Source organism: Penicillium soppii (genome assembly GCF_028829465.1).
Source record: "Penicillium soppii strain IBT 18220 chromosome Unknown utg000006l, whole genome shotgun sequence".
Classification (NCBI taxonomy): domain Eukaryota; kingdom Fungi; phylum Ascomycota; class Eurotiomycetes; order Eurotiales; family Aspergillaceae; genus Penicillium; species Penicillium soppii.
In genome coordinates, this window is record NW_026643236.1 from 1,518,946 (window position 1) to 1,654,750 (window position 135,805).

Consider the following 135,805-nt stretch of genomic DNA (forward strand, 5'->3'; position numbering starts at 1 on the left):
AGGCGTTTGATGAATAGTAATTTTTCTATAATTTACTAGCTTTTTACTAATATTCTCAAAGCTTTTCATATAAATCCTAGAGATTTTCGTAACTATCTTTGATAACTAGAGCATCGTGCTTAATAACGCTATTTAAGCGTACTTTATAATTAGAGCTATACCTTTTTTTAATATATCTATTTCTCATCAAATTAGGGTTTTTAGATTAGAGTATCTTAATAGACTTACTAACAAAAAGGCTCTTTTCAGTGTTTAATTTACTATCTTTTTAATGTAATCAACTTTAAAACTTTTAGATTTCTAATTATTCTTACTATCCTTTAATATTGATAAAGAGCTATATAATCCATAAATAGCCTTTATAAAATATTAATAAAAGTTATAGAACCTTAGAAATACCTCTAGATTATAGTATATAATAAGTTCTTCTTAACTCTAAATGACTTTTATTTTACTTTTATTTATTTTTATACTTTCTTTATTTATAATAAACCTGAGAACCTCTGACTCATTGCAATAGAATACATATTTAAATTATTTAATATAAAGCTTAGCTTTTCTAAGGTATTTAAATATAAAGTATAATATCTCTAAATAACTCTTTTAGCTAAGGATAAACACTAAAATATTATTTAGATATATTACATAAATAATAGCGTTTAGTCTATTAAGTGTATTATATATATGACTTTAGAAAATCACGAAGGTATTCCGTAATTTATTTAATTTATTTTTAATTAATTATACATTTAAAATAGCTATTATAGATTCTAAAGCCCATTTTTTATCCATAATTCTGTAACCCTTTAAATTCCTTACCAAACAGTAAATAGATAATGTTAAATAATATTTTAGTCCTTTCTTTAAGATTGATTCTATAATCTATTATTTGATTTTAAAGTAAAGTCCTTATTTTTTTTATATTCGAAAATATCCTAATAAGCCTTGTATTTAGGCAGAATATCATTTTCTAAGACTTCTAATTCTTTAATCTTATTAAGGAGCTATATATATTCTATTATTTAAGATTAGAGTATATATATAAGCCTTATCTTTTATCTTTTTAATAGATTCATAAAGATCTAGTAATCAAAATTTACTAGTTTAGTTCTAAGTTTTGTTCTAATATCTTGAGATAAAGAGTAATATTCAAGTTACCTAAGATAGTTCGGGAAAGAAGTATACGGCTTTCAATAAGATCTTGATTAGTCTTGATATAAGGGTTTTAAAGGATTTTATAATTCCTTAGGAATTAGTAACTATAAAAGGCACTTAGTAAGCTCTATAGGTCCGGGGGCGTTTTATTAGTACGCCTTTAAGAAATAAGCTCTTAAATAAAGCTTTAATTAGTTTGTACTAAGTAGTAAATATCTTATTCAATATATCTGTCTTTATAATGATTTCAAAATCTATATATATCTAATCATTATTATCATAGATCAGTGTATATAAAGCGCGTAATACTATTAATTAAGGTATAAAGAGTTAGAGCAACGGGATATTTACTTAGACCCCTTCTTCTTTCGTTATATCATTATTATTAGTAAATCTACTAATAATTATAGTTTCATTCATTGAATTAATAATATAGATTTTTTTGTCCTTTTTAAGGTAATCAATCATATGTATATTTTCAAAGATTCGAAACAAATAATATTAAAAATTTCCTTTCTATCTTTTTATGTTTTAGCTTTTCGAAGTTATCTTATACCCCTAGATAAAGTTATTAAGGGCCTATAGATCATCCTCATTAGTAACACTAAGTCCGAATCCTTTTTGTAAACAGAACTTCCCCGTTATATAGTCGGATCAGTTACCCCTCGTCCTATATAGTCTTGTCAAAACCAACTAGGTAAAGCCATACTAGGAAAAGGCTAAAGGTTAGCAAAAGTACTTAGCAGTTTCGTTGATCTATCTGTCTTCTATTATATGGTCTAAAAAGACCGTTATAATTAAATTCAAGAGGTAAGTAAATAGTGACTATTTTTACTTCAAAATATATTTGTTAGATGTTATTCAGCGCATAGGAAATACGAAGGATAGTTGATAGAACACAGTGTAGGAACAAAATATAAAGAAGATAAGAGACATTTTGAACTTTGTAAAAAAGAAGAATTTTAAGATTAATTTTCACTAATTCTAAAGATATTAAAAGTGATAACAAAATGATTCCTAACGGTATTTTACCTTTCTCTCACATGACAACAGATAAGAAGATTATAATGTTTTTTATTATTACACTCATAGAGTTTTAGGATAGTAATATAACTTTCTGTAGATGCAATGGAAAATCCACACGATAGTATATCTCGGATACCGGGTCAAGTGACCCCTTGGGTAGGACGTAACGTAATGGAAACTCTGGTATGACAACCGATCAGGTTGTCATAAGTGGTCTTTTTGGTTACTGTGCCATTAAGAGTATTCCTTATTTGGTAATTAAGTCTAGAGCCTTAGTTTCCCTTACAGTAGAGATTTTTTTAAGATAGCATTAAATCTTGTTATAATTTTTGAAATCCATTAGACAAATTGTAAATTATATTAATTAATATGAGCAGAGATTTACGTTTCGTTTATAATGCATATATTATCTTTGTTTTAAGGATAATCTAAGATTAATGAATTAACTTTTTGGTATATAACTGTCAGGACCCAAGTACTAAGCAGGTCTGACGATATATATCTCGCAGTCTCACATAGACTGCGAGATGGCCAGTTCGCAGGTGCGAACTGGACCCTGGGCTGAGACCCACAATGCGAGGGCTCATGACCTCACATGACCCCACATTTGTATATAAACAGTTCAGAGGCTGGAGTCTTGGACTCCAGCGATTAGTTCAGCATTGAACCTGTCTACTGCTTTCTCCATTCTATTGCCCGAATCCACCTAAGTCCCAAGACCCTCGTAACGGGGTCTTACAATAACACCTGCTATATTAAGTTATAATTTATAATGTTCTATTTTCAGGGGAATAGTATAGGGACACCCCTTACCCGCTTTGGTAATATTAACGCCTGATTTTGCATTGTTTGTTAAGCATTAATATATTCTGCTAGGTTTATTTTTGGAGGTTTGTGTCACGAAGAATTCAGGGTCAATGATCCGGAACCGCCTTTCGTAGTTCGTGTTTTACATTGTTTGATTGGATGCCTCAGGCATCACTACCTTAATTGTTCCAGCCGTGTTGTTTCTTTCTTCTTCTTTCTTCCTTTCTTTCCCCATGTTTAGTATTCTAGTTGAATGCACTCTTTTTCATCAAGACTTGGCTCGTAACAGTTTGAGTTCTAGTTTACATAGTCAAGAACACACCTTTCTAATCACAATTTCATGCTTGTTCCTGCAATAATAATGCCTTTCATTTATTTATACACGACTTTTATAACCCCCATTTCTTCATAAACCATCAGCACCCTCGAGCCCTTCGCCACTATTTCCACCATCACTATCTCCCTGTCCCCGGCCCGTCTACGTCTACGACCGCGAGCACGGCCTGCTCCCCAAGTACGATTGTCGGCTATGTGGACTCCGGCAATCTGACTAGTGGTGGTGGTGGTGGTGCATGCGGACTCGGCTCGGCACGCGCAGGCGAAGTAGGAGAGGGCTAGGTCTCCGGAATGATCTCTAGCTCGGCATCGGACTCGTGTCCGAGTCTATAAGGTATGTAAGGCCCAGGGAGGTCATAACAAGGTAAATCAGTAGAGAAAACTCGAAAGAACTGATGCAGAAAAGTGATAAAGAAAGGTAATGTTTATGCTCTTTAGGGGATTTTGAACATAGTGATTGAATTGGTTATCATTATTTTAAAATTCTAGAAGGGTGAAAATACCGTTAGGAATAAAACCATGACTTTTATATCACTACACAGAACTTTTCTTCTATGAAAAATTATTAATATCTCTCGTCTTGCAATATTTCATTCCTACACTATTTCTATTCATTTATTCTTCTTACTTCTTCCCTATTTCCTTATCCTCCGCATAACCCCTCATACTAGCAATATCTTTATATGGTATGAAATAACTACAACTACCCTGATAAGTATGTCTTATGTCCTGCTAGATAGAAATTGATATTGCAGTGATAATAGACTATAAATGCTGACCCATTGATTGTAAAATCTATATGGAAATGTTTTCAAATCGTTAATATACCTTATTCAAGCTGAATAAAATCATAGTCAAGCACAACAGAATTTGATATGTCCAAAATAGTCAATTCTTTTTCTAGCCTGACTACCGTAAATTGATACTTGGCTATAAGAAGTTCCCCTTTGTAAAACGTGTATCATAATCCGCAGCTTTCTTTACCATCTCCCGGCGCTGTGCACTAGAGATTTTGCCAGAAACAGCCATATCCTTCTCCCGGTCAAATGCCCGTGCACTAGGATCGTCATCTTCTTTTTGAGCCTGCTCAGAGCTTCCCAGTTTGACTGTCCTATTCTTTTCCTAGAAGAGAAATACAGGCTTAGAAAAAACAAAGACAGAACAATAGAAAACGCAAAACTTACATTGTATCGTCTAATCTGGTCTTCCTTTGACTTTGTATTGGATACCACCTCACCCCGAGCTTGATTCTTTGAGGCGCCGATGCCCATCACTGCATCCTGTAGGCGCCTCATTCGCTCTTCTGGGGTCTCAACCCAGGATGAGTCCATCTTCTTGGTTGCAGTCGCTGACTTTCCTGTATTGAACTTGCGACTCCGTAGTTGCGTGGGGTCGATCTTGGAAGCCCAGTCGGATTGGGTTGGAGGTTGTAACATCCATTGATCACGTTGGTTCTCCTTTTCCGCCGTTTCAGTCACACTAGGCCCTTCAATTACACCAGAAGCTTCGGCTTCAGGCCCATTAGAGCCCGACAAGAGATCGGAAGGAGGCAGACTTGGGCCGAAATCGTCATCGCTCTCGCTGCTATCTGTTGCGTCTGCTGTCGGAGCTGTAGGAGGGAGAGAAGGTCCAATCACCTTCCTTTGCTTCGGTGTTGAACTGGTATTTTGAGCTTCATCGTCAAACTTCCGCTTATCTTTGAATACCATTTTGAGGTGAGACAGGTGAGACAAGGGAAATGAGAAGAGAAATCCGATGGCTAGTGTGGATATTGTCGACATTTCCTTATCTTATCGCAGATTTCTATCGTGGGATGCGGGATGCGGTGTACCTAGGTATAAGTATGGTAATGTATTACAAGATTGATGTCATCCAAAGTTTTCAGGACCAATCGTATCATTGATTAATGTATTAAGACTCAGGTATAGGTACTACAGGTAATTTATAAAACAAATAAATACAGGTTGTCACATTCCCCCAACTGTCGTATGCCAAGCTCAACGCCTTTCCGACCAAAAACCCTCACCGGGTATACAGACTTGTAAGTACAACTCCTCTTGGACTGGGATGCTCTGAATGGTGAAATGAATTGGCTTCTGGATAGGTTTCACTCTTCTGTTCAGCACCGAGACCGCTCTTTCGACCCCGCATGATCCTCCTAAACAAAGCGATAAGACCAAGTGCATAATGCTTTTCTCCCAACCACGCTGATATCAAAGGAATGGTTAAGGGCTGTGCTGAGTTGTGAGTATAATGGGACACCACCCTCCAGAAGTTTGCTGGAAACCTGGGGTGGACACACCAGACGCAATAGAGGTCTGCAGATCTACCCACACTAGATCATCCCCAGATTTATCCACTCGCGAATCTCAATCCAGGCCCTCAAATGATACTGGATCTGCAAGTGAAGCACCACGGGAACCTCGAAAATTTCTGGTCCAACCAGTGGAAACCTCGTCGAGAAGCTCTAAGACACAAGCTCCACCCCCGGAGCAGATTGCCACAGTCAAGAGCAAGCTTTGAAGGATGAATATCGACCTATCAGAAGGTTTTTACCGCAACCAGTCGAAACGACCAAGACCAGCAATAGAAGGGCCTATTCTGCCTCCGAAGTCCAAGAGCAGAACTCCTCGTCTCATACCAAGACATCGCCGGCACCGAGACGATTCAAACCCGACCTCATAGAAACCGATACCCGCTCAGTTCGAAGAGGACAATTGATTCGACTTTCACAGCGGCACAATGCCGTGGGACATTCCGCCACTTTCACAGACATCAACAAAGGCACTAGTCACTGGCCGGACAACCATCCGTCATCTGAATCGAAATTCTCATATTCCAGTCTTCTGCGTCAACAACAGGCCCGCAGACACTCATTTCGAATCCCTGAACTCCCATCAATTCCCTCTAATAGCAGCGAAGAGTCGGATGACTCCAGATCGCACTCGGAATGCACTTCACTGCCTGGGTCGTCCGGGAAAGCAACTAAGTATGAAGACGATACCAAGCTACCCCTTGAAAGCTGCGACAAGGAGCTCTCAGAATATCTGCTCTCAATTGCTGCCCGGTCCGCGCAGATGCAGTTGAAAGATCAAACCTTGGCTGCTTTTCCTAATGAACAGGTGTATGAGCCTGTTGATCATTTTGGCATTGATTATGACCGAGATTCTGAAGAGGATGTATCCCCCTTGAAATATCATCATGTCAAGTCTCGACGACAATCTTCGGCAGATTTGTCCTGGGAGCTTGAATACATGCGTCATCACAAAGAGGAGGCTGAAATGAGACTCCGGGCCATGATCACTTCTGGACAACCAGGTTTGCCTCCAGAGCATAAGAAGAATGGCCGCAGCCCGCCGATGCTTGGAAACGACATTGTCATACCCCAAAGCCTGTCACCAGAAGGAACCATATGTGAACATTCTAACATGGATATCCTGTCTCATGGTGCGCAAGAGCTGTGCACCGGCTGTGACGGTCTGTGGTGCGCAGCTCCCTGTCATGATGGTTCAAAGGGCACTGGTTTGTGGATGGGTACTTGTTCCAAAGACGAGGATCGGCCGCGGCAGGTCCATGGCCTTTTCCCCGGTATCAAAACCCCTATGCCTCGCATTGATTCAATGGGTTCCAGCAAGGGACTTAGTCCGTCACCGTCACACACCCATTTGGATCGTCTTGCAGCGTCCCCGGGGAACAATGGCCTTCGAAAACCCACAAGCCCAATCCTCCAGAAGGTCATTGAGTCTGAGTTTCATGATGGGTTCGTGACACAGATCTACAATTACCTGTCATTGGGGTACCCGTGCATTGCGCAGTACTACGACCACGAGCTCAGTCGAATATCTGGCATCTCCGTTGAAGATCTTCGTCGTGATGATTTGAACACCGATGCCAAGGGCTACGTTGTTGCACCGGAAAATGATAAAATTGCCGATGCATGTGCTCGTTGGAAAGCCCTCCGCCTCTATATTCAGGAATGGGCTCGACAAGAGCCAGGTATGGCTGAAGATGAAACCAACCTTGACAGCTGGGGACTGCCAGAGCGTAAAGGCAGTTGGGGAATTTGAATTTCGACTGACCCTGTATCGTATTCTCGAATAGCGTGCATTCGTTTCTAGCTGATGATTAACATGACTTGTTGCATATTGAAATTTTTCTAATCGAGATTTGGCCTGGCATTTGTGACGTTCCCTTTGTTCAGAATGTGAGTATGACACATGAGCAGTGTGGCATTGGCTGGTAGATATACTGTTGCGATTCGATTGAGAATGGGTGTAATTCAAGTTATACCAAGTAGCATCAAAATCCTCTTTCTCAACCATTCATACATACTGGCTAGAATGTCTGGCGACATTCTTCAATACCCCTAGTAATGATACTTATTTCTACAGGTCCTTGCGGGGCTTTTTGAGGTTCTTTGGAGATTCTTCCTAATCTCCTTCCGAACGCGAATATACAGCAGCTAACTATACTGTACATTCGTTGCAGTGGAATAAATTTGATATAAGTTTGTTTCAGACCAGGAAATGTCAAGTCATGGAATCCGCAAAATAAAAAGAAAGAGAGAGAAACAACCGTGCTCAAACAGAAATGACCCAAGTTTGCATAGTTTATTGATGCATATTCCCTTTTCGAGCCCTCTCATGAACGATACCTGGAAAGATCTTCTGCTCTGGAAGACCGGCCGCTCCCCCAACACCGGTTCCAAGAGCATTGTTACTGGGAGATGAGAACTCACCCGCGGCGACACGAGGAGATCGAGCTAAAAGAGTCGACGGAGTCGACGGGGAAGTAGGAACTTGTGTCATACCCGCAATCTCACCGTGTGAGCCATCTGTAGGGAGCTCAGGTTTGGAATTAGGTGAGGAATGATCTAGCAACGAGATATTAAAAGTCAGTGCACTGCAAACAGCTAAATCAAGGTCTTGAAGCAAATTTACCGTTTGAAGGCACCTTGTCCCCGGGCTTGCCAAGCGTTTGGTTCGCAGGAACTGAAATTGGGCCTGAAGCCTTTTGCTCTTCGGAACCATTGCTTTCGGAATATTGCTCGATTCTGCGATGGTGATATGATTAGTGCCAGTTCTTGGGCTCATGAACCGGGAACTCTGCAGAATATCTACTCACAGGGACAATTCTCCAAGCAAAGTTTCATATCGGAAGGCCTCGCGGATATCTGGAACATTACTCTTTGCAACATTGTTGCCAGAGACACCTGGGAGGGAACAGTCCGAGCCGAGCCATCGAGCCTTCAAGGAGTGCTCGAATCCACTCTGATCGACGGAATGTTTGGCGAGTTCACACATGTCGACCGCGCTGAACTTGTAGATCTGGGCTGCGACGGAGTATTCTTCAATGAGAGGTTCTTTGGTGAAAGCGAACTGCAAAGGATCATCGGTGGACAAAGACACATTGAGTCCTCGCTTGAAGAAGCTAGCACACGGGTTCTTGTCATATGTCAGGAACAGTGCATTGTTACTGAGAGGTGACATGGCAATGCCTATCTGGTCCAGATAGTAAAGGTATTGCAAAAGAGGAACCTTGCGCAGCAGAATCCCGTGACTGATACTGTGGCAGCAGAGAAAACCAACAGCCAAATGGTCTGGGTCACCTGCCTCTCCGCAATGGGGTCGAAGAACAAACGTATTGAATCCTCGGCGTTTGCGCCAATTGTTGAGAGAAGCGATATTGGCAAACATGAAGTACAGCCAGTAAGTGTATGGCGGGTTCTGTTTAGTGCTCCATTCACGGGGGATAGGATACTTTCTGTACAGCCGGCGCTCGGGCTTGCTCTCGTCGTCCACACTGTCGAATCCGACCACACGCTGGAGGAATATGTGAAGTTTCGGGTGGCTGGAAGGATCCTTCGTCACCTCGAACAGTGGTTGGAAGACATTGGTAATGACTTGCTCGTAGTTCTCCATCATGCCGCTGGCCTTATACACATCGTAGAGACGAGGCACTTGAATGAGCCAACGAACGTTAGGCGAGAAGAGTTTGTTGTCAACCACCCAAGCTGCAAGCTTGTCCCATTCTTGCAGGGAACGACCGTAGATCGAGATGCGCCATTCTACCATCTGGTATTTGCTGGATTCCAAATCGGAAATCACCTCTTTGGTGATCTCTGCCAAGTAACGGCCCTTGATGTAATTGTCGGTTTTGAGAAAGATTTCACGCAATCGGGACTCTCCAACAGGGTTGTACTTCAGATTGAATTTGTCAAAACGATGGAATGAGTCCGTGTGTGCCTGCAAAATCTGTCAGAAAAAGCCACCTTTTTGATCCAGATGCCCCAGAAAGTGGCCGAAGAGGAAGGCCGAAGAGGCAGCCCGGTTCAAAGACCAAGAAGTCCATATGTTTGGTCTACAATTGAGAGGAACAAACAGGCCAGGGGTATGACAAGGCACTTACATGCATATCCAATGTATCGATACTCAGGTCATAAGCAGTCAGATTAATGCTTTCAAAGACCTCTCTCAAGGTCAGATGTTTTCCATCACGGAACAGGACAACCTCATCCGGTGACTTTCTCATCTTGCTCTTGATGAAACGCAGCAGATGTTTCTGATTCATGCAAGCAGAATGGTGAACGTGAGTATCCACTTTACGAACATTGTAGAAGTCTCTGTGAGGGACCTTCTTACTGTCCGCCATCTCCTGATATTCATTCAATAGGGTGTATAGTTGGAACTTGCCTTCCAAGTACGAAAGACGCTTGAACGCAAAACTTTTGGCAGGTCCATCTGTCGAAACATCCACAACGGCGTCCAAGTCCATATAGAAATCACGCAGAGAAGGGATCTGGACAATGGGTTTCTGCTCATCGGCGGTTGGGTCTGATTCAAAGACCTGGTAGACACTGTTGCCGTCCAGTCTATACGTCCAAGATGATTCTCCGGGGAGAGGCATCAATTCTTCCATATCGAAGTCCTCCCCGATATCTTGGCCCATCTTTCTCTTCTTCCCGTTGAGATCGGATGGACCGCCAGCATTTCCCGGCTGATATTCTTTGCCATCATCCCACGCTGGCTCTGGGGGAGGAGGGTAGATGTCCCAATCCGGTTGGTCCCTGGGATCATTCCCAGGTCGCTGCAATGACAATTCCATATACTGATTTCGGCGGTCAAGCAAATTTTTGATCTTGCGGTAGATGGCGCTCAACTCCGAAGTCACAGCAGCATTATTCGAAGTAAAGCCACTGGCGACCTGAGCCTGACCGATCCCCAGCCCGGTACTCTGTAGGCCCTCCGAAGCTGCCTGGTATGGACCCTGCCCATGGACCGCGCCCAAAAGTGCCGCCTGGTTCTGGGCAGAGCTGCTTGCCGCCTCTTGGTCTTCTTCAAGGTAGTGAGACGCGGGATCTTGCTCTTCAGACTGTAGGTGTAGCATCGCGGGATCAGACTCTGAGACCATGAATCCCTCGCCGGTGACCTGAGTTTGGGCATTCATCGGATCTGGGAGATCGAGGGCTTCTTCGGGTTGGGGATCGGAGCGGGCAGCTGCCACGGGACTCGAAGGCAAGGTATCGCTGTTTCGTGCAGCCAACTGATGATGCTGATAGAAAAGTCTCGCCTCGGCGTGACTCATGGATTTCTCATAGGCATAGTCATAGGTTGCGGTCTTCTGCTGTCGATCTCTAGGCAGGATATCCTCAGTAGGTTGGTCTAGGGCATTGGACTTTTCCAAGGATGGAGTATCGGCAGGGCTTTGAAAACCCGGGGAAGAAGTGGCTGAATCATTGACGAATGATGCGTTGGCATTCCGGCTGGAACTGAGATCGGGTTGAGGTCCCATGACTGGGTCTGTGAGAGAAAGAAGAAAAATGCAGGTATGAAGGAGACTATTGCATAACTTGGGTCGCACCGCCTAATTGTGATCCGTCTGAGAGATCGAGGTGGTCCAGTAAGACAATAGTGTTAGAGGAAAAGAAAAGAAAAGGGAATAGAAGAAAACAAAGCAAAATGTTAAAAATGTATATAAATATATAAATATATTATCTCGAGAAGAAAAAAAAAATCGAGTTCAAGTTCTCCCCACCCGCCGGTGAGAGAGGCTCTGAAGGAAAAGAGCCCAGAGAGAGTCCAGATCAATGAGTTGTTAGGAGAAAGGTACTTATCAAGTACTTACGATCTTGAAATTACATAGGTAACTATATGTACCTAGGTGTAGCTTCATTCTCTATACTTGAATTTATTATTATTATTTGAATAACATCAATTTAGAGTATGATATATCAATTTATTATACTGTCACTCTATAATCTATTGCCATTTCTAATTTAGTCAATTCTTCATTGAATTTCAGAAACTATTTCTATGATTTTTGGATTTGTTGAACTGTTAAGGAATTGAAACGATCTGAACTAGGACGATGTACCCCTGAAGTACCCCCGATTACTCCGTACACCTTATTAATTACTAGGCATCAACTTCAACTCTTTCTCTCTTCATCTTTAGACTTCACATCGTGTTCTCTTCATATTCTTCATATTCTTCCTTTTCTCACACATTTTTATATTCTCCATACTCTCTGTATTTCTCTCCTCAAACCCTCGAAACGTTCACCTATCGCTTCCGCCTTTCGGTCAGTCCACTTGTTTACATACCCCATTGCGGGCTACGTCAATCAATCATCCTTCTCCTATCTGTTAATTCACAACTTGTCGCACCACACGTCCACTTGGAAATTTACCTTTCCACGACTTATTACTGACAGCTCGTCCCATCATACACAGGTCATACTGTGAATTAGCAAAAAATCAAAAAAGCAAAAAGCAAAAACTACATCCTCCCACGTGGTCCCATCGAGCTTCCCTTTTCCTCCCCCCGCCTACCCGGAAGCCATGGCATCTCTCAACCTCTCGTCCAATGGCCCCTCGATATCAAAGAGTTACCAAACAGTGGTAAATGCACCTCCTCCATCGGCAAATGGAGGTTCCCCAACTGCTGGTCAATGGGCCGTCTTCTCAGTTTCTACCCCGCTTGTCAGCGCTTTCCAGCAGGATGCAGGCAAGGAGAGTATCCTCAAGGTCCAGACCTCTGGAGGTTAGTGAATGAAAGAATCCATCATTGAATCTAACTTTTGTTTAATAATTTATATTAGAGGGTGAATTGGCCGATCTCATCGAGGAATTCTCCGAAGGACGAGTGCAATTCGCCTATGTAAAGGTGACGGACCCCAACACCGGTCTCCCCAAGAACGTCCTCATTGGATGGTGTGGAGAAGGTGTGCCAGAACGAACAAAGGGTTATTTCACCAGCCACCTGGCTACCGTCGCCAAGTTCCTCCATGTGAGTTTCCCCTTTCGCAACGGGTGTGATGGCATGGACTAATCTGGGGTAAACAGGGATATCATGTGCAAATTACAGCCCGTGCAGACGGAGATTTGACACCCGAGGGAATTATCAAGCGAGTGGCAGATTCATCCGGTTCTAAGTATTCAGTAGGCGAGTCTTCTGCTCCGCCTCCTGCCCTTCGGCCTGCGGTGGCCAGCAAGCCTGCTTTCACACCCACTCGATCTGGAGGGATTGCACCCAACCCCGTTTCCCGCGTGCAGCCTACTTCAAGGGCCAATGTGGACGATGATGGATGGGGTGCTGATGCTCCTCCAGTTACTCGCACCCAACTGGAGAAGGTCCAGCCAGCTTACCAGCCCACCAGAGTGAACTTGCAAGAACTGAAGTCAAACCCTACAGCTACTCGTCAGTCCGCTGCTGCCTCCTCGAATGATGCTGGAGATGTGGTTCGGGGCGGATATCAGCCAGTGGGTAAAGTCGATATTGCCGCAATTCGAAGGCAAGCGGCCGAAGCTGGTAACCTGAAGGACGAGCGTCCAGCCACCGTCAAGGGCTCCTATGAACCGGTTGGAAAGGTTGATATTGGTGCTATTCGTGCAAGGGCACAGAAGCCCGAGGGTGCCAGCGGCAACGTTGCACCAAGCCCTGCTGTCAACGAGCCTGCCACAACGTTACCCGAACGACCTGTGCCATCTACTGCCTCGGGCCGCCTGACAGACCTGCCGAAACCCAAGATTGCCAACAAGTTTGGTGGCGGTCCCTCCTTCCCCGGAACAAAGCCGCCTCTCCCCGCTGGTCTGGACTCGAAGCCGACCGCAAGTGCGCAGATTGGTGCTGCTAGCCGAACTTTCGCCGACGAGGGTGGAAAGACTCCTGCTCAAATCTGGGCTGAGCGCAAAGCCAAAGAGCGCGGAGCGGCTCCAAGCTCTGGAGGTGCTGAGTCTGTCCCCGCCCCGATCCAAAACCAGCCTAGTGGAGGCGAATGGAAGAGCGGGTATGCTGGCAAGTCCTGGGCTACCGTTCAGACTGCCCGCGAAAAGTCGCATTTGCCCGAACAGGAGGTGGATGCCCGGGCTAATGACCAGCCTGAGGAGCAACCACAACCTCATGTGAGAGAAGTCCGTGATCAATTTGCCCAAGAAACCCCCGCGCCTCCAGCTCCTCCCATCCCTCAGGCCAGTCGCCCTGTTCCTGTGCCGGGGCTGCCCTCTGTCACCGAGCCCGAGCGCCCTCATGATGCTCAGCAGGTGCTTCCATCGCCTCCACCCCAGCCTCGCTCGCCATCACCTCCCAGCTCACCTGAGCGTGACAACTCGCCCATTCGAATTGCTATGCCGGTTGCCCAAAGTGCCCCCGATGCCACTGAGGTTGCTGATGCCCACGAGGAGCAGCACTCTCCGCCCCCTGCCATGCCTATCAGGAGTCTGCAGGAAATTGTTCCGGATGAGACACAATTGGAGGATGATTCTCATGACCTTGGCCGTGCTGCGGCTGAGGCTACCGTGCCTGAACCCGAGCAAACTCAGGGTGGACCACGGGCTCAGATCCAGTACGACTACGAGAAGGCCGAGGACAATGAGATCGAACTCCGTGAGGGCGAGTTTGTGACCGAGATCGAAATGGTGGATGAGGATTGGTGGGTGGGTGTTAACTCTCAGGGCGAGCGTGGTCTCTTCCCAGCCAACTATGTCGAAATTGTGGAAGATGAGGCTGCACACGCGCCAGCACCTGTTCATCAGCCTGAGAACATCCCTGCCCCCGCTCCTGCTGCTGTTCCTGCTGCTATTCCTCCTCCCCCCACGCCCGCCGCGGCCCCGACAGCTGCTCCGTCCAAGGGTCCTTCTGCCACAGCTTTATATGATTACGAGGCTGCTGAAGACAACGAGATCAGCTTCCCTGAAAATGCAAAGATCTCCAACGTGGTAAGTGGACTCCTCTCCAGTTGATTGTTCCCTCTCTCCTTTCCCCCAAAATATACACTGTGCTAACTATGTCAATTCTTTAGGAATTCCCCGATGATGATTGGTGGCTTGGTGAATACAATGGCGCACGAGGACTCTTCCCTGCCAACTATGTTCAACTGGATGAGTGATTGGATCATGATTTGACCTCAACCTTCGCAATGTTACCTTATTCTGTGTTTCTTTTCACTTTTCAAACTAGACTTGGTTGTGTATTCTGTGATTCACACCGGTATGAAAATGCCAAGTTCAATACAAATCCAAATTACGAAAGCATGAATCTTTGAGGCATTACAAACTGCGTTGTAATATATATATTGTTCACATATAGATGCCCACATATCATTTAACTAACTAATAACAAGTTGACGCTCCTAAGTGAAATCCCAAATCATCTACGTCAGAGCATTATGTCAGCATCACGTGTGCCGAAAAAGTGGCCATAAACAGAGTGTAGAAGCCGAAGGGCTTAGGCCTACCTGCACGCGACTTCATTTGCGCGTATTTCCCCTCGTTTCACGAATCCTTGTCCCTCGATTTACACAGGAACTTCGGTTCCCTCAAACACATCATGGCATCGTTGGGCGAGGATCTGCTCGTGACAGTGAACAAGCTCCAGGATTTGGTGTTTAATACCATTGGAAATGATTCTCTAGATCTGCCCCAAATTGTGAGTCTTACTAAACCTAGAGTTGCCGAAAAGTAAACTCACTTGATGTCCTGAACTAATCCCCTTCTCAGGTCGTTGTTGGTTCGCAATCATCCGGAAAGTCTTCGGTCCTAGAGAATATAGTTGGGAGGGACTTCCTTCCCAGAGGCAGCGGAATTGTCACTCGACGGCCGCTCATTCTTCAACTTATCAACGTTCCCAGTGAACGCGATGATAAACCCGAATCCGATGAGGTCCACATCCCCCACACGGCCGCCAGTGTTGCCGGTCAACACGAATGGGCCGAGTTTCACCACTTGCCAGGACGCAAGTTCGATGACTTTGCGCAAGTGAAGCAAGAGATCGAAGCGGAGACGGCAAGGATTGCGGGAAGTAACAAAGGAATCAACAGACAGCCCATCAACCTGAAGATCTTCTCGCCTCATGTGCTGAACCTGACGCTGGTGGATTTGCCCGGATTGACAAAGGTACCCATTGGCGACCAACCCTCCGATATCGAGAAACAAACGCGCACCCTGATTCTGGAATATATCGCCAAGCCGAACAGCATAATTCTTGCGGTCTCTCCAGCCAATGTCGATTTGGTCAACTCCGAGGCGCTGAAGCTCGCTCGCCAGGTGGATGCCATGGGCCGGAGGACAATTGGTGTCCTATCCAAGTTGGATCTCATGGATCATGGTACAAACGCCATGGACATCCTGTCCGGACGTGTGTATCCATTGAAGCTTGGTTTCATTGGTGTTGTCAATCGATCACAGCAGGATATCCAGTCTGGCAAGTCTCTCTCTGACGCCTTGCGGGCTGAATCGGAATTTTTCAGACATCACCCAGCTTATCGAAACATGGCGAACCGATGCGGAACGCATTTCTTGGCCAAGACATTGAACACAACACTTATGTCGCATATTCGAGACCGCCTGCCAGACATTAAGGCTCGATTGAATACTCTTATGGGTCAGACTCAACAGGAGCTGGCCAGCTATGGAAACAAGCAGTTTAGCGGCGAAGAGCACCGTGGATCATTGATTCTTCAACAGATGACCAGATTTGCTGCCTCATTCATCTCTTCTATCGACGGAACTTCATCGGAGATCTCTACTAAGGAGCTTTGCGGCGGAGCTCGGATTTACTACATTTTCAACTCTGTCTTTGGAAACTCCCTAGAGACCATCGACCCCACCCACAATCTGACCGTTTCCGACATCCGAACGGCCATCCGCAACTCGACAGGTCCTCGTCCCAGTCTGTTTGTCCCCGAATTAGCCTTTGATTTGCTGGTCAAGCCCCAGATCAAGCTCCTTGAATCGCCTAGTCAGCGATGCGTGGAACTGGTCTATGAAGAACTCATCAAGATCTGTCACACATGTGGCAACCAAGAACTCCTGCGATTCCCCCGTCTCCAAGGAAAGCTGATTGAGGTGGTATCCGACCTTCTTCGTGAGCGCCTCGGGCCTTGCTCCAGCTATGTGGAATCTTTGATCTCTATTCAAAGAGCCTATATCAACACCAACCACCCTAACTTCCTCGGTGCCGCCGCCGCCATGTCTTCCATCATCCAAAACAAGCAGGACGAAGAGAGGAAAGCTGTCCTGGCAGAGGAGAAGCGAAAGCGCGAGAAGCGCCGCCAAAAGGAACTGGGAGCTCCCAATGGCACAGGAGGTCCTGACGAGGAAGAAGAAAAAAGCCTTCCTCATCGAACGCAGTCCACTAAGGGCTCGCGGAGCTTGTCCCCTCACGTCGGTCGTGCGGGCGAGAATGGCATCGCTGCGACTCTGAATGGCGCTCACTCCAACCATGCCGGATTTGGCGTTGGTTCAAACACTGCTCGTGATTCCTTCCTTAACTACTTCTTCGGTAAGGAGGGCACACAAAACACAGCAATCCCATCAGCTGGCCTGGGCTCACACCGCTCGAACCCCTATCCTACCGAACCTAGTATCAGCCAGAGCATTCGGCGTGCCGAGGTTAGGTCTCCGGTTGTACCAGTCGAGGAATACACCGCACCCCCCGAGTTTGGTGGTGATTTATCTAACTTCGTAAGCTCTGCAAGACCGATCCATTTGTCCAAATTTCCGACTAACCTTTATAGCCCCATGAGAACACCGAGCCCGCACTCACCGATCGTGAATTGCTCGAATGCGAGCTCATTCAGCGCTTGATTTCATCATACTTTGCCATCGTCCGGGAGACAATTGCAGACCAAGTCCCGAAGGCAGTCATGCATCTTCTTGTCAACCACTGCAAGGATGTTGTGCAGAACAGACTCGTCAGTGAACTCTATAAAGAAGATCTTTTCAGCGAGCTTCTCTATGAAGATGATGGCATCAAGGCCGAGAGAGAGAAGTGCGAGAAGCTATTGGAGACATACAAAGAAGCTGCCAAGATTGTCGGGGAGGTGTTATAGATCAAGAGCTTATGTTTTGCTTTTTAGTCGAGCTGAATTACTGCGTCTGTCTCAATTATGTACAATTATCGTCTGCACATGATATCGATATGTCTTTTCCCAAGCAAAACTGAATTCGAAGATGTAACGATGGTAATGATGGTAGTCAATGATGGTTTTCAACAAATAATTCGCATATTGTATACCCGGAAATGGGATGCAAATGCCCCGATAATACCCCCGACATGCTAGTTTCTTTAAAAAAGAAAACCAACTGCCATCACTGTACTTTTCTTTTCGCTGCACTTCTCAAACGCGCACCTTCGAATCCATACAGTCCACCACCAACAAACACCAGGGCGGCACCAATCAATACACCCCCGGCCAAATGATTCCCAAACAGATAAATCGACAAGAGTAACGAGACCAGTTTGCGGACATTCAGCACAATAGTCACAGTCAGCGAACTGGATTTGGCAGATAAAAGATGCACCCCTCGAATACACAGGTACTGGGTCAAAGCATTCATCGCAAGATACGCGACTTGAACAGGAATCTGCGCCAGCAAGTCCGCAACAATACCATACTTGACCAATCCAAACACCTGCACGCCATCCTGTACCAAAGAAGGCGACGCCATAACAACCCGCCACTGCCTAGCCAACTGCCCCCAACTTGTAAAGAAAAGTGGTAAAGACAACGCATGGGAATAGAAAAGCGCCTCCTTCCAATGATCTCGTCCATACTTTGCGTACAGTCGATCAGCATATATTCCCTGGAAAGCAGAGAGGACCATGGCAAGTGCCAAAATGGTAAATCCCGTAACAGTCGTCATGATATCAGTATCCGTCTCTGCTTTCAGAGAACCCTTCGCCTGCGCATCGGCCATGGCCGCCGCTGCAACGCCAATTGTCAGCATTCCCACTGAGGCAATCTGGCCGGTGGAATAACGGCGGCCGTTGTAGATATAGCCGATTATCATTGAGGCTACTGGGCCGGCAGAGCGGAGGATGATATGCAGTGGGATTGAGATTCTATATGCAAAGGCCCAGTTGTTGAGGAGGTTAACTGTTAGGAAGTAGGCTGTGTAGATGATCCATGATTTAAGGGGGATGGCGCGGGGTTTGATGAAGAGGGCTTTGAGACCCGAGGAGGGAGATAGGAAGTGAGGGAGTGTGAAGAGGGCGCAGATGATGAATTGGGCGAATGTTATAAGGGGTCCTTTGTAGGTGTTAGTATAGATGTTGTTCTTGTTTTTATTGTGGAGGTGGTGGTTGCTTACCGGCTGTTGGTTGTTCTCTGTTGATTTGTTAGCAATTGCTGTAGAAGTTGAAATATTTGACTTACTTGATAATCGCTTCCAGTGCAAAGACCTAAATACACATTAGTCTCGTTCCAACGAAGCTTAAAATAACGCACATTGGCACAACAGCCTCCAAAGATTAAAGAAACCATCATGGCCATATTCGTCCAGCTGGGCACGACCGCATGGGCAGCGGCCGCAACCAGGCCCGGAGCATCCTTTTTCAATTGAGCATAGTCAACCTTGTCCCAGGAATGAGAAGAGACAAGGTCTGCAATTTTGTCCGTGTTCAGAGTTGAGACTCGTGATCGATTGATCGGGTATTCGTGTCCTCGTTTTGAGGCGTCATTGTCATTGAGCATTCTGTGACTGTTAGTGTATTCTTCTAGAAATTAGGCATTGATTTTAGCATACTTTCTATTCTTTTTCTAATGAATTGCAAATGCAACAGTGTGGGAATGGACAAGGACTTGAGAAGCTGAAGCTGAAGATAAGATAAATATCACGGGGTTCGGAAATAAGCCGGTGTTTAGCTACTACTTTCTATAGGTTCCATAGCTACACATGTAAGTATACACATATGAAAGAGTACAGTCTATTTGTTTAGAGATCTTCTTTTGATTATTTTACATCAATCCACAATATCATCATCACTGAGGATCAACTTCTCTTCTTCTCCATGAGATGAAATCACCCGTAGAGTTGACTCCGTATCCTCAATCTCATCATTGCGAATGCCATTTCCAACACTGGTGATCTTATTCAGTTGCCACCAATCTGGGTCTTGTCTTCGAATGACAGCCATATAGGGCAATTGATGAAGCAGCAGATCATGCCGAGGCATCATGGTGGTCACACTTTCACTTTGATTTTGAGCCGAATCAGATCTTCCAACTTGCAGACTCTTCCAGGAACTGACGCCTGTGAGTTCGGAAGTTTGAGACTGTTGCAATGGATTGAGAAGTCTATTGGACCATGAGTCCACCAATCCATCGATTTCTTCCGCCTCCCTCCATAGTCGTAGAGAAGTAGGATAGAACATCTTGTGGGCATCTCCAGCCCGCCGTCCACCGTTACCAACCTTCCTCCTGACCGGATATGGCAGCGCAAACAACAGTCCCCGCGCCGCAACCTGAAAACTCATTTCCTCCTGCCGGAGAACGTCAATACCGCTGCCGAAAGTGTTGATTCCCGTTCCTATCCCAGTGCGAGCACCTCCAGATTTCCGATCCGCACTGAGAATATCGCTATCAGAGAGCGCCTCGATGCAATCGCCAAAAGTATCGGTGAACTCATCGCCCTCGCAGGACGGGATATAATTCTCATGAAGGGCGCTGACAAAAGTCGAGATATCGGTTCCGGTCTCATCGACCAGCTCATTAACCATTACCTGTGAAGTTTTCGGTCGATGACAGTGGTGCAAGTAATCCGGTGGAGGTGGAAGAATGTCAAAACTATCATCGTCTATCAGACTTGGGTCCATGCGTTTGTTGTATAAGATTTTTCCAACAGCATGGAACATGCCCAGACTGGCTTCTCTCTGCGTGATCAACTTAAGAGACTCTTTTTCCATTGCCGTAAGCGCGAACTCGCCACGAGTCTTCTTCGAAACACTTCCTCCCCAATTCCCGTCATCATCACCTTTCAAACAAAGAAATTCGAGGGACGAAATGGCACTGCGGATATCTCCAATTTCAGAGATCCGATCAAGAACGCTGGGACCAGGGATCTGCATGCGTCTCGACTCCCTTGCCTCTTTATCCAAAATTGACCGCAGAGCCTTGTACATGAAAGTAGGCGCGATGGCATTGAAATCCAAGATTGTCGTCCCAGGATGGTTATATACCGTCGGTCCCAGTAAACGGTGCACAGTCAGGTTATCAGAAACCGACGACGCAGACCCCAGCAAAGTCTCCGAAACAATGATCACGACAGGCGGATGGCTCAATCCGCGCGCATGATCAGTTCTTGCACCGGCTAAGTATCGCTGGAGAGAAGTCTGGAAAGCCATGAGGGCAGTAGATCGGCCCAGGATGGAAGGAAACTCCTCGATGAGCAGGATACGCTTATCGTGTTGAAGATGGTCATCAAGATCCAGACCACCAAACTTGTCACCTCGGCCTAGAAAGTCCTCAAAGACAGCGCTCATGGACTGATAGCTGCTCGAGCCGAAATCCGACGCCGGTGGATTCTTCCATTCGATGATGTCGTAGCCTATTGATTCGGATAAAAGTGATATCGTCGTCGTTTTTCCGCTTCCTGCTGGTCCTCGGAGGGCAAGTAATCTCTGCAGAGTTTCAGTATGAGGATCATAACATACGAGCTGTAACTCACCTCCGAACGCCTCCCAGAAAAGGCATCTTCCAGCCAGGAGCGCACATCCGAGACTTTCTTCTTATGAACGGCCAATTCAGTTACTGATGCCGGTGCGTATCGCTGAGACCATGGTCTCTTATCTGCGATTTGCACGGACTGCTTAATATCCGTGATCGTGCTCGGTAGGAGAAACCGCTTCGTCTTCTTAGCCGGCGCCTTGAGCTTGGGTTTTGGTTTTGATTTTGAATTGAGGGGCAGTTTTGTGCATTGTGCACTCGAGGTGGCACGCTCATTTGCTAGGTGTTGTGTGAAGATCTCATCGTAGGAATCGTAGTCGTCTTCAATGTTGAGATCGACATCATCCGTTACTGGAGTCGGAGTTAATTTCTCGATCTTGGTCCATCGTTGGCTTTCTGTTGCGGGTTTAAAGAAGCTGTGTAGGGATTTTGATTTGTCTGGGGAGGACTTTGGCTTTTGCGGGGAGGCTGTTGGGAGTCGTTGTTTTGGTCGTGTGGAGAATGCGAAGGGGGAGGTTGGTTCTATTGCTTCTATTGGGGACGAGGAACTGTCGATGACTGTGGGCTTTGCTTTGCGCTTCGACTTGGGCTTTTCATCTTCTGATCTGCGTTGTCGTTTTGCGGGTCGATCCATTGTGAGTTGAAGGGAAGTCTGAGATATGAAGATCCGATAAGCTTATGACGCCAAGAATCTACATCTACTTCTATACTTGGGACCTGACAACTTCACTTCTACGGAGTACACAACTTAAGAACTTGGCATAGTTACATATATATTGTATAGCTATATGGTCATATTTTTGGACTTCTGTATTAATGAAAATTGACATTATGTTAATCGAATTCACAACGGGTATATTGACAGTGAGAAAAAAAAAGAAAGAAGGAAAGAAAACAAGTCTATGCACCCCCAAACACATCATAGTAATAATCTTCATCTAATCCCTCCCTTGCCGGAACCTGTGGTGCCTCGCCTGCAAAAGTAGCATCATCAAAGCGAACATTGAGCAGTCGAATCTTCAATCCATAGTTGCTAACCAACTCAATCAGTTTATTCGTCTCCGCCGTGATAGGCTGTTGGTTAAGTAGCATCAGTAGACCATCCAACCACTCGGACGCAATGCTGTGCGACGAGGGTCGCAGGGTAAGCAGGATCGCCTCTTTTTGGGTTGTCCTGCTGGCTGAACGGGCGTGACTGGCACCTTTTCCATGACTGCTGGGGGAGGGGGCGTAGCCATGGATGGTGATTTTGGTAGCGGGTTGACGAGATGTTTTGACTGTTGCAGAGGAGGAGTGGTCATTTGCCGAAACATTGGAGACAACAGAGGAGACGATGGAGAGGTCGACTGGGATTGTTAGTACTTGGCCAAGAGACACAGTATGAGAAACTCACTTTTCTCAGGGAGAGTATCCAACTCCGGCGGTCGGTCACCCATGAGATCGAACGATCCAAAGTGCAAATATCGTCGATTATGCGAAAGTTGAGCATATTGATAGGTTGCAGAGTTCGGGCCCTCGGATTTGTGATCCAGCGCAAACCAACAACCCTGGAGCAAAGATCGAATACGTTGCTCTTTCACAAACTGCAAAGCCTCATGATGCAGTTCCTCGCGCACTTGACGCAAATGCTGACCCCAAGCATCCTCATACGTAAGTTCCAGAAGTTCCATTTGTAACCCGCGCAATCGGTTATATTCGAAATCAGCCAGTTCCTCCTCGACATCCTGAACATCCTTTGTCCGATCCGCGCCGCCGACAACGGACTCAATGAGAATCCTCACAAGTTCAACCAACTTATCCAAATCCTCTGCTTCGGCAGCTGTAGCCTTCCACAGACGGAAGAAAGCCTGTAATCCGGCGACATGTAGGCGCGTCCAGTGTAACAGTAGCGGCTGGAACAGTTTATCGAAACCAGTGCGAGACTCGGAAATGAAAGCCTTCGTGTCGTCCATTTCAGACTTGTCAACCTCGAAATGCTCATAGAGAATAGATGTGACAGCCAAGGAAGCCCGCGCAATCGGACACCGCTGTCGCGCAGGCTTGGTAGAGTGTTCTAAGAGTAATTTCTGGAATTCATCTCCATGACTCCGGACATAATCCGCCAAATCCATGATACCAAGGAATCCAACCTCGTAGAATTCCCCAGCCGGACTCTCCGACTCAAACCCAAGCCGCCTCCACTTCTCGGGATGATGTCTTCTCGACCTTTTCTCATCGCCCTCCTCCTCACTCTTTTCAGGTTTACTAGCCAAATGAATGCCCTTTAGCGCACGTCGATGTTCGGGTTTTTCCTGATTGACAGGAATATCCCGCCACTTGCGCAGCAGGACTTTCGTCAAAGACTGGAATTCCATAAGCGGATGCGCAAGGTCTTGCAGAGCAGGATCCTGCATCAGCACATAAACCGCTCTGATAACGCCTAGATCCTGCAATTTCTGAATGAATTTCGGCCACTCGGCCTCGGAGTCGTGGGTGATGGAGTCGCGCATGAGTGAGTTGATTAATTGCAGCGCATTGGCGCACAGGGCATGATCGGCGGAGGAGAGTCTGCTCACTAGCATCTCGAGGAATTGAGGGTATATAGCGATAGCGGGTTTGAGGGCGCGGAACCCGGAGAGGTCTGGGGAGCGCGTGCTTGAGGGGTGGGAGACGATCGAGACTAGGATTGACATTGCTCCGCGGAGAATATTGACAAGAGGGTGAGTGACGATTAATTCGACAATCTAGATGTCTTGGGCTTAGCAATTTGGTCTTGTTTATGATTGTCCGCAAGGCGGATTGAACCACTCACCCGCTCAACCAGCTCTTGGTCCACACACTCCCACCCCTTGTCGACATCTAAGAGGCGCGAGAAGCTTGTCAGACTATATGCGAGAGTATTGCCACTTGCGTGGAGAGTCAGGTAGCGTAATCGCAGCAGACCTCCATCTGAGATGAACATGTCTGCGAAGGATGGATCGCCAATGTTAGATTGGAGCTTGAAAACAGCCATTTTGCGCACGGCATCTTCATCGCTTCCCAGGCGCTCAATGAGCTCGGGGACGTTGACTGTTTCCATTTTTCCCCTTGAGTAGAAACAGTTCATGCGGAGAAGAAGTTCGGGAGAAAGATCAGGGGCTGTGGGGCAGTTGGAATCCGAGGATCTTTAATTTATTACTACTACTCTATGTATGACTACGTAGTTACTAGTTACTAACTAGTAGTGAATTAGCTATTAGATAGTTATATAACTAGCTGACGATAACTAGTACCTATCTAAGTGCTGATTATATACTTGGTTGCTTGGTTATTTTCTCATATGTTATTGCTATTCAATGTTTATGCATTATTTCGTTACATGTTGGTTGTCCAGATTCTATACCAAACGCCAAGGGTTCATTATGTATGGCCATCAAGTCGTAAATGCGATCAGTTGATCACCGTCTCCATCCCACATTCCATATAACATGAGCAATGTCTCGCGCCGTGTTCACTGTATCAACAACCCGGTCCAAGATGGTACTGCTGGGAGATTCGCCCTCGTCTTCAGGCATGAACATTCCTGAGTCTGTCAATCGGAGCGGACGGTTAGAAGTTGGTTCTTCGAACCATGGACGGTCGCGATCAGGGTGATTCCCCGTGAAATCGAGGGTTGGGTCTTCATCGTCCAAAAGGAAGTTTGCGGAGGGTTCGGATCCGGGTCGAAGGGTCTCGACCGAGGGAGTAGGTGATAATGTAGCTGGGGAGGACCACCGATCCAGGATGCTTGGACGAGATTCGGGTGCATCGCCGCGGTATTTGAGGGTTGTTGACGGAAGGGGAGCGATGGTTTTCCCATCGCCACTGAAGCTGTTGCGGGGAGTGCTGCGTGCGCTCACTACACCTCTGTCTGTAATTTGTCGCATCATGACCACGCTGTTGTCGGAAGATGACTCGTCGAAGGTTGAGGGCCATTCATCCTCGTATACTTTGGCTTCCACTGCGATGCATTGCACGACTTCGTTATTGAAATGGATGTGACGACGCTCGCTAGGAGACGCCATTCCGGAGGACGAGGACGTGGTCAGTGTACCACCGAGCGAGTAGGTCGAGCTGCCAGTGCGGTGGTGCAAGTTATCCAGGTCTGTGTTGGATCTTGGGAAAGGGGGTCTAGTCCATCCATTCTCTGCTTCTTGGGCTTTAAGGATGGCTCCGGCGTGCTGAAGCAACGTATGTTGGGACAGGGATCGCTGTAGAATAGCCTCGGAAGCAGTCTTTTTCTTCAAGATTGGTTTCCTATCTAAATACGAGTTTGGGGTCTCCAGACGACTTGGAGGGGGCGAGGGAGAAGTTTGACGTTCCATGGAACTTTTCAATGGACCATAAAGCCAGGTGACATCGCAGTCCTTGAGCCTATTGAGAGTCAGCGATGATGACCAACAGACGGAAGGAAATTGACTTACCAATTCAGACTTTCCGGGGATATCGTCTTCAAGTTGTGCTTGGCCTTGGCCCATGTCCTCCACGAGGCATTCTCCAGTCGCACGCTATTACTGTAGTCGTTCCTCCGACTTGTCACATAGCGCCAGGAAGACCATATGTCCTCTTCTCTCCAGTCATGTGAGAGGTAGTCCACATGTCTGGAGGGTTCATCCTCCAGGGAGGTGTCATCCGCGGAGGGGGCCTGTAACGTCCAGGGATGAGATTCCGTAGACGCGTCACTCATCTCCTCGTCCTTGAGAGTATCGAAAGCAGGTAGGACCAATTCATCTTCTGACAGGTTGGTCAGGGGTGTGTAGAGAAGTTGATCGGACGTGAAGCTTGGGGAAGGGGGAGCGGAGGGCAACGTCGAGGAGGAGTCCCTCCGATAAGCATTTTGCATGGGAGATTTTTCCAGATGATGTTCCAAAAAGTATCGCTGAACAGTTGGACACTCCAATGTGAAGTTAGACATTTCTTTCTTTCTCTCTCCTCTCTTTTTCAATGATGTAAGAGGTCACGGGGATAAGTCAGAACCTTAGATCATATCTGGGGTAGTGCGTTTTTTTCCCTTCTTCTTTTTTGCTCTTCTTTTTCCCTTCGCTTTTTATATATATAAAAAAAGTAGAGGTTGAACGAGAGATTGACAAAGAATAATCAATATTTAAAAAAACAAAAGAACAATGATAGAAAAGGTAGGAATTTGGAGTAGACAAGTCGTACAAGGCCGTTCCCGGAAAGAGTTGGGGGAATAATAGGGAATAGCACGGAGTAGGTATAGAGGGAATAATAGAGGGAACGAAAAGGATCCAGGAATCAAAGAGAAAAAAAGAATAAGGAAAAAGCAAAGTGATGAGTTTAATTTCCAATGTGCTCTCTTCATATATACAATCAACTAGCAGAGAGTTTTGTTTTGTTGCCACCGACAGGGGTTCTTTACGAGTATATTATTTTATGCCAATAGCTAGCCATTGCTAGTGTCGACTAATCTACTGACAATATTGTATAATGAGATAATAATAATAATAGACAAAAGGCCAGACCTTGCGAAAATTTAGTGCAACCGTTTCTTCTCCACCGTATGCAAGTCCTTAGCGTACACAAATATAGTGGAGATATACAATATATATCAATTGTGTTCTACATATGTATATTATATATGGTTATCATGTATCCATTCGTTGTTATATCAACTATAATCTAATGATCTCGATCGATCGAATTTTTAACTTCCACTAAGACCACGGAATGGGATCGAATATATAACGAATAACGACATCTTATCAAGAATTTCAATATCTATCCTATTCTCGCCGTATCACGGATCGGCCTAGAGCCCAGCCCATTGCGCAGGGCCTGAGCACTTCACTCCACTTCTGCCATTTCTGTTACTTCTGTATGTACATTCTTAGTGCAATTTTAGTGTTTTATTTCTTTTTTCTCTTTTCTTTTTCTTTCTTCCCCTTCTTCTATTAGAATCTCGTCCAACGGGCATCTCGGCCCCGACTATATGTTTTTTTTTTCTAGAATGCTGTCATGAAACACATGCATTGCACAATTGGACTAGAGCTAAGCTACTAGTGACACACATATCCCAAGGACCCTGTTGGTTCATGTGGACCGTGCGAACCCGGAACTTAATAATAATGAAGCAAAATTGACTTAGTGGACCTGGGAAACTCAGTAAACGTAGCTTAGTAGACCACGATCGACAGGATCAATGGGAATGGAGTGGACAACAAATACTACTATAATATAACTAGCTACGATATACATATGTTATACTATGTATAACGGTACATGTTGATCCATAGTAGAATATAAATAAAAGAAAGGAAGAAACAAAAACTCTATGTAGGAACACGGACCTATAACGTATAATGACTTGATTTTACGAGATAGTGCAATGTTGATGTCAATGACTATCATTGGTCTACTTTCCATGACTCCCCTATCTCGTTCCAAAATCCCAAACAAATTTTCTAACGGTTGCGGAACATATGCAAAGATAGGGCCAAAACAAGTCGTACAGATGTCAATGCGTTGCATCTTGAGGGCAATCCTACGTGGATGGAATTTGCCGCTACTTGTCGATAAATCGAACCAGTGAAATTCCTTCGTCGCTGCATGTTACCGTGAAGTCATTCAGGCTCAGGCCCTTGAATTGAGAATTTGAAACTTTGCTCCCGTTCTCGCCTTGAGACTTTGACGCGCAGCTCCAATGCATACACCTCCCCACTAATGCCCCGGTCTCCCCACGGGCCTCCACGCCTGCCAAAGCCTCCACCGATCATTGGCTCCGATAGTAACTTTTCTGCATTGACATCCAACGCCAACTTCCAGCTTAACAGGGGCTCGCATTGTCTTGGTCCACAATGGCTGACTTCATTGTGGCTGACGTAGACTAATTTCGAACCCTGGAAACACTCCGTATATGAGAGAGAGAGAGAGAGAGAGAGAGAGAGAGAGAGAGAAAGAGAGGGTGTGTGTGTTGGATAAAGAATCCTGGATAACTCCTGCGAGTCATTCATGATCGTCGTTATCTCAATCTCACTAATCAATTAGCCCCCAACTATCAAGGTTCCCCTCATGTATTTCCCAGGGCCCCGGTCTCCAGAGCTGCAGTTAAACGGCTCATTAGAGGCGGGTCTTCCTGCATCGCCCCCGAATTTCCTAGTTTCCGGTTTTGATGGCCCATCGGCGCGTCAAAGATTAGCCATCTAAGATATGAGATGTCGTGCTAAAAAAAGTCCTTGCCACTAGATCGAGTACCCGGTCAAAAAAAAAAAGTGAAAAGAGAGAGAAAAATAAAAGAAAAAAAGAATTGGATTGAAGCTTGTTGCCATTGGATGTATAACGTGAACAAGGCACGAGCAATTGGGTATTATATATACATAACAACTTTGTATAGAAGAGAAAGTAGAGTACAGAGTATAAACCAGCCAGTTGACGGACTTCCCGGAATTTTTCCCACTCACGTGATATCCAAAAAAGGATTAGTCGGCAGAACTGCCCCTCCGCCCCGCGTGATTCTCTTGTAGCTGCAAAGGAGCCGAAGACGAAATATCCATTACCTTCAAAATGGCAGAGGTAGAAGAAATCCCTCAAGCGAGACACGTCGTTTATTGTGGAGGTGAGAATGACCCCCCCCCCCCCCCCCCCCCCCAAACTCTGAGATGTGGAAAAACAAAGGCTGACGGAATCGTTCCCGATAGTGTGCACATTACCCCCGGAGGTATGACCTTGCGAGCAAACCCCAGTCCCCAGCCCCCATTCCCTCACTGTTTCCCGGGTTCCGGATCTCCTCGCCAGGTCCAGCCCTTCCCCGCTTCCCCTTATCGCTTCGTTGGCATAGCTTTGGCCATAGGATTGCGCCTATGAAGCTTACACACTTGTCATGTATTCGAGTCTAGCTCTAATGCGGGGTTCTAGTACTGTGAATTCGGAGGCACGGCAAAGAAGTGCGAAGAATGGCTCAAGGATAACGAGTCTGATCTGTGGGATAAGCTGTACTCCGATGGTAAGCTATAGCCGACGGCAATTGATACTATTTACCTAATCATTGTTTGTCTAGATGCATTGAGCGCCAATCTATCCACACTCTCTGTTTCAGCACAAGAGCGCGCCGCGAAGGACGCCGCGAAGAAGGAAGCAAAGGCTGCTGCTAGCGAGGCTCGGGATAGTGAGCGCAAGGCGGCTTCCAAGGTCATTATCAAGCGAGTCGAGCGGAACAAGCGCAAGTATGTCACTGTTGTTATTGGACTGGAGGTCTTCGGCCTGGAAAACAAGAAAATTGCCAAGGATTTGGGTAAGAAGTTCGCTACTGGGTCCTCAGTGACGAGGTCCCCTGCTGGGATTGAGGAGATTACCGTCCAGGGAGATGTGAGCGATGATTTGAGCGATTGGCTGCTCGAGGTTCATGGATCAAAGATCCCAGAGGCTAATATTGAATTCGTGGAGGATAAGAAGAAGAAGAAGAGTGAGGCGCCTATCGTAGGAGCCCAGTAGGAGCCCAGTGACTCCAGACGCCAGGACTCCTAGACTTGCGGGGGGTATCATGACATAAATCAAAAATAAAATACACAGATATCTACCAGACTAAATGCTGGCAACACAAACACAAGCACAGGCAATCTCTAGCTCGGATCTGAAGGATCAAGGGTCTAGGCCAGGTCTGGAGCACAGAAATCACAATTCATCCAGTACGCGCAAAGGGTCATATCCAGAACCCGTGGAAGTCGGACCAGGACTAGCCTTCACCAAACTCTCACGACGATCCGCTAGACTGGACGGGAATGTCGGCCCTGCATCAGAACCTGATCTCACACCAGAATCCCAAGGTAGGACAGGGTCATGATTCATGAACGTTGTCAAACATTCCAGCGGGGGGCGGGGGAAGGCAGTCCGGTGCTCATTCCGGTTCTGCTTCTGGCTCTGAAAAACGAGAGCGAGCACAAGAACCACCACGGCGCCTAGCAGGATGCCCCATATGCGTAGTCGGCGCGTGGTCCGTATTTGCCACTCTGTTTCCCGCTGCTCCCAGCTATCAATCTCGTGTCGTACAGTCTCAAGACGCTTGCCTAATTCCTCCACGCGCTGTCGACCAGCTTTCATGCGTTGTTCGAGAGCATCGGCTTTTTCAATCTGAGGTGTGAAGCCTTGTAGATCGTTAATTTGTTTGCGGATATCTTGGTCCAGGCTTGCTGTTTCGCGTTCAAAATCGTTCAACAATGTTGAGGCTGAGTCGGAGAGTTCTTGAAAGGAGGAGATTGTTGAGTTTAGAGCTGTTATCTTCTCGAGGAGATTATAGTAGGTGTAATCGAGTCGACGCGTAACGTCTGTTGCTAAAGTTCCAATGGACGTCAATGCAGAGCGTAGATATCTACATTCAGTTAAAGTCATGCTCCCACATAGAAAGTGATAGTAGCAGGCAAGCAAGAACATACTCCTCACCAAGCTTCCTCCTCTTCTTAACCCTCTCCAAATCCTCCAACGACTGAATCTCCCTCCCGATCGGCCCTAACCTATCATTCTCAACCAGACTCCCCCTCCGACTCTCCGAATCAGACCCCCATCGTCCGTCCTCTCTCACCTTCAGCAACCCATCCTCTCGATCCTTTTCCTTCGACTCAGACCATGTAGGCAGTAGTCCACGCGCAGCCGACGTTGATTGGCTCGGCCGCGGGAACCGCAGCTCCCGCGACTTGCTGTATTTATGGCGGGAGCGAGTCCTGTCGTAGCTGGGTTGGTCTAGGGGTGCGGAGGGTCGGGTTGAGCGAGGAGAGATCTGGCGGTCTTCTGAGCGGCCGGAGTGAGATGGGCTTTGGCTTTGGGTGAGGGAGGAGATGTCGGAGTTAGATTGTCGGGTTGAAGATTTTGTTAGAGGGAATGTAGCGGATGATGATCTTGTTGGTGCGAGGGGTTTGTGGAGTTCCATGGCGAAGTAGGTTGTTGAGTGAAGCTTGAAAGCTCGGAACGGATAACGCCGAGGCAGTGAAGTCGGGCTCAACCCGACAGTGGCATTCCAATACAAAAACGTCCAGACGTTCTACATACGCTACCATGCTACACATGTACATTGTAATAACTCCTTGAGGAAATATGTATTATAGAAAAACAATTGTTCTCGCTACCTATGACCTAATCTCAGAAAACGCCAGTCCATGCCGAAGTCTCGACACGGTATTTTGGATACACAACAGTGATATATGAAGATTAAGAGTTGAGCAACTTGTTGCGCTTCTCTCTGCGCTTGAGGCGCTCGACTCTCTTGTGGTGCATCTTTTCGGCCATCTTCTCATAACGCAACTTCTCCTCCTTGGCTTCGCGACGGTCCTTGATCCGCTGGATACGGGCCTGTTGTCTCGGTCAGTGATGCCATCTTGAGGGGGTGTGTGCCGGGAGATAAGTTATGTGAGTGAAATTCCATATGGAGCCACCCAATATTGGGGGGGGGGGACCTGAAATTCAACAAGGGACCATAGATCGGGACAATAGGGACGGACATGGACCAGTGAGACAGTGAAGGGTAAAGGTAATGTAAAAAGAAAAAGATCGACATACCTGACGCTCAGCCTCGTGTTCTGCCTTCATCTCACGTTCGAGTTCCTTGACTGCGTCTTGGTGCTTGCGCAACTCTTGACGCTTAGCGTATGAAGTCAAACCCGCATTAGGACGAAAAGCTTTCTTGGTGCCATGCCAGTTTTTGCCTGAAAATCCGATCGGGTCAGCCGGAGAGATGAGGAATAGCAGAGAAGTGGAGACTGCTAGTTTTTTTTTTTTTTGTTTTGTCACTGACCATTTTTCCGTGAGCCGATGCTCGGTGCGGCGGTTACTGGTATCTCCGTTGTGGTGGACATGATTGGAGGGGACTTGGAGATATCAATTCCAAGTAGTTTGGTGGGAATGGTGGAAGTCAAGTCTTAAGAGAAGAGACAGAAGATGTCCGAGGCAAACGGGACCGAGTTTTCTCATTGATTATCTCGATCTGATAAAATGTCTTGGCGAGCGACTGCGGCGAAAAAAACAAAATGTGACTCGGACTTAATTTCCCCGACTCCACCTATTTTCCACTTTCACACCTTTGGATTCTCGTTCACTTTCTCTAACGGGTCTTTTATATTTTATTTTAGTGCTTCTGCAGCCTTGTTTGTCTACCTGTTGCTTTTCTCACCTCGCTTCTGCAAGTGGCTTGGCGACAGGTCCATACAAATCCCTCGTTACACCGCCCCTCCCCCCACTCTCTCTCTCTCTCACTCACATATATACTCTCGCATTTCCCTATCATGATCCCTCGATAACACTCTTTATTCCTGTTCCTTCTTTAACGATCTACTTGATGGCGACAGAGCATGCTATCATTAGCCAACCGATGGAGCTGCCATCGCTCCCGCCCAACCAGGGCCTGGAGGCCATGAAGGACATCATATTCGGTTCGGTAAGGGACCCTTGGCGTCTGCAAGTGGCTTAAACTGACAATCACTAGTCTGCTGGTATGGCAGGAAAACTGATCGAATACCCCTTCGACACCGTCAAGGTCCGACTCCAATCACAGCCCGCAAACCTCCCACTTCGATACAAAGGGCCTTTGGACTGTTTCCGCCAGTCCTTCCAAGCAGATGGTTTCCGTGGACTATACAGAGGGATCAGTGCGCCCATTACTGGTGCCGCCGTCGAAACCAGCTGCCTATTCTTCAGCTATCGCCTCATACAAGATGCCCTTCGCGCAAACGTTTACCCAGAAATGGAACACCTCCCATTCTACGCTCTGATTGCGAGCGGTGCCCTCTCAGGATCTGTGACATCACTAGCCCTCACCCCCATCGAATTAGTGAAATGCAAAATGCAAGTCCCCGCCGAGTCCGCCAGCCTCAAACCCGCTGGTCCAATGGCTATCGTCACAACCATTTTCCGCCAAGAGGGCCTAATAGGCTTCTGGCGCGGACAGATGGGAACCCTTATCCGCGAAACAGGCGGAAGTGCTGCCTGGTTCGGTGGCTACGAGGGCGTCTCTTCCCTCTTCCGAACCTACAACAAAAAGCACTCCCAACACCCCGACTCCCTTCCCGTCCACCAACAGATGATCGCAGGTGCAACGGCCGGAATCAGCTACAACTTCCTTTTCTACCCGGCCGACACGATCAAATCCCGCATGCAGACGGAAGATATCTCCCGTCTGCCTGTCAGCGCGCAGCGTCAGACTTTTTGGAGTGTTACCAAGGGTTTGTGGAGACAGCAGGGGCTAAAGGGCATGTACCGTGGGTGCGGGATCACCTGCGCTCGCTCAGCGCCTAGCTCTGCCTTCATTTTCTCTGTCTATGAAGGATTACGGTCATACTTCGGATGAACATAGACTGCACATATAGACTCTTGATGATTTCTTTTTTTTCTCCTTTGGTTTGCCTTGCGCTATACCCCAAATATATTACACTCTCCTCTTGGACTTCATACGAGGTTTTTGGTTCGCATACTATTGGTTCAAAAATACATCCCATTTAGAATTTTTGTTAACAATTCTTCAATATTTGTTTTTCTAGGTCTTTTTCGGGTCTTTCTTGATATTCTTTGGAGTCTCTTCCTAATTTTCTTCCAATCGCGAATGGATATCAACAAAAAAATATATGCCCTAAGATCGTCGCAGCCAAGTGCATTTAACAAAAGCTGTTTCCAGACTTTTAAGCAACATGTATCGATCATCCAACGGCAGATATGGACCTGATTCATGTCAGCTCACCAGAATTCGCATCACTCAACCAGCTGGACCACCTTTGGCTTTCTTCTTCCAGGGCTTCACATCTCAATTTATCTCGGGAAATGACAAGGCCACCGCAATATCCGTGTTCATTACTCGGGAACAGTGCTATTTGCTTTATCTCTTGTCTCCTGCTCCCCTTACTCCTCTTTGAAATCATTCATCAAACACTTCAATTCCTTCATCCATCCTGGCTGTCCGCTCATATTACAAAAGTCGACGTTCCCACCAAAGACACCCAAGCTTTTCAATCATCACATATGACTCTCTCGGGTCCCAATGTCGAAGAAGTTTATAAAGCATGTACTGTGACGCACAAAAGCGTATGCTGTAGGTTCCATACCCCATGTTATCAACAGTGCTTGGACATGAACATTTTCCAGTGAGCATATGTGAGCATATAGAAGACAATGATGCCGACTGACCAAATGTCAACGGTGGTGGTGCCATTGCGTTTGATCGTTCGAGCCATAATTTTTAGGTCTTTTCTGGAATGGAGAATGGAAAATGAAGAATGAACTTGAATTCCGGTGGTTGGTTGGTGATGTAACAATTATTTTATGACGTCCCTGGACCTCGGAGTGACCTCGGAGTTGAATCCATTCACTCAGCATCTCGATTGAATATGTCCGAGAATGTTGAACAAACTATACAGACCTCCGAGTTGAATAGGCGCAGCTGTATTCGTTGCAATCAAAGAAAAGTGCGATGTGACAGAAAATATCCCTGCAGCGCCTGTGCCAAGGCCGGAGAACAATGCAGTTATCCAGGACCAAAACGAGCCCGAAGAATCTTGGACAGGCTTCCAATCAGTGAGCTACTTGCTCGCTTGAATCACCGCGAAGAAGAAGTTGTGCAGCTTTGGTCAACCGGCGGCTCAGATCGCCATGAAGTCAACTCTATTGATCCTCCCGAGGAATTTAAACCAGCAAAAAAGACAGAACTGCTCATCTTTAAAGAAGGGAAGAGTCGATATGTTGGGGATGAAGCTTCCATAGCACTTGGAGAGCAGGTTTGTATATACAATCATATATAGTTGAAGTCAAAATTTCTAATCGCCATATAGATCTCCGAGCTTCGTGACATTCTCTAGAGCTCTTCAGACGAGGAAGATTGCTCTCTCGGTACAGATTATGGCTCTAGCATCTTATCTGATATTGGAATAGTTGGAAGTCCTGGCCATTCCTGGTCTCTTGATGCATTTCGTCTCCATTATTCACAACCAGCGAGGATTGAAGCTAAATGGGGGGTATACTTGGAGAATGTCGCACCCTTGATCGCCATTCTACACAGAGCTTCCGTGGCCCGGATCGTTCAGAGCGCCTGTGCAGGCGTCGAGTTGACACCTTCGGATGAGGTATTGCTGTTCTCTGTTCATTTTGCTGCGGTGGTCAGCATGAAGCCCCATGCCTGTCCTTCTATTCTGTGTATAGACCACGACGCGGCATTCTAAGACTGCAAGAGGGCAGTGAGTCACAGCCTTCGCAGGGCCAGATTTGTCAGATGTCAGCACATATCCACACTCCAGGCAGCCGTTTTATACTTGCTCTGTTGTCGCGTGAACGGTGATACACGCCTGGTGTGGGCCGAGTCAGCGATTGTAATAAGAGTGGCACAAGCCCAAGGTGTTCACTGCGATGGAAGCAATTTTGGATTGCCCCCATTTGAAACTGAAATACGACGTCGGCTGTGGTGGCATATCTGTATGCTGGACAAATTGTCTTCGAGAGATCAAGGCGTTGATACCCAGATTCGGCCTGAAATGTTCGATACTCAGTTCCCGACTAATGTGGACGGCCACGATGTTACATTACATATGACCCGGCATCCAGAACCGGAAGCAGGCTTCACAGATATCACCGCTTGCATCATGTCAGGCCACATCATGACCGAGATGCTCTGGCCGCGTGACATGGGCAAGTCCTCCGACGTATTTTTTCTTGAAAGAAACTCACATCACAAATTCAGGCAATTGTCTCAATGAACAATACTTGAAACATTTCAATTTAGATATCCCAATCCACTGGGTCTTTGAAACCATAATACGCCTTCAAATTTCCCAGGCATGGCTGGCAACCCATTTCAAATCCAAAGAAACGCTAGAAAACTTCCAACACAACCATCGAGTGTTTGAAATGGCAGTGCAAATCGTACAGTTTGCTTGCTTGCTACAAAACAACGAAGCAACGAATCAATGAAGCTGGCTTTGCAAAAGCTACAAGGAGTGACATATTGTTGCTTTCATACTTTCAGAATTTTGTATTCGTCTCCTTGGTCCCGAGACTGATCATGCGTGGAGTGTGGTGACCAAGATGTTCGCTCTGTGGCAGAGAAACCATCCACGCTCTGATAATTTGCTTGAAAAGCCGCTGGGTAAGTTGATGGAGCGGACAACTGCTTCGCGAGCTGCTAGGCAAGGAGGGCAAACAGTGTTCTTTGATGATGAGAACATGTCGGATTTACCTTCTTTGGAGGTTGATGACGGTACCGGATTTGGCATGAGCGAAGGACCGGAAATGTTTGCAGGTCTGGAATGGCTTTCTGGGTCTTTGTTCTAGATTTTTAAAATCCCGTCTAGAAAGTCTAGACTTGTCATATTTTGTAATTTATTCTAGGGCTTTATATACTTCTTTCGCGTTTCTCTTTGAATCATCAATATATAGCGGCTAACAATCCCATAATACCGTTTTCTTTGAAGATTTCCGATATACGCTGTTTCCAGACCTTTTTAAATACCACGTAGAGCCCGCTGTTGAATTGCTTCATTCTGCATGACAAGCTGCCGTTCTGTGTTCTTTGTGCTGACTGTGCATGTTTGCTACTGCATATGCACAAATGTGGGTATATCTATAAGTGCTTGCCCCCTAACTATAGATATATAGACGGTTTTCCACAATGATCATGATATTGAGCTTGATGGAGGACTCGAGAAAAAAAAGGACTCTTTCTGGTCTGTGAATTTGACACTCTGACTATCACTGATCTCCTTCATATTAGGCTTTTTTGGGGCTCAATATGAGCTGTTTGCACAACTTTAATACCTAATACACCACAGCTCTAATTGAGAGCAAATCGACCGCCAAAGATGACTAGCTTGGACGCCGGATGAAGCTCCCTTTTCACCAGACCCTCAGGTCATTCCAAGGATATACGCAGGATACTTTAAGCTACTGAGTAGTGATGGGGTTTAGTAGCACTTAAGGCTACTTGGTGATCGGCTTACTCGTAAGACATTTAGGATGCCTAGGTCATACGGTTAGTGCTCATATAGATAGTTGCTATTCTTTGCTCTATTTATAGCCGCTTTAGATAATAACTTAGTACATGATCTATCTCATGTAGCTATATATAAAGACCGTTTCCTAATATTGAAGTGATTCCTCTTTAACTTTGCATAATCTCAGCCGCCTATAATAGCTTTTCTACGCTCTCTCTTCTAAGCAACTTCTATACTCTTCTTTATTATCCATATACTAACTAGCTTCATCTCTTATGTGTTATCTCTTGCCTCGTCGTCGATTGAAGAAAAACTCTATTAAAAACGATAGACAGATATATACATATATACACACACAAAAACACACACATATATATATATAAGCTGGATTTGGTCTTCCAAACATGGTTTGACACCAAATATACTATAGGACCTTTATAGGCCAGTTTGAGAGGATATATACATACATATGCATACATGAGAAGTGTTGGGGGCTTAAAAATATACAAGCATATTGTTTTCCCCTTCTGTAGGCTAATTCTGATCATCGGAATATCTAGTGCCCGGGTGGTTTAGTGGTATAATTCTCGCTTAGGGTTCACCCAAGCATCACTGCGAGAGGTCCCCGGTTCAATCCCGGGCTCGGGCCCTACATTTTTTTTGCCCCTTGAAATTCCTCGTATAGAGAACCTAATAAATACTGACTGACTAGGCTTTTTTGATCCTGAATAATAATTTAAGCAGACTTTCAGCTAAAACTAAAAGAAAACGATAAATAGCTGTATTACTATCACCAGTGCGCACCATCAATGTGTGATAGCGCATTAGTGATGGTAAGACGGCTAGTATCTTATATTAGGGCTAAGTTTATATGGAACAGAACAGATTCCTGTCATATATGCTAACTATGGCTAACACTCATCAAGCGCCCGGGTGGTTTAGTGGTATAATTCTCGCTTAGGGTACACCCAAAGCATCACTGCGAGAGGTCCCCGGTTCAATTCCGGGCTCGGGCCAATTCTTTTTTTCTTTTGCTCTTTTTTTATACAACCCGAGGGAATCGTCTACAAGGACCCATTCAATCAAGTGAGGTAAAGTCAAGATTGATGGGGTCACACATGCTTGATTTTGACACCTTTGAAGGTTAAGCGGCTTAATACCGCTAATTTGATAATTTGCTACGTTTATTACGTCTGAAAGACGTGAGTCGAGCAATTCCCCTTGATCAGTGCGTACTATTTAATCTTGTTCGTAAATACATAGCCTTCTTATACATATAACGCATAAATTGCTTTACCCGCATAGGCCGTGTATGTAGTTAGTAGCAATCGTCGTTAGCATCGAGGTGGAGGCGGAAACCGAGGCTCAAAAGGCCGAGACTGTGATGAACTAACCTTTCATTTCTCTGTAAAAGAGCGGTAGATCATTTTAGCGCCAATCCTTTTCTTAAATCTAGTGTACGTGGATATTGATTTGATTAAATAGCTTGCGTGAACACTGTTGAACCCTTAATAGCCCGTAAAGCTACATTATATAGCGTTGTAACCAACCAGTTGAGTCTATGTCATGTATTATGTTGTAAGCTTATGTAGGTTTATGCATGTTGTTGACAATTTGATCATAGCACGGATAATCGAGGGCTGAAGGTGCGAGATATCGACGTGCATTCCTAGAGAACAACATCGCCGTAGCCTCCTACCAAGGCTGGATGCAGATCTTCTAGTGCCACCGGTAGTCTGAAATCCATATATTTGATGAAACTGTATCTAAATAGCGTTATATGACCTGAGCCAAACGTTAACTTCCTTATTTAGGCGCTTGAAATGCTCCTTACCAGCTTTGACCGCTGCAGTAGTCAGAACATCGGTGTCGTACGCTTCGCGATTGCCGAAGTTAGTGAGTGCATGTCTTGCTGAGCGGTTTTTTAGTCCCGAGGTCCCAATGCTAGTCTCGACCGAACTTACTATTCATTGAGGGCTAGTCCTCGCTTGTCAAGATCATCCAACAACACAAGTTGATAGTCAATGGTGCAGAGAAGATACTTTAGCTTCTTCTCACACCATCGGTAACCCGTGCGTCCTTATAGAGTCGGCATTGTCACTCCCTATAGTGAGTGAACAACGCGTCTGGGAGACTAGAAAATGCCGTGAAGGAAAAGTCAAAAACCGTAACTGTACATAAGAAAAAAAGGCGAAAAAGTGGTCGATGAATCCCGAATATCGAAACGAAGTAGGGATTTGGTATGCTTGAGGAAACATAGCTAGGACGTACGTCCAGAGTTGGACCCCTGATTTAAAACAGCCGTATCATATAGGTATCCGCTGTGCTCACAAAATTTACTTGCACGCCTTGGAGGACAGAGGATTGTTTCGTTGATGACGAAATGGGCGACATGGGCAAACTGCATCTCGAGATTGAGCCAGCTTCGACTGTTCGTTGCTACGTTCATTTGTATGCGGACAGTCAAACTTGGTTCCTAGGTCATAAATCCCCCTCGCATCTCGCTCGGAAACCGTGGAATTTCTCTGCCCGGAAAATATCTCAGATATTGAAGAGGCTGTGGTTGACAGTTGGTTCGAGAAACAGGGAGCCCGCTGTGAAACGATATGCGGCGAAGAACGAACATGGAACATTGAGGCAAGAATTTATTTTTTCTTTGTGTAGGTTAATTCTGAGCATCGGAATATCTAGTGCCCGGGTGGTTTAGTGGTATAATTCTCGCTTAGGGTTCACCCAAGCATCACTGCGAGAGGTCCCCGGTTCAATCCCGGGCTCGGGCCTACATTTTTTTTTCCCTTCTTGCTCTATGTAAATCATGATCATCCTGGAATCCAATACATATTAGGTGTGCAATACAACCAATCCAATCGTGCTAAGTATCAGAAGCCTATCTATCTATCAATAGCATGATCGGAATTTTCTTGTAAAATCAAAAGAGGTAATAGGTACTCCGTACGAAGGTACGAAAAACACCATACCTAAATGTAATAGAGCCTAGGATCGTAATCGAATAGCAGAAACGCAGAGATGAAACCACTGGGCTCTAGGCCAATCAATCGATCCTTAATTTCATCAACCGGACAAATTCACTTTCTCTGGGATTAATCGACGTGATCGCTGTGGCGGAGAGATGATTTGAGCCGTGGAGAATGGCTTTGGCGTAGTTGAAGCCATGAAAGGCTTTTTCTCAATCGGCATTGGCAGTGTATTTTGGCAGAGATTAATACGCTCACGACATGCCCTAGGATTATATTCTTATCTGCTCATCGTTTTGTATTCAGACGAAGTTCCGCTCCTCAGTAACGGTTCATCTTTCTTTTGAGCATCCATTCCTCCTCAAATTTTCAGCTCTTCATTCAATTTGTTGCCAGACGTATGCTTAGATCCGTTGACATGGGCTTGCACTACCTATAGTGCCAGTCATAAGGAGAGGACATTAGCCTTGCTTGCATAATATATAAGTCTTTGCCTAAGTGTCGGGTAGCTAGGCTTGGGATTCGAGGGAGCACTATTGGGCAAATGTTAGCTTGGTCAAAACTATGTAGTACCAGTCTCTTAGACAGACTCTATACGCATGTGTAAGAATGAGGTCTAAATATATTTTCTAATACTAAGTATACATCGAAATAGTAGAATCATTCAATGCTAGTCTCATCTTCTTACCTTTACTAGTGATGGTAAAAGATCCTAGGGTTATTGAGATAATTGGTGAGATATATTCGTAAATCACAGATATGTTACTATAAACTCAATTACGACAATGCTTTTGTTCAGAAGCCACAAATCTTACATTGTGTTCCTATTATAATCAACTTATGTCCCGATCTGCACGTCTGTTCTTGTCGCGCGAAGTAGTTCAGAACCTTGAACGCAAGATCTATCACGAACCGCTCTGTATAAGGAAGCATTGTTGTTGGTTTCAGATTCGGATTATCAATCATTAACGCAATATATAGGTAAGCTATTCACCTCTATCTACCTCATTCTCACTCTGTTCTCCACGCTTCTCTACCCTTCACCGAATACCAAGCTCCTAGCTACATACATGTCAATGCATAAGTAACCTTTTGATAATCTCCTTAGGCTTTTCACCTGCCGAGCTCTAAAATGGTTATCTCGACTCTCCGTACTCCTCTATACAGGCTTGACTGTATTTATCAATTATAACGTGTGAGGGATCATGCCGGCGTAAGGAAGTGGTCTACACAGCCGAATTATCATCTCTAACTTGGAATAGATAGGTCGCTTCAACAGATATATATACTTTTTAAAAAAAAGAAAGTACGTAAACAAAAAGTTAGGCCCGAGCCCGGAATTGAACCGGGGACCTCTCGCAGTGATGCTTTGGGTGTACCCTAAGCGAGAATTATACCACTAAACCACCCGGGCGCTTGATGTTTGAGCTCAGACTTTTGCTCATATGAAGTTAAAATGCTTTGTTTAACAAAAATAGCATAAATTATCTATTTTTTTAATAATTTAGGCTAAAGAAACCACTAGTTAACTATATTGACACCCCTGTCTGAGGATTTAGGATTCCAACCTGATTATGTCTGATCCCTTAAGCCTTTTATCACCGCTTGTGCTAAGTCTGGCCGCTTCCCTGACCGTTTTTTTGATCATCTCTATGCAAATGCACTACACCTAAGGGTACTTACTACCCCCTTTCACAATGTAAATGCTTGACAAAATCATGTACCTTCTTACATTACCTTTTTATGTAGAGTAAAGATAAAAGAACTGTTAAGACAATTCTGGTTTGCACTTTGAATTCTTACCTTTCTCCATCAATTTTTATCCTATCTCTTACGTGTTTTCCTCGCATTTTTAACACGATTCATCTCTTTGACATAGCCTCTCTAGGGCTTACCTACCTTATAGACTCAGAATCAGACTCTAATGCCCCCTAGAGATCATTGCGGAGATCTAGCCCTCCCCTGATTTGCCTACGCGCGCCGAGTGTAATGGTCTTGTGGACCTTACAGTAGAAGACAGATCATCAAGACTGCCAAGCACTCTTTCCAACCTTTGGCCTTTTCCTGAAATCGTTTTGCCTGGTTTATTTTAATTAGTATCTGCAGATCGGGGAGCCACTGATCCGATCATTTAGCGAGGAAGTTTCGTCTACGGAAAGGATTCGGACTTAATGTCACTAACGAAGACATGATCAGAATTGGTGTCACTAACAAAGATAATGAGCCCCTGATGGTTTCATTCAGGGGCATAAAAGGGAGCCCCTTTGTGGAAGACAATAATTAGTCTCTGTGCAAGAACACCACATTATTGATGCTCCTTAGTCTGTTCACTTCTTATCCACCGTCGTGTCATACCGGATCGACAGACTGATCACCCATGACCTGGTAATCTTCTTACACCCAGACCCAGTCCGACCCAAGCCCCAACCTAGACTAAATTGGGTCCGGATTAAATCCAGGTTTCACTCGGTCGTGCGGAGGTCTAGATAGAGATAACTTAGGTAAAGGGGGAGAGATTACTATAGATTAGGAGGCTACTAAGGAGTCAGATAATAACACCGCACTATATCTATTACCTATCATTGATACTATGAGTAAAGCACGCCCCTAAAGAGATTGTAAGTGGCGTAAGGATGAAGATCTATACGAATTCACTAGATAGTTTGATCATATAATTACACCACTTATCAACAGAACTTAATCCGGAATCATCTGATGCTACCTCTCACTGTAAGCTAGATACTTATTAATACAGGGCATGTCTACACAACTTATGCAACTCACGGCTGTATATACGTTTTCAATGCTTAAAGTCTTATGGGAGTCCCATCAAAGTCCTACGGGAGCGGACTGGAGTCCTATCTAGTCATATGGGAGTTGTCCCTTGGGACTAAATGATGGGAGTTGGTTAGGGTCTATTCAAACCTGCAAAAATGGGCATGACACAAATAATTGATGCCTGGTAATAGATGTTAGTGCCTGGAATATCGGGCAGGATAAGGCATAAGCAGGCAAGGGGGTGTCAGATTAGCCAAGGAGGGTATCAATATAAAAATCTTCTAATAAAATTGTTTCATTATACATGTGTTTATTATGGATACAAACAAAAAGAAAGCACAAAGAAAAAAAAGAAATACAGGCCCGAGCCCGGGATTGAACCGGGGACCTCTCGCAGTGATGCTTGGGTGAACCCTAAGCGAGAATTATACCACTAAACCACCCGGGCAACTGATGAATGCAGATCTCCATATTTGGTTATAAAAGGGAATCCTCTTCCATCCTACTTCTACAGGGTAAAAAGTGGACTGAGGCCAAACCACTTAAATAGCACCTCCAACGCTGCCAAACAAGACTCATGCCTTATGTGTGGGGCGTCTTCAAGGCTACCGTGTGCCGTGATATCCTTAGCTATGAAAGACAGTTGGACTCTGTGTTACGTGGCCCCGCCACTCGGTAGCTCAGAAATATATAATAACCTGACCCGAGATAAATATCAAACATTTCCAGTTGAAACATTTCACAGTTTGATATTATCTACAAGTGTTCTCACCCGAGAGCATCCAGGTCAATATTAGATATATGAAGGTCTCTACCAACTATGGTGCTACAAACGTCGTCTAAAGCCAGACACACTTTCCGCAAAAGTTTATTCGTTTTATAGATAACTCCAAATCGGATTATGGGAGCGGCAGGCCAAGCAAGAGACCAGACACTAGGATATTGTAGTACCTTTCGATACTCAGCTATTATGCAATCTCGAGCCGTGGCTCTAACTATCCTAGAGATGACGACGTGTCACGCTTTTCAATCACTCCCAAAAAGCAATTTGCTTGGACCTTCAGTACGAAATTATTTCTCCCTTGGCCTGGAAGAATCTAGAGACCCTGACATCTGTAGATGGCCCCAATTCCGTTACGAGCACGGAACAAAGACCTAGAAGTCCAATGTCAATTTTCAGCGCCCATTCATGCGACCCTCGGAGTTCCATGCCCATTTTCAAGACGCAATAAAGCATCTGAAGCTAAGCCAGTCCTTCTGTGGCAGGGGGCCTTAACACATTCAGCTTTCAACAACTACGAGCTATTGAACCATTCAAGGAAGAATAGAGCGCCAGTTAGCCTTCCCTGGATCCTACATAACGGGAACTTTGAAACACTGGTCGGCTTTGTACTAGAAGGCTTTTTGTTGATGCAGAATCAGAACACTCAAAAAATAAACAAAAAAACAAAACAAGATATCTATTCCGCGTCAATTGCAGAATAGTGGCTGGAATCTGACGAACTCTATAACCTGGGCTGCGAACACTATCCAGAGAGATTTGTCCAAGATGACGCAGTCCTTTCTTCCGACTCAGAAGAGTGAGACTGAGTCATTTATTCGATTCAATCGATCAATTCTCCGACATAGTGGATTACGTGTAATTCTTATGTGTGGACGCGCAGTGCCGGGTCTTGTTCTGCCCAAAGAGCGTGAAGAGACTCGCCTTAAGCTAGAAGCTGGTGAGTCTTCTATGTTTCTTGACATAGAGAACAATTCTATCAAAAGGCTCTTTACTCTGATACCACACCCAATTGATGAATTTCGACTCTAAGAATGGCGCAAAAGTCACAGAATATCCGAGGTGCTTCGTTTCACATCAGCTATCACCAGGACTACTAATATCCACCCCTACGCTGGTGATAACGGAAGTGTCCTGACAAAGGTTATCCGGGATTGCATGAATGAATGGAAAGGAATCCAGGAACCTTTGACGCTCAAAACTCTTCACCCAATGACTCGCCTATGGCTCACGCTCAGAGGATTTGCGACAGACGAATAAATTTCTTTTTTGTAAGAAAAGGAGGCAGGAGTCTTAGCATTGCAACCCTCGTCTTATTGCATGTTACCACACGTCATGTTCAAATCGGCCTCACGACGTCCTCTATGAGCTCATTCCGTAGATTTTTAGATTGATAGAGCGCAACTTGAAGTAGTTCATGATCTCTGCGACTAATTGGGGAAGAAGCTACCTGTTGATTCAGTAATGTTAGTGATAATATGATTCAGCATGTCAAATCCAGGGAAGAAAATTTGGAAGATGATTGGGGAGGCTGATATTATTTAAAGAGAAGACCTGGAAACCTCTCGGATCTGTGTTGACGATCAGGGAAAATCTAAACTTGCCATTGAGACCCCAGTCACTCCATGGTAGATTAAAAAAAACCTCGTGCTAGTGCTGCTAATTGAAGTTTAATTGATGGAGATAAAATCGAGAAGAACTCTTGAAAGGTCGCAAATATCTCGGTGCTCGGACAAGAAGGCATGAAATATTTGTTGTAACAATACATTCATGCACTGAGCTTTTTCTTCGTATTGAGGAGCCTCCAAAAGAAGTTACTGTCAAAGCCGAATAAAGCCGCCTCCCGGTCAGCGAAATCCACACGCTTGGGTGCAAGAAACGCTCGCGACGGATCCTGGGTCACGATTGGCATTTTGCCTCATGTACGCAAGGGACGCCGTAAAAATTTCATCCTATGTGACGTCGAATCTGACCACAAATCTCTATAAGGCCAATTCATTCGTTCACTGGATGGAGGGAGAGAGTGTCGTAGATTCTAGCATAAGTCCAAGACCGGTTAGTGTTGTGGGCTCATTGACCTAGACCCTTCCCCAGAGTATCTCACAATCCGGCTCTTTCTATACGGACGATCTACTTTGATCACTGCCGAAAGTTTCAAATCGGCAAAAAGGCGCAAAATAGACGCAGTATGAACATGAACCATGCTTTTAGGCAACCTGAGGGCGATACGGGCGGAGTGACACGACCCGTAATTTGGAAAGGGTTGTTGGCTCTAAGAACTGAGCATTTTGGGAGATGGGAGACCAACCTGGAAGAGAATTGGTTGAATTGGCTTTGATCACTGTGGTGATCTCGTACCGGTGGAATAGATACTGACAGGAATCGGGTATTTTGAGACAAGTCAGTTTAGTAGGATGGCAGATCTTCTCGACGAGTCATCGTATACTAGGAGCGTTCATAAAGCAGCATATCAGGAAGATACGTGAATAGAATTATACTAGGGATTTGAATAGCCGGGCTTTCTCGTGATATTAAGAAATCTTGAGAATCTACTTACGATGAGTTCAACAATATGAAGACAATGAATGTTTAATTGCGTACGGGAGAGAGAAGAAGGAGAGAGAAAGAGAATGGGAGAGAGCTATCTGTCTATCTACAATGCATGGAAGACTATGCCCAAATGAGCAATAGCACATGACTCCCCAGCAAGAGAGCAGCGAGTGGCGAGGAAATTTATAACAGGGTTGACAAGTTCTGGATTGTTTTGATCCTGTTTATGCTTGGGCATTGAAGCCAGCATTTTGGATCCTACTTTACCATACTTTGCGAGCTCGAAGGGCCGCATGAAAAGCCCGGCCAAATCCAAGAATACATATGGTCATATCGACTGTTTACGCTGTACGAGGAATAAGATGTGAGATAGAGGTACTTTCTTGGAGGATTGAGAATTATACACGAGAAGGCTGCGTAGATATCCCGTGATTGTAGTTAATAGCTTCAAAATCTATTAGAAATTCATCATTCATGGATCAGTTTCTCTAGATAACGCATTACTACCCATGGGTAAGATCTAGCCACGGATCCTAAAGATCACAGGTGGTATAATGAAGGGAAACACCACTAGAGGATGAAGCAAACTGCAGATGGGAAATTTAGCTGTTTTTCAACTCGACCAATTACAGGACACCTTGCACTATTTGCTATGACAATATGGGTTGATCTAAGATTAGGATCATATAGGCTAATACTGAAAACCGGAACATCTAGCGCCCGGGTGGTTTAGTGGTATAATTCTCGCTTAGGGTTCACCCAAGCATCACTGCGAGAGGTCCCCGGTTCAATCCCGGGCTCGGGCCTACAATTTTTTTGCACTTTTTTGCACCTATAGATAGGTTTCTGCCACAGTCCTGCACATGGAGAAAACTGTCAAATGATCAAAAATTTCCTGTTTTTTTGGCCACGAAAGAGATTACAAAGAAACAGAAGAAAAGAAAGATATGAAGAAATTCAAATATGGCAACATCCAGATACTATTCTTCCTGGAAGAGCCCACATGACAGGTTGTGTATGTAAATCAGATAAGGGTTGCGTATGGGTGGTAAAAGCAACGAAAGGTGGCTGCAGTAATTATGTAGATTCAAAAGGACCATTTAAGTGGAATTCCCCAATTTTTCTAGCTATGTCGGTCATTAGATGACTATGACAGCATACATATGCTGGGCGTATCACTGATATCTCCAGTATAGTATCGAGGGAAGTGATGTGAGATGCAAAAACAACAACACAGGGAGGAGATCCCCTTTACAGTTATCCGAGCTAATTAGCTCGTCTAGCTAATTATTTAATATGCAGGTAGATTTTAAATGGTAGACATTTTCGCTGTGCTCCTCTTGCCTGGCAAAGCCATCTTAGATCGAGTCAAGAATTCATGGGGCCAACGCCTGAACAGAAAGTGACTAAATGTTGCCACGAACGTTTTCTTCACCACGATTAATGATTCAAAAGACTCTCATTCATTTTGTGGAAATGCACTATATATGTGTCTGCTCTTCCTGAAACTTTGTTCTTGAATCCAAAATTACACAAATTCAAACATTCTTACAGGACTACATAATATGACAGAAGTGCTGGCATGGCCCCCTACGAACCAAGTGATCTAACTAGACATGTATAGAGTATTGAAAACCTTGTTCATCATGATTTTGGAAATCATTCAACCACCCTTGGCGGACATGGGACCGGTGCCAGAAAATCATCAATATATGCCCCTAAGCTACCCTGAACGGCACTAGCCAACCACCCATGGCTTAATAAAAGCGTTGTAAAGACACAATGGTTCTCCTAGAGTACGGAGAAGTTGATAAATTGGAATTTCATTGAAGTTATACAGCGGTAACTGATACTCTTGCATGCTCCACCTAAGTGCGGTTTTCCCTTGGGCATTTATGTTCTCTTGACTTTCAACCAAATCAGAATGAATTTCATCCGCAAAGAAAAGAAAATCCACTACTGATGGGATATTCCTGACTCCAATCGGGATTTCTTGAATTAGTAATTTTAATATCTAAATGGCAAAAGAAAATTCAAACATGCCATAGCCTACCTGCTCAAATCGTTGGGAATTTCCGCTTCTATGTTCCAAAGATTCAGCTCGATTGACTTAATTACAGTCATTACTCTTTGATTTTATCTAACTCCTGTCACTCAATGCTTGCTTAGGATTGGCCGCTTGTTTTGATGTGGATACCGAGATCCTTCCTGTGTTTCGATGGGTGTGAGCTTATCCAGTCTTCTCGCCTTCGTCTCTTGCATATGAAATCCTAGGCATGAAAATTCTAGATATTCCGGGTTGGTTGCAAAGCATAGCCATTTGGCCAAATTGAGTTTATCTTATATGGTTTCTCAGGCCTATGGAGAGACCATAGGATGATCTGGCTAGATCTAGAAATTGCAGTCACAGGCCCAAGTGCCACCTTCAATTGCCTGATACCAAAACCAACCTCGTCCACTATGTGTCCACTATGAAATACCAACTGTTGGAGGCATGAACAGTGGGTCCTGGGATTTCATTCCCCGCCGATATCCGAAGGTTAATCCTACCACAGGGAAAACGTACATAACCACTTTCAGCCACAACAATCTGTTGCTTTTACTCCGTACTATATACACAACCTTTCATTATATCCACCTAAATGACCGTTTTTAACGGCAGCATAACATCAAATCGTCTCAAACAGACTATCTTCCTTCAATTAATCTTCAAAAGTCTTTAATCCAGGATGGAATTTCTTCAAAGACGGAATATCAGCCTGGTACCCCTGGCCATGGAGCCACTTAAACATAACCCCAACTCCTTGACAGCAGCCATCATCATCCAAACAGGTAGCCTATAGGTCATGGGAACATCTTTCCCAGTCATTCTCTTGAACGTATCCACCATTTGATCAAAGGTCAATTCATCCCCAGCGAGTGAAAAGGCATGATTCTTTGACGCTTCGGGGTTCACGAAGGCAGCCGCAGCGAAAAATCCGATATCGCTTGTTGCAACAAGTTGAAGTGATTTACTCTTCAAGCTCGTTTCCCAGGCTGTGGTGAACACCTTACCGAAGTAGTCTGGTGTCAGGTTTTCAAAGAATGCCACTGGGCGCAATATCGTCCATTTCATATTCTTGCCAATCGCTCGTTCTTTGAGGTGAGCTTCAATGTCATGTTTGTAGATAAAATATGGCACTTGGGTCAGATTTTTATCTGAATCAGATCCGTGCCGGTTGACGGAGCTGTAGACAAAGATTTGACATTGTGTTTGATGGATTCATCTATCAGGGCGATTCCTTGGCGTCTTTCGGTGTCTTTTCTGGGATCCGCGGTCTGAGACGTTAGAGGTGTTGGTATTAGTGATATATATCCTACTTACCTGCACACTGAAGACACCTCATACTGGGGTTGAGGTTTGACGTTTGATGTTCTCGAAGATGGATGCTGGGTCGTCCAGATTTCCTTGTATCAGGGTGATATTTTCGGATTTCTGAGCGAGTCTCTTTGCAGAATCTGAATTGGCATCCCGCGTCAAGGCTAAAATCTTGAAGGGAACATTCTTTTCCAGGAGGTTCTTGATGACGCTGCCACCTTGTTTCCCGCTAGCTCCGGTGATTAGGACCGTAGTCATGATGAGAATAATGATCGGATGTAAAGATATCGAGATAAATATATGAAGCAATTAATAAATTCGATACGAGTTAAGAAGAAGAGACTACATAGCAGCATTTAAGCATAATGCAGGGTCTAAAAAGACTAAGAACTGAAGTTTGTCATCGGAGTGAATCTCAATCCCGAATTAGTTATCAATGGCGTCATACAACAGCAACGATGCTGATGCCGCGATGGACTTCTTTCTCCGCCGAACAAAGGAAATCTCTTACCGTCAGGTCCAAGCCTCGATCACTCAGTAAGTCTTCTTTATCCAAGTCACCCCTGAGAAGTGGTCCATTCAATCCCCCATTCAATTCCCACACCTTGTTATCTTTCTTAACAAAAGCAACAAAGTGGAACCCACATTCATCCTGTGGTAACGGTACAATTGAAGATCCCTCTGATGCAGCATCCATATGGGCCTCTTCTAAGAACTTCGAGTTGTACAAAAGTTCCGCCCTTTCTTTCGGGCCGAGTTGAACAGCCTGCTCGACTAGCTTCTTAAGCTCAGATCCTGCCGTGACATGATTCCCGTTGTCCAAGTTCACCACGACGTGTAGAAGTGCCATCAATCCGCATGCGTGTCCAATTGTCTGTCGCATCCAGATGACTGGCTTGTCGCCCGACTCTGTATACTCTGGTATGGTGGGTTCCACTTTCGAGCGGGTGGCTTTGTAGATCGGTTGATCGCAGAGGAGGATCAAAGCGTTGACTGGGCGTGGGATGAAAGATAACATCTCTGGTGTTATAGAGAGGACATCGTGAAACGTGAGATCTGTTACGCTGAGGTTCTTACATAGATGGGTATGGACCTCCGGGTTGTTTTCTGCAGTTATGAGCTTTGGATTTGTATTAAGATAGAGAACTGAATTTACCCAGTGGAATGAAGGTCTTCTTGCCGTTGATAATTTGGACGCCTTGAGACATTTGGAGTTTTGGAGTGAGGGGAAATAGCTGGGCTCACCCTCACCCCGGGGTCTCGTAAGAGGCTTAGTCATTGTCCAACTTAGCCCTGAAGGAGGCCAAAGAGCTCAAATGCAACGACAATCCAACGAGATTCGAATAATCAACACTTCTGCAAAGTCGGTATATTTCTCTAGTGGGCCAATCCCATGGGGCTGGAAAGCTTGGTCATCTCCCCTCTTCCCTCTATGGCCGTGAAGGCTACCTTGTGAGGTTGGCTTCGTAGGATTGTATTTCTTTGTCTTTTGACACCTCATATGAACCTTATCTTACTACATAATTTCCTGAGAGGCAATAACAACCAAGAGTCGAGAAGGATTGTCGAGGCTTGTTTTGAAAAACTCGCTCAATGGAGACACTAGCTCCCCTGGTCCTCATCCTGGAACCACAACTCGCTGGGAAAATTCGATTCATTCCATCAATAAATTACAGCAACTGGAAATCAAAACCCATATACGTCTACTTCAGATGTTCGATAAAACGAGAATGAAACTCCAACAGTGACTGATATCCAGATACCAAACTGTGGAATAGACTAATTGCATAGGTGCCAGACGCCAGATTTATTTAGAGCATACGCGAGGAACTCCACCCGGGCATTGGAGCCAAGTACTGATTCAATCACAAACAAAAGTAATTCTGTAATTTACATCGCATCAATTTCAGCCCTGCGGCCTACCCACTTCAGCCTTCTGAAACCAAATCAACGCAACTATGGCCCAGGCGATTTGTCTTCTGCTACTACGCCATCTCAGAAAATTACTACAACGGGCACCGAGGTGCCCGGATATCCTCTATCTTCGTAATCCTCTTCGTGTTATCCGCCTTCACTATCTTCCCTGTTCTGGCAAAGAAGATACCAACCTGAAAAATCCCAGAAAACATCTACCTGTTCGCCAGATACTTCGGCACAGGCGTCATCGTCGCAACGGTGTTCGTCCACCTCCTCGACCCAGCCTATAAACGCATCGGCCCGAAGAGCTGGGTGGGTGAATCTGGGTACTGGGGAGATTGCTCGTGGTGCGCGGCTACCGTCCTTGATTCTGTGGTCATCATCTTCCTACTAGATCTGGCGGCGGAGGTGTACGTAGAGCACAAATATGGTGCTCACCGCGATGAAGACGCCACAAATGTCTTGATCGAACACGATCATGTCCAGTCCGAAATCATCCCGACCGAGACAAAGGAAATCATTTGATCCGCAGAGCCTGTTAATGCCGAACGCTCCTTCCGTCAACAAACATCCACCTTCCTATTCCTCGAATTCGGCATCATCTTTCATTCAGTTATCATCGGCCTGAACCTTGGCATCACGGGCTCCGAGTTCGCAACTTTCTATCCAGTCCTGGTCTTCCATCAATCCTTCGAAGGATTGGGTATCGGCGCACTAATCTCCGCTATCCTATTCGGTAAACATACAAAGTTGCCGTGGATCTTGTGCGCGGCTTATGGGTTGACAACTCCGATTTCCATTGCGATTGGCTTTGCTGTGCGCACGACTTATACGCCAAGCTCAAAGATTTCGCTGATGATTTAGGGTGTCTTGAATGCTGTTTCAGCGGGTATATTGATTTATACTGCTCTTGTTGAGTTGTTGGCTAGGGAAATTTTGTTTGATCCATGTTGGACGGGGAGGAGGTCCGAGTTGCTTTTTATGGTTGGGTGTACTTTGCTGGGCGCGGGCGTTATGGCGCTTATTAGAAGCTTAGAACTTTGCGTGTATGTATGTATACAGATTTATTGTTGTGGGAACCCTTCTCTCTCTCAGATATATGTAAAAAGCCCGGAAAGTCGTATATTTCCAATAATGTTGTACAATCAGCCCACCTCCGATCTGCGGAGCTTCGGCCAGCTACACGAATATATAAAGAACAATCTATAACATAGGTATACTAAAAGTACTAGAGCTGCGTCCATGGATTAGTGAAGAGCCGAGATTGCCCAAAATGTTACGCTCATCCATTCTCATGAGAAGTTGTTGGGTGATAGGTTTGGGGGGAATATTCATGATGCTGTGAAGACTGAGGTGGATATATTGGGAGTTGATCTTCATTTGGGAGAGAGACCTACTATTCAGTGTATTATATATAATCCATAGATGTTTTTAGAAGATGGTTATACTCTAGGGCTAATACCTCAGTTCTGACGAATAGAGTCATAAAGCCAAATGTGCAAACATCTCATATAAGCTCGCATGGCTTAGTGGTAAAGCGCATCACTAGTAATGATGAGATCCTCGGTTCGACTCCGAGTGTGAGCATTTTTTCATATTTTTTTTTTCCAATCCATACCAAAGTCCCACTTAGGGCACCTTGGCAATGGCACTGACTGAAATCATAAGTGATACATACATACTAGTACATACATCGGTTATCGGGCACAAATTTACTAGAAATTTACTGGAAAAAAATTCCCATGTGTACATCTTGTACGGTGTTTCCGTTCGGTTTCTCCAGTTCAGTGCAGATTGGATAGCTTAAACAGTGCGTGTATGTATATATATATATATTCTACTACTCATGATGTTTGATATGCTCGATCTCGGTTCTCTTTTTCTATTAGGTCTTTTACATTTTCTTCTTCTACAATTGTACCATCTATTTGTGTTATGTTACTAGGCGATAGAACTCCTTTGATTTCAATAACTATTTTCTGGCGAAGATCCCTATAAATCAAATGTTGATTCCGTTGACAACCAATGCCATGGCCAATGGTCAAGATAAAAGAGTGTTCACCGTTAGCAGTCTCGTCAAGCGGGCCCCTCATATACCATTCAGGCTTTCATAGGTGCAGTCGTCTCAAAGTGTACTCGTGCATGACAGTGGTCGAGGCAAGGCCTAGCACGAACAAACTCGAGGTAAAAAGAGACACTGAAAAAGAAGTGTTAGTCAACTTTTTAGAGAAGAAAAAATCACTACATACCTTTACTCCTCATCGACATGGGCGTCGAGGGCAGCCATAGCATCAGCGAGAGCATCGGCAGAGCGCTGAACTTCTTCAGCGGCAGCGGCGGCACGCTTGACCTTGGCGCAACCCTGACCGGGGTGAGCACACCACTTGGGGATCTCAGCAGGGAAAGACTCAGCCATGGCTTCAGCGAGAGCCTCAGCGGAACGCTTGACCGTGTAGGAAGCATCGGCGGAGCGCTTCATCATGTAGCAGCCCTGACCGGGGTGAGCACACCACTTGGGAAGGGTGGTGTAGGCGGCCCGAACAGAGGCAGCGCCAAGAGCAGCAAGGACGATGGTGGTGAGCTTCATTTTGACTTGAGGAAGGTGAAAACCGAAATGGAAATCGTTGCAAGTTGGTCTGTAGAACGAAAGACAGAGACGATGAAAGCTCTATTGAGATGTCTGGAGGATCTACAATCATCGAGGTGAAAAACTTTAGAGTTTATATAGCCATGATGGCAACTGGTTCAATAACAAACTCTCAATTGATCAAAGAACGAGTTCATCGAAGTCCTCAACAGCCGGTCTAACACTCTGAATAAGACGTTGAATAGAGATTTGATCGAGTCCAGATCAGATCAAGGTATCGCTCTTCATTTCTTTATTGGACAAAATTAATCTCCCTCTTCCCCAGATTCAACAAGGAAAATCGGGCTTTGTGACTTGATGAAGATGTACCTAGTTGTGGTTTGACCGGAAGAAGGTATGAATAAGAAAAAAAGAAAGAGAAACGAAGAAGCCAAGAAAGTGAATAGGATTCGCAATGAATAAAGAGATCAATCAATAGTTCAAGAGTTCAACAGTTGGAGAGTTGAAAATAAAGAAGTCAAAAGTACTAAACGACATACATATGTAGCTGTTAACAATATTAGTTACACGATACTTAATGATGATGTACATCCAATTCCATACTTGGTTACATACAAATGGAAGTAGTTGAGATTGTCGGTTATCGCCGCCCGCAAAAAAGAAAAAACAGTAGTTTCCCCTCATCTCCCATTATTCTCTCCTGTTTTACTTCATCTACATACATACCACATACTACATATATACATATGTTTATGTGAACACGTTTCTACACATATTCCCCCAAGGTCCTCAATCATGTCAGTCACAGCCCAAGAACTGGAGACCCTCTCCATAAAAGCGATCGACGCCAAAGCAACTGCCTACTGTATGTCTGTCTTTCACCAATATCGAGCCTCAAGTCCCAATCCACTCTGAATTCTCAATTTGAATGAAAGAAAGAAAACTAATACAGAAAAAGGTCCATACTCTAAATTCCGGGTCGGGGCATGCATTCTCACCAAATCTGGCGAGTTCATCACTGGCGCTAACGTCGAAAACGCCTCTTATCCCGTTGGTACTTGTGCTGAGCGCGTTGCCTTCGGCACAGCTGTTGTATGTTTATTGTTTTATCAATTTCTCTATTTTTATTTCTTATGGTGGGATTTTAACCTCGTGCAGGTCGCTGGTCATAAAGAATTCAAGGCTCTTGCCGTCGCGACAGATATCAGTCCCCCTGCTTCACCTTGTGGAATGTGCAGACAGTTGTGAGTTTCACTTTCTCTCTTTTCTCTTTGGGCGATCGAGTACCAGAGTGTGAATCTAATTCTATTCAATATAGTATTCGAGAGTTTACCTCGTTGGACTTCCCGGTTTATATGTATGATGGTGAGGGAAAACATAAGGTTATGACTATGAATGAGGTGAGTTTCTTCTCTTATGAGTGTCGATATCTGCTAATGGATGGAATAGTTGCTTCCGGAATCTTTTGGTCCTGGTCAGCTTAAATAGATACAATCTATACATACCTATGTATGTAGGTATAGGTGTCATTGGTTATTGAAGATGAAACACAATGCCAATCCAGTATATTCCATTATAGAATAAACAAGCATCTAATAAACAGATCTACCGAAATCACGCTGATAATCACATCACACAATACATCCATGGATAGTATCCAATCCAACTTAAGCCTCCTCCTCATCATCGAAATCGTCAGTCCCAAGCAACTCATCCTCATCATCGACCACATGAGAATAATCACCGCGTCTTGCAGCAAACGATCCTCTGGTTGAATAAGGTCGCTGGCCTCTCTTGAACAATCCACCAAGACTCCTCAAAACACTACTCCCCAAAAGCGGTAACGACTGCCCAACAGCAACAACACCCGCAATAATAGCAACAGGAATGGCAAAGATGTCTCGTCCACCACTCGTTGAAACGCCCTCGCCCAGTCGGATCTGTCCGAATTTTCCGTCCCAGTGCGTGTACGCGTACCAGCCCACTGCGACTGCAACGAGGATCGGTATCACAATCGCGAAAAAGAGGCCAGCACCGCTGATGCCGTGCTTTTTGTTATATTCCTCTTCTTTGTTCGGGCACGGGTGCGACACGTCCTGGTCGAGGAGTAAGCCGCCTTCGCAGGTTGTTTGTGGGATTCTGCGGTAACCGGTTGGCTCCCAGTATTCAATTTTCTCCGGGTCAGCGGTGCATTGGGTTTGGTGGTTTGGCTTTGGGAGGCCCGGGACGAGACCGCAGCTTCCGTCGCTTTGGATTTCGTAGTTGTAGTCGCTGTTTGTACGTTAGTAGTTGGTTCTTTGGGGTTGGTGTAGGAGACTTACCATTCGAAATCGGCCCGTGTACACGTGCAGTTACGACCAATGTTGTGGATATGCGGCTCGCGCCAGGAATTCCAGCATTCGGCAGTGGGTTTCTTGCGATGGTATTGCTCGACGTGACCGAAGAGACAGTTCTCTTCTTGGAGTGGGTGTCTGGGTGTCCATTCGTAGTAATCGGTTTCATCGTCGTTGCAATCGCGACTCCAAATTCCGCTGAAATCCAATGGGATAGTAATACGCTTGCCACCGTCCATACCCCAGAGCAGGAAGCTCTTCGAGGTATCGGATGGCACGGTGGAGATGTCGTCGATAACGAGATCCTTCTCGGAAAATTGGAACTCATTCCAGGTTGCGCCCTCGTCGAGAGTGTAGTGCACGACCTTGGTGGCTTTACGGTCGGCGACGAGGACAATGACCGAACCTGCGGCACCGTATTCCCACATATACTGTCCTTTCTTGACCTGTGTCCAGGAGATGCCGCCATCCTTGGTGAGGAAGGTGTCTGCTTCGGCGGCGGGGCCAAGGTTGGATCCCACATTGCCGAGAGCGAGCATCAGGCCTATCGCTGAACCGGAATATAGTGTATCGCGGTAGTCGCGACGTTCGGTATAGCCGTGTAAATGAAGGGCGCATTTCTCGGTACCCTTGCCTTCTGTCACAGAGCAGTCGAATTTCTTGCCGTCCACGTCTTGGGCCGGAGGCGCGAGGAGCATCCATTGACCTCCATCGTTATGCGTGATCATGGTGCGTAGCTTCTTGCTTGTGCCCTTGGTTTGAACTTCGTTTGCGTTGGAAACGATGTTGGCGACGAGGACACCTTCCAGACCTTCCATTCTATCAAAGTCGGCATTGCCGCGGTCGTTAACGTTTACGGCTTCCAGGCTCTGCACAAAGTACGTGCCGTTGCTGTTAGACTTGACGAGTGACCCGAAGCTGCGTCCTTCTCCAATGTTGACCTCCACGAGGAGGAACAGTGCGTGCGGGGAACTCTGCAAAATAGTGTACGAGGGAACATTGATGTTAAATGGGAAGTGGGCATCCGCATACGTGCGCCCGTCGATACTGACACTGGCGTTCAGGTACTTCTTGTCTGAATCACCGTACCAAGCCACAACAATGAAGTCATTCTTCGTGCCGTAATGGGCGATGTTCTCGAAAGGAGTCTCCTTGGTAGAGAACTTATCATCACTGAATACCAGTTGCCGATCGTTCTTCTTTTCCTCACCCTTGTACTGCTCACAGATGACCAACTTCTCGCTGTTGTTGCGACCCTCGTGCGCAGCAAAAGTACAATCACCAACTCCAATAAGCATCGGGTCCCAGCTGGCACCTCGCTTGTCGGTGATAAACGCCTCCGACCGACAATTGTTGCCATCGCAATCTTTGTTACCAATCCAGATGAGTGAGTCTTGCAACTGCTCGTGGAAAGCAAGAGTCCGAATGTTCTCTTTATTCGGCAAACTGGGCGCAGTGAACTCGTGGAACGAATCTCCATGGTTGATGGTGTACCAAACTTTCTTGCTATCAGTCAGGAAGAAAGCACCATCGCTGAAATAAGGATGCTCAACCATCTCAACAATCTTATCCTTGACAGCAAGCTTCCAGTTGACACCATGGTCGCGCGAGATATATAGCTCCGCCTTGTCAGTGAGCATGAGGATTGTCTCATCGGTTCCAGTGTTGCTGGCCTGTCGCTCAAGGTAGAAGTAAACCGTTTTCTTGGCAGAGATGGTGTTCACTTTGCCAGCGCGAGGCTTGCCATCGCCAACAGGCAACGACCCAGTGGTGTTTGAGCACGAGCGCTCAATCTGTTTCTCAAGATCTTCGCCTCCATCGCGGATACATGCGTTGCCGGGTATCAATCTCCATCCAGATGGCCCCATGTATTTGTCGGTGGACTCTTTGCATTGGCCGGCCGGGGGAGTCAACGTAACGGCTGGAACACACTCCTTGCGGTCTTCGCTGCGAACGAAATTGTAGTCGCATTCAAAGTCCTCGGTAGAGCATTTGCAAGGCTTGAACTCGGGTGGGGCGATGGTAAATTCCTTCTTGATGAAACAGTCTGCGTTTGCCTTGCGACGATGGAAGTATTGCTTCTGACCCATCAGACAATCCGCCTCGCCCTTCTCGTCCAGCCGTGCAGTCCATTCTTCGAGATCGTTTGAACCACATTCGCGCTCATGCAATCCATCGAAATCAATGAATGACATGATGACTTTCTTATCTTCGCTGGAGATACCAACAAGCAGAAATTTGAGACTGGTAGAATCAGGCGTCGAGACCACGTAAAGTGGTCTAATCTTGTCCTTCAACTTGATTGTCTCCCATTCCTTGCCGTGATCAATGGAGAATTTGACTTCGTCTGTCTTGCTGCCATCAGCGACGGCCACAATTACACCGCCTTGGTCACCAAACTCGTACCGGTGCGGGCCCTTCAGTGCCTTACGCCAGGTGAGACCCGCGTTGTCAGAGACGTACAAGTCGCCGTCGGAGTATTCCTTCAAATGACCACCGATATTGCCAACACCCATGACCAGCCCCGGGGCAGGACTGGAGAACATCCGGTGATCAGGCATGGGCAGCTCACGTAGCGCGACATAGGTGGTCATCGAGTGGAGGTGCAGTTCATCTTTATCAGCCTTGAGAGATTGGAAGGTTCGCCCATCGTCAAAGCTGATACTACTAACAAGCTTCTTCTCCTTAGAGTCGGACTTCGCAGCCTCCTCCCAATTCTTAACCGTGTTGACAATGGTAATGCCCTGAATACCCGTGACTCTCTCAAAGTCAACCAGACCATTCAAATCCTGATTCGTGTGCTCAATATTCTGCGTGAAATAGGTGCCATTTGAATTGGAGGAGAAAAGCGTTCCCATCCGATTATCATGCATTGTCGTCTGAACGTCAATCTCAATACTGTAGTTCGTGCTTTCCAACAATGTATACGCGTCCTCCTCAATTCGATGTTTTCCGAATTCCGCTCGGTGCCACACAGTCGCATCGTCACTGATGTACAGCGCCTGTTCTTGAGTTCCGCGCGACTGGAGACGCGCAACGAGATACTTCGTCACAGACCGGATCTGAACGCTGATACCACTCAATGGTTTTCCGTGGTCGAGTTTCGCATCGACGCCATTCTTGTCTTCCTTGAAATAGTTGTCCGAGTATATCAACCGCTCGGTCAGGCTATGATCGAACGGTCCTTTCAATCCAGGGACAACGCACATGATCCGGTCCCCGACGGACTTGCGCAAGTCCAGATCCAGTCCAAACTGTGGACGACTAGCCGCCCACATACATTGGAGCGTCAGATCGCGCAGGGGCTCAACGTCCTGGAAATCATTGACGGTGTAGAACGCTCTCGGTGGACAAAAAGGCAGCGAGCAGTCGGCACCCATGAAGATGACCTTTTGCGGATCGAAGCCATTGAACTCGAGAACGGAAGAGCGCATCGAAGCGAAAGGCACGGTGTCGATCTGGAACGGTTTCCAGGATTTCGCCTGGTCAGTGGTAATCCAATGATTTCCATTCCTGCCAATGATATACGCGCGATCATTATCGAAAGGATGTCTCCAGATCAACAAGGCCGATCCTTCCATCGTCCCTTCTTTGCCCTTGATCACCTCCCATTTCTCGCCGCCGTCGTACGACACATGGGCGGTTAGGTCGATGCTGTCTCGGTAAAGGATTGTGTTTGTTCCGTGAAAGTAGAAGAGCTCTGTAGGCGGGACGTTAAGCTTATGGGTCACGACTTTCGGCTCGTTTCCTGCTGCTGCTGGTCCGGCCCAGAATAGCAGCAGGCTGATTGTGAGCAGCAGCCACCTTGGGATCATGACTGCTGCAGAGGCATCTGATGTTGGAGGTGTGGAGTGGGAGGGATGTCGCCAGTCGATGGGATGGAGTCGCTAGAACGGAGATGAAAGATACAATGTTGTAGTAATGAACGAAACTAACTTGATGATGACGGAGCTGCGTGGCCTCCCCAAAGCTGCTTGTCACGTGCATCTCTTATCAGGTATCATCCGAGTGAACCGTGGGTTATCGGCCTTGCGACCATGGATGAGATGCAGAGCTATCTACATACATTTACACATTTGGCATTAATGTACTTCATTTATTGATTTATGTATATACGAATAGATCCGAGAGAAAGAAGTATTCAAGTAATTGAGTCTTCGATCAAGCTGATATGTACAAAAGCTGCGAACTAGATACTAGTGGAAGTGGGAAAGTTTGAAACATCGCTCAAATGCAGGAAAATTCCTGAGACGCCAGAATGGTATATGGGAAACATCGCACAACGCGCGACCAAAAAAAAAGAGAGAAACCAAATATATAATAAGTGAATGTCAATTGGCCAATTAAGCCCGACGACGGATCCTGCGCCACATCTTCTTGACCATACCCTGCCCATCGGGGTCATCGTCCCAAATAGACTGAGTGCGATCGGGAGGAGGGAGCTCGGCCAATCGGAGCGGATCTTCTTTTTCTTTGGAAGACGTTGAAGAAGTAGGGGAGTCGTTACGCAGGTCCGGTCGGGTGAGTGTCATTTTAAGTGTCATTTCACGGTTCCCCGGGAGGCGCATTGGGACACACTTGCCTGGGAGCCAGGACTGGCGACGCTGAAGGAGAGAAGACTCGACAGAGAAACGGGGTGTGTCGCGGATCATTGGCGAAGGGGCTGGCTCATTCTTGACTGAGCCGCTGGGGCTGCCGACCATGGTTCCATCATCGTCTTCGAAGAATGTGCCGAAGTCCGAGTTGGAGTTCACCAGGGTTGGTTTGGGTGAGGTTGGTTCACGGACGTTGTTTTCTTTGTCGTCCTCTAGCGACGGAAATCCGAACTCGATTGCTTCATCAAATTTTTGTGGGGAGGCTAGGTACACCCGGAGTTTGAGGCGCGCATCTGGGTCTTGGTAGTATTGTGCCGATGGATCGATGCTGGAAGTGGAGGATTTAGGGCCGTGCTGGAACCGGCGGGATGGTGGGCGGGACTCGGGAGTGCTGTTGGAAATAGGACTGAGTGGTTGCGAGTGGCTGACAGGAGGAAGAGCACTAGTCGCATATGGGGTGATTGGTGCTAGTTGTTTGCGTTTGAGTTGTGTAGAAAATGATAAGGAGCGGCGGAAAGAGGGGCGGCGGGCTCTCTTTTCCTTGTAGCAGAGTCTGCTATATGAGCATGGTATTCATCTAGGGACAAATCAAGGTCGCCGTCCTCGTCAAGCCACCGGAAACTGTCGTAAAATGTTTGATCCATGTCTTGATCTTCGAGGTCTGATTCGGAGTCGGAATAGAAGGCTGTGGATTGCTGTGAGAATGGCACTGTCGTCTGGGAGGGAGTGGCAGTTGAAGGGCGAGACGAACGGCCACAATCTCGATGATAAGCTACGTCGGCAGCGTCGTAGATCAAACTCTCTCGGTAGGCTTTCTTCAAGCGAAGACGTTCTTCGGGAGAGAAAAGCTTTTGTTGGATCTTAGCCGGGAGGGAATGGAAGCATTGAGAGTCCGCCTGGGCGGCCAGGTAAGCCAATTGAAGAGAGCCGGGCTTGCGTAATTTTCTGGAAGGGGAGAGACGTTTCTCAAGCCCTCGCTTTCTGTTCAACGATGTGGACGAGCCGTTCCGTGAACCACGCGATTGATAGACAGGACGAGCGTTACGATAGACCCGACCATCCGTTTGATAGTTTGACGTGGAGACCGTAGGGGAACTGTGATCGCTCTGAGCTAGCCGAATGCGCAAACGCTCGACATTCGAGAAGAACTGGGAGGGTCAGCAATGGCCAGGATTCACTGTGGTGGAGCTGAGTTGGAGAATATGTGGGGTCGACAATATGGGAAACGCCAATAGTGACTGACAATGAGTGGCGCCAAGGATAATAGTGCGGGTGGTAGTGGCCTCCACCGACAGTTCAGGGGCAAATCCAGGCAAATCACCGAAGAGTAAGGGTTTTGGAAAGGAAAGGAGAGACAAAGAAAAGTGGAATTCGGATGATCCCCTATCTCCCTATTACCCTAGTGACGACGCTATTGCCAATGTCCGAGCGTGATAATAATGTGGGTGGAGAATGGAGGAAATGAAGATGAGATGAAAGGAAATGAGAAAGATAAATCCTTACCTTTCTTCGAACAGCTGGAGGAAGGGACTCGAAGTCTGGAGTTGTAGACATGTCTGAGTGAAGTAAGGCAGAGAGAGCCTTGGGATTTTTGCGCAATAGAAACAAAATAATAAGGTCGCAATATAGCAATGTAGCAATAGCGATGTAAGGACAATGTAGTTAGACAATGAATAATTTTAGATGAATAGGCAAATAGATGTCAAGTCAATGCATCAATTTAATCAAATTTCATATGAAGGATCTTAAGAAAGAAAGAACTTTCAAATATGCAGGTCAGACATATAGTTATATAGTTATATGTACTTTATGATTGACTTCTTATTCTTTGTGTCCCGATGTACCTAAGTCCACTTATGTATGTAGCTTGCCCTAAGTTCTGGGGCTCTTGTCACAAAAATCTATGGATAATGCTGTACATTAGCGCCACAAAGCACAGACTTGTGATGTGATTGATATTTCTATTTCAAGACCTGTCACTTTTATTTGACTTTGGTTTTTGATTTTATTCCATAAAAATCGATCTCTGTGATGTATCGCGAACACCTCGATCGCAACTACTGCGAACATGTTCGAGTATATACATGCATGATCTATTCAACTTCCGTTACATGTTTTGTTCGATTTTCTCTCCCACTTGAAATAGGAAATAGAAACCCAAAACAAAAGGAAAAGAACCAAGAAAAAGAGATCAGCCGAGTCTAGCCCGTACCCGCCTCCGCGTCTCGCTTTGACGTTGGGCACAGTAAGGGGATTTACCTCCAGCTCCACCCCTACTCGATCCGATCCCTACGACTGGTCACTTCTTACATCTACCCCTCGAACATCACAGCCTTGAAACTGGTTTTTCGGCCTGAAACACACAGCTTTAAGAGGGAACCTTGCAGCCGGAGAATTTGCAAAGAAACGGTCAAGTGGTTGACCTTTGTCTATTTCCCCTTTCTACCCTGTCTACCCTGTTTACCTGGGTAGTTACACCAAGGATGTTCTATATATGTTGTACCCCTGCGCTCAAAATTGGGAACTCACCATCGGATTGTGCAATCGTAATTAAACGTCGGTCGAAATAGAAATAGAAAATAGGAAATAGGAAATACGAGCGAGATCCATATCCCCGGTAACTCCCACAACGTATGCAAAACAAAAAATTAATAAAAAGTGATCTGTCAGCTGTATAGAAGGTGATGAGCAAACGGAACGGACAACACTACCGACCGTGTGTTCATCGATGATTTGGCGTTGAAGTCTCCACTTGAGTCAAACAAAGAACAACATTGTCGGGGATCGAAATATTCAGTCCATGATTTAGTCCATTTGGTTCTTTTTTTCCTTTTGCTACGCGGTTGGGTGGGGGCCGGAAGTCTCACCCAATTTGGTACAATCAAAATGGAATCCTAGTTACGTACGGAGTACGGAGTGGTTATCTGTGGGATTCCGTTTGCTACGTACATATATGTAAGTTTACTAATAATCTAGGAATCCATGACAATCTCGATCATCCTAGATATCTCATAATCTCACATCTAGGAATTATGCATTGTACCACTCCGTGGTCAAAGTCTAATAGCCATGGATGATCTATACCAAACTCAACCAGATTGAATTGATACGGGGACTGAGTTGACATTCCAATCCCGGAGATTATCATTCGGTACAATATTGTTTGTGCTCACGGGGGATTTGCTCCTGGATTGAATTTCCTCTTGCATATCTTCATGCAGGGAGTATGTCCTGGCATGACGTCGATTAATATGCCCAATTCACCAAATATATATGTTAACACATTACGATGAGCAACTACATGTCTTTCATTGATTGTATATTGCGCAGACTATTTTCCTTCAGCTTTGGACAAGAAATATTACCTTGTACTTTAGAAAAATACCGAAAAAGAAAAACAAGAAGAAAAAAGGAATTACTGGAATCATTACTAATTGTCAACGAGGTAGTCTGTTATCGACCAAGATCAAGACTGCTTAGTGTATGTAACTAGCCGACGATCTTATCCAATCGGTCAACGATGCCCTAAGAAACAAGCTCAAGCATAAAACTTGATACATCGAATGTTGTCAAGATGTAAATTCGACTTTCCTGTTGATACTTTGCTGCCTCAAAAATATATATTGGATAGTGCTTACTAAGTATATTCCATGCCTGCGGGCCCAGGTGGAGGTGTAGAACGGGAAGGACGTGCTACAATGATGATGAAATCTATTTTCACAAGCTAAGATATTAGTGAGAGGAAAAGTCTTGGACCATGTTCTTATCGCAGCATTAGTTGAAGCAAAGATAACCTCAATGCTCATTATAGGTAACTTTATTGAACAATCTACACTATGGTCTCATTTACTGGCATTAGCCTTTTCCATCGCTCAATGTAAACTGCCGATAGCCAGTTCTTAGCTCAGAAACTTTTCATCCGGCGAGAGATCATCAGTTTTCGTTATGGAGTACACTGTAAATAGTGATCTTTGATATATCGATGCCCTAGTCAAAGATCGTCGTTAGGAGACGGCCTAGCCCATATGTGTGGAGACAGCATGATCCGAAGTAAGAGCAACATATTTATTGGAGATTCCCTGTTGCCATCTATTCCTTACGGAGTTATTGGAACTGTTTCTCAGCTTACCTTTATAGGTAATCGAGTGGAATTCTTGGGTGTCTTCCCCTCTATACGATGTTACGATATCCATACCACCCGTAAGAATCACCCTTGCTGCTATCAGTGAGAGTATTATAAGGACTGAAATACCGCAGATAGGTTAGAAAAAGCTCAATGCTATGATGTAACAGCCGTCGGGAGGTTAGTTCGCCTCGCCTTTGAACTATGAAGCTAATGTTCTCAGTGGTTACCTCGCTCCCTTTATTGCTTTTTTAATTGGACATTGTTGGCGTCGGAAGATGCCGACGGGAGCAGTGAGGTCAGACTATCATTATATTCGCGCACCGATCGCATCGATCAGTAGTTGCAAAACTTCCATGTGCAATTGTCACACCAGAAGGCTAGCATTACTACGGAGTAACAAGGGCGTTTTATCTCAACCGATATAGCGAGAATATAACAATCATTACAGCCAGATATGCGGCAGCTCTACACTCCGCTGGGTTTTAGCAGATACACGTGGAAAGCGGCAATCCTTTCACAGCGCTACACAGTGGTCTTCTCCGCACTTTCTATCCTGGAGATAGTGGCACTCGCTGTGGGCCCTTCTGCGGTGCTCTAGGAACACCAAGTAGAGGTGTTCCTGGATGCACACGGTCTCAAAGATAAAGAAATGATAGTCGCGCTCGATGAAGCTAATGATACGATTTTGGGGGTTGAGTATAAGGAAGTTCTGACCTAGGTTAGCCTATAAGCAGCGTCCTAGAGGTTTGAAGCCGATGACCGCGTGTAACTAATGACTGCAAGCTGTTTGATCTGTAAGTTCATCAGAATCAGCTCGGGCATCTACAAGGCTAGCTGGGTTTTGATCGAGCAAGGCACCTTTTTCGCAAAGAGCACACACGACGGCCTAACATTACAAAAATAAGGTTGTTCTCTTCTGAAAAGTATATGTAGTGCTGATTCTCACTGCCAGCGATGGATTTGGTTAAGCGACTATCATGATGGCACAAAAGGTCGGTGCCGAGATACTCGTGACTATTGCATTGCTGGACGAGGGGACATTCATCCAGGAGAAATAAGGCGTCTTTGCTGACCACATAGTCCACTGTCACTATGACTCCCTCTTTGTGACCACATGTTAAACACACAGCAAAGGTGTGGAAGCTGTGCTCAATTCGTTAAAAGGATCATTACTCCGTGCAACATAAAGCTTCGTCGCTCCTTTTGGTCGTTTCATTGATATAGGTAAGCGGGACATTGACCAGACAGACACACTCTCTATCGTGCTGTCCGGAAATTGTCTCCATTCCACCACAGTTGACCTACTAACCATACACTTGGACCGCGACGGAACCAACTTTTCAATATGTTGCACAAAGTCGCGCGCATAGTGACTAAGTATCACACCAAAAATTTGACCAACTCTTTCTGACTCAATGAGCTATGCTGAAAAGTCATTCAGCATCATGCAAAGAGGGCGGGGGCATTTAAAAGATCGTATTAAACGACGCAGAGGACGACACTGCACTGTGGAGGCACGAGTTCTTCAACGCGCATACATCATTTATCGGTGCGCTTTCCCTAGGGTATTTATGTTTTTAGCTTATCAGTTGTATCTCCGTTAAAACTTCCCCTGTAATCCGATGCGACTTGCTTGATAGTAGGCGGATTGGGAGACATTGGTGTTTCTATTGCTCGACAGCTAGCCGCTAGCGGAGCTCGCCATCTTTCAACGTCTAAGGTTTTGTCCAAAAGCTTAGTTTCTGGCAAAGAAAATTTTGCTTGCTGGTCGTGCACATAGTAAACACAATATTGAACGCCATCACTTGATGCAGTGGTGAGAATGTTTGACTTACTGTCTGAGAAACTTGACCGCCGTCGCCATTCATGTTATATATGCTTCACCGTACGGGAGTGGAAGATCTTGAATATGACGAACTATAACTTTGAGAGGAGTATCCATATTGGCAAAAATGCAAACGGTATGGTCTCTTCCGAAACACGAGTAGCGCGTCTTTAAATTGATTGATGGGGTCACAGATCACATATGACAGAAAGTATAGATAGGCTTCAGTCATACAGAGAGTATATCCATCCCGTTTAGACAACCCGTCTTTCACATTGATGGTCGGTCGGAACGACTGAAGTCGTTCCTCATTCAAATCATAGCTCCGAGCTTGATGACAACAACCGCATGTCTTAGTACAGTGACCGTTCCCTTGACCCCGATAGGAGCTGCATGGTTGGGAACAACATCCACAGTCTCGACCATAGCAACCTCCCCTCTTCATATTGAGCAATCTCGCGTAGACGAATGTTGAGATTAAGGACGCGTTGTAATCATAGGGTAAGATCCGTATAATGTTTGCTCCACATGATGTTGTCCCCTCTTTGGCGAAGTGACTGCGCAGTTTGCCACAATTCATGGTCGAATTGAGGTGTTGCCAGAGCTTTGCCTTCAATTTCATTCTCGAGGGGAATAATACAAGCTTGGAGAAGCCCATAGATGAATATTGATACTCGGCCCAAGATTGATATTTTGACGAAGAGCGGCGAAGTCTGCCCCGGTGAATCATGTGCTAGAGATTAAGATAGTTGGCAGGGAGAATTTGATCCAGGCCTTGGGAAAATGGATCGCTCAGAGGTTGTATCATTATTCATCATCCATTTTCGTCTAACAAGACCCAAAGTCAAATTGTAGGCATTGGCATCTCACTAATCCCATGATCACAGAGAAGGTATCAACCTTCATATTACCACAAACTATGATAACAAGTAAGCTTTTTTGATAAGGCTATATATTCATCTCTGAAGTCTGTTTACATTGTAAATATACCTAGGCAATCTAATTGTTCTCATCTCACAACCTACTATTGTTGGAGAGAATAAAATTAATCTCGTCTTAGTAAGGGCTAAGATCAATTAATTGAGGCATTTTATCAGTAGAAATAGGGTTGACTTCTAACAATCGGAGATATAGAGATGTAATACAAGATATAAAAGAGGCGTTAAAAGAGATATAACTACCCACCTAGGTATGTAGGTAATTATTGAACATTAAATACTGAGAATAGGAATATTTACAATATATAGTAACTATAGAGCAATCTATGATAGCGCGTGTCCTATACAAAAATATTATCCCTACACTGCAATATGAATGACAAGGAGCAAGAAGATATGATCAGTTTTGTGTCCATTAAATCATGCGAAATATTCTCCCGAGCAACCTACTAATCGGAATAGATGAGCCGATGAAGTGGATCCATCGCGGGTCGAAGTTGATTTAAGTCCATTGACTCATCATTGCTCACATATAATCATTGAGTCGTGATTGGCCACTGCATGCCCCTCTCAAACCTACATATCTATAAAAGACACCATAACGCCGTGCAGTTAATGAATGAATATCAGCGACATGCTAGCGTTCAATAGAACTTCAATTAGCTCAAACTCAACCTCCAATTTAACAATGGACTATCTCCTCCCGTCAGGGATGCATGCCATTCCCTCCAACCTTCTTGATCTACGATCCGACACCGACATAGACTTCGACCTGCTACATCCTCATCCAGTCAATAACGTCAAAAACATATGGTTCTTTTGGCATTCCGGCTACGTCAATATGCACCCTTATACGCAACGCACAGTGCGCGCATGGCACCGCCGACTCGCAAAACAAGGGTGGACTGTACGAATCATAGACCGACAGCCAGGGTCAAAGAGCAATATCGCCGAGTTCTTGGATGTTACCGACCCATCAATTTTCCCACAGGCCTTCACTGATGAGACGATCACTGGCTCTTACGCGCTACAACATACTTCAGATCTTGTTCGCTGGCCGCTGCTCCTGCGATATGGAGGTGTTTATGCCGACGTGGGTATGATGCAAATTGGTGATCTAGATACGCTGTGGAACGAGACAATTGCAAACCCTGAATCTCCATACGAGGTTTTGTCTTATACGCCCGGTGGCCAAGATAATTACAGTCTATTGAATTATTTCCTCGCCGCATTGCCAAATAATGCTCTTTTCGCGCGTTGCCATCGTCTGCTTCTCGCTCTTTGGGGCGCAGATGGGGGCAAGACAAGCACCGATGGAATGCACGCTAGCCCACTGCTACAAGGCGTTCCTCTGATGGGCGGCGAATTTACAATCACTGAGGATGATGGGACATTTATCGGCCCCGCTGAGGTCAGCCGTCTTTTGACCGACTATATTATCCAAGGCCAGGTTGCTAGTGCAGTTATGGGACTGCTTGATCCGGAAGACAATTGGGATGGCCCCGCCTATTGCATGAAACACTTTTACGCGATCAATTTTATGGAAGGATCACAGCTTATTAATGAGTTGACTGCCTGGAACGGACAAAAGGCATTCGATTTGATGTCACTATCTATACCGAAAGACGGGGAACAAGAGTCTAGTCAACAAAAGATAGCTCGTGAAATTGTTGAGGCATGTCTTTCACGCAGTTTTGGTTTCAAGCTTGCTCACGGCCTCATTCTACGCGTGAACAAACTTACGCTTGGATCCTTGTGGCGAGATAACCCGGGATCCGACATTGTACCTGGCACATATGCGGCTTGGCTTCGACATGGGATTACCTACTGGAATCAAAATCATGTCCCTGGTCGAGTGGCACTCTCGTTGATCCCTCCTACAAAAGTTGGAAGATTATTATTGTAACTAAAATAGACATCTACCCAAAAAAGAGTCAATTTTTTTCTAATGTATACAAATGTCAATCAAAAGTACGACTTAAAAACAATGCCTAATTCTATCTATAAAGCATAGAGGATACCTTACATAATGTACCTCGCACTGATGGTTGAGTGGTACAATACCTCTCTTCCAAAGAGGTGGCCGGGGTTCGATTCCCCGTCAGTGCATTTTTTTGGTTTTGTTCTATCTACCCGTTTAACCTAAACCAAAAAGATAACTAGAGGCAAATTTTTAGACTTATTTTTAGACTTAAAAAACAATTGTACTTCAGGTAATCTATTAATTAGTTTCTTATTATAAATTTCCATAAAAAGAACTAAGTAACCATTATTCAATCTAGGGGAAACGAACAAAATATAATTAAATAGCGATCAAGACTTGAAGAAAAAAGAATGCACTGACGGGGAATCGAACCCCGGCCACCTCTTTGGAAGAGAGGTATTGTACCACTCAACCATCAGTGCGAGATACATTGAAAACGCAGGTCTTTTTAGTATATGAATTAATCATAATTTGTTGAATATCATATGTCTCAATCCCACTTCCCTTTACTTCTATAGAATCAGAGCTGAGGCAGATTTCACTCTGTCATCACCCAGAATTGATCGCCTGCCATTCTTGATTTTTGATCTACTCAAAGTATGCCACTCACCCGGACTCCAACTCCACCGCGTCCGAGTATACAACACTATTGGCGCAAGTCATGCTACTAACATCGGCTTATAGTGAGATTGCTTTTTTACAGTCGATATTCATAGCTCTGCGCATCAATTTGCTTCATTCTCTCCCAGGAGCTAACTTGCTCTGATACTCAAATCTAAAACGTGACAGAAAGACTTGAGTCTTTTTATGGACCTCCTCTGTTGACTTGATATCAAAAATACACTAATTGATCTTAAACCTCCATAGTCTCCTTGCCCAAGTAAACAGAAATATACAACTTCCTACTATGTGACCAAGAGCCAGCGGCAGTCCAAATTTAAGCCACGTGGAAGGCTGCAAGATTGTGGCCTTCGGCGCTACTATCATATCTCCCTGGCCACAGGTTGTAGACTCATTCCGCTTTAGCTTCCCCGCAAACGTCTCAATAGCATCTACCATAATTCTGACTGTCATTTCTGGTTGACTCAGAAAAGGACAATGGCTGGAGTGGAGCTCCCTATGCTCCACATTACCACCCATTGCCTTCGCCATGCCCACCTGTATGCGTTGTACCATCACCGGCAAACCCCGATCCTCGGTAGTGCCAATATACCAAACAGGCACATTTATCCAACCGGCGTATGTGTGTTCTCCTCCCTCAAACAATGCTTTGAGGCTCTGAGTTGTAAGTTGGGAAACCCAGAATTCTGCCTCATTTTCTGGCAAGTCGTGGTAGAAGAGCTCACGTGGAGGAGCAACAAGTTCGGCATATCCGGTCGCGTTATTGACCCGCCAGGAAGGAGGAGGATGACCGAAAAAAGGATCCATGAAGGAAAGCCCACTTAGGGTAAACCCAGAGGCTATAAGGATTAGGCCAATAACGTAGCCTGTAGCTGAGATTTGATTTTGGCTTTTGGTGAAACCTCGTTGCGTGAAACCCTTAATAGCACTATTGCCGACCATGCCCCCGTAGGAGTGTGCAATGACTACAACATTGCGTCCGTGGATGGTCTCGGCCGAAATAGCTTCGCGGGCAGCATCGAGATCATCTTTGAATGTTGCGGCTGGGTTTCCTGCCGTAGATGGCAAGGATATTGAGATGCATTTCAACTTATGCTGGCGTTGGAGGAGATTGGTGACCTCATTGTAGCATGTAGGTTTATGCCAGGAGCCAGGTATGAAGACTAGCGTAGGTGGGGCTGACATCTCAGAGTATAACTATGTGATATTCACAGAAATCGAATATGATGGTATATTTCTGTAAGATATATCCAGGGCTTGGATCGATGAGCATGAAGCCAAAAGGATAGGTGGATTTTGATGAAAGTTGGACAAATCATAGTTTGGGTGTATTTTTTGGTGTCTCTGCTGGTTTTATATGCTTTGATTATTTCTTCAGCATCAAGGGACCAATACTATAATTACTACGTATGCATTTCCCATTGGCCAATGCGGTTCTTGCCTGTCGGCTCCGTCGATCGTCGGATCCGATGCTAGCGGCTCCGTTGCGGGGCTCCCGCAAAGAAAACAAGATCTGGGAACCGGTTAGGGCTCGTTCTAGCTATGGAGTATCAACACTAGATTGGCGGAACCGATGGCAACATGCTATACAAATTGACAGCAACCCAGATGACCTTGGAAAATTATATATAATCTTTACAGTTTCTGGATTTCACGTCTCTAGACATACACAACTTCTTTTTTGAGCCAGCAGCGCGGAGTGATGCTCAATCTCTGGTCATTGTTGCTATTGTCTGACGCCCGAAAAGAATAACTCGATGCTCATCATGTTTTCCTCCCTTTTTCAGCTTGCTTTGCTTTTTTTCTTCTTTTCCTTCATGAAAATCATATGGACCGTCTATTTCCATCCACTTCGCAACCTCCCCGGTCCTAAATTGTGGATTGCATTTCCTATCAGTCGCTTTATCGCTCTTTCCCGTGGTCAATTAGAGACCAGAATGCGAGATTTACACGAAAAATACGGCGAAGTCGTTCGCTTTGGTCCAAATGAAGTCTCTTTCATCACTGCCCAGGCATGGAAGGACATATATGGTCATGGCCATCAGCAACTACCGAAGGTGCTGCATTCAACCAGTAACCCGTCTGACATTACTAGCGCCAACGACACAGATCATAGTCGCCTTCGCAGGTCCCTGGCACATGCCTTTTCTGCGAAGGGCCTACAATCTCAAGAACCTATAATCACCAAATATGTGGATCTCTTGATACAAAAGCTGAAAATCATTGCCGCTTCGTCCATTCCGGAAGCCGATATGGTAAAGTGGTACAACTTGACCACGTTTGACATACTTGGAGATCTTGCTTTCGGTGAGCCATTTGGAGGATTAGAATCTTCTGAATATCATTACTGGGTATCAACCATCTTTCAGGCGATTAGAGGCATGTCCCTTGTGCAATTCAAAGATGCCTATCCCCTTCCGTTTAGAATATTGTCCCTTTTCGTCGGTTCAAAGCGTCTGATGAGTGCACGGGAAAGACAAATCGAATTTAGCCGAGCCACTGTTCAGAAACGTCTCCAGCTTCAAGGTCACAGAGAATGCACAGATTTCATTGGTAGCATGTTGCGGCATCGCGGAGAATCAAGCAAAGAGGTTACCGAGGAGGAGTTAGAAGCGAACTCTAACGTCTTGGTTATTGCTGGCAGCGAGACGACAGCTACATTACTTTCTGGAATCACTTATTGGCTGCTGCGAACGCCGCACGCAATGGAAGAAATCACTCGAGAAACAAGATCTGCCATGAAAAGTGAGCATGATATCACCATATCAAGCACCGCAAATCTGCCATATATGCTCGCATGTCTCAAGGAGGCATTGCGAATGTATCCGCCAGCGCCCTCTGGACAACAGCGGATGACACTTGGGCCTAGGCCAACTCAAGTTTCGGGCTACCTCATGCCCCCACATGTAAGCAAGGAACTCGCAATGTTGTTCTTTTTCAACGCATAATGGCTGATGTTTAGTAGACCAAAGTCTCCGTTCATCAATATGCTGCATACCGCTCACCCTTGAACTTTTATGCCCCAGACCAGTTCATACCCGAGCGTTGGCTAGAGAAAGCCAGAGACAATCAATCCTCGCCTTTCTATAATGATAATCATGACGTCCTCCAACCATTCTCAATAGGGCCAAGGAACTGCATCGGGAGAGAACTAGCATATAGTGAGTTACGAGTGATTCTTGCACGCGTACTTTGGACTTTTGACTTAGAACTTCATGATAAGAGCGGGAAATGGGACCGACAGCGCTCTTACTTAATGTGGGAGAAGCCCCCGCTGATATGTAAGCTGAAAATGAGTGATAAAGCAATCTGGCAAAACACCTCATGAGAACTCGCTTGTTTTCGGCTAAGCAAAATCAATTCAGCTTGGATTAGTACCAGCTTTCTTGATACGATGAATGAAATCTTACTATCTGGTCAAATCTACTAACTTCGTAATTTTTAGATACACAATGAAAATATATGCTCCCAGGTAGCATTTACTCACGTTGGGAAAGCGTATGTATGAGGTGATAACCAACTAATAACTGAAAAACGAGACCATGCAGTTGAGGTATCCATTTACGAATCCTTGCTGCTTTATAGATATTCATCATAGTACTAGGATGTTGCTTAAGTGAACCGCTAATGCATATTCAATCAAGTAGGAAGATACGCAAAACTCCAGAATCTGAGTTTGCTAGTCAATCCGAGGTACTGGGGCACCTATTCATTAATCAACTATTAAAAAATACAAAACATACAACAGTGAGGATTCGCTGGTGGTCACCCACCCAACTACTAACTCACCGGCGTGTGGCTTAAACGCGGTCAGTAGTCCGGTGGGTGTCGCCCGGGTGAGAAATGGGTGAGCGCCGCTTTACGGTCGCGCGACCGGGGGTGACAAGGGTGAGTGCGCTATAGATAGGGTGAGAATCGGGGTGAGAATCACCCAAGTCGCGCGACCACTGCACTGCCCCCTCAGCTGAACAAGAACAGAATTTCATTGGATTACACCGCTCCCTCTGAAACGCTCGGCCGCTTGGCATATGCACGTATCCACAACTGGTAGCATCATACAACCAATTTCTTCAAGGTGTTTTCGAACTCACGGTCTGCCTCTGCCTCATGTTGTCGAAGGATTTGAGCTCTGATAGTATTCGTATCGTTGGGTTTGGGCCTAGCCGGTTCGCTGTATAGCGTCTCCCCAGCGACTATGGAAAGGACCTTTCAACAACGGTCGGCTCAGTCTCCACGGACATATACATCTATGCATCACTTCGATATTATGTTTCATACATTCGCTAGTTTGTGATATCTACTAGAACTTTAGGCCGACCGCATCATTCCTCACTTTTCGTTCTATGTCTTAATGAATGCGCAGCAGTGAACTATCTAGCTTCCTATAGGGTTTTATATGGTAGTATTCATTTTCTCTTCTTTAACCTCTTATCTGCTTACCGTTCGCTAAAACGATCATCAGAAAGCCTAATATAAGGCCGCATCAACATCGTATATTTGATAAGTACCTCTATACAATCCACCACATGATTTCGGTTACAACTTGGCAGAAATCGTTGGTCTTCTGGTTGACCATCAGCCGGCAATTTTATATACGCTCTAGGGGATCAGATGTTGATTCGGGATGGTTAACATACACACCCACCGACCGAACAGAGTTGACGGCATTGAATTGTAGGGATCCACCACACACCTGCGTAATGGTCAGCGTTCGGCCCTAGGTGAGATGGAGACTTCCCGTAGCTACAAGTATCCAATCAATCAGAATTTTGGAGATAGCGGTCTACAATTAGGGGAGTCGGGGGATAGGGAAACCACGAGTAAGTAGTTCGGCTTCTACAAGGTTTACACTCTTTCGCTCTTTCTCAGCGCCACTTTCGGGAACTAGTCTACTATGAGCTTAGCTCGTTATTCTCATATTTTACATATCGTCTATGACAGGACAATACCATAAACAACGTATAGAATCTGTTCTATAATTATCCTCCCTTCGAGAAATTTCGCTGCAAACAAGGCAAACCGTAGTAGACCTGTGCCTGGACAGTCTAGCAACCCGTCTTCGTCTTCCCTTCTCAAGATCCCTTTCTGATGGGTTTGGAAACTGACACAGCTCTTGATTATCAGAAAACGCCGATTGGTTTTCTTATCTAGAGAAAGAGCCGAGCACTTGTCTAAGACGATATTGTCCTTGCTTAGCGCAATCAATTAGCTGCATGCTCGTGCATAGGCTGGTAAGATCTGATATCGCTGTCCCTGCTAGAGCTCGGATAGTTGAACCGGAGTCACTCCCGTGGGGACTAGCTGGTCTGCTCGACGTCAAGCGCGATTATCACACTCCGACTCGTCCACATAAACAAGGTGATAGGAGCGAATTTGTAAAAGGTTGAAGAGATAGAAATCTCGCAGATCAGCATTGCATTTGTCTGATATCTGCCGAATCACTTTCTTTGACCATTCTGTTCTCGATTCCCACCCGACCGTCCTTGGTGAAACGGTAACATTGAAACTTGGGGATTCCAGATGTACCGTGTGGGTCCTGCAGATCATATCTCATTCGTCCTGTAATCTTTATGTATATCCCTGACAAGATGAACAGAAGTTCCTGTTTGTGGTTGTTTATTTTCTTTTGAAAAATCAAATAAGCAGCGATTTCATTGGCTGGCTGACTACTGTGCCAGAAACAACAACGAGAATTCTCGATTTCTCACTTATCCCAATTCTTTCCTAAAGAGGAAGCCAAGCGAGGCAAATATTCTAGCTTGAATACTGCAATGAGGGGGGCTGCATAGGGCCATCTAGATCGCTTTTATAGACTTGAATGTGAAAATTTGCTATAACTTGGTAAACCTTTCAATGGCATAAGAGCAATCAGAATTGGCTCAAGAATAAAATAGGTGAACATTGCCGGCTTCGTTATTCTGGGAGCAAAGCTTTTCTGATTTATGATTGGCTCGTGACCTGTGGCTTATGTGCGGTCAATAGTTCGGTGGATGACCCCCGGGTGAGTGCATGGTGAGAATCAGGGTGAGAAATCACTCAAGTCGCGCGACAGCCGCACTGACCCTGAAATGACGCTCCGCTGAACTCATACCCAATATTATTGGATTACAGCATTTTATTTAAAACAGCCCTGGAGGTCTCGGCTCGGTCTCTTGGTATCTGCACATAGCCCCTTATTTCTCCATCTCCCGCAAATCATATCTCGTATCTAGAATTCCTCCTGCTGATATGTATGCGGGGTGTGAAAAAGTATACCCCCCAATCATAAACAATTCTAAGATTGGGGTGGGAACGTCCTTTATGATGCCCGTGGGTTTGCCAAAAGATTAACAATAAGAGTAGCCTCAGTCTGCCTCAACATATCCTATATATCACGTTCACAGCTCGCTACTTGAATCAATTTGGCTATATTTTTTTTGCCCTCTCTGTACCCTTTTTCTATACACAAAAATAGATAACATCTTATACACCAATCAGATAACCATTAGCCCCACGATTTAGCAGGGATTGTTGCTCAGTCACATGAATGAGTTTCCTTTTATTGAGGAGTAGTTACCCTAGTTCGCCCCAATTTCCTCTTTGTTCCCTTTGCGCTAAATGCTTGAAAAACATCAAATATGGGTCTTGCCGAGAGTAAAGTTATACTTCAAAAGCTTTCGGATGCCTGGCAGGAAGCAGAAAGACAAGGATCCACTCACATAGATGAAGTCTTACAAGATTCCCACGTGAGTTGACTTATAGGTTGCTAAAACAAGGAGTTTGGCAATAGCTAAAGAATTCCTAGTTTATTCGATGTCTCGAGGCGTGCTGGACACAGCTTCCCGAAAATACTCAGCGGAGAATCACTGGAAAATCAAACAAGGCGCTTGAAACTTCCGCTCGAATTCCCGAAAATACTCAGCTGAGAATCAATGGAACATCAAACGTGGCGCTTGAAACTTCTCCTTGGATTCCCGAAAATACTCGACTGAGAATTGATGGAATATCAAACGGGGCGCTTGAAACTTCCTCAAAACCACGCCGGAAGAGAAAAACGATAATAAAACCCAAAATTGCACTCCCCGAGTCAATTGAAAACAACCTATCTTCCTGGGTCGTAAATCCCTTGGGGTTCTTTTGCGACGCCGATGATCACAACATAAAACCCAATATCTCATCGTTTTATCGGACTTTGCTTCACTTAGAGCAACGCAGGGACAATGACTTGATACGTTCCCGATTTCTGAAAGTCATTCTTCATAAGTTGAGACAAAGCCTGGGTATGCAACGACTTCATTCCCACAGCGTTGATACAATTGCCCAGATCATCTCCACGGCCGGCCTGGTCAAAGATTCACTAGAAGAGATCAAAACTCACATCAACAATTGGTTAAAAGAGGGTAAAAAAATAGACTCTCTATGTCAAGAGCTCCATCGAAACAGTGAGCTTGGACATCAGTATCTTTGCATGTTGTTTTACTTGCCTAATGATGTGACCAAGGAGTAGTAAGTCTGCAAATTCTATAACCTTACTCTATTCACTAACCATGTTACAGCCTTAGAGTTCTACATCAGGAAGGGCCGGAGAGAATGAAAGCCATCAAGGAACTCAAAGAACGTGGTATTTTAGAAGTAGGACATATGGAGACACTGGAACGCCTCGCCGATGCATTATATACCTACCTTTGGGGCTGCATCGGACCGCTTAGTGCTGAAAGCGACCACACTCCTGTACCCGCTACAAGTGAGTACTTTGTGTTAAGGGGTTTCAAAGAGGAGTGCTCACAGTTTTAGCTTAGACTTTGATGAAATTGGCTTTCAACTGCTTAGAAGCGAAGAAGCAACCACTCATGCTGCGAGAGTGCTTGAAAATGCCAGTGCGTCACCCATGGATCAATCAACGGAAAGTTTCATCCAACCCTCGACAGCGCAGTCTCAGGCATCAATAGACAATCTAACTACAACTACGACCTCCGAAACACAAAGAGCCTACGATTGTATGTCGTGTCCTGACGATTCAACAGCTTTCCTTCCCGTGCGAGATCCAGAACAGCCAAACTTCTACGACCATTCGTCATATTCATCTCATACGTATCCTGACGACTCAATGGCTTCCGTTCCCATGCGAGATTCTGAACAGCCAAACGTCTACGATCATTGGTTATATTCCTCTCATACGTATCCTGACGATTCAATGGCTTCCGTTCCCATGCGAGATTCTGAACAGCCAAACTTCTACGATCATTGGTTATATTCCTCTCATACGTATCCTGATGATTCAATGGCTTCCGTTCCCATGCGAGATTCTGAACAGCCAAACTTCTACGATCATTGGTTATATTCCTCTCATACGTATCCTGATGATTCAATGGCTTCCGTTCCCATGCGAGATTCCGAAGAGCAAAACTTCTACGATTATTCGTCATTTTCCTCTCATAGGTATCCCGAAGATTCAATGGCCTTCCTTCCCATGCGAGATTCCGAACAGCCAAACTTCTACGATCATTCGTCATATTCATCTCATAGGTCGTATCCTGAAGATTCAATGGCTTCACATTCCATGGAAAATTCCGAGTTGCAAGACGACACGCATCCCATGTCACAGCATAACACGAACTTGTTTGAAACTTCGTATCACGCCGCTGGAAGCAGTCATTATGATCCAGGGTCGGCTAGCGTAGGTTCTGGGTCCCCTCGGCGCTTTTTGGATTCGCAGGGACAGAATTTGCATGGTCATATACCGGTACAGGCTATCGGAAGTGCCTAAGAGTACAAATTGGACGGAGAGGGATCATAATATGTTGATATATACAATTCCTAAATTATTGGGGTGCAATGAATAAAACAGTTGAATCTAAGCTTAGAGTAGGTTGGTCAACGATAAGCGTGCAGAAACCTTCCCTCAAAGCCACACCGGGCGAGTCGTCTTCCAACGGCCGCGGCACGGGAGTGATGATTGCCTTTTCAGATAACGGCACGAGCCACATGCGCGAGAATTTGTTGATGAGCGGTCTCGACTGAAAAAAGTATGCCAGGCTCCATCCCCATTCCTAGAAAGAAATGAGTACATAGCGCTACAAACGGGTATATTTACGTACCTCTCCGAGATCCATCTGTTTTTTCAACTCAGACACTTTCCTATCGAGCAATATGCCGTCGTATACTTTGTTTCCATTCTTATCCTGCTCAAAGACCGTTGTTTCGTTATATTGTGAGTTTGATGGCTTAGGTGTAGCGTCGGTAATCATATGTTTTATCTGTTGACGCAGACTCTCGGCCGCGGGAGAGAGTTGGTGGTGGCTCATCGAGAGGAAAACAATCGCGCAACTTCGTTCCTTTATTCCATTAAGAGATGTCGACTTGTTTGGGGCGGCTACATACGTTTTCTGTTGATAAAAGATCAAGAATAGGAGGGGTTTAGGAGGGGCATTGTTAAGTTGGTGATTCAAGTTGGGTAGAAAGTCATGTGATCAACAGCCTTGGATTCTTCGAACCTCGCGGCCTTTTCTATCAGGCAGCAAGTTTGGCTGGAGTTTGATTGTTTTGTAGTAATGGGGAGATTGGTCATGTGACGCAGCTCTATATCTACTGCAACTTCCACGGTGCATTCCCAAACTTTCCTGATTTCATGGTATCGTCAAAATGCCATTTTACCTCTGGAACTGTTTCTCTGCTGTGCAGGCGTTCTGGAGATTCTTGATTGAAGGCGCGTTGTCTGTTATATTTCCGTCATTCATTAAATCCTATCCATCCAACCCTCAGAAATCGAATGATCTTGAGTCCAATATTACGGCCGGCGTCGCCTCCTCGAGAACATCGGACCATGTCACCTATACCATACGGCCACTATTTCAGTCTGATTTGAAAATACTGGGCATAGGAGCTTCCGGTCAAGTCTACGAGGTTGACGAGGAGATAGTCCTTAAGAGTTGTCGCATTTTCGAACAACCCGGGAGCGACGCCTCGGACAGCGACCGGTACCACTATGCCTCAGATACCATTTTTCACTCTAGCTTGTTGCAAGATGAGCGGTTTGTTTTACGACTACTTCAACAGTGGCCACATCCTCATATCATTGAAGCTATCGACACCGATCAAGCCGAGGGGATATTTCTCCGCAGATATCGGCCGTTGTCGGAGGGTGAGATACCCGCACAACCCACTCGAATTCGATGGTATCGCGATATCGTCGACGCTCTTTGCCACCTTCATAAGCTTGGAATAGCTCATGGAGATGTACGAATTGACAATGTACTCTTCGATAATCGAGGCTCTGCTGTTCTTTGTGATTTCAGTGCCGCTAGTCCCTTTGGTCAATCAAATCTAGTCATCTCGGATCTTCCACTTCCAGTCAATGGCCCTTCGCCAAATCTTTCGGAGGCAACTGATATGTTTGCAATGGGCTCGCTCCTTTTTCAAGTTGAGCATGGAATCAAACCTGAGCTTTCTGTTGACAGGAATGGTGTATTGATTTTGCCTAACATACAGACCAGTCATCAAGGCATTGATGCGATTATTCGAAACGCTTGGCTTGGACAATATAGCAGCACCTCGGAGATGCTAGAGAACCTTCGTGCACTTGACTCTCAGATTGGCCAAACTGTTCATGATACCGAAATACACTCAGAGCCAATTGCTTCACTGAGAGAGCGGATCAGAGCTTGGAGAAAAAGACGGGAGAACAATATTGGTAAGAATCGCCCATTATATGATGCATATCTCTGGTTTTTTATAACTAACATGATCTATAGGCTGTGTACTTGATGGTATACTCTCAGGAGATCAGTTGCAAGTATTAGCAGATTGCTATGGCTTGGATAAAGATGCCGAATTACGATTCACTAGCTATGATGTACCTATGCATGGAAACTAATCGTAGGTTTGCTCTCGGCACAGGGAATTTTAGAATAATATCTACAATACTTTTTGAACTCATAGTGAACTAGGTAGTTGAAAGGTTTCATGAGTGCTTAACTTCCCTTCGTGTCTATCTTCTCCTACCTTCACAACACCGATTAGATTCAAGACATCGGACGCAGAGAAAAGACCTATAAATACTGGTTTTTTTGGCCACTAGATTATTATGAAAAGCAGCGAGGTATAAGGACTGTATTTTGCACAGAGCTATGTAAAGACAGGAGTTCGGGCAATTTCTGGGCAATTCGTGTACAATGGAAAATCCATTGAAAAGATCATGGCAAAGAGGCCCTGGGGTCGGCAGTGCAACAGTACGATCTCGACTAATTGAAAACTGATATTATCAGTATGATGTCGAAAGCAGAATCCAAATGGCGGTTAACAGAGAAACTTCTACTAAGCAGGGAGTAGTTTCTCGAAGACTATTCAATTCAGCAATGAAGTTCACAGCATAGGCGTGTAGACGCTTACGGCTATAGGCCTAGTGGCCATTGGAAGCTCCTCGGCACCTGGAGCATTTGTCTCGACGGTTATGGGAGCTGCCCATGTGCACCTCAGGCCATGGCTGCGGGTGATTCTCAGAACAGGGATGCGGTTCTCTTCTTGTCTCGCTATCTCCGCAAGCGAAGACGGTTGTTGTAACCCACATTTGACACATGATGGCAACTGAGTTGGAAGTCAGCAATAGTCTGGCAATATACTGAGAAATGATACCAACGATTTGATGAAAAGCTTGGTGAGATAATATCATCGTAGACACACGGGGAATGGCTCCATTTTATCTTCAGAAACCACCTCTTCTATTTTGTGCTACATTGATCGGGCCACCGATAGTTCAGCGGCTAAACCTCGACCAGGCCACAGGACTAGGACAACGCACTATAGAGTTCTTTGGTAAATGTGGGGTCATTCAGGTGGAGCTGTACCTAGTCCGTTTTGGGTTCCAACGTTTGGGACCAAACGTTGGAACCCAAAACGGACTAGTCTTTCGAGATGTGGCGTTTTTAGGCCTCAGTCATTTCTGCTTTATTTATCAATTGGATTTCGGGAACTAGTGGATGCATTAAAATGCCAGACTTCCTACATCCCAAAACAATACTTTTTATCATACCATGTCCTTCTTTATCATCGTGCATTCCAATTTTGAGAGCGCTTATGAGATAAATCTAAGGTCTAGCGCGATATCAAAAGTCTCGCCACCATTCCAGCAACTTGCAAACCGATGCGAAGAGAAATTACACGCGCTAAGCAAGATCCAATCAAGCCAGATTCTACGAAATGACGAGTCATTGAAAGTCAGGATTACGAGAAAGATAGCAGTTCACATGACATTTCAACACGGCTAGCCTCAGTAAGGGGATGATGGGATGAAATGCACTCGTTTTTGTCCATTCGCATTTAGATTTTTGCGCTCAATTTTGTAATAATCTGCATAATTTAAATGGCTATTCTGCTATAACAGGTATTCCAGAGCCCCAGGCCACCAGTTCGGGCTCTTATATGAAGAGACCACCCCTTTAAGTTCCTTCAGATTCTTTCAGATACAGCGACAATGGGCGGCTTCAGCGTTCCAACAGTTCGTTATATCTTTTCAAATTTCATGTCCCTTCTTCTGCCAGACACATCCCGTGATACAGTTTTATTCGGAGGTCCAGGTTCCAGACAAAATTCTACGATCGAACCTACGAGAACAGACATGCCCATCACATCAAGAGAATTGTCTACCTTTTCTTCCTCTAAGCTTAAACTAAACAGACTGTGCGAGTTTGGTTCCCGTCCAATGGAGTCCAAATTATGGAACACATCGAAATAAAAGGCCTCAAAAATATAGTTATTGACGCCGTTCCTCTTCCAGAGCTTAGCGCTCAGCATCAAGCCCAGGATGACCATAGAAATATGATGCTAGTGGACCTTACAGTGCGCGAGGATGGTATTTCACAGGTTCGGGGAACATATGGGATAATAGAACTCATTCCCTTGAGTAGCGATGGTCCGATTGTTTTAGATCAATCGGCAGAAGACCGTGACTTGAAGAAAGTTCTTTGTTATCAGGGCCTATACTCAAGATACTGGCAGGAGTATGAATTAAGACGAAACTCGGCAGCAGTTTCGGGAAATAAGATACACGACAGCTTGAACGACTGGTATGTTGGATGTCTCAAAAGCTTGGAGAGGCGTCGAGAAGAACTCGGATACTTTTGACCAAAGCATATCCTCACTCAATGTTTATCGGGTCTCTTATAGCGTGGGCCTATCCGCACAATTCTACAGACGTAGCATCTGTATTTACCCCCATTAAATTTAGAGTAGCAGCTAGCTATGTAGATCCTGTCCCTCATCAAGGTCTAGCTCCAGGGACTAGTCCCACATCTTCAGCTTCTCGGTGAGATCGCTGAATTCAAGAGACAGGATTTCAAAAGGCATCAGCTACAAAAATAGTCTGTAGATTTTATTATAAGAGCACCGTGGCTTCCCAGTATATTGACGTCTAGAATCTAAAGCAACACACTTTTTATCTACTCATCGACAGCTATCATCATCGGGTTCACCGCGTACAAGCACGATACATTTTCTGCAGGTAGAAGGGCCCCCAAGCTCTATAACAAGACTTACGCTGACCTGAACTCTTCTGTTATAGTTCACGCGGGCAATTGCTGCCTCTTTCTGATCTAAAAGGTGGTACCACCATTTCATAATATCAGACACCGAGCTAACATATAGTGCGAATCAAACAGTCGCCTATCATGTGCTTCGATCAGAGCTACACACATCCATGTGGACACGTGACAAGGAGGAACCAAGCGTGCGGCGATGTTTCTCAAAAATGTGCTCAGAGGAATATAGTACATGTAAAAAACTCATACCTCGAGACCAAGAGGTTAGTTTCATTTGCCAAGATTGTCAAAAGAAGGCCCAGCAAAAACCACTTCCGAATGAACAAACAGATAGCAGTGATAGACGGGTCAGCTGAAGCATGAAAAGATACATGATATAATCGAACAAGCATTAAGTGTATTCAGTTCAGGACTACGAAACTTACCACTGTGTAGGATAGAAGCCAAGTACCTGACTCAAAGTCTAGGAGAAGATGTCTTAGAATGGCAGCGGATAACTGCGACTTTCAAACCTGGCTAGCTCTTAGCTGCATCGAAATTTGGCTTCAATTGGACCGAAAGTAGCAGACCAGCTGGTAGGATATGCGCAATGCTCTAATGTACCCATACCTAACGATATTATTAGTATTTATAGGCACTATCCTTCCTCCCGTCTGCATGAGGCGAAAAACCATTTCGGAGCCTACTTCCTCTGAAATCTTTCGTGACTGAGATCCCATTCGAATATACCACGGTCGTTGAATTATTGCCGCTGCCAAACATCCCAATGTGTGCGATGAGGAGGTCTGCTTCAGCCTCCAAAGAACCCCTAGGCCGTGAGGTTACTCTTGTACGCTTGTATTCTGTGACTGCCAAATCTATGTTATTTGCGCTGAAATTATGATATAGCCCCCTCACTTCGCGACGATTTATCTCGATGATGATGGCAAGCTTAGGACGTACGCATCTCTGTCTGTTAACCCCGACGATGTGTTTACTTCGGAAGTTCGCCAGAATTTTCTCGGCAGTATAGGCGAACACAACGAAAATCACCAGGCCGAGAACCGTGATGGAATCCTCATTGGAACAGTCCAATTCAGAATTGGAGACAGCCGAAAGGTTATGGACTACTATGAGGGCGCCCTCGAAAAACTTCAGCAGCCCAACTGCCGCGTTATCGTGAGGGCATTTGTCAAATTCATCGAGCCGCACAAACAACGCGAACACCAATACAATGGAGGCACCACCCGTGACCCCGAAAAGACTAAGCCCGGATGGTGGCCCCGCACTGTACCTCATAGGGAACCTTACTACCTAAAGGAGCGAGGTAATTATTTTTGTATGTTGATTTAACCTTATTCTGGCTAACACCTTACCTAATTAGACCGCATCAAATTGCTACTTTACATTATTTGCGAGCTCGGTGAGCATGGGATTACTGCCGACAAGCTGACGGAAGTTGCTCAATCTACCAGCAAGAAGTTGAAACCCAAAGACAGCGCCGAGATAATCTATGAGATTCTTCGAGTTCGAAAGTTAGAGGAACAATATGAGCGCGGTGAAGTTGGTAAGATCCGAGTACTCCTAGAGTGTGCTTTTCGATCGCTAACAATTATCAGATAATAAAACGCCCGTCCGCGTCATATACTGAGCCAGCCTACTCTCTCTCAGGTAGCCTATAGTTGACCAACTCTCTGAGCCTCGAAGCTGGCAGTCGACAAAAGAATTTCTCCTATCCTGCACTCAGCACAACCATAACACAGTCCGTTCAGCAGCCTGTCCTAGCATCGGATCCAGGTCACTACGAGTACGAAAGAAATGAAGAACGTTCACAGGACACTCCGTGCTTTCATCACCATCAGGTTACAGATCTGTATTACTGCGGCTACACAGAAGTTACTCAGGATGTTTCGAATCCAGCGGACTACACTTCATCAAAAACAAGTCTCCCCTTCCATTAAAGCTCATAGAGAGATGCTTTATAGTGATACTAAACTGAACACGGCTATTATGCTGGATTCCAGTTTGGTATACGGAAGATGCCGAGCGTTGTATCCATAGATATGAGGGACCATATAAACTTTATTAATGGATGGATGCTACCGAAAACTTACGTTTCGACTTGTTTTTTATTGCCTAGATCTAGATTCAATCTTGTAATATAGAAACGCTAATGGCATGAGATCATCATGATAGATTTGATTTGATAGGGGAAAATGTGTGGAACTACTATATGCAGTCCGGAAATGGCCTCTCGCGGATTGGTAAGGTCAGACAGAATCAGTTTTTGGGTCCGTTATAAAAGGCTTATGTCCTCTTCCGATACATACCTTAATTCGCTTGCTCTTCAGCATGGATATAGGGCTAATCTTTATCATCCTTATTGCGAGCTGGTGTTGTCTCATTTTCTGTGCAGTTTGCTGCTGCCCATTATTCTACAATCACACTCAGGTATACAAATCCGCGTGCTCTATTCTCATATTTAAACTCAGTTAACTCCTTCTTTAGAGAGATCAATCCCCACATCTCGCTTAAAAACACCAAGCACAAAGAGGAGCCAGGTTTCCCTATAGCATAATCTACGATGTCCATTCGACAGTCACTTAATTATGTGACCCATTCTACTAGGTAGGTTTTGTATCTTTAGCAGAGACTTTCATTAAGTTAAGCTGAAATTCATAGTCGTGGTGCCTACGATACGACAGGCGTCAAGAAGCCGACCGCGCCGCCACCAAGCTTAGTCGAGGCTCTACCAGGGGCAGCATAAGCTTATCTGCTTGGAATGAGAGATATTGCTTGGACATATCACTCCTAGTTTTAGACGTATGCACGTGCTATCATAGAGTGACGCTATAAAACCTTCTACATAGTCCTAGTCAACTCCTCCTTACACTCCCTCGTTTGCCTTCAATTCAGCGCGCTTCATCATTCTAGGGAGCCAGAGCGAGGGTAGATATCTTTACACCCCCTGATCATGTGAGATATTTCTACCCTTATGATGCCTAAATCTAATATTGACAGTCATTTTCACCTTCTTGTCCACAATGATGCGGGCAATGGGGAGATCCCTTGGCCTATCGAAGAAACCAGAAGTCCCGTCTGTTGGGACGCTTCCTAGGGAGTTGCTTGACCATGTTTGTCGCCACATCTCAGTGATTTCCCACGGCAACTTCCTATCAGCTCTTAGCCAAAAACCCCGGGAATCTGATAGGAGCTGGGTGTTACTTTGGACTTCAATTTTCAAAAGCGATAACTGGATTCAGAACATGGTGGAAGAGCACAATGCACAGCCAGTACTTGTTTGGTCTCAACTTCGCGAGCTTCCGAGCAAGACTTATATCATTCTTTATCTCTGCAACCTCCGCTACGCTACGCAAATACCAGCGAAATCCTGGAAGTCGTTCAAAGACAGTCTTCGCACCTATTCCGTTCTCCCGAATGGCGACATCGCTCTTGCCTCTGGAATCATACTGAATATACAATCCGTACGCTTGCCGTTTTTTTCCTTCTCTGCTTCGCTTCCAAGACAGGAAATTTTTAGGCTTCAAGGAGGGAAGCCGGTACTTCGATATTCAATTTATGAAATATCTCACATCCAGAATCTCGACTCCAGTGCTATTTCGCATCTTTCGAGTGAGGCGCAAATAATTTACTGGACCTTTATACTCTCTGGGAAGGACAAAGATTTAGCTGTTTATTGCTGGCTACAAAATTTCGATGATTCTACAATGCGGCGTATAATAGCCACACTGGAAAGGGAGGAATTGAAGCATACAATAACAAGCTTAAGCCGCTGGACGACCATTATGTCGAAGATAAAGTTTAAAATTAAAAATAACCTAAGGGTCCACGTCTGACACGGGCCCGACCCTTATGCTCTGATCACACCACATACAGACGTCTTGCTACTATTCGAGTACTATCTTAGGGTACATAGTACCGAATTATAGTCTAATTAGTTCCTAAGGATTACGTGCGTTCTGTTTCCCCAGAGTTTTGCCAATGTAGATCACAATGTCCTTTCTTTCCTCTTGATCAAATCAAATTTGCATTCGCATCCTTTGTTTGTGCGAAAGTCCTCAGTCCTGACAAATTGGCAGCGAGTCCAAGAGCCAGTTCCCAAAGCAGTTTACTGAATATTGATTCTTTTTTACAAACTCTATCCTCTCCCAACGCTCTGTCTCCAAATACTAATTCCAACATATATATCATACGTCCCAACGGATGAGCTTCATATCCATATTTTATCCACCAACGATAACCGCTATCTTTGCAAACAGTTCTGGACCGAAGTCTAATATGATTGGGCTACTACTCGCATGTTTTGGGATTTCGAAGGTACGCCAAAAAATTTATTTGGTATACAAAAGTTAACGGCTTAGCATGAGACTACTGAATATCCCACTGGACCATCTATCTCCTCCTATAGTGAGAGAACCGGACCTAAATCGAACATGGTCTACCCGCACACAACGTCCGACCATGCCATCTGCAAGGAGCCAAAAATGCCGAAGGGAAAGGTGATAAAGGTTCTGTCTATCCACTATAGAGAAAACTGTTTGTGTCATGCCAGTCTGCTGGTTGAGGCTCAATATGGAAAGGAGGTAACAACTGGATGGTTCAATTATAAGGACATTCAAAGGCATGATGGTACAAGGGAAGCGGTGGAAAAATTCAGGCCACAATGGAGATAGGTGTACATTCTACATCCACATTACAGTCTACTTACTCCCAAACGCTGCAATAAGAATAAGACGATCCTCTGAACAGCGTGATAAAGTGATGGAATGCAATGGATTTTGATAGAGATCATTCATGTACAATAATGGTTTTGGCTGAAGCATATATCAACCGCTATATCTAGCGTTCACCCAGTAAAACCAGAAGACACCATACTCATTCGAAGTGGACTGAGAATTATATAGTTATTCCCGGCTCTCATTCGAGGATCGCAATGGCCATCTCACTGTAAAGTCACTGTGCCGTACTATGGGTCGTTGTTCACAGCAGCCGACGTACTGCGGAATAAAAGGCTCGACACTTCTTTGTTTGTAATTGGCTGAAGTATACATCAATCGCTATATCTAGCGTTGACAAAGTAAACTAAGATATGTAAAAGCGCGTTATAAACCCAAAGTGGGCTGAGAACATATGGTTATTCTTGTCTCTTATTCGAAATGCGCAACAGCTCCTTTTCACGGCAGCCGATGTATTGCGGGATAAAAGGCTCGACACTTCCCTATATCTTAAACTATGGAAGAATCTCTTTACGATGACTACCCACCTACATACTGATTTTGAAGTTATCCCATTGAGTGCAACCGACAAAATAAAAATCTACCTCAAGAGTTGGCTCAGAAAGCTTGACCTTGATGAGCTTCGTTGGCTTTCTATAATATTGGGCACGCCCAAAAGCTCTTTGCGCAAAAATAAAAAAGGTTAGAATATCTAAAGCAAGATTGTATCATCTGTTAAGTTTAAATGCAGAAAATATCGACACCATCCTTGTGGCCTTGCGTAAAGTTCCGATGATTGTCTTGTCAAATTCGATACAAGTCTCGCCTATGACCTCATCTAACATTCGAGAGATCATGGACCACATTATGCCAGTGAGAACGTGTGAAGAAGCCTACGAAAAAGGTGAAATGGGTCAGTGTGATTTATCTTTTTTCGTTGACCATAGCTAAAGTGTACAGTCAACAAAGAGAACATGGGTATCAAGATTAAGAGAGGCGGTGACCGCAATGTATTTGAACTATGCAATTTGCTCGAACTTAGACCCTCAGTGTGGGAAACCCCGAGTATTCGAATTCGGCATTCTAGCAGTGATGAGGATACTCCACTTCGAAGGGTTGCGGCAGTGTTGGACCTTCCTTCGTATCCTAAAGAAAAGACTATAGCCCCAGAGAATTAGGTTCCTCCCGGGGCTTCTGATTAGCCATTGCACTGTGGTTGATTCAGAATCCTTTCTATCTGGGGACAATGATGAATATGAGACTTACCGCGCATTCCGGTGATAAATGGAAAATTGTATCACGATAGAATGGATATTGTAGGGCGTGCATTCTGAGCTATCCCATTTTAGGCCAGATACTGAGATCTAGTGTTCTGGTGGTCAGACGATCGGGGATACAATTTATCCCTACCCTGTCTCACGCAGGTCCAATTAAAACTTCGAGAACCACTGCTGGCAGTAATTTCTCATTGACTTATTCGACCCTGGTTATCTTCGGTTTCTGTTTCAACTATCTTGCGCTATGACGCTAGAGGCGCCCTTGTCACACAAAGGGAGATGTCATCCCTGAGTGATGTGCCGGAAATACAGCATCAATTTCAACCCTAATGATGCAATGCTCGACCGATACAATTTATACATAGACAGATATCATCATCAGGGGCTCTGCGTATAAGCTCGAGAATTTTCTACTAGTAGAGCGAGGTAAAAGGGCCACCAAACTCTATAATAAGCTTGTCCTGACCTGAAATTTTCTTTTACAGTTCACGCAAGCAATTGCTGCCTCTTTAATCACTACACCTAAGATCTAGGAGGTTTGTGGTACCGCCTTTTCCAAACATCAGGCACTGAGCTAATATTTATCGCGAATAGATTACTCGCCTATGATGTGTCAAGAAGTCAACTACATATATGCATGTCGACACGAGAAAATTGAGGAAGATAGCTTTTGGAGATGTCTTGAACTTATCTACAATGGCGAATGTGAAGAGGGACTCATACCTCGAGACCAGGAGTGTGATCACGACTGCTCAGATTGTGAAAAGAAGGCCAAGGCCCAGCAAAAACCACTCCCGAATGAACAAACAGATCGTGGTGATAGACGGGCCAGGAGATGGATATATCTCATCCTAACATGCATAATCAGGGGGCGCAGAAATATCTACCCTGGCTCTGGCTCCCTACAATGATAAAGCGCCTCGAAATGCTATAAATCTTAGCTTAGCTTGGTTAAAATCCTATAGTAAAGATAGAACCTGCCTCGTATGGGAAATATCGTTAGGACGGGTCAAGACTGGCGTCTGCATTTTGATTGACTGTCGAATAGATAGCGCAAGGTGGTTTAACGCATGTTATAGGAAAACCCGGCTCCTCTTTGCGCTAGGTATTTTTACGCGAGTATAAAGATGTATCTCTCTATATACGAGTCAAGTTAGTTTAAATCTAAGAAGAAAGCACGCGGATTTATATACCTGAGTGCGGTTGTAGATCAATGGGCGGCAGCAAAGTGCACATAAGATGAGACAACACCAGCTTACAATGAAACATAGCATTATACTATTCATGACAAGGAGAAGATGAATTGAGGTAGACAATAGAAGAGGAAATGGGCCTTTTATGACGGACCTAAAAGATAATCCTACCTATGTTTGACTCTTATCGATTGCATGTAGTAGGTTGATATATTTTCCCTTATCAAATAAAATTTACCGCGATGATTGTGCAATCTCACCTCATAGCTACCGTTATAACACAAGACTAGGTCTAAGCCAAAAAGGAAAGAAGTTGAATAACGTAGGCTCTCGGCAACATCACCAAATTAGGTGAAGTCCGTTATAAAATATCGCAGGGATTCGTAGCTTCAACATTCAACATCTTCCCGGCCCCAAGAATCTCAAAAGTTTTGTATGTCAAATCTTATTTACTAACAAAGAGCCCGACAACTAAAGTCCCGACACAGAGTTTCAATTCAGTACCACTGTAAAATACATAGCTTTAATGGAAGTCCGCTGGATTTGAGACATCCTGGTCAAAGTCTGTATTTATCATGGAGCCGGAATTACTTGGATCTCCAACCTGATGATAGTGGAAGACCGGAGTGTCCTGCGAACTCTTTTTTTGATTTCGTACCCGTTGTAACCTGGATCTCCACTGTTGTTATGAGCAAAGGTAGTGTATTGGGGCGAAACGTGGGGCCACGCGGTGTGGTAAAGATTGTTTTGTTGACTGCCAGCTTCAAAGCTCAGAGGGTTAGGCATAGAGAGACTGCCTGGAAGAGAGTAGGCTAGTGTCGAATAGAGAGGCTCAATTCTTGTTGTCAGGGCACCTAGTTCCCGCTTGTTTGGCAGAGGCTCTCGGAAAACCGCCGAAGCTGCATCTGATGATTCAATCTCCGCTTGGTTTCTCCAGCAACTTCCTTCAGCTCATCAGAAGTGATTCCATCGAGCTCGCGGATAATGTGAAGTAGTAGCAGGATGCGGTCTAGTTAGACAAGATGTTAACCGGAATAAGAGCTAAATAATATATAGAAAAGATTACCTCGTTTTATCATATGGTCAGGTTCCTTATGCTTTACATTAGGGGGCCACTATTCGGGCTTAGTCTTTTCCGGGTCACCGTTGGTGCCTGGGGAGGATCCTGGGATTGGCTTGCCTCCATTGTAAGGGTGTTTGACTTGTTTGCGTGGCTCGATCAATTTGATAAATGCCTTGGCGATGATTTGCTCGAATTTGGACCCTCAGTGTGGGAAACCCCGAGTATTCGAATTCGGCATTCTAGCAGTGATGAGGATACTCCACTTCGAAGGGTTGCGGCAGTGTTAGACCTTCCTTCGTATCCTAAAGAAAAGACTATAGCCCCAGAGAATTAGGTTCCTCCCGGGGCTTCTGATTAGCCATTGCACTGTGGTCGATTCAGAATCCTTTCTATCTGGGGACAATGATGAATATGAGACTTACCGCGCATTCCGGTGATAAATGGAAAATTGTATCACGATAGAATGGATATTGTAGGGCGTGCATTCTGAGCTATCCCATTTTAGGCCAGATACTGAGATTCGTCAAAAACATGCGCCCACACCCCCCTCAGGAGCTGTTCACCCTATGATTGATATCCACTGGATCTTGCTCATAATTGTCTCTCGCTCTTTCCCCAGTCCAACCCGATTTGTTTTATTGGCAGAACTGGGTTCAACGATCATAAGATGGCTGACAGCAATCCATATTGAAGTATATCTGCTTAAGGAGGAGAATGGTAGGATGAACTATAAACAAAAATAAAAGCAATAGATAACGTAAGGCTAGCTCATTGAAGTGAAAACCGATGCGACCTTGGGGTTCTTACTGAGGAGATATCTCAATATCAAAATGAAAAAAAGCAAACATTCAAAACAGGGGATATTTGACCAATAACTCAAAACCAAGTGGGACCGTCAAAAAATCGAAGGCATATAAAAACGTTCCAGCAAAACCGCATCGCTAGTCCAACTACAACAGCCCGAATCCTCTTCAAAAACGGTGGGTGGGAAACCTGACCGACTTTGGAATTAGTACGCACATTCTGGTTGGAAAGTAGTTTGCATACCTAAGCTTCAGGTATCCGTGTTTTTTCCAGACCCACGTTGTACAAGAAGAAAATTCCAAGGGAGTCTTTAAAGAGGATAGAAATCGGTCGCATAAGCGGGTCGAGTGTAATCGTTTCAATGTAACTTTCCCGAGGTCAGACGACCTTAGTTCTAGGAAGAAAAATATGCATATCCGATCATGTGATCATAGCTATGTCAGTTCGCACGATCCTGCGTGAGCATGATGGCTGTAGTCATATCGATGAAGACCAGGTTAACTAGACGCCCATAGGTGTTAGTAATATCAAGGATGAAGGCTTGAGCGTTAGCTCACCAGCTGTTCTTCAATTCTTGCCACTGCAAGTTGGACATGCAATACCGTTCACGGTCTTTTTGCCTCCGCAGGTTTCACATGAGGCCATCATCGATCTCGTCAAGGTGAAGAATACGTAGAAAAGAAGATTCTTCGTGACTTGGGTGGTGATTTAATAACAAGTCAGAAAAATGCCATCAGTTCTGTGAGCAAAAAGTTGGTGGTCTTACTGCCCAACAACGGTGGCCCTGTTCGGTATTTATTAGATTACGGCCGATTTCTCTGTCCTCACTTGCAGCCAATTACCTTTTCTCGGATTCTGACTAATCAAGCCTCCGCCTAACCCTGCCACCAACCATGGGAAAAGTCGGGTGGACCTCTCCACTCATAACATAGACACACCCCACCTCATGCTCCTTTGCAGCCATCCATCCTGAGCAATGTCAAACATACAACCACAGTGTGCTTGCTCAGCCTTCTTTGAAACAGAACTAAATTTACATGAGCATCTCGAAGAATATCGGGTTAGTAACGCTAAGATAAGTCAAACCACTTAGCTGATTTCTTCCAGTCCCGCGAACAGCGCCTGCAAGCCGAACTCGAGCGGTGTCGAACCCATTCAAGGCCCAATGGCGATGACTGTCGAGACAGGAACGATGACGATCAAGGCGAAAGCGACGATGACCAAAATATTTATTATAAAGATGCCGGAAATCCTATAGGCACAATAAGGAAGCCTGGAGCTCCCAAACGGCATTTCTGTCCATCCTGTAAACGTGCGAAGCCATTCCCAAAAATGCAGGGACTCCGGCGGCATTTCCAACAACGCAAGTGCTATCCTCTCTGATACCTTGCTTGCTATTAATTATTGATGCAGATGTCACATGCGAGGAAGTGTGTGTGTGCTGTTTCAAAGTTTTCAGGCTCGTGAGCGAGTTCATTAGACATGCCGATAAACATGATGGTGCATGTGAAAGAAAACGGGCATTCATCAAGAAAACATGCGATGAATTACGCGAACAATCTGACAAACAATTAGCTCTCGCAATGAGCCAGTGTCAATCAGGCGTTCCCGTTGGGAACAAACGGAAATGGGACGTGGCAGCTTTGGGCTCCGATATTTCGGGAGATCAAGCCGTGTTCGACAGGATTGGTATGACGGCTCGGGACAAAACTCTTTGCCAAACCGATGAGGGTGACAGTCTTCGCCAGCTCGGTTCGGTTCGCGATGAACTATCTGCACCCCTAATCCCGATGCAGTCCCCTATAGCATTACCTCGGCTGGGCCCTATGGTTGATCCCATTAATCCTAACAGCTCTCCGAATATGTCAACGGAGGAATTCTACTTCAATCCCGGAGAAGGGCAAACCCATGGTCTTGACTTGCTACAAGATTTTGATGCTCCTATTCTTCAAATTATGAATAGTGTCCCAGCATTGACAACCGGATGGGCGACTCAAGACAATATTGTAGATATAAACACAGAAGCTGCATTATACCATGAACAATGAGGGCTAATTCTCTGTCCTTCCACCAGAACTATTAAACGTGAAGTTCACTCCAATTTTCGCGCTCAGCATTTCTAGGTCCCTGACTTTATGTTCCAGTCCTTTTGAATATGGAAGGGTCATTTTCGCCCAGTTGGCGATCACTTCATCTGTGGCAAAAAGAAACGTAATGGCATATCCTTGCTCGATCTTAAAACCGAGTCTAGCGTCTAAAATCACCCTGCACTTGTTAGAGCATGGAATTTCAATATAGAGCTATTACTTACAAGCCACCATCTGGAAAATCCTTCACCTCGGGCTTAGAGCCCATACGATCCAGCTCGGATTGGGGAATCTCATATAAGGATCTTCTCCCCTTCGTAGTCGCTAAATCGTGAAGATGCGAAAGGGTATAATATTCCACTCGTGATCCTTTGGCCCACAGATGCACCACTAGAACACGGCGACCAGCTTTTAGACCACCCCTCCTGAAGCATTCGACATGGCCAGGGAATTCCTCGTATCTCAGCCAGTGTCCGAGGCTGCACCGTTCGAGGGAGGTTTCGAGGATAGATCGAATTCGCTAAAGATGATTAGACGGTAGTCATATATATCTCACATTCCGCTTACCTCGTCAAAGGCAAATTGCTTGCAAAAGTCCATACCATATTCGGTAAGGTATGGGAAGCCCCGCATCTCCATCTCCAAGACGCGGTCGCCAACCGTTGAGTCATTCAAATCACAAAATCCCTCCTCGAGGAGAGACCTCCTTGCCACATCTAGCTTGAATGCAGTTGATGCCATGACTGAGACTGGCTGTGCCTGAATCCGACGATGCAAAAAGCTGCGGGGTAATGGCCGGTTGAAGCTATCTGGAATATTAATTTTCCAAATCGTCAAATCCCAGCCCCACTTAGGCCTCGGGCATTCCCGTTCCAACTTGTCCGTATTAGTTAGGTACGTCGGGGAACACAATTGTGTGATACCCTTTTACAAGGATCACAGTTCTGTGATGCCCGTTTCCAAGGATCACAGTTCTGTGATGCCCTTCTTCAAGGATCGCAATTGTGATACCACTGCCTACCGGGAAGCCATTCGTCAGGGATCACAATTCTGTGATGCCTTTCTACATAGATCACAACACTGTGATCATCGTTGCAATTGGTCGTCAAGTCTACCGCATCATTACGCTGGTGCTTCCAATTGCCCACAGAGCTAAGAACAACACCACAATTTAGTGTCTCGATGCAAAAGCGACGCCACCAATTGAATGATACCTGAATCTATCCAATTGAAATTGGCACTATACTTCGTATACCATGTATGCACCGTGCAGTGCACTCCTATGCAGCTGAACGCTGGATACGTATGGGGAAGCAACATATTGAGCTGTGAGTATGATCCTAGAAAAAATACAGAAGTCCGGAGAAACGAACAATAAGAAGGAGCAATCCTTCAGATTCTTATCGACCTTTCTCTTCATTATTGGCCTTCCAGTCTCTTCGGTCACTCCATACCAGCTTCCCATATCGCACCGATATTTCTCAGTCGTTCGAATTGCAAAACATGGCACTGAAGACTTCCTCCTCCTGCCATGAAGGCTCGACGCCACCCGATAGCCCAACGGAAGAGTCGACTATGCCTCCTGACATCTTGAAGGATCTGATGCATCTCTTTGGTGATTTTCTTGAGAATGCGCGGCTCGATCTTACCGACCAAGAACCTCCAAACACTCCTATTTCCCAGGATCAGTCCCCACCCGACATGGTTCGACTGAAGCAGTTGCTGGTGAAGCTCATCCGCAAGCCTGCTCAATCTTGCTTTTCAAGCAAGGAGCAGGCAGAGAAGGCCCAGGCGGCAGATGGACATGATCTTGAAAGTCCTATCATCACCACACCGGATGATTTCAAGTCGTTTGAGAAATGGGCAAAATCCCAATACAAAACGGTCATGGAAACGTATAAGCCACCAGCCAACCACCCCTTCCACTGTTTCAGAAATAGCTGACACGGGTCTAGCTGGGACAAAGAAGCCTGCAAATACAAGATTGCCGAGCCAACAGACACTAGCAACGACCTGGACGACTACGCTGAGTATGCATTCGTTGTCCGTGAACGTGTTGGTACGTGACACCTTTGCATGCCGGACCGAAAACCTACTAACAGTATGATCAGACCGGATGTCCAAGGAGGTAGTGCCATTCATAGACATCAAGTCGGACGGCCTATGCGACATCCTGCGAGATGTGCTGCACAACATCAAGGCCATTAGCCTGATGGAGGACAAGCCATCGGTAATTGAGATAGTATTATCATCAAGGAGCACGCTGACGTAGATTTAGATCGAGCGAAATGTCCTTTTCCATTTCCTTCCAGAGCTCGACGGATATGCGGAGGACATGGACATTAATTCGGACCATGAGTCGGCACAAGCGGAACATCTCCTCTTGCTCATCGACCACCTTAAGCACGCATATGCTTCTACTTTGCAGCGTCTCGAATCAATCTTGCAGGACGGTCATATTACATATGACCTTCTTTGGGCGCTTTTCAAGCCTGGTTGCCATGTTTATACCACATGCATTGGCACAAAAGAGCCGCGATGTGTCGTATTTGACGCGGGCGAAGAGGTCACACAAAATGATGAGACGTGGTGGAATCTCGAGTGCCGATTCCTTGATTATGACGGAATCAAGTTCGGCGAGGCCGGAATCCTTCTGCGTGTTGCAAAGTTTCGGGGGTCAAAGCCGATCGAGACTCTTGAGGTCATCCCTCTCCATCACTGTCAAAATCACGAGCAAATCCGAAAAGACCTGATCGAGAGGGGTCAAAAGTTTCGGGATTTAGCCGGCTTACACGTTCGGCACTGTGAAGGCAGCGCATTCTTTACGAACAAGGGAAAGGCTATCAAAGTCAACATCAACAGTCGAGTAGGGGTGGACGCCGCATTTTTCCATAAAATGCTGCCAAACTACTCCCGACCGTCAGTTCGCGATATTGGGGTCAAGGATAAGGGTGGAACTGCAGTCTTTGACATTGGTGCAATGCTCATAGAGGGCCGTGAGCGAGAGAAGGAGAAAATGCGAGGAGACAGTGTGGACGCACAAAAGCTGAGCGAGGCCGATTTACTGGTCGCCTGCCCAACAGTTTGCTGTTTCAGTTTCAAGGAAAAACTTTTCTGTATGTGACACGATCGACAATGGTTTGATATCCAACTAATGCGATTTCAGTGGAGTGCGCAGTCAGTGCTCTTAGAGACGTGGTATGGTCACCTGAATCGTTCGATTGCCTGCAAATAGCCTCCGAGACCAAGACACTCCTCTTGTCATTGGCAAAAACCCGCCTAGGTCTGATACCGACGGTACCGTTTGACGACGTGATTGACGGTAAAGGTCAAGGGCTCAATATGTTGCTGAAGTATGTCGGTGAATTGTATCTGCCCTGTATAGTCTTCAGCTGACACGTGCCAGTGGACCGCCAGGCGTCGGGAAGACTTTTACCGTCGAGGCAATCTCGGAGTATTTCAAACTCCCTCTCTACTCGGTATCAACAATTCATTGCGGCATATTGGCCTAGCTGACTTTCTTAGATATCTGCAGGTGAGCTTGTTGTCGATCATGGGGACTCCCACGCACTTGAATCACAACTTGAAATCATTTTCAAAATCGCAAAGCATTTCAACGCTATTCTTCTTTTGGATGAAGCCGACGCGTTCATGGCAAGTCGTACCGAGCTCCATAATAGCCATAATCGTCTGGTCACTGTTTTTCTCCGCAAGCTAGAGTATTACCGGGGACTGCTTTTCTTGACTTCAAACCGGGGTATCGAGTTTGACGATGCAATTCTGAGCCGAATCCATTTGACTATTGAGTATGGAGATTTGACAAAAGACTTCCGCAGAGGCCTCTGGAGAACCTTTTTGTTCAAGGCCCGAACACTCAAAGGTCCTGCCGTGATTGAGGAGGAGGACCTCCAGCGATTGGAATCTTTGGCTCTCAATGGACGAGAGGTGAATTCCGTACTATCGGGTATATATCACTTGCTGACTGCCATCGATCAGATCAAAAATATCGCAGCAGTTGCACACGCTCTCGCTGAGGCAGATACAACGCAAGTCAGCTATAAGTACTTAAAATTGGCCGCGAAATCGAACAAGAAATTTTGCAAGGAGTTTGGTAGGCAGGGTCCTGTTGACGGGATGTATATCTAACGACACGCATGGCAAACTTGAGCGGATAATTCTGCTGTCAGGGTTCACCGCGATGTTTTCGGTTTATACACGACAATTTTAGGTATCAGAATTGAATGACAGTCTGCAATGCTCTTATAATGAGGGTCCGGCTCACATAATAAGTCGGGTGGTGTCAATGCACATGAATAAGGAGCGCACTTCGCCTCGGATAATATAGGTGCCCATGGCAATTTGAGTCGCAAGAATAAAATCTCTAATTTAACAGGTAGAAAATAGATTTCCTTATCACGAAACCCGAAGACGTTTTGAATCTCCTGCCTCCACTCGACACAGTCGTCGTTTACGGCCCCCGGTTGCTGCTTAGTCGGTCGGCATCTCAGAGTAGAACGGTGAAAGTCGATGATTAGAGCACGCCCGAGCTCTTCACTCCAAAGGACACTGTCTCACCTGAGGTCTTCATGTACTATCCTGAGAGCTTTTATTTCCTTGTATGATTCGTGAATCTCGCGGCGGAGCCGTTGCATCAGCTCCATCGTGGCCGTGCACCTACCGCCTCAGCCTATTACGAGCATATGGCGGACCTGTCCAGCACCATGCAGGAGATAGATCTTTGCTAAGTCAAATTTTTCCCAAAAAGACAGGCACAGCAGATCCTTGAGCCTTGCGCAGGATCCGATAAACCTGCGTTTCGCGGGACCTTTCAGTAGTCTACGGAAGTCATCCTGTAGTGGTTCTTGGATCATCTTGCTCCTCAATATCCACCATAAAGTGACGATGCAAAGTCGGAAAGCTGGCTTTGAGACATAATAAAGAATGACTCGTAAGCATCGATAGGGAGAAAAGTAAGGGGAAAGGATGATGCAGCTCGGCCTTGGCAGATAAAAGCATGCTCCGAGATCTGGAAAGTCGAGGTATTTTGCTGATGCTTCGAAAGCCGTCTTGTACGGTGTGCATTCTGAGCTATCCCATTATAGGTCAGATGCTGAGATTCGTCCAAAACATGCGCCCGCACCCCCTTTCAGGACCTTTTCACCCTATGATTGATACCACTGGATCTTGCTCACAATTTTCTCTCGCTCTTTTCCCAGTCCATCCCGATCTTTTTCAGCGACAGAATTGGGTTCAACGATCATAAGTTGGCTGACAGCAATCCATATTGAAGTATATCTGCTTAAGGAGGAGAATGGTAAGGAAATACGATCATTGAGGAAATAGCTTGAATCTGGCAGTCTGTAAGCTAAAATGGATGAACTATAAACAAAAACAAAAGCAATAGATAACGTAAGGCTAGCTCATTGAAGTGAACGAGTTTGAGGTTTAAAACCCCTTGATGTAACAAAGAAAAGCAAAATCACCGAACAAACAAATTGCCGGGCTGTTTGAGACCGGCTCATAACAGTACTAAAAGGTAAATGATGATCATGCTGTGCGCCCCCGATCGCCTCTGCCTCGAGCTCTCCGCCGCCCTTCGCGTCCTTGAGGTGAGGTCGAGTTGCGTAACTTCTGAATCTCCCGTTCGAGCTCTTCTATCCTAGCCGCTTTTGCTTTTTTATGGGCTGGTTTCTGATTTTTTGGCTCGCTGCGGTATCTTCTATAGCGGCTGTGCGTTGGCTGAGTAGAGGCTTCACTCTCATCACTATATTCGCTCTTGATGGGGCTTCTCGTCTTCGGTCTGCGTGGGTTTGAGTGACGAGCAGTCTTGCCACGATGCCTTCTGTTACGACCACTGTCTTGCTCAATTGAGCCGTCGCTTTCACTGTCGCTATCTTCATCATCATAATCATCATCTTTGATATCATTCCACCCATGCTTTTTGCGATAGTTAGTCTCAAGCTCTTCGGCCTTTTGATAAATCACTCTATCGCCGTCTAAGGCTGAGCCGGCTGTGATGCGACGGATGAAAGATCGTCCTTCCAGAGTAAAAATACCATCTTTCCATTTGACAAGAATCCGAGTTTGCGGATAGATCATGCCTTTCGCGGGCTGGAGCAAGTTGAGAGGATCTAGCCCCTGCTCATCATCCTGTTCGATCTTCCAACCGATGCCAATAATGTCCTCTACGTCTTTTCGTTTGTATTTCCAGAACTCTTCAGGATGCCCATCCCTAGTCCCGATCTCTTTAGCAGTGCCGCGAGTCTTAGTCGTCAAAACACGTTCTACTTGACTTGGGTTGTAGCTCTCGTGTGACCCAGCTCGAATCCGATAGATCGGCGTGGAGCGGCTTCCGTACCGCACGAAGGTCTGGGATCCGGTACCTTTGGGCCACCAGAACAGCACTTTAGCCGAGCTCAATTGGCGTTGCTGTTTCATGGTTCTCGCTTCTAAGGCATCAAGGCCTGTGAGCTCATCGTGATCGACATCACTGTCTTGTTCAGCACCGGACTCTTCATTGGCTGAGAGCTCATCCCTGCCAGAAGTGGAGCTGTCGTCTTGCTCAATTCTGGGATTTGGTGTCCCAATTATTTGCTCGGCCCATATCGGACTGATATTCCAGTGCTTAGGAAGATAATGTCGTTTATTAAAGAGGGTCAGAAGATCACGAGTCTTATTGAAAGCCGACCAAAACTCCTCCGGGGAGCCGTTTGCTTCTGCCGTTCTTGCTGCTTGCCGCCAGGGCCTGCATAGGGCATTGTAGCCTTTCTCGGGAATGGTACCCGTATCCTTGTCGACATGATGCTTTTCATTGGCTATTCGAATTTCTTGGTTAAGAACCTTAAAGAAATGACGACATTCTTCGTACTTCGGCTCGTCGCTTGTGAAGAACTCCTCGACCATTGTTACTGAATGTTTCGATGTCTCTCTTCGAATAATATCCTTGACCCAGCGTCTAAGTGGTTCTGGTTCTTGTTCAATCGGAGCATCTTGTTCAGAAGCATCGCCGAATTCGCTATCCGTTCCGTCGTTTGATTCATGGTCACTCGCATTTGGGGCAAAGTCGCCTTGACGAGTTGGACTTCTAGCAAATATCACATTTCGTTCAGGCGTTTTGCCTTCTCTATCTCGACGAGCCTTTTGCCTCAATTCTTGCGTTCTCGAGGATTCAGCTTGTTGGGATTCGGAGTCGGAGCCCCCTTCCGTGGGTGCGGGTGTTTGCATATCACGGGCATTTCTCTGGGCCCTCTTTTTCGACTTTCGAGCCATAGCCAAACACAAATTCTATTGAAGTTTATTGAAATCTTTAGTGTTATGTTTTCAGAGGAAGAAGAATCATTTGATACAATTTTAGATGCGCGGCAGTGGGTATAAGAGCCCGTGCACTTGAGTCAAGGTTGCGGATTCCAAGTACATTGCTGCAGGCCTAAAACAATGCTGCAGGCCAAAAACAGTGCTGCAGGCCCAAAACAGTGCTGCAGGCCCAAAACAGTGCTGCAGGCCCAAAACAATGCTGCAGGCCAAAAACAATGCTGCAGGCCCAAAACAGTGCTGCAGACCCAAAACAGTGCTGCAGACCCAAAACAGTGCTGCAGACCCAAAACAGTGCTGCAGACCCAAAACAGTGCTGCAGACCCAAAACAGTGCTGCAGACCCAAAAAAAGGCTACAGGCCAAAAGAGCAAGCAAATGGAATATAGCTCTATCCTGGTCCATTCTGGCCCGGCTTTTGGCGTACGGGCTGGATTATCCTAGGAAGCTTGTGAGAACGTGGAACGCGGTACTTTTTGTGAAAACTCCCATATAAACCAATTACAGTAGAACAAGAGCTTTTTAGGTGCGAATCGTTCTACATTAACATATCTGAGTACTCTCATTTAAGTTCCTCGTTCTCAACTCTGGGCAAATCCACTGCAATACTGTATCATACCTGAAGATGGTAACGCTTGGATTTAAGATAGAACTGTAAAAGTGTAAGACAAAAGAAGTACGAAGGCCCAAGAAGCTTAAGGAGCACCGCTCGTCACCCATCATTAGATGTAGTGTCTTGTAAGAATGCCATCATTTGTCCCAATACATTTGAGCATTGGAAACATTTCATCTGATACCACTCGGCAACGGCCATCCAGTTCGAAATGTCCTGTTGGTGAATATGAATGGTCATTTGTGCTTCCCGGATGATTGATTTTTGGTCTTTAATCTCAGCTTCCGCTTGTGTCGCAACCTCCTTGTAGTGAAATGCTTTATCTTGGACTATCTTCAGTTTCTCTGCGAGACTCTCGTTTTCGGCTTGCATTTGAGCAACAATATCAAACTCCGCTTGTTTGTCTTTGCACTATAAAGTCAATGAGCTTAATGATTCATCCTCGAGGGCCACTCGATTTACCTTTGCAGGGACTGCAAAAAATTTCTGGCCCACTTCGCGGTAAAGCAGCATGTAGGCGCCTATCGAGTGTTTACTCATATGCTTCTGAAAAAGATGCTCGAGGGATGGATCTTCTATCTGCCATGCATAGAGACATTCGTCCTCTGTCTTCAATCGCACCTCAGAAGGATCTACTTTAATTCCAACTCTCTCGACTGGTCAGAAATATTAATACACATCATTTCAAGAAGGATATGGACCTTACATATATGCTGAGAGAGTCGCGCTCGGCAAGTTGATCGCCAAGAAGCCCGCTTCTTATTACCTGACAGCTGGATTTGTTCGTCCATCTTACTTAGAAATCAAACGTCAACAATACAGATGCTCGACTGCTTTATGTATTGCTACTCTGCGTGCGACCCGTTTCAGGTGCCGCAGTCTTATGTCATTTAGAAATCTGCTTTTTGTAGTTCGTCCTGGACTGGAAATGATGGTCAAATCTGGACAATCATATATCATCTCTTATAAGTAAAAGGCATTCTCGTAGGTCAATGTTCCTAGAGCAGAAAGAGGCTTCTAACAACAATTGGAGGTCTGAGTGACCATCTGGATTCCATGTTTCATGATAAACCTGATTCTTTTCTTTGAAAAATGCATGCAGTACTCTCCCATCTCGGGGTTGCAAGAAAGATTTTATACCCAGGCCTACAGACCAACATTGCTCCAGTTCGAGACGCCTCAAAGAAGGTAAAGGGACAGAGGAGAGAAATTCCAGAAACCTAGGGCTATCTATAAGCTTCAAGCTCTCAACTTTTGCCAAAGCAGCCTTTGCAACTTCCAGGATATTGTTGTCCTTGGTGGTAAGCTTGGAATGCATTCCATCAATTTCGAAACGTTTCAAGGCTAGTCCGGTATCCTGGGCTGCAACCACCCCCCTAAGTATCGCCTCAAGGTGAACAAGAAGTGAGTTCTCACCAGAACTAAGAAATATGCGATGAGCGAACCAAAGAAGCTGATCCTCTTTGGCTCCATGAAAAGAGAGCTTAACAGTACTCAGGTTAAAGAGATGCCGAAGTGAGCCCGTAAATATATGGATATCCATCCGCTCTTTCAAAAGCATATTCTGAGCTATAGCAAGTCTTTTGAAATAGGCAAATATCGCGTTGTAGGAAAACTGCTTTCCTTGAAGTGCCCAATGGAAATCTTTTTGATCTCTAGCATACTCCTGTGGAGTGTAGATGCAGGCAGAAAAATAGTCCCAATGCTGGATCACTGGAAAAATAAGTAAAGAGCCGAATAAAGAGCTGGGTAATCACATACATGGGTCGACCAACTCTAATGCATCATAATGAAGCACTCTCACATACTGCGCCAAAGAGGAAATTGCTAGCCTCTCGAACCTCTTCATGCCTTGCTCTGAGAACTCGACTTTGAAGGTGCGAAAAATGTCCGGGGTGCTGACCGATCTGCAAATTTTATTGACGAGGGAAAACGATTTCATGGAGTCATGATCGAGGTCGACAACAATCAATCTCAATAACTCGAAGGGTAGATCTGCCAAAAATCCCATTGTGCTTCAAATCTAGGAGAGTCTTGGTTGAACTGATCTAAGAGTGCAAAGAAGGTTTTTCCTCCTCGGAGTGAGATAAGCATTCGATTATATACTTCCAATTCCCCTCGTCATGCGTTCTGTGTAGCTGTGGTTTTATGGCAATAACTGCTATTCTAATCACAGCAAATGTTGCGACACTGTTCCGGATACCTCGAACCAACTATTTTCGACACAGTGCCGAGCAAAAAGTGCCTGTGTACCGTAGCCTCGCTTACAGGAAGAACTCATATATTTCATGATCACAGAGCTAGGTCTTAACCATTTGAGGCATTTTCTTCTCAAGTCTGACGATCAATGGAAAATGAAGGGTTCTATTTCCTGCTCGTGGTCATATCTCATGCCTGAAATTAAACTTGCGAATTAAATAACCCTGTATTTATGTGCCACCATGTTTTCTTTTACAGTTGTCTGGGGGTTTCTTCATAACATAAAAGGAAACGAGGTACATCTTTCCTATTCACAAAAAGAGAGAAAAAAGTTCCAATAGAGAAACCCAGACGAATGATACAGTAGCGACCGCGTTCGCCTTCCATGTCAGGAACAGAGAGATCGTCTTTCAAACCCTAATCACATGATACGCTAATCCAAACAAGAATAGCGCGTAAATCATTCGTTTTGTAGTGAACAAGGTAATCAATACCAGAAGTTTAAGATACCAGTATAGAAGATACAAGTCTACAATTTGACGCCTAGACTGGAAGTTCGATGCAAATTGAGCAAACATGGCAGCCCTTGAAAGCGCAACCTGTCAACAGTTCCACTCTCCACTACACAAAATGATTGGTTGTGAGAATATTTTGACTTCGCCTCACTTTTTAACCCCGCTCTCCACTCCTGAACTCTAGATTTCATTCCCCAAACTTTGGCTGTATAATGAATCTGTTTGTCTCATGTTCAGAGAAATTCATAGGCTATTCGATCTTCAAACCTAAACGTTCTTTTTTCTCATCATGGCAGCCAGGGCCTCTCTATCCCATGGCGATTACACGGTCGGATGGATATGCGCCTTACCCTTGGAGATGGCAGCCGCAAAGCTGATGTTAGACTCCAAACACCCGAGTCTACCACGGCCGCCGACAGACCAAAATACGTACATTCTGGGAAATATCGGGGATCACAACATCGTTATTGCCTGTTTACCAAGCGGTGCTTATGGGAACGTATCAGCTGCTACAGTAGCGATGCAGTTGCTCTCGACTTTCCACTCTATCCGGTTCGGTCTAATGGTCGGTATCGGTGGAGGGGTACCAAGCAGCAACGCAGATATTCGACTAGGCGACATTGTGGTGAGCCAGCCAGCGGACACATCTGGAGGCGTGATTCAATACGATCTCGGCAAAGCGTTAAGTGGCGGTCAATTCCAACGAACAGGGATGCTGAACCGGCCACCTAAGGTCCTGCTAACTGCCCTCGCTACACTCCAAGCCCACCACTTCACCGAAGACAGTCGAGTCTTTGAATTCATATCCGACGTCCAAGCCAAAATGAAATCGCGGACGGCTGCGAATTTTGCACGACCGACCAAGAGCGACTTTTTATACCAAACTGAATATGACCATAGAGCATCAGCCACGTGCGTCGATTGTGATAAGTCAAAACTGACTCTACGGCCTTCTCGGGATCATGAAGAACCGGTAATTCACTATGGACTGATTGCATCTGGAAATCAAGTAGTGAAAGATGGCAAACAGAGAGATCAGCTAGCTCAGGAACTAGGGGTCCTCTGTGTGGAAATGGAAGCGGCCGGACTTATGAATGACTTTCCTTGCTTAGTGATCCGGGGCATTTGCGACTATGCTGACTCACATAAAAATAAGGAATGGCAAGGATATGCGGCAGCAGTGGCAGCAGCCTATGCTAAGGAGCTTGTTTTAATAGTTCCAATCGACCAGATTGAGACTACTCCAACAGCACGAGATACTCTAGCAGACTCTGGTAAGAGTTTCTAAATCTAAATTCGTGGCATTCCTTATCTGATTAAACCTGATGACTAAATCAAGCTTTCCGTGTGTAGTCCACCGCTTCAACATCCCCCTAGACCTTACCGCAGTTCCTGTGATTGAGGAATTTATTGGGCGACAAAACGAGCTAGATAATCTATGGCAGTATCTCCAACCAACAAATTCGACATCGCGGAAAGTTGCAATCCTTCATGGGCTTGGTGGGATGGGAAAAACACAGCTAGCGATTCGCTTCGCGCGAGATCATAAAAGTGATTTTACGGCTATCTTCTGGCTTAGTGGCAAGGATCGAGATACGCTCTTACAATCGTTAAGCTTTGCCTTAAACCGACTACCAGGACAGGGTTGGGATAGCGAGGCGACTAATGAAGGAGAGGTAGAGCAACGAGCCAGACATATGCTACGGTGGCTAGCATTGGAGGGCAACTCGCGCTGGCTGATCATTTTTGACAACATCGATCGATACTCCCCTTTTAATAGCGCTGCTGATAAGGGATATGATATTGCGGAATTTTTCCCCAAAGCAGACCATGGCTCTATCCTTATCACTTCTCGACTTCAAACGCTGAGTGAGCTAGGGAAGTCTTTCCCAGTTCACAGGCTTGACTCTCATAACTCAATTGAATTACTCCGACAAAGCAGTGGTCTATCAGCAAGGAACACCACCAGCAAATTTGATGTCAATCCAGGTACTAAAGCACTTCCAAAAAAGACGTTACAGATAATACTAATATATACAGATCTCCTTACTCTTGCCAATCGTCTAGATGGACTACCTTTGGCCATCGTTATCGCCGGGGCTTTTATGCGGGAAACTGGAACCAGCATCACTAAGTACTTGCAGTACTACCAAGAAGCTTGGTCTAAGCTACAGCGGCAATCAAATCCTGGACGTCAGTACCAGCAAGGCAATATGCTACAAACATGGATGATCTCATATCGTGAAATCCAGAGGCGTGACCCAAGGGCAGCAGACCTTCTATTGTTACTTGCCTGCTTCGATAATCGTGATATTTGGTTCGAGTTATTAGGAAATGCATCTAATAGCTCCGAAGTTCCAGATTGGCTCGAAAGAGCCATCTCAAGTGAACTTGGGTTCAGAGATTGCGTGAGGCCCTTGATAGAATTCTCTCTTGTTTACACAAAGCAACAAAAAGGAAGCTATGCGATGCATCCTGTAGTACAGGATTGGTGCATCCACATAGCCAGCACGGATAAAAGTGTGGATTCCCTCCAGCTTAATGAACTAGCACTCGTATGTGTTGGATACTCGGTTCCTACTGCAAGTGAACGTGATTATACGAGGCTAGAGCGACGGCTTATTCCACACGCGATTGCCGTGCGCAATAGACAATACTCTGCCGACAAACTTTCCATTTTGGGAGGATTTCATGGACTTGGCAATCTCTACAGAGATCAAGGGAAGCTGAAAGAGGCAGAGGACATGTACCAGCGAGCACTGGCAGGCTATGACAAGGCCCTCGGCCCAGATCATACGTCCACCCTAGATTCAGTCCACTGTCTTGGCATTCTCTACTCTGATCAAGGGAAGCTGAAAGAGGCAGAGGAGATGTACCAGCGAGCACTGGCAGGCTATGACAAGGCCCTCGGCCCAGATCATACATCCACTCTAGATACAGTCAACAACCTTGGCAATCTCTACAAAAATCAAGGGAAGCTGAAAGAGGCAGAGGAGATGTATCAGCGAGCATTGGCAGGCTATGACAAGGCCCTCGGCCCAGATCATACATTCACTCTAGATACAGTCAACAACCTTGGCAATCTCTACAAAAATCAAGGGAAGCTGAAAGAGGCAGAGGAGATGTATCAGCGAGCATTGGCAGGCTATGACAAGGCCCTCGGCCCAGATCATACATTCACTCTAGCTACAGTCAACAACCTTGGCATTCTCTACTTTGATCAAGGCAAGCTGAAAGAGGCAGAGGAGATGTATCAGCGAGCACTGGCAGGCAAGGAGAAGGCCCTCGGCCCAGATCATACATTCACTCTAGATACAGTCAACAACCTTGGCATTCTCTACTTTGATCAAGGCAAGCTGAAAGAGGCAGAGGAGATGTACCAGCGAGCACTGGCAGGCTATGACAAGGCCCTCGGCCCAGATCATACGTCCACTCTAAATACAGTCCACTGTCTTGGCATTCTCTACAGAGATCAAGGGAAGCTGAAAGAGGCAGAGGAGATGTACCAGCGAGCACTAGCAGGCTATGACAAGGCCCTCGGCCCAGATCATACGTCCACTCTAAATACAGTCAACAACCTTAGCAATCTCTACTCTGATCAAGGGAAGCTAAAAGAGGCAGAGGAGATGTACCAGCGAGCACTGCCAAACAATGAGAAGGTCGCACATCTCAATGCTAGTACGGCACGGCGGGCTATTAAGAAATTCGCTAGATTGTTTAAATAATAAGACTACAAGAATTGCATGCCTGTAATGGAATTCGGAAAAATGGCTACATCACTGCAGTTTATCTTCTGTATGACTTAAATAGGATCGTAATATCACAGCGTCAACGTGGAGAAGGCTACGGTGAAATCATTGGTATAACCGAAGCCTGAATCTATCTATCCTGTGGACGGACGATGCATGAAAGATACGATTAATTTACTCAGAGTCCCGTGCGGTAGATGATACCTGTTCAATGGTTGTCCTGGTATGTTTTAGATCTGTACTACTAAATGTACAGATACCCAAGTTGGTAATTTACTTGATCCGAGTCATACGATTCACACTTGAAACAGATATTGAAACATAACTTAACCAAATATGGATTAGCATATCATGTGATTAGGGTTCAAAAGAGCTTCTATGTGTTGTTCGATATGGAAGGCGATAGCGGTCGGCACTGTAGCCATTTGGTCTTTGGATCTCTTTATTTAAGTATCAAAGGATCAAAAGGTCATAAATTGAAAAGCAAGAAGCTCGAATATCTAATCTCTTGGGCATAAATTTGGAATTAATAGGCCTTCGGTCGAACTAGAAAGAAGGGAGCCCTGGTATACTCCAGCCAACACAGCCCAGCACCAAAGCCAACACGATTGACCCTGCCACCATGAAGGCTGTGGCGCTATCCAGTGCCCAAGGATGTTTGGTTGGAGTAGCTGCATTTGTGGCCTTTAGAATACCAGTAGTTGCAGTGACTTGTACCGGCGGCCACACTGGCTTTGCCGTAATACTGCCGTCAATTGTAATTGGGACAAAAGATTCAGGTAGAATCTCTGTTACCCTGTTGTAAATTTGATCTTTGTTCCAATTGATATCCTTCGGCGTTAAGGTAGAAATTGCTGAAAGAGTCTCCTTTCCATAGAAGCAGTCGAGGTATTCCGATAGATACGCATCAAGCGCTGCAGTGCTAATGTATACTTCATTAGCCCTATGGAATCCGTAATACAGCCATAGCATTTACTTTCTTTGAATATTGGCTAGTATCGATTCAGCAGGGATGAAAACGATAGTGAGTATCACTACATCCATAGAGACACTGCCGTCTGGAGCCTGATTGGCTTCCGAAAAGGTGGCACAAAATGTCGCCATGTCTTCATCCTTATATGATTATGTTAGAATTATCAGTTACATTCAGTTACATGTTCATGATTTCATATATACCTGTGCCCGGAGGCTGGCTGTGTGCCTGTGGTCTTGAAACTTTGGTGAAAATGAACCGGCACACTGTCTTCCAGCTATCGTAGTAGCACCACAGAGTAAACTGCAACGACCGAAATGCATTTTTTTGGAAGTTATCTGTTTGAGTGGGAATGGACAAAATAAGAAACCATATGGGCTGACAGGAGTTGTACAATGCTATATAAAATTTGTTTCATTGCTGAGTCCCATTGCAAAAATTCCAAATTGACGCCCTAGCTCTGTAAGGATAAGAAATTCTATCCACTTACTCGGCGCAGGGATAACAAAAACAGTGCTGCTAGAATTATATAATGCATACAGCTCTTCTGCGCTCATTGGTCACCGATCCTTGTTATTGCGATCCCATGTTGGCCACCGCGACTGCGACACTGTCTCAGAATCCTGGCAGAATTGATAATTAGCTTTGGTTGTAGATGTGAGCTCTAGCTACTTATCGGCCACAACAGCCTTGATGGTTGGGATAGATTTTATTATCGGTTATCGTGGCTGCCTAATAGACCGTGTCCCGTTTACCAGGGAATAGACGGCCCATATAATATCCAATGTGAACGGAAATTTACGCCCCATTTGGTGATTAAGATGTTTAGCGCAATGGGGCTCCAATAGGAAATGGGGCTCCAATATGAAATGGGCCGAGATTCCGGGATGGCGAAATATAAAGAAGAAAATATGAGATTAGTTCTTTGATTTGTCATTTATCATGCCATTAAACGGTTTGGAGGCAGGTCGTCAGTGTAATGAAAGGTTTGGAATGGGCCGGTAGCTTCCGGGCCCCCTTTAGGTAGTGATCTCCATAAACCCCATGTGGCTCAAATTTGAGTTTTGGGGAACAAGGAATGTCTACCATTACTTGATTCAAGATCTCGTGCATTAGCACTTCCCCAACGCTGCGCCAATTTCCACAGATGCAGACTCGTTTGGGTTGACACGCCCGTCCATTATTTTTCCAACCATCCTATATAGACGACTAGAACGGAAAAAATAACATTATTATGTGAACTTGGAGGAAATAATATTGAAGAACCTCGCGCAGCACGCAAACTATCCTATCTAATATCTCAGCTCTTGGTCGAAGGTGTATTCGTGATGATTTTGACATTCGGTTCTTCTGACGAGCGAACAGAGGACCTAAATAACCCCCCATTTTCTTTGGGGAGTCGTTGAGACAACTGGTCTAAAGTAGACTGAAGATCTTGCACAGTCTGTTCCCGAGCATGGAGGATAGACTGAAGACAATTGATCGACTCTCGCTGACGGTGATTTTCCAGCAAAAGACGATCCATTGTTTCCTTGTCATCGGCAGATCGGGAATTTTGCTTTTCTTGATTCAATCGATGTAACCATGAATCAATATTTGGGTATACCTCATTGAGACGAGACTCGAGCTCCCGCACTTTGTCCCTTTCCAAGTGGAGACTTTGAGATAATGCTTGACAAGTTTCCGTCGCATGGCGCAATGAAACCTCAAGCTGCGATTTTTGATGCTGCATCCCAGAAATCGACCTTTCACAATAGAGGTGTAATTTTTGATACGCCACAGAATCGCTATTGATTCTGAGTTCTAAGCGTTCTTGGTAAAGCTTGGACTGTTGTTCTTGTCGCAAAAGCTTCTCTACCAAGAGGAAGACGTCGTGGTTATATGTTGCGGTGTCGATGTGGTCCTAATTAATGAATCAGCATATGTATTGCGTATTGTGGATTGAATGTAGGCTTTACTCGACGAATAGTAGCAGATGACGGCGCTACCTCTAGATTTTGATATTGGGTTCCGGAAGACATATCTTGAACAATTAGTTTAGCCTACGAAGACCTGAAAAGTCGCCTCTTTTATCGGTTGTTAAACTCTTTAGGAGGTGATACAACAAAGGTAACCGTGGGCTGCCAGAACCTACTAACTTAGGACTGGATTCAGTGTCGCAGGATTTGGCTGGTGTCATAAGTTGTTTTTAGTGTCGCGAGTCATTTTCGGTGTCGCGGAAAGATTCACGCCGAGTTGTGGAGACATTCTCACGGGCCAGAGTTGGTCCGAGATAGCTACACGTATCGATACGACAACGAACGATATGCTGCCTGCAAAACGGTCAGAGTTATGGCCGCCCATCCTCATCACAGAAATCGTCGGGTAGTCCTTCTTTTCCGGTATCACCTATAGATCCTTCATCCAACACTCCCATCTCATTAGATGACATGCTCGAGTATTAATGTCTATACTCTAGAAAATACACAAGTCTCAGTTTTTGTGTTGTAAGTGGCGTTATATCGCCCTGATCAGTCTCACCTCTGCTTACGTCATGGGGTGATAGAGCGCATCGCGGATAAGATCTGCATGCTTCTAGAAAAGGGCGCTGTAAGCCTCCTTTTTTCTCTACAAGTTGTTTCCATGCCAAGCTAAGGTCGAAGCCTCTCGTCTTTAGTTTTGATTGCATATTCTACACATTACAATGAGTCGATATGTTGGTCAACGGCTTGAACCCATATCCGAGGAAATTACTCCTACGGACCATCAAATCTTATGCCTAGGAGGCACATCATCCAACCTAGAGAGACTACAGTCCCGGTTGCAGCATTCAAAGCGACAATCTCCAGATTTGAAGTCCCAGCTCGAAGAAACTGCGTATCAGATGAGCTATCTCAGAGCCGAGCTTCAGTGGCACAAAGAGACCCAACAGATACTCTTCCAATTCCAAGAAAGCGTGTTTGATATCTTCAGCTCCCTAGAAGATTCTCTCGCACGGGCAACAGCGCGCCTACATGAGTCGGAGCAGCAGTACTTAAGGCTTTGGGGATCCGAATCTAGCGGCGGAGCTAGGGGTTTTTTATAGATTTTGAAATGTGCAAGGAACCATTGGACGTGAAGGAACTCTGAGCTGTGAGATCTACCGGTTGCAATCTTAGTATAGTTTGGCTTCTTTTCATCTCTTTTAGAAAATAACAGTGCATATTGTCGAAATTGAAATGTGCTAGTGATCAAAAGCTAGTTATATATCTTGCTCATGGTAGCGACTTGCTAGTTCACCAAGTTCCTGCATTACCGTTTGCTCCCTCCTTATGACCTCTAGAAGATATTCATTGATAGTTTTGAACCTGGCCTCCAAGCATTGCGTTTCTTGATGCAATTTGGCCATGCTGTCCTCCAGACTTTCCATTCGGTGCTCCATACTGTCCAAACGGTGCTCCATATCATCGAAGCGGCTATTTAGGCCTTCGATCTTAGTGCCTAGCGTTTGAGAAAGGACACTAAACTGGCCTATCATAGTCATAAATTGCTTCAAGGTGAGAGATAGCTCTGTATCCGTATGCAAGGTAGTGTCAGTCTCCTCGGAGACGTGCGTGCTAATTGGGGCTGACAAAAGCAATTCGGTTTGGCTACAAGATTCTTAGCTCTAGCTAGGAATTAACGTGGAGAAAATGGATACCTAATCCCATTTGATCGATAGTCGCATCCATCACCGTACGGCCCTGTCATCAGAGGGGCCCTAGTGGATTCGGGGCACCCTTCAGACTCAAAACATTCATTTCCCATGGCCAAATTGTGCTGTTGAACGAAAGCATCCAGACCATTGTATGAGTCAATGTTTTCTTGTGTATAAAGCGTGGTTTCGTTGGTGTCAAAACATAGAGAGGAAGTAGGGGTCTCCCACAGATTGGCAGGGACATTGAATGCCATGGACTCCTCATAAGACATGTTTGAGGCAAAATAGAAGGATTTAAATTAGTTTTAGATGCCGGATACCGACTTATATTTCTTGCTTTGTTCTTAATTGCTTAGCTAACAAAGCCCAAGACATGGCATACCCTGGCGCTGTTACCCCTGTTTAACTTTTGCCTCTTGGATTTGATGGAGGCCAGAGCGGCTCTTGACAAAAGTACAGCCCAGTCTGGAATCTATACCAGTCAAAGTGGGCTAGGGTGAGAACGGGGTGAGAACGAGGTGAGAACGCTTTTCCTTGATTAATTAGTAAAAATGTGGGCGATAATATCACCCTAGTTTTGAAACACGTTTGCCAAATGAAGGACTACTGTTAACATTCAAATACTTCGCACCGTAAGGCACAAGAGAAGCATGTTTCTAAGTTTCACTTCACCATGCAGAATTCTATAGACATTGGCTGGCTTGATGTTGGCACCCGTGAAGATTCTACGTTTGCAATCCAGGACCACGGCCGGCTGCAACGTGTGGTCTCCGAGTTGCGCGATCAAGACAACCAATATCCATCATTATGTGTATTCCTCGGCGGGAAAACCAAGAATCACGCTCTTCAGCAGCTCTACCCTCTGAACAATATAAGAAGGCATGAATCTGAGGCGCCAATAAAATTGCGATACGATGTCGCTTCCTTAGAAAGCCGCCGGCCAGTGTTATTGGCTGATGGTGAAATTCCGCACACCGACAAGTTTTACACTGCGAAGAGATTTGAGGCCGGCGTTGGCCATCCAATTTTGTGGAACAACTATTCAGCGGCCAAAATACTACTGGTACTGTGGTCGCGATTGATATTTGTCTTCACAGATGTAGTTTGCGTCTTCATTGACGACGCTACCTGCATTGAAGAGGTCGTGCACTTTCTAGTTAGCTGTTTACAGCTTCGTTCTGCATCCTCCTTTTCTTCGCGATATTTACCAAGGGTGATATTTATTTATGGCCCATCGGTGAGAAAAGGCGAGAGGGATATGTCTGATATAGGATTACTCAACAGGGGAATCCAAGAGAGCGGATATAACGATCTATCTAGGGTGTTCTCTAGCTCTATATCTTTATACCTACAGGACCATCAGTTCTCCGATATCACAAAATTCCAACGCATCAAAGCGTTAATCACAGAACAAGTCGATGCCGTCTCCTCTATCCGACAAGAAAATCAAGCCCGGCCGAATGCAACGCATTTGAAGGCATTATTTCAATTAGCGATCCAACACACCTTAAAGGATATTTCTCATCCTTTCGATTTTGTGAAAGCAACGAGGAGGGATCGCCCAGTAAGTTGGTGCGCAGAATCGCATTTGGCGCATTATCTTGAGATCGGCCACCGCGCTAATCTCCCCCTCTCGGGATTGGCCCCAACAATTGCGTCAGCGCTTTTCATGGATCATTATGTACCCAAGATGCTTGGTCAGTCCCGTGTTAACGTTTCATAGGCCGAAGCTAACATAAGATAGCTATAAACCCCGGCATGGTATTTAAAACGTTGTACCGGTCCGTTGTTATTACGGCGTATCGTATTTCCAAGGCATTATGGCCCGAGATGTGTCCCGGGAAAGAAACTGATCTTGTTGAATCTAATTTTATGCGCTTATACGAGCGATTCTCGGAGAACGCAGTCTCCTCGGCAAATTTACGCAGAGAACAACTCAAGTCCTCCAGTGGTCAGTTATCTCGCATGCGAAGCAGTCGTATCTGTCTATTTTGTCTTCTGCGTTCTGCGCAACATGTTCTGGCATGTGGACATACAGTGTGCGACCGATGTGCTCAGATTTTCGGCAGGCCTACCTTAGGATTGGAGTATCAGTTCACCATCAAGGGTTGTCTCTGTTGCCTCTACCAGAGGCCGTTAGTGGTAGATGTTCTTCCGCCGACTATGAGCCCTACAATTCTTGCCATCGACGGCGGTGGGGTTAGAGGGGTAATTCCGTTGGAGTTCCTGCTTCTGGTGCAGGAACATCTGCGCCCGTGCGCGATACAAGACGTGGTAGATCTCGCACTCGGGACAAGTTCCGGTCAGTCAGCCGCCTCATGATGCAATTATGGTGTCGTCCAATCAGGAAACCTAATAATAGATATTTTAGGTGGGCTTATCGCGCTAGGGTTATTCGCAATGAAATGGAATGTCACAGATTGCTCGGAGCGATTTAATACCTTGGCACGTTGTATTTTCCGTGAAAGACGCCCTTCTTTTTTGCCTCTGCTGCTTCGCCAAGTCTTCGGCTTTATATCTGTATTTGGGGACATGGCTAAATGGGTCCAGTGGCTTCTACATGACAGCTGCTACGATTCACGTGTCTTTGATGCCGCCCTGAAAAGTGCTTTTGGTGAGCATCGTCGTATTTTTGGTGCCGCCCGAGACGATCCTCTTGGACCACGACGCTCCGGCCCGAAGGTTGGGGTGGTAACCACTAGCATTTCCAGGGATACAAGTACTTTTGTGATAGGGAACTTCAACGTGTCCCATGAGTCCCATGAGTCAAGGGATGAAAACGGCAAGTTCAATGTTCATTGCCGCCACGTTCCTACTAATGCCACTAGACTTCCGAATAATACGGCCAGATGATACACGAAATGAACCAACTGTGTGGCGAATGTAGGCTTGATCCCGACATGCACCCCGCCTTCCACGGTTAGCGCTAACTAAACTTTAGAGCAAGAGCTACTGCCGCCGCCCCGTTGTAGGTCGATCCCATGCGATCTTTTGCCCGAGTGGAGCTAACCATTGGATCGCAAGTTTTTTTACGCCAGCGGATCTACAGGGAATCGGTTCCTTTCAAGACGGTGGACTAAAGTATAACTTTGCAGGGGAAATTGCGCATCAGGTCTCGCACCAAATCTGGCCCACAGCCATCGGGTCTACAAGAATGCTGTCTCTGGGTACTGGAAAAGCGCAGTCGAGTAATCAGACTCCGCATTTCCGCCACATTTTTCGCGACGGTTTTGTGCGCCGGGGTTTTGATGCGTGGATGTCTACCATGGAGTCAGATAACGATTGGAGAAAGTGGCGGGGTCGTCTCAGTGATTCGGTCAAAAATGATAGTCACCGCCTAGACGTGCCTCTAGGAAACACACCCCACACTATTGACGCTGTCAAGACCATGGAGGACTATCGCAATCTCGTTCTCCTCCAAGTCGGGAGTGCGCGAATGGCCCAGGATGCGGCAACTACACTACTCGTCTCTAGATTATTCTTTGTTGTCGGTTTATTGCCAGAAAATACCACAACTCCATTTTGGTGTCGCGGGTCAGTGCGCTGCAAAGGACCGGCTCGAAAGGTGATTTTGGCCTTGGAAAATCTTTACCCCGATGGGCTTAGCTATGTCTCAGATTGTGGATTGATCGACGATTTCGGGGGTCTAGACAGTCTCTGCCCCTCATGTGGATGCTATAACCGCTCCATTTCTTTCTTAACCCGCCATCTGGACTACACGGTGAATATATATATACAAACCAAGTCTAAAAAGCGCTGGAGGATTGGGGGTTTCCCTGAGAGTGTGGCATCTTTTGTTTCAAGCCAAGGCCTGCTGTCTTCGTTTGGTCATGATAACCATGGGTCTCCTTGCCGAGAACCTTGCCAGAGCTGTGATGTGATCCGAACCTCTGCCAGGGGTCGGAGACGCAAGCGCGAATCGAGAGGCTCCGGGGAAATTTATCCTAGAAAACGCCCACTTGTGTAAACCGGTATTAAACCTGGAATGTATTTATGACGCGTGTAAAGTAATGGGAGAGAAATTTAGGATATATATATGAAATCATTTCCATCCGTGTGAAAGCTTTGTTATGTCGCCAACTTATAGAGTTTTGTTACCTCTTTCTCATATTCTGCATTAGCATTCGAAGCCATGGGTGGGCCCGATCCTAAAAGGAACTCCCGAAACAAATTCAAGAGGCGATCCCAGACATTGAAAGTCAAAGCTCATGAGCTTGTCAAGCTCTGCGATGCAAAAGTATACCTGGTCATCAATCATCAGCGAGAATCGTTCGTCTATAACACAGTCGATGATAGATCGTGGCCCCCTAGTGATGAGAAGCTGGTGAGTAAGACAGCGCTCAAAAGATGTTCCATTCAGCTGAGATACTGGTAGGAACAGCAGTATCCCAAATTGAAACGATCGAGCTTCAGTAAGGTCGAAAGCCTTCGGGGAAGCTCCGAGAGTGACTTGTCTCAGCTCACTCGGTATTTCGCCGCCAGATCGAAGGAGTTTCGATTCTTAGAGGATCTCTACAGGGACATGGATCCAGCTAATGTTGTTGCTGATGAAGAGGCTTTGAAGATCATATCGCGCGAGCATGATCATGGCAAAAGCCATGACGAGACTATACTATATGTTTCTGATTAGATGTTATAGCATTCTAATCATGAAATTTGTGTGCAATTTTTATTTGTTAGGATAACTGTAGATTGGTAAAGCTCGTAGCTGTTCACGAATCGTTCTGTAGGCCGAGTAAAAGTCTCCGAAGAATTGCCTCCCATTCCATTCAGAGACGTCTTCATTTGTACAGAGTATCCAGGCGTCGATCAGCCTACAAGCGGCATCTCCAACTCTCATAGGAATAGGTAGGCTAAGCCTCGTCTTCGATGAACCACCCGCTTGAGGTCTCACAGCATAACTACCCGGAAATCAACAATAGCACCAACCTGGTAGAAATACATCTTCGGTAGCAAGCTTATTATTGTGGTGACCGAGAGTATCGTCGGACGCTTTCCTCTTGCTGGCGACTTGCAGATTCGGATATTAGTTAATGCTGCGACACTGTTTTTGATTCATATGCCATTCCCGAGATCGGAGCTGGTGGGTAAGCCGTGGCAGGAATGAGGAGCAAGGGCACGACCAGCCAATCAAAAGGGCATTTCCACATACTCTATTTTAAATCACCGGTCACTCTCCCTCACGGCCAAAGAATAAAGTGTTCACCCACTATCTCCTTATGAATTGAACCTAAAAGGATCCGACACAGAACTTACGGAATGGAGCCAAGCACCAAGCGGCAAACTATTTTACCAAATCAATTGTGGTCAAAGAGAGGAATTGTTAATGCGAAGGAATCCGAGTTCAATGGAAGAGATGACGATGTGAAGCAGGATACTGGGGGAGAAGCAAGCCCGCCGAAGAAGCCCGTCGAGAGAAACCATCTACACCGAATAGGTGTTCCCATCAAACCAAGCGAAAAGAGTGCATCTCATGCCCTTTCCAAGCAAAGCCCACTCGACAAGTTTCACAAATCATACAACATTGACCAGGCTGGAACAGGAATAATAGCCTTGAAAGACACTAAGAACCTCCCCATATGTCTGATAAAGTGCCGTGACGCTGGAAAGATGCGATCTATTCGAGGACTGCAATTTGCCAGTCACAGAAACATTCTATCCTTGATTGATCACTTCCAATCTGGGGATAAACTTCATTTGGTCTACGAGTATGAGCATTTGGCGATCAGTCTTGGTTGTGTTGCGGGAAATGTTCAATTCAGCGACGCAGACATAGCGACAGTTTGCAAAGAGATCTTGGAAGGACTTAAATTTATTCACTCGGCCTTGAAGACTTCATATGGCTTGCTAGATTTCAGCAATGTCCTTCTTACTTGGCAAGGCGAAGTCAAGCTTGGTATGTCTCGTGCTTTCAATTTGAACTTCACTAATTCACAAGAAGCAAACATCGGAGAATGCTTGTTGAAAAAAGATTCCGCCGACACGATGCAGAAAGATATTCAAGACGTTGGGTCAATTGTAGTGTTCCTAAGCGACCGGACCGCCGCAGTCCTCGAGTCAAGCGATGATCTAAATACGTCACCTCTTTCACGGCTAGCCTATTTATTTGTGCAAAAAAGTAAGAAAGATACAACCGCGGAAAGCATGGCAAAAGTAAGTATCTCTTGCATTTTCGATTCTCTGTGGCATCCCTGATATGGTGAAAAGGACGAATTTCTGCATCTTGCCAACCCTGGGGGGGCGTGGAGTTTGAAGCGGCACTATTTCAAAACCTTACCTCTAGGCATCCGCATCGGAAGTCAAGCTAATGACGACGATAATTAAGGCTCTACAATACCCGCAGACAATAATTACAAACCATGATAAACAAATTCTAAGTAGGCACCGCATGATCTAGCCACAACAAAAATGGTACATGGTGACATTCCCTCCTTTCTGTTAGATTGGAACGAGCGTTAAGTGGGTGTCATCTATATTAGGCTACGCTCTTGATTTTGTAATAATAGTTTATTTCCTCTATTCTTCTGCGAGCCGTTTTGTGTACCGCGGGGTGTCTTAAGTAGAAAAGCCTGCCCTCTCTATGATAGTTTATCGAATTCATAAATAAAAACATGGCGACTCAATCTTCTGTTCATCCCGACAATCAAGCCGGCGGTTTGACTTACGAGCCGTTCGAATCCAGTTACGTACGCATGATCTTAGAAGCGGACGCGATTGCCTGGCAAGACAACGTTCTTGCTAGTACAGCCCACTGGATACTTCTTGCTGGCTATCTGGTGATTCCTGGAACGTTCACCTCTCTCCAAAAGTCCGACAAAATCCATGATGGCCTCGCGGAAAATGAAGCCGGGGAGTGGATTTTGAATACTATCCAGAATCCTCCCCTTCTCGCAACGGCATGTGTACTGTTTGTCTCGGGTTTGGCGATCATGGGCTGGCTGTTCTGGGAATTTCGCGGGAATTATATTTGGCTTATTAATCGTATTTTTATGTGAGTGTCGCGCATTAATGATACGAGATCTCTCCTAATGCTGTTAGTCCTACGCTTCTTAATGCATTGGCCGGTTTTCTTACCACGATTATTAGCTTATATACTGCTCATGATGGCGATTGGTCCATCATGGTACTTTTGACTGTGATTACATCTGGCCTGTCCGTTGCCTGCTCTCTTATTCTGCTATACATTTATAAATTTGGCAAACTAGAGAGACTGAAACGGGAACACAATCAGATGTCTCGCAACTACCAACATCCTGTCCATGTCTAAGAATTACCTACTCTTTAAACAATATTATTGCGGGGAAACGGTCAGAGATGAAGGATAACGCAAGAAGATGAACTGAATTCCTTTGTTTAAATTGCATTCAAGTAATTAGGAAAATCATAGGAAACTCAAAATTCTATATATGGTTTTCCGTTTTGACTGAAGTGAGAAACCAACGTTGAGTCGCTTGCAGATAAAGCGAACAGAACAAGAAATATGAGCCTGTCATTGCGGATCAGTAGGGATCTCCCCCAATTTATCTTTCAATTTCTTATAGTAGAACACCCCAGTACATGATTGTATCCAGATAATGAGGTATCAAATACCACGTCCGACTGTCTGAATCCGCTTGCTGCAAAAATGCATGCTGTGAGGTGTAAGCGTGAGACTAGGAATATTGCATAGCAGCCCAACCTCGAACAAGTAAGAATATGACGATGAGCCAATGTGCTCCACAAAGTGAACCGCGTATTTTGATAGCTTACGCCCCGTTTGTGGGACTCTAGCTTGGTTTTCAGATTTGTTCAGAGATCTCTGTGGATCACCGAGTTGAAGCAACAATAATCCAACTTTTTCGCGATCTAGATCCATGGACGCAGGGCCATCATCTACCATGCTGTCTCCAATGTTTGCTGACTAAATGAGTCTTTTATCAATGAAGGAAGGTAGTATATGACACTTACCTATTTTAATGGCTCCATCGGAACATAAGATAATGTTGTCACAGTTGACACGCCCGTGGACTATCAAAAGATTTTCATGAATATACTGAAGACCCCTAAGAACGCTCCTGCAGATGCTTGCGAGATCGGTCTCACTTAAATGCACGACGGGAGTTGAGCTAACTTGCGAAAGATTGACAGCAAATCCATAGTAGTTGTAAACAAAATAAGTGGCTTTGCTATCGTGAAAAGCCTCTACGAGGCCCACTACATTCTCATGGAATGCAGCTTGCAGTTTAGAGAAGCTAGCAAGCTTTTTTTCGGCGGTTTTTTTTTTTATCAGGACAGTTGAGTATCCAAAATAGTTGCCAAGGCTGAGTGATCCGTAACCCGCCTGATCGACTTCCCAATTCATAGAATACTTCTGAGTGGGGTGTCCAAGGTGGGGAAAGCCATGTCTAGTTGATTTCAATATTGAGATCTCGGCGGAAAGTCTAATTAAAGAACTCACCTCTCAGGAATAGGTGCATCGAAATTGTTTTCAGCAATTGTTGGGGAAGGATTATTCAAATCTTCAAACTGAGTCATCTTAACCATGCTGGCATGGACTATTGTTGGCAAGCTACTGATACCGAAGGAGGCATTATGATAATTTCTATTCGGTCAAGCATTGTTAGTTTCCTTAGGGCATAAGTGGATGACGAAGTCGAATTTTGCTACCTTTCCAGTGTCGCAGATGACATCCGAAGCCGTAGTGGGGATATTCATTGTCAGGCTGTGACGGAACCGTGGCAAAGGTCAAGACTAGCGGCTATGAAAGCAGAGTCGCGGTCGTGAAAGCAGAGTCGCGGACGTGAAAGCAGAGTCGCGGACACGAAAGCAGAGTCGCGGACACGAAAGCAGAGTTGCGCACGCCAAGCATTTTATTTTCGCCGTCGGGCGTTCCACCCACCCCCCTTTTCGCTTCGCAAAACTAAGATAGACACTAGCTATTACTAACAGGGTTGCGGAGATCTGAGTATGCACCCGGGCCACATCTTCTAGTGCTAATAGGTAACAGACGCTTTTTTTGATCATCGCTGGCCGCCAAGAGAGAAATCGAGTAGAGAAGATAATGAAGGGGTATAAATACGCCTGGTTTGCGCCAAAGTAAAGAAGAAAGTTTCTGCTTTTTCGCCCAAATGACTTCATTTGCCGTCACTCATTTTCCGACTACACCGGAGGCAATATACGGGGTAGTTCTCGGTCTTACGGCTTCCTCATTCCTGTTGTACCGTCTTACTTTATGCATATGCTCATTCTTATCAACCTCACCTTTCTTATCTTCTCGAGTTCGACCGTTTCTATTACGCCATGTGATTTATGCCAGGTCTTATTGGCGATTCCTCGGATTTGGAGGTACATCAAGGATGCATTTAATCTTAACAGTTGTTTATTATGCCGGCACTGGCATCTGCAATGTTGTGCGGGTTCATTCCATCCAAGATGCTGGTAATCGAGCAGCGAAGCTCTCACTCATTAACTTATTCCCAATGTTTTTGGGTGGTGGTTACGAATTCACAGCTCGTCTCCTTGGAGTATCCCTCTACTCTTACGGATTTCTACATCGATCGTTTGCGTTAGTAGCTTTCTTCGAGGCTCTGGCTCATGTTATAATCGTTGCTCGATCGAGGCTGATCTCTTGGGCAAACGAGATGCAATTCTACGGTCTGCTAGTAAGCTTTCTCGCCTTTCCTAAACTGTGTTTGAATACTGAAATCCGGTAAAGGCGGCCTGTTTGTTCTTGGCTTTGATAATCTTGCCCCTAATCAAGAAAAGGGTCTACGAGGTATTTCTTCTCACCCACATTGCGTGCGCGGTGACGATGATATATGCAATATGGCAGCACACTCAGTCAACTGAAGGGAGTTTGTGGGTATTCCCACTGGTGTACACATGTACGCTAGCTATCACGGGGGTGTTGCAGCTGATTCGCATCATATATCGCAATGTGGTGGTAGGAAGAAGCCATGTCCAAATGAAGTTACAACCCTATGTGGGTGATGTCGCTCGAATGACACTATCATTGCCTAGACCATGGGCAGTGCGCGCCGGTCAACGCATCAACCTGGGTGTTCCTTCCGTAGGACTTTTTTATCTTTTTCAGTCACACCCATTTACTATCACCTGGTGGGAGAGTGATATCAATGGCCGGGCGGTTTCAATCTCAATTCTGCTTCGTCCCCGTTCCGGTTTCACAAAGAGACTCTTTGATCGCATTGAGCCAAACAGAGACTTCGGAGGTTGGATTGATGGCCCGTTTGGCCCGTCGTCTGTTAACTGGAGGTTAAACAGCAAAGTCGGCGACTATGGACATATCTTTTTAGTTGCTACCGGTATCGGTATCGCAGCTCAGTTGCCATATATTAAGGAGCTTCTCGATGGCCATGAAAAGGCCCAAATATGCACACAGAGGATCTCGCTCGTCTGGCAGTTAGATAGGGTTGGTGATTACGAGAGTGCGCGAGACTTACTACAGGTCCTCGTTAGGCAAGATAATGGATACGTTAGTACCCGCTTCTGTATTAAGGATGCCATTTACTTACGCTAGGCAGATGCTTCACGTATCAATTCATGACCCACTACGTGCTCAGTCGGAGGACGATATTCAACACATCGGTGAGAATGGGCTCATCGATGTACATAGCGGACACGTCAATTGGGAACAGCAGCTTGATATAGAAATAAAAGGCCAAATGGGGAAAATGCTTGTAATGGGTAAGTCTTGTACTCACAATCTATTGCGAAATATCTCACTCATCTTGAAATTAGTTTGTGCGCAGGCCCAAACTCGGCATGATATCAGGAACTTGGTTAGGTCACGCGTAGATAAAAACGTCGAGTTATTCGAACCTGAGTTTCAGCCTTGGGGTCAAACTGGAAGCTTGCGCGCCTTCCTCAAGCCGTGAGAGAGAACGAAGCCAATTCTAGGTGTCTAAGACCAGATCAGTAGAAAATACATGCATTGTAAACTCACAAAGAATGATTTGATAGTACCATGTTGTAGATCTAGAAAACAGCATTAAAGATGTCTGCCAAGAGTACCTAGCTTAGCTGGTGGTCAACTCTCCGGGACAGTCCGTTGGTAATAACACAGACAATTTGCATCATATACTGCTCCCTGGTGCGATGTCAGAGAAGAGTCGGATTCAGACACGCAAGATAGTATAGTTTTACAGCCTAGCTTACAGATTAGTGTACGTGCTGTAGATAGCGCAGAGTATCTTCGTTGCTTTGCATTAGCATCTTGTGCTACTATAGAGAGTTGCTACTTATAGAGAGGGGCCTACTGGAGAGTAGGGACTTACTGGAGAGTAGGGACTCACTGGAGAGTAGGGACTTACTGGAGAGTAGGGACTTACTGGAGAGTAGGGACTCACTGGAGAGTAGGGACTCACTGGAGAGTAGGGACTCACTGGAGAGTAGGGACTCACTGGAGAGTAGGGACTCACTGGAGAGTAGGGACTCACTGGAGAGTAGGGACTTACTGGAGAGTAGGGACTCACTGGAGAGTAGGGACTTACTGGAGAGTAGGGACTCACTGGAGAGTAGGGACTTACTGGAGAGTAGGGACTCACTGGAGAGTAGGGACTTACTGGAGAGTAGGGACTTACTGGAGAGTAGGGACTTACTGGAGAGTAAGGACTTACTGGAGAGTAAGGACTTACTGGAGAGTAAGCCCTACTCTATAGAAGCTCGTTGATCATGTATCTGGTTATTGTGAAAGAGAGCTTTTGATAAACTGGAAATTATCTCACGATGAAGATGATGGGAATAGCTTCATTTACAATAAGAAAACGGTCAAAGACCAGGCATCTTCAGGCACTAATCTGACACAAAATATTCAATTTGACCTCTACACCTTGGTAAGCTAGACACGCAGCGCGGATGTTGGCACTGCCGATGATGTGGCTCGGGAGGGGACCGACGTCGAGACAGTCGCCGTGGTGACGCCACAAGCCAAACTATAAGAAGACACGGTTGATAAAACGGAGTCTTTCAATGGTTAATAAATCCAAATTCATCATCAGCTTTCATGTGACCACCTACTGAGTTGAATTGACGCTGCCTTGGTCTTGCCGGATTCATCGGGACACGAGCATCTAAGGTAATTCGAGGGTCTCGACTTCCCTCTATAGATCATGCCAACTATGTCCTCACTTGCACCTGACTGCTCAAAGCAATCCGTACAGGCAGCTCCTCCACTTTATAAAAGTAAATAGGTTGTCCATTTGACACAAAACGACTGAGAAGAATAATGATCTGGAACCTACCCATTCTGGAATAGAAGCTTGCCATCATCATTTCGAAGACAATCACTCTGCTTTAAAGAAGATGTATAAACAACGCCCCCATCATCATAGACCTGGCACGAATGTGTCAAAGCTCTAGAATCAGAATTAAAATCGTACCAACAATTGTCGGGACCTGCCCATGCCGATGACAGAATGAAGAGCGAGAAAGAAAGATGGTTCAAACGCATAGGGACGATTTGTTTGGGAATTATGAGTATTACTATACGTGGGAGACTGGGCTCTTATATTGTATTTGTCCCTCCTGTTTTCTGATTTGTAAACAAGGCGGTAGGACCCATACGCGAGGCATTTGGTGCGACACGGTTTTAGTGTCGCAGAACATTTTAAGTCGTCACGGCCTTGCTTTCCTTCCTTTTTTTTTAATGCCCTTCTTTCTTTCTCTAACCCATCTTTTCTCTGAGCAAAACAAGATTTGAAAAATGGATACAAGCGAAAACCTTCTTGGTCACCGAACGAACAGCCTCGCCATTCAAAGATTACAGAGTTATCAGGGATGCGCAATTATCAAGTTACAGCATCTTCAATTTGAAGCCAACCATCTCATAGGAACACGAGAGATCGCCGAGAAAAATGTGGAAAAACTCCTTAAAATGTTTGAAATTGAAGGTTGCGGTAATCTAGAACCTGAGCACAGAGTTTGCGCGACCATCGAACGGGGAGTTTTGGGAAGAGCACTTGTAAAGTCAAACCTTACTCGAGAAGCACTCCTCGACCCCATAAATCAGCCACATCTTCTGTTAGAAAGAGAGGATCTCATAACTTGTGTATACGGGAAACATCGTTTAAAAGCTGGCGAGAAATTCGGAGAGATTACATGGCTAGTTGATCTCTATTTAGATGGTAGGGCACATCAACAAATGTCTGCTGTCTTTGAAGACTTATGATGCTTTTAGATATCTCGACTGATGCACTCGCCCAATTACGCGAGGAATCGACAGAAAGTATAAGCTTCACTGTCGGCGAAATATATCGAACCCTTAGGTCATACCAAATCTCACAAAATGTTGCCCTGGAGCAGAAATGGTGGGCTAGACTTGGTTCCGAAGATTGTCGGAAACAGATACGACGCTTGCAACGTGATGCTAATCGGCTCGACATTCTTGATAAGTTATTGCCCTACGTTGGGCTATGGAAACCTTTGAGATCTTCCCAAATCACCAGGATGCTAGGACTTAAATGTCCAGACGTATGTTTGATAAACGCATGTTTTGTTCATAGCTAACTTCCTAGATCTTGCATCATTACTTATGCGAAATACAGGAAATATGGGCAAACCTTTTTGGTTCTCAGTACGGGTCGCTGGTCGACTCGGATTCCGTGTACTATATTGAAGGGTTAATGCCTTGTATCTCTCTGGCAGACCGAAAACGCGTCACCGACCTCATGGATTCAAAAACAATTTTTCCTCTTGTTAGAATTACTGAAGACAGGGAGGCACTCAAGAGTCGACTTCTCCAAACGTCTGGGAGAATAATATCTCTCAATACACTTATCCAAGATACACTGTTTATTGAACGTCCAGCAAGAGCGCTCCACAGTCTCTGCCCTCCAAAATTCAAAGGAAGCTTCAAAAAAGTCATGCTTAGTCAATGGAATATAATCGGAACTGGAGGATTGCTTGAAGTTCAGACCACAGAGAACGAATTTACAACTATTCAGCAGAGTGAAACCTCATTCTCTGTATCTGTGATACAGCTTTGGCTTTTTGCTTGCAGACATTTTGTCCACCAAGGAAGCCGCGTAAGAAAGATTGGAAAAGGGTTTGAATGGTCCACTGAGGATGTAAGCTTGAATAAGCTTGCTATATTGGCTTCGCGATTGGGCTTTAAATCCGATCAAATTAGCCTACTTCGAAATCAAAATTTGGGGCAACATATGGCACAAGGCCTTTTCAAATCTCTTTGCAGGGAGGGATTCTACAAATACGAAGAGCATAGAGTGCAATCAATGTCTAAAAGACTTGGTAGCTTCTTGTGGAATCTTCCTAAGTATGCGGAGGAGGAAGGTACTACAGCCCAATTCACGACAAATGACCCAGAACTCGAAGCGAGCCACCGATTTAACAGCCCCACGCGAGATGAGTATGATCGGCAGCGCAGAAACATTTTTGCCAACCAAATGTTTGGTCCTGATCAGCCACAATCGGAATATGTAACGTCGCTTGGTGTGATAAAAGATATCATCGGCTGCTTTTTTGGAAAAACTTTATTCAACCAACTCTGGGATGAACGGCAAGCTGCCCCACCCCAAAGTCCCCTCAGGCTTGCCGAAGCCGCCCCCGAATCTGTCGAGGCAGATATAGATTTTGAAGAGGAGCTTCCTGCAGTTGAACGTACGAATTCCTCGCTTTCGGAAGAAGTCCACCAACCGCCCACAAACTCCGGACCAGATACGACAGAAGAAGATTTCAACCCCGAGCCAGTAGAAATGCATGACCACCCAAGTGGAACTCCTGATCGTGATATTGCACCATTGGCGGCCGGATTTGAGGAAATGCCTCAACCAATGGAAATAAAAAGCTTCATAACCATTCATCGGAAGGTTCCTGAGATCCTTTCGATGTGGTATAAATCACATCAAGAAGTGATTGTTGTCTACCTATTCGAATCGCGAACTTACTACAAATTCTCCTTGGATGGCGGACTCAATCTCCGAGCAACTCTGCAAGCTCTTGCAAGGGATCATATTTTCATGGTGGTTAATCAGTATGGGCTTGGAGTTCCGGATGTGAACAAGGTGTACGAAGTAGCATTGAAAGAACGATTGATACTGGTTGGGAAAACAGACAATCCAAGCCATGAAAAGGGGCAAGAAGGAACAATCTCAGCGGACAAACTTCGACATTACGTTATGCACTATGACGTTCATACGGGGAAGAGAAAGGCAGAATCTGCAGGTAATCGACCCGGGAAGCGCCAGAAGGATAGGACATCTTCTGAGGAGTTATGATTACCAATTTAGACCCATAGGAGGGTTCTTATACCAAATCCTCTCATCACTTAAGTTGTTTGTTCCTGTTAAGCTTCCACAAATTTTATTATAAGACAATTCGGGTTCAATGAGCCATGTATTGAAGCCGATCTGTGCATATGGGCATTGTAGATTAGAGACAGAACTCTGCCAAAAGACCGACACAACAACAAATCGAGGCTCTTAAATTGACTTATTGAATTTCACTAAGCAATGGTTATGCAAGGGATCCGCCCAGTCTTAAGAACTGAGGATTTAAAGCACCAAGAGTTTAAAATATACTAGCTCCACCAACAAGTTGAACATACAACCCCTCATTCTGTCGTAAAGAGTCGTTGATGCGTTGACATTCACGACAAGTCACCCAAAATTCCCACTCCTGTTTCGCCCAAGGAACGTTTCTTTCAAACATGATTTGATCTTTCTTCTTAGAGATGAATGCTCGCTGTTCCTTGGATGATAGAAGGTTGGTTTTCTCCAAGCAAATTGCGCATAGAGTATTGATATTGATGCGCCGCTTAGCAGGGAGTAAATGTGACCAAAAGCAAACAAGATGGGACCCAGGCTCATGTGCTATAAATTTGATCTTCATGCGATGGGAATCGCTATCATGGCAAGACACACAGAACCAGGACACTGTTCCTTTCATCCTAGAAAGTCTTAGTTTTATAGTATTTGCTGGATGATACAGTCCTTACTTCTAAGCCTGTTGGAGCCTTCGATGCGTGATCCAGGACCAAAAATGGCAGGAATTGATTCCTAACAATAACTTGCGCTTCAAAGTCTAGATCCGATTGATCTTAGGCTGAATAAAACTTGCAATCGTTATCGGTCATTTGCGGGGTCACCTCGTTACTTATTCCACGAATGACCCGCTGCAGATACAGCAACCCCGGCACTATACAAGCACCGGTGTAGCGTGGTCTGTGCTACGACCCTATAGACTCGTAATAAACAGACCTACCTATTAAGGGGCTAGCGAGGTAAGTTTTCGTAGAAATAAAATTAGGCCCATTAGTCGGCGGTGCCTTCAACCAAAAACAGTATCGCACAAGGTGTCATAAAGAGTGTCGCACAAAGGGTGCCGTAAAGGGTGTCGCAAATCGTGTCGTAAATCGTGTTCGCAAGGGTTGAAGGGTTATTGCCACGGTTCTGTCTCAATCTATCAAGAATCTTGTGAACATTTAAATCCGCAGATATGGTAGACAAAGTCGCGGCTTTTTGTTATACCTTGTGTCCAGAGATACTTTACCCTTCGTATCGTTCTTGAATCCTATTGAAAGTCACATAAATGGCTCTTTCTATTTTCCTGCTTCTCGCTAGCGTTTACATAAGCGCCGCCTTAGGTGGCACTCTCCAAGTTATTGATTACGACCGTCAATGCGTGATATGGTCGGATGATAACCATGGCTGCACGGGACACTCAGCACCTTTTGGCCTCCTTAATGGAAATAGTTGTTCAGGTTAATAATAACTCCCCTGACATACCATCAGTATTAACAAATCTCTAGATATAAGCGAGGTTACACATGGTACACGAAAAGGCTACTCAAGGTTGAGTGTGGTTATTTGTGGCACGATAAACGACCGACCTGCGGCATGGATAGAAGTAAACAAGGATGGGGTTGTTAAGTTTTTCAACCAAAATGGAGCCGAAGCAGGATGCACATTGGAGGATGGATTGAAGGTTGGCAGCTCGTGCATTGCTTCCAACTTACCTTCAGCAGCATCGTCTCCATTGACATCCTCTCTATTGGAACCTTCTTCATCGTCATCGTCTTTATCGTCATCGTCTTCATCGTCATCGTCTTCATCTTCATCGTCATCGTCTTCATCAGCACCGTCTTCATCGGCATCGTCATCGTCTTCATCAGCACCGTCTTCATCGGCATCGGCATCGTCTTCATCGGAAGCTTCTCCATCTACCGCATCGGCAACATCGGATTCAATCTTTAGCTGCTCTGGGCCCTAATGAAAGAATCGCTGGAACCTACGCGAGTGAGCTTTTCCTTTCGAAATTCATAGATTATGTAGCTTATTCTCCCGCTCTTAGATTGAACAAGCATATTGGTCTCTTTGGATGTGGTTTTTCCCTAACGGGTTTTCCACATCAGTAACGTGAATGCGAAGGAGATCTCTGATGTTTCGTTGTTCTAAATTTGTGTGTACGTCGTTGATGTATACGGTAGTATTTTTCTCGTGGACTTTAGATCTTTGGGTCTTTACCTCATCTGAAGCGATTAGAAAAGTAAGGCAAGCTACCACTGGTCCGCGATCTAATTTCTAAAGGCGTATCGCCGTGTTCTAGTAATACATGTAATTTACTCTTGCTCGGGTATTTTCATGTTCATCCCGGTGCTTCAATTACGCAAATCCAGGCTAGTACCAAAGTTAGCATAGTGGCCCACTGTGGCGCCGAAAAAGAGCGAAAGAGTGTAAATCTTGTAGAAGCCGAACTTGTCCACTACGTACTGTACTTTCAATATACTAGATGGGGTCAGACCGAGATTTTGGACTGGTCCGCTTAATTTCAATATCTATATCATTCTACCCAGGTTCATTCATTGACGGCCATGATTTTGGATGCTGTGATTTGTAAAGGAGCTCCGGTCGCAAGATCATTAAGCAACTGTCAGTGAGCTTTTCTTCGCTTCATTATCAAATTAGGCATCTTCTAACATGAAGTAATCGAGCCCGTGAAAGGGAGGTGAGACATAGTTCCTTTCTTCGCAGTATGGATGGGGGCAGAAGATCGCGGCTGAAGAGTCCGCTGACCCTGAGTGTTCGTCAATGTGATTCAAAAGAGTTGCTTTTGCGACCGATTGTTGAAATCTCTCGTCTGGGTAAGTTACCCAGATTTTGCTGATTTTAGTGATTTGTATGAGTTTTATTGACATATTACAACAGAAATGGCTCCATTCAAATTGTCTCTCATATTTTGTCTCATTCCCTTTGCAGTAGCGAACGTTGTGGTTGGCCCAACGGTGGAACAACATTGCTTGGAGGCTGAATCTCCTGAGTCATCATCCAATCTGGTTTACTACTTGCCTATCAGGCGAGGTCGTTTCAGATGACGCTACAGCCGCACAAGGGGGGCTTGCAGCTTGGTGTGGTGATGAGCTTGATTACAAGAGTCGACTTACCTTTTACTACCAATCTGCATATGTTTACATGAAACATGTATATTGGTCCATAGAATGCACTGATTCAGTGGTAAATGAGTGTCTCGGGATGGTGATTTCAAAATGTGGAATAAGTGGCAAAGGCAATACTACAAATGATAATCAGCGAAGGACCAGCTTGAGGTTGATGGATGGTTGCTGGAGCGAGGCGAGCAAGATGCCAGCCTAGACCCATTTCCGCCAGGGCTTGATGCTGTTATCATCGCGCAGCGGTATATACCAGCTGTAGAAAACTGGCTACGGCGAGAAGTGGAAAACCCAGATGATGTGAGCCCAGTTGACGGAGATGTGAACCCGTAGATCGTCACGAATTAATTTCCTTGATAATCTTGGCGAGATCAATTCCAGAAGTGAATGTATGTACACCACCTGTTTGATATCCAGTTGTGCCACACACACACACACAATTCATTAACGCCCGGCGGCTGAGCCGAGAGGGCAACTATCACTAATCTACCAATACATGCATGTTTGGGTATACGCCGTGTCTCCTTGGAGCCCATACAGTACTTCCTTCCGTATTTGATATCTTAGCTTCCAATCTCATAGTCGGTCCCTGTGGGTTAGTATTGGTTAGTAGACTGGCTTGAAGGCGCTTCTCCAAGTGTTCAACATCCTATCCTCGGCAGTTGAAGCGCGTCTATCGTCTGCTACAAGGGGTTGGGGGTTAGTGAAAAGAGGTATTCTATCAGTTCGTCGGCAAGTCTAGGTGGCCTCAAGTCGGCCCGTGGCGATGGCGAATCGTATTGACGCTCGCACTGCTTCCAAATTCGGCTTCCACTTTTGATCATCGGAGGGTGACTTCCCTCCCAAGAAGAAGGACATGTTACTTCGGTGAGTGTGGGTACATTGCAGCATTTCCGTCCGGTGCGCGGTCCACTTCCGACATCGAAAGAGAAAGTGGTCTACCGTCTCTCTTGCTTGTCCACATGTACATTGATCTGTCTTGGCGGCATTGATTCGAAAGAGATATCCATTGAGTCTTGCCATCCCCGTGCGGAGCTGGGACAGCACGCTTGCTTCTTTCCACGATAATCGGTCATACAGCTGTCGCGTGTGTTTTCCCGGAAGGGCTTTATCCACTCGTCTCGAATGTTTCCCGATGCTCTCGGGTAGCTTACTGCTGGGGATTGCTTGGGTACGCGCGATCTTTAGAGTCGTCGATTTCATTTTGGGGACCTGTCCTTGCAGGATGGCATCTTCTTTCGTCGCGGCTCTCGCCTGCTCTTTCGCCAGCCCTAGTAGTTTGTTGTCTTCGCTAATGGGGATCCACCGGACGCTGATCTGATTTCCATGCTTCTGCAGTCTTCTCATCAGCTTGTAGATTTGACAGACAAATTCCTGGCCCGACTGTGGTCGCGGATTCTTCAGCGTGAGAGCTGCCCCTTTGTTGCTCGTGATCAACGTGATCCTAAAGTCTTTCAATCCCACGAGTGTCTTGAGTGTATGCGCTATTGCCGCCAGCTCCGCGGAAAACGGATTGTGCTCTGTCCTCGCGCTCAACGTGACGGACAAGGTCTTCAGTCTCACTTTCCGATAGCGGGGTGGTTGTTTCTCGATCGCCACTCCAAATCCGACCAGCTCGTTCCGTGCCGAGCTGCTGAACGCGATCCGCATTGATCCGCCCGGTACAGTTGACCAATCTGAGACAGGCTCATCATCAGTCTGTACGCGTGCTTCCCATGGTGCCAGTGTGAACGGATTGATGGTTTCCAGCGATTCCATGTCGATGTTTTTCAGCGCGTCCGCTACTTGGTACAGTGGTGAGCGGTGGTATCTCCTGAATTTCCTGATCCGATCTGTGTTTCTGCGGAGAGGATTGGTCTCTGGTAGTGTGTGGAGGTCCGTCCACATCTTCACGGCTCGTCTCCAGAATCGGTGTCGTGCCGCGGCGATATGGGCCTCGGCCTCCGCTACGCTGGTCGCCACGGTGAGGAATGTGCCCACAATTGCTTGCGCTCCTACCCTTTGCACCCGGTTGATCGGTCCTATGTTTTGATTCTTGAGGGCGTGCATCCAGACGTTCGAGGCATAGTCCACCACTGGAGCTACTGTCGACGAGAACAGCTGCCGCGCTGTCGCTGGAGAGAGACCTCGGAGTCGTCGAAGCTCCATCGCTGCCTCCAGACCTTTGGACGCTGCCCTGGCAATATGTTCCTTGAACTCCAATCGCGTGTCCATCAGGACCCCGAGGATTTTGACCTTGATCTTAGGCACGACCGTCTGTCCCTTGACAGTGAACGGCTCTTGATCCACTTTGCGAGCCTTTGGTGCGAAATGTATGATCGCCGTTTTGTCTGCTTCAAAAGTTGCTCCACTCCTCTTCTCCCAGTCGAGCGCTTCATTGACGATGGTTGTGATACCGTCCCGATTACTCTGCACGGTTGGCCCTGTCACCCACGCGGTAAAGTCATCCACGAAGGCAATTGCTCCTCCTTGGCCGTCGATCGGTCTCTGCACGAGGTCGGCGTTGACAGGATGGGAGACAGGGGCGAGCCCTGAGGTAGTCCAGCTTGTGGTAGGTTTTGGATCTCAGATATTTGCCCATTGATCTGGATGGTCGCCGTTCGTCCCGAGCAGAACGCCTTAACCCACCGAAGCAGAACTTCCGGTATACCTCGCGCCTTCATCCTCTGGATCAATCGTTCCTTACAGACCCCATTGTAGGCCCCCTTGACATCGAAGCTGATCAGGTGCCACCACCGATTCTAGGATCTTGCCTAATGTGGCGAGCAGTGAGATCGGCCGCCATGCCTTGGCAATGGTGTAGTCTTCCTTGTTCGGTTTTCTCAGTGGGATGATCTTGGCGTGTCGCCACTGTTTCGGCAGCGTGCCTTCTTCCAGTGACGCCTGGAAGAGATCGAGAACCCGGTGTTTGACCGTGGGCCAGGTCATCTTCCACACTATTGCCGGCAGGCCATCCTCGCCTGGTGCCTTCCAGGGCTTCGTTGCAAGCAACTGCCGTTCTACCTCTTCCATGGTGATGGCCGGCATATCCACTGGCGCTCTTTGTGGTCTAATCCCCTCATCATCAATGCTGTCCGGCAGCGGCGGGAAGAATTGAGTCAGTAGTTCTTCCGCCTGCTCCCCATGATCGGTGGTAACCGTTCCATTTGCTTTGACGAGCTGTGGTACCTTCCCGAAGGCTGCATCTTCCCCAGATTTGAG

At 45.5% G+C, this 135,805-nt stretch overlaps 48 protein-coding genes across 48 annotated transcripts in view; 27 read left to right on the top strand and 21 right to left on the bottom strand.

Moving 5' to 3' along the window:
- Positions 1–4,254: 4,254 nt before the first annotated feature.
- On the bottom strand, positions 4,255–5,033 carry N7529_007924 (GPALPP motifs-containing protein 1; the record flags this gene model as incomplete). Its single annotated transcript, XM_057243451.1, has 2 exons — positions 4,255–4,446; positions 4,509–5,033. 2 exons carry the CDS (start codon positions 5,031–5,033, stop codon positions 4,255–4,257), a joined length of 717 nt encoding a protein of 238 aa, XP_057094989.1.
- Positions 5,034–5,577: 544 nt separating this feature from the next.
- N7529_007925 (uncharacterized protein) lies at positions 5,578–7,391 on the top strand (the record flags this gene model as incomplete). Its single annotated transcript, XM_057243452.1, has 2 exons — positions 5,578–5,836; positions 5,890–7,391. 2 exons carry the CDS (start codon positions 5,578–5,580, stop codon positions 7,389–7,391), a joined length of 1,761 nt encoding a protein of 586 aa, XP_057094990.1.
- A 543-nt stretch (positions 7,392–7,934) lies between these two features.
- On the bottom strand, positions 7,935–11,115 carry N7529_007926 (uncharacterized protein; the record flags this gene model as incomplete). The annotated part of the gene is made up of 4 exons (XM_057243453.1): positions 7,935–8,197; positions 8,265–8,377; positions 8,449–9,569; positions 9,733–11,115. The coding sequence occupies 4 exons, from the start codon at positions 11,113–11,115 to the stop codon at positions 7,935–7,937; spliced, it is 2,880 nt and encodes a 959-aa protein (XP_057094991.1).
- A 1,048-nt stretch (positions 11,116–12,163) lies between these two features.
- Positions 12,164–14,709, top strand: N7529_007927 (putative actin binding protein; the record flags this gene model as incomplete). Its single annotated transcript, XM_057243454.1, has 4 exons — positions 12,164–12,365; positions 12,424–12,611; positions 12,668–14,539; positions 14,623–14,709. The coding sequence occupies 4 exons, from the start codon at positions 12,164–12,166 to the stop codon at positions 14,707–14,709; spliced, it is 2,349 nt and encodes a 782-aa protein (XP_057094992.1).
- Positions 14,710–15,149: 440 nt separating this feature from the next.
- N7529_007928 (dynamin-related GTPase DNM1) lies at positions 15,150–17,652 on the top strand (the record flags this gene model as incomplete). Its single annotated transcript, XM_057243455.1, has 3 exons — positions 15,150–15,248; positions 15,320–17,284; positions 17,338–17,652. 3 exons carry the CDS (start codon positions 15,150–15,152, stop codon positions 17,650–17,652), a joined length of 2,379 nt encoding a protein of 792 aa, XP_057094993.1.
- Positions 17,653–17,911: 259 nt separating this feature from the next.
- N7529_007929 (uncharacterized protein) lies at positions 17,912–19,296 on the bottom strand (the record flags this gene model as incomplete). Its single annotated transcript, XM_057243456.1, has 4 exons — positions 17,912–18,852; positions 18,914–18,930; positions 18,979–19,004; positions 19,051–19,296. 4 exons carry the CDS (start codon positions 19,294–19,296, stop codon positions 17,912–17,914), a joined length of 1,230 nt encoding a protein of 409 aa, XP_057094994.1.
- A 269-nt stretch (positions 19,297–19,565) lies between these two features.
- Positions 19,566–21,901, bottom strand: N7529_007930 (uncharacterized protein; the record flags this gene model as incomplete). The annotated part of the gene is made up of 2 exons (XM_057243457.1): positions 19,566–21,221; positions 21,269–21,901. 2 exons carry the CDS (start codon positions 21,899–21,901, stop codon positions 19,566–19,568), a joined length of 2,289 nt encoding a protein of 762 aa, XP_057094995.1.
- A 266-nt stretch (positions 21,902–22,167) lies between these two features.
- N7529_007931 (ELMO/CED-12 family protein) lies at positions 22,168–24,325 on the bottom strand (the record flags this gene model as incomplete). The annotated part of the gene is made up of 3 exons (XM_057243458.1): positions 22,168–22,613; positions 22,661–23,990; positions 24,059–24,325. The coding sequence occupies 3 exons, from the start codon at positions 24,323–24,325 to the stop codon at positions 22,168–22,170; spliced, it is 2,043 nt and encodes a 680-aa protein (XP_057094996.1).
- A 358-nt stretch (positions 24,326–24,683) lies between these two features.
- Positions 24,684–26,179, bottom strand: N7529_007932 (protein phosphatase regulator REG1; the record flags this gene model as incomplete). The annotated part of the gene is made up of 2 exons (XM_057243459.1): positions 24,684–25,638; positions 25,689–26,179. 2 exons carry the CDS (start codon positions 26,177–26,179, stop codon positions 24,684–24,686), a joined length of 1,446 nt encoding a protein of 481 aa, XP_057094997.1.
- A 2,606-nt stretch (positions 26,180–28,785) lies between these two features.
- tma22 (putative RNA binding protein Tma22) lies at positions 28,786–29,712 on the top strand (the record flags this gene model as incomplete). The annotated part of the gene is made up of 3 exons (XM_057243460.1): positions 28,786–28,939; positions 29,153–29,224; positions 29,279–29,712. 3 exons carry the CDS (start codon positions 28,786–28,788, stop codon positions 29,710–29,712), a joined length of 660 nt encoding a protein of 219 aa, XP_057094998.1.
- Positions 29,713–29,892: 180 nt separating this feature from the next.
- N7529_007934 (uncharacterized protein) lies at positions 29,893–31,141 on the bottom strand (the record flags this gene model as incomplete). The annotated part of the gene is made up of 2 exons (XM_057243461.1): positions 29,893–30,586; positions 30,615–31,141. 2 exons carry the CDS (start codon positions 31,139–31,141, stop codon positions 29,893–29,895), a joined length of 1,221 nt encoding a protein of 406 aa, XP_057094999.1.
- A 278-nt stretch (positions 31,142–31,419) lies between these two features.
- On the bottom strand, positions 31,420–32,063 carry N7529_007935 (CGR1 family protein; the record flags this gene model as incomplete). The annotated part of the gene is made up of 3 exons (XM_057243462.1): positions 31,420–31,560; positions 31,768–31,913; positions 32,003–32,063. The coding sequence occupies 3 exons, from the start codon at positions 32,061–32,063 to the stop codon at positions 31,420–31,422; spliced, it is 348 nt and encodes a 115-aa protein (XP_057095000.1).
- A 512-nt stretch (positions 32,064–32,575) lies between these two features.
- Positions 32,576–33,550, top strand: amcA (putative mitochondrial ornithine carrier protein AmcA/Ort1; the record flags this gene model as incomplete). Its single annotated transcript, XM_057243463.1, has 2 exons — positions 32,576–32,641; positions 32,690–33,550. The coding sequence occupies 2 exons, from the start codon at positions 32,576–32,578 to the stop codon at positions 33,548–33,550; spliced, it is 927 nt and encodes a 308-aa protein (XP_057095001.1).
- A 2,717-nt stretch (positions 33,551–36,267) lies between these two features.
- Positions 36,268–36,513, top strand: N7529_007937 (uncharacterized protein; the record flags this gene model as incomplete). Its single annotated transcript, XM_057243464.1, has 1 exon — positions 36,268–36,513. One exon carries the CDS (start codon positions 36,268–36,270, stop codon positions 36,511–36,513), a length of 246 nt encoding a protein of 81 aa, XP_057095002.1.
- Positions 36,514–44,474: 7,961 nt separating this feature from the next.
- Positions 44,475–44,966, top strand: N7529_007938 (uncharacterized protein; the record flags this gene model as incomplete). Its single annotated transcript, XM_057243465.1, has 2 exons — positions 44,475–44,646; positions 44,740–44,966. 2 exons carry the CDS (start codon positions 44,475–44,477, stop codon positions 44,964–44,966), a joined length of 399 nt encoding a protein of 132 aa, XP_057095003.1.
- A 4,476-nt stretch (positions 44,967–49,442) lies between these two features.
- On the bottom strand, positions 49,443–49,872 carry N7529_007939 (uncharacterized protein; the record flags this gene model as incomplete). Its single annotated transcript, XM_057243466.1, has 2 exons — positions 49,443–49,574; positions 49,645–49,872. 2 exons carry the CDS (start codon positions 49,870–49,872, stop codon positions 49,443–49,445), a joined length of 360 nt encoding a protein of 119 aa, XP_057095004.1.
- A 184-nt stretch (positions 49,873–50,056) lies between these two features.
- N7529_007940 (uncharacterized protein) lies at positions 50,057–50,822 on the bottom strand (the record flags this gene model as incomplete). The annotated part of the gene is made up of 2 exons (XM_057243467.1): positions 50,057–50,721; positions 50,771–50,822. 2 exons carry the CDS (start codon positions 50,820–50,822, stop codon positions 50,057–50,059), a joined length of 717 nt encoding a protein of 238 aa, XP_057095005.1.
- A 750-nt stretch (positions 50,823–51,572) lies between these two features.
- Positions 51,573–52,056, top strand: N7529_007941 (uncharacterized protein; the record flags this gene model as incomplete). The annotated part of the gene is made up of 2 exons (XM_057243468.1): positions 51,573–51,660; positions 51,737–52,056. The coding sequence occupies 2 exons, from the start codon at positions 51,573–51,575 to the stop codon at positions 52,054–52,056; spliced, it is 408 nt and encodes a 135-aa protein (XP_057095006.1).
- Positions 52,057–53,782: 1,726 nt separating this feature from the next.
- Positions 53,783–54,118, bottom strand: N7529_007942 (mating alpha-pheromone PpgA; the record flags this gene model as incomplete). Its single annotated transcript, XM_057243469.1, has 1 exon — positions 53,783–54,118. One exon carries the CDS (start codon positions 54,116–54,118, stop codon positions 53,783–53,785), a length of 336 nt encoding a protein of 111 aa, XP_057095007.1.
- Positions 54,119–54,913: 795 nt separating this feature from the next.
- N7529_007943 (cytidine deaminase) lies at positions 54,914–55,606 on the top strand (the record flags this gene model as incomplete). Its single annotated transcript, XM_057243470.1, has 5 exons — positions 54,914–54,983; positions 55,077–55,210; positions 55,277–55,362; positions 55,437–55,518; positions 55,568–55,606. The coding sequence occupies 5 exons, from the start codon at positions 54,914–54,916 to the stop codon at positions 55,604–55,606; spliced, it is 411 nt and encodes a 136-aa protein (XP_057095008.1).
- A 179-nt stretch (positions 55,607–55,785) lies between these two features.
- On the bottom strand, positions 55,786–60,266 carry N7529_007944 (vacuolar protein sorting/targeting protein 10; the record flags this gene model as incomplete). Its single annotated transcript, XM_057243471.1, has 2 exons — positions 55,786–56,389; positions 56,440–60,266. The coding sequence occupies 2 exons, from the start codon at positions 60,264–60,266 to the stop codon at positions 55,786–55,788; spliced, it is 4,431 nt and encodes a 1,476-aa protein (XP_057095009.1).
- A 528-nt stretch (positions 60,267–60,794) lies between these two features.
- N7529_007945 (uncharacterized protein) lies at positions 60,795–62,600 on the bottom strand (the record flags this gene model as incomplete). The annotated part of the gene is made up of 3 exons (XM_057243472.1): positions 60,795–61,578; positions 61,632–62,194; positions 62,550–62,600. The coding sequence occupies 3 exons, from the start codon at positions 62,598–62,600 to the stop codon at positions 60,795–60,797; spliced, it is 1,398 nt and encodes a 465-aa protein (XP_057095010.1).
- Positions 62,601–68,623: 6,023 nt separating this feature from the next.
- N7529_007946 (Capsular polysaccharide synthesis) lies at positions 68,624–69,841 on the top strand (the record flags this gene model as incomplete). Its single annotated transcript, XM_057243473.1, has 1 exon — positions 68,624–69,841. One exon carries the CDS (start codon positions 68,624–68,626, stop codon positions 69,839–69,841), a length of 1,218 nt encoding a protein of 405 aa, XP_057095011.1.
- A 921-nt stretch (positions 69,842–70,762) lies between these two features.
- N7529_007947 (alpha/beta hydrolase) lies at positions 70,763–71,725 on the bottom strand (the record flags this gene model as incomplete). Its single annotated transcript, XM_057243474.1, has 1 exon — positions 70,763–71,725. One exon carries the CDS (start codon positions 71,723–71,725, stop codon positions 70,763–70,765), a length of 963 nt encoding a protein of 320 aa, XP_057095012.1.
- A 632-nt stretch (positions 71,726–72,357) lies between these two features.
- Positions 72,358–73,488, top strand: N7529_007948 (cytochrome P450; the record flags this gene model as incomplete). Its single annotated transcript, XM_057243475.1, has 1 exon — positions 72,358–73,488. One exon carries the CDS (start codon positions 72,358–72,360, stop codon positions 73,486–73,488), a length of 1,131 nt encoding a protein of 376 aa, XP_057095013.1.
- A 4,919-nt stretch (positions 73,489–78,407) lies between these two features.
- Positions 78,408–79,286, top strand: N7529_007949 (uncharacterized protein; the record flags this gene model as incomplete). The annotated part of the gene is made up of 1 exon (XM_057243476.1): positions 78,408–79,286. One exon carries the CDS (start codon positions 78,408–78,410, stop codon positions 79,284–79,286), a length of 879 nt encoding a protein of 292 aa, XP_057095014.1.
- Positions 79,287–79,341: 55 nt separating this feature from the next.
- On the bottom strand, positions 79,342–79,824 carry N7529_007950 (uncharacterized protein; the record flags this gene model as incomplete). The annotated part of the gene is made up of 2 exons (XM_057243477.1): positions 79,342–79,569; positions 79,618–79,824. The coding sequence occupies 2 exons, from the start codon at positions 79,822–79,824 to the stop codon at positions 79,342–79,344; spliced, it is 435 nt and encodes a 144-aa protein (XP_057095015.1).
- Positions 79,825–80,161: 337 nt separating this feature from the next.
- Positions 80,162–81,283, top strand: N7529_007951 (uncharacterized protein; the record flags this gene model as incomplete). The annotated part of the gene is made up of 1 exon (XM_057243478.1): positions 80,162–81,283. One exon carries the CDS (start codon positions 80,162–80,164, stop codon positions 81,281–81,283), a length of 1,122 nt encoding a protein of 373 aa, XP_057095016.1.
- A 1,791-nt stretch (positions 81,284–83,074) lies between these two features.
- N7529_007952 (uncharacterized protein) lies at positions 83,075–83,638 on the top strand (the record flags this gene model as incomplete). Its single annotated transcript, XM_057243479.1, has 2 exons — positions 83,075–83,155; positions 83,192–83,638. Coding segments are annotated over 2 exons (528 nt in total), but the record flags the coding sequence as incomplete, so codon positions are not given.
- Positions 83,639–84,817: 1,179 nt separating this feature from the next.
- N7529_007953 (DUF2841 domain-containing protein) lies at positions 84,818–85,681 on the top strand (the record flags this gene model as incomplete). The annotated part of the gene is made up of 4 exons (XM_057243480.1): positions 84,818–84,880; positions 84,940–85,357; positions 85,415–85,597; positions 85,650–85,681. 4 exons carry the CDS (start codon positions 84,818–84,820, stop codon positions 85,679–85,681), a joined length of 696 nt encoding a protein of 231 aa, XP_057095018.1.
- Positions 85,682–94,686: 9,005 nt separating this feature from the next.
- Positions 94,687–95,151, top strand: N7529_007954 (uncharacterized protein; the record flags this gene model as incomplete). The annotated part of the gene is made up of 1 exon (XM_057243481.1): positions 94,687–95,151. The coding sequence occupies one exon, from the start codon at positions 94,687–94,689 to the stop codon at positions 95,149–95,151; it is 465 nt and encodes a 154-aa protein (XP_057095019.1).
- Positions 95,152–95,154: 3 nt separating this feature from the next.
- Positions 95,155–95,931, bottom strand: N7529_007955 (uncharacterized protein; the record flags this gene model as incomplete). The annotated part of the gene is made up of 3 exons (XM_057243482.1): positions 95,155–95,368; positions 95,415–95,710; positions 95,758–95,931. 3 exons carry the CDS (start codon positions 95,929–95,931, stop codon positions 95,155–95,157), a joined length of 684 nt encoding a protein of 227 aa, XP_057095020.1.
- A 762-nt stretch (positions 95,932–96,693) lies between these two features.
- N7529_007956 (uncharacterized protein) lies at positions 96,694–99,336 on the top strand (the record flags this gene model as incomplete). Its single annotated transcript, XM_057243483.1, has 7 exons — positions 96,694–97,085; positions 97,146–97,249; positions 97,302–97,420; positions 97,469–98,306; positions 98,357–98,543; positions 98,597–98,669; positions 98,716–99,336. The coding sequence occupies 7 exons, from the start codon at positions 96,694–96,696 to the stop codon at positions 99,334–99,336; spliced, it is 2,334 nt and encodes a 777-aa protein (XP_057095021.1).
- A 1,401-nt stretch (positions 99,337–100,737) lies between these two features.
- On the bottom strand, positions 100,738–102,459 carry N7529_007957 (uncharacterized protein; the record flags this gene model as incomplete). Its single annotated transcript, XM_057243484.1, has 1 exon — positions 100,738–102,459. One exon carries the CDS (start codon positions 102,457–102,459, stop codon positions 100,738–100,740), a length of 1,722 nt encoding a protein of 573 aa, XP_057095022.1.
- A 753-nt stretch (positions 102,460–103,212) lies between these two features.
- N7529_007958 (uncharacterized protein) lies at positions 103,213–103,626 on the bottom strand (the record flags this gene model as incomplete). Its single annotated transcript, XM_057243485.1, has 2 exons — positions 103,213–103,524; positions 103,576–103,626. 2 exons carry the CDS (start codon positions 103,624–103,626, stop codon positions 103,213–103,215), a joined length of 363 nt encoding a protein of 120 aa, XP_057095023.1.
- A 2,490-nt stretch (positions 103,627–106,116) lies between these two features.
- N7529_007959 (Pfs, NB-ARC and TPR domain protein) lies at positions 106,117–109,552 on the top strand (the record flags this gene model as incomplete). Its single annotated transcript, XM_057243486.1, has 3 exons — positions 106,117–107,101; positions 107,181–107,816; positions 107,868–109,552. The coding sequence occupies 3 exons, from the start codon at positions 106,117–106,119 to the stop codon at positions 109,550–109,552; spliced, it is 3,306 nt and encodes a 1,101-aa protein (XP_057095024.1).
- Positions 109,553–111,849: 2,297 nt separating this feature from the next.
- N7529_007960 (uncharacterized protein) lies at positions 111,850–112,728 on the bottom strand (the record flags this gene model as incomplete). Its single annotated transcript, XM_057243487.1, has 3 exons — positions 111,850–112,452; positions 112,508–112,591; positions 112,684–112,728. The coding sequence occupies 3 exons, from the start codon at positions 112,726–112,728 to the stop codon at positions 111,850–111,852; spliced, it is 732 nt and encodes a 243-aa protein (XP_057095025.1).
- A 1,041-nt stretch (positions 112,729–113,769) lies between these two features.
- On the bottom strand, positions 113,770–114,476 carry N7529_007961 (uncharacterized protein; the record flags this gene model as incomplete). Its single annotated transcript, XM_057243488.1, has 2 exons — positions 113,770–114,157; positions 114,208–114,476. The coding sequence occupies 2 exons, from the start codon at positions 114,474–114,476 to the stop codon at positions 113,770–113,772; spliced, it is 657 nt and encodes a 218-aa protein (XP_057095026.1).
- Positions 114,477–114,877: 401 nt separating this feature from the next.
- On the top strand, positions 114,878–116,526 carry N7529_007962 (uncharacterized protein; the record flags this gene model as incomplete). Its single annotated transcript, XM_057243489.1, has 2 exons — positions 114,878–115,901; positions 115,949–116,526. The coding sequence occupies 2 exons, from the start codon at positions 114,878–114,880 to the stop codon at positions 116,524–116,526; spliced, it is 1,602 nt and encodes a 533-aa protein (XP_057095027.1).
- Positions 116,527–116,604: 78 nt separating this feature from the next.
- On the top strand, positions 116,605–118,171 carry N7529_007963 (uncharacterized protein; the record flags this gene model as incomplete). Its single annotated transcript, XM_057243490.1, has 2 exons — positions 116,605–116,949; positions 117,146–118,171. The coding sequence occupies 2 exons, from the start codon at positions 116,605–116,607 to the stop codon at positions 118,169–118,171; spliced, it is 1,371 nt and encodes a 456-aa protein (XP_057095028.1).
- A 165-nt stretch (positions 118,172–118,336) lies between these two features.
- On the top strand, positions 118,337–118,834 carry N7529_007964 (uncharacterized protein; the record flags this gene model as incomplete). Its single annotated transcript, XM_057243491.1, has 2 exons — positions 118,337–118,528; positions 118,580–118,834. The coding sequence occupies 2 exons, from the start codon at positions 118,337–118,339 to the stop codon at positions 118,832–118,834; spliced, it is 447 nt and encodes a 148-aa protein (XP_057095029.1).
- Positions 118,835–119,463: 629 nt separating this feature from the next.
- On the top strand, positions 119,464–120,528 carry N7529_007965 (uncharacterized protein; the record flags this gene model as incomplete). Its single annotated transcript, XM_057243492.1, has 3 exons — positions 119,464–120,100; positions 120,143–120,357; positions 120,412–120,528. The coding sequence occupies 3 exons, from the start codon at positions 119,464–119,466 to the stop codon at positions 120,526–120,528; spliced, it is 969 nt and encodes a 322-aa protein (XP_057095030.1).
- Positions 120,529–120,815: 287 nt separating this feature from the next.
- Positions 120,816–121,471, top strand: N7529_007966 (uncharacterized protein; the record flags this gene model as incomplete). The annotated part of the gene is made up of 2 exons (XM_057243493.1): positions 120,816–121,195; positions 121,243–121,471. 2 exons carry the CDS (start codon positions 120,816–120,818, stop codon positions 121,469–121,471), a joined length of 609 nt encoding a protein of 202 aa, XP_057095031.1.
- Positions 121,472–124,147: 2,676 nt separating this feature from the next.
- On the top strand, positions 124,148–124,720 carry N7529_007967 (NADPH oxidase family protein; the record flags this gene model as incomplete). The annotated part of the gene is made up of 1 exon (XM_057243494.1): positions 124,148–124,720. One exon carries the CDS (start codon positions 124,148–124,150, stop codon positions 124,718–124,720), a length of 573 nt encoding a protein of 190 aa, XP_057095032.1.
- A 3,712-nt stretch (positions 124,721–128,432) lies between these two features.
- N7529_007968 (uncharacterized protein) lies at positions 128,433–129,434 on the top strand (the record flags this gene model as incomplete). Its single annotated transcript, XM_057243495.1, has 1 exon — positions 128,433–129,434. One exon carries the CDS (start codon positions 128,433–128,435, stop codon positions 129,432–129,434), a length of 1,002 nt encoding a protein of 333 aa, XP_057095033.1.
- Positions 129,435–131,117: 1,683 nt separating this feature from the next.
- N7529_007969 (uncharacterized protein) lies at positions 131,118–131,411 on the top strand (the record flags this gene model as incomplete). The annotated part of the gene is made up of 1 exon (XM_057243496.1): positions 131,118–131,411. One exon carries the CDS (start codon positions 131,118–131,120, stop codon positions 131,409–131,411), a length of 294 nt encoding a protein of 97 aa, XP_057095034.1.
- A 778-nt stretch (positions 131,412–132,189) lies between these two features.
- N7529_007970 (uncharacterized protein) lies at positions 132,190–132,937 on the top strand (the record flags this gene model as incomplete). The annotated part of the gene is made up of 3 exons (XM_057243497.1): positions 132,190–132,298; positions 132,511–132,635; positions 132,749–132,937. 3 exons carry the CDS (start codon positions 132,190–132,192, stop codon positions 132,935–132,937), a joined length of 423 nt encoding a protein of 140 aa, XP_057095035.1.
- Positions 132,938–133,342: 405 nt separating this feature from the next.
- N7529_007971 (uncharacterized protein) overlaps positions 133,343–135,805 on the bottom strand; it is a gene marked incomplete at both ends in the record, with an annotated part of 3,435 nt that continues 972 nt past the window's right edge. The window contains 2 exons of the mRNA XM_057243498.1: positions 133,343–135,135; positions 135,295–135,805. The exon at positions 135,295–135,805 is cut by the window's right edge and continues 48 nt beyond it. Of these exons, the coding sequence (XP_057095036.1) occupies positions 133,343–135,135; positions 135,295–135,805 (2,304 nt within the window). The remainder of the gene's footprint in view (positions 135,136–135,294) is intronic.